Source organism: Leptodactylus fuscus, chromosome 7 (assembly GCF_031893055.1).
Source record: "Leptodactylus fuscus isolate aLepFus1 chromosome 7, aLepFus1.hap2, whole genome shotgun sequence".
Classification (NCBI taxonomy): Eukaryota; Metazoa; Chordata; class Amphibia; order Anura; family Leptodactylidae; genus Leptodactylus; species Leptodactylus fuscus.
In genome coordinates, this window is record NC_134271.1 from 10872483 (window position 1) to 11008145 (window position 135663).

A 135663-nucleotide genomic window follows, 5' to 3' on the forward strand; every position below is an offset into this window, starting at 1 on the left:
CGACTAGAGGCTGTTATCTTTGCAAAAGGAGGATCTACTAAATATTAATGTCACTTTTCTGTTGAGGTGCCCATACTTTTGCACCGGTCAAATTTTGGTTTAATGCATATTGCGCATTTTCTGTTAGTACAATAAACCTCATTTCAATCCTGAAATATTACTGTGTCCATCAGTTATTAGATATATCAAACTGAAATGGCTGTTGCAAATACCAAAATATTTAGAACTAAAAATGATTAAGATTAATAGGGGTGCCCAAACTTTTTCATAGGACTGTAATTGAAGCAAAAAGTCCACAGAGGACTTTCTGTGAACAGATTGTGAGAAAGACAGTGATGCGGTTCTGCTGCATTTTTTTCTGCATTGTTTTTTTTCGCTGCAGCCCACTACATGGGGCCAGGTTTTCCTGAGAGGATGTAGTAACTACTCGTACTTCCTTAGGCTGAGTTCAGACGGAATATTTTGGATTGGAATTTGACGCTGAGGCCGCCTCAGGTTCCGGTCCAAAATATGGGGCAGCCTCCAGTCGCGGCACTGCAATCTGGATTAGGCCTAAATGAATGGGCCTAGTTGGGAGAGAGTGTCTTCAGGCAGATGTTGCAAGGCACAATCCGCATGAAGAATGAGCATGTCCCGGCTCCCGGAAAAAAATAAATCAATGGGAGCTGTCTTTTTGGTCAGGATTTTGAGGCGGAGACAGCCTCAAAATCCTGACCAAAATACCCCTTAGTAAATGGGTGAGCGTTGTGCAAGAATTGTTTGCAGGTATTTTTTTTTTTTTTTTATTCACTATTGCACCAAATAAATATCTAGATAAGCCTCTGTTCACATCTGCGTTCGGGCCATTCCGCTCCCCTCTCTGCATGAAAATGTCCTGTAAGCGGCACTTTTCTCTCCACATTTTTCGTGTGGAATCCACACAGACCTAGACCCAGGTCCCCAAGTAGACTTCCCCGAATGCAGACGTGATCCGGACCTTACATTTTGTACCTTCAGCAGATCTCACTGACTCTGAGGATATTAAGAGGGAAAGCTGTTTGTTTAGTGTAACTAAGGGTAATGACAAGTGTTTTGTGTGTATTTTGTATATTCTCCTGCTGGCTGGTTAATGTCTTGAGAAGGAGCCATTGTCCTGTTATCTGTGATTGTTTTACGTCTCCCCCATCCCCCAGTCTTGGCTGCTTGTCTGGTTTCAATGACTCTGTTATCAGCTACTTGCAGCAGGTTTCATTTCTGCAGCCGCAGACCATGAAACACACAGGAGAACTTTCACTGATCACGGATGTTACATACAACATGTCAGCGCGGGGTTACAGTGTCTCAGACTGGGGGGCTGGTGACATTACCATCATATAGAGCTAAAAATGAAGACATTATTGTCACATCACATGGATAGTGACCCAAGACTCGGCTCCTCCATATGTGAGAGGTCTCCACCTGCTTTTACCGTTATACTTAGAAAACTCCACAGACTTGTGACACAACGCCCCCATGAGGAAGTGAAAGTGGGTGATGTATATCTTGTGACACCGTGTGTCCTAAGCATAGATACACCGCCTCAGTAGATAGTATCACATATGATAAGTCAATAGACAATATCACACATCACATTCTTAGATACATGTCGGCCTGGAAGACAGTATCCCATGATAGAATTAGATACAGCCAGTGACGTAACTACCGCCGTAGCAGCAGAGGCAGCTGCCACAGGGCCCGGCACATTAGGGGCCCGGTGACAGCCGCTACCGCTGCATTTTTTTCTTTTTTCTTAATAGACCGTTACCGGCTGGAGTCCAGCTGGTAACAGGCCCTATTTACTTACCGATCCTGGCTGGGCCGGGATCGGTAAGTGACACCGCAGGCCCCACAAAGACTATTATTATACTCGGGGGTCTTTGCAGACCCCCGAGTATAATGATCGGAGGCCCGGGAGAGGTAAGAAACATAAAAAAACTTGTGTTACTTACCTCTCCAGGCTCCGGGCAGGTTTTGGCCTAGTTGTCTGACGTCTCTGACGTCCCATGATCCCGGCCTGCTTCCCGGGTCATGTGACATCCTACGTCATTGAAGAAGGACGACGGCGGAGGACGACAGCGTAGGAGCCGGGAGACAGGTAAACAACAGTAGTTTTTTATGTTTTTATTCCCCCGGGTCTCCGATTATTATACCTTGGGGTCTGAAAAGACCCCAGAGTATAATAATTGTTTATGGGTGTCCACAGTGGAGCATAATACTGTCTGCAGGGGCTACTATGGGCTATAATACTGTGTGCAGGGGCCACTGAGGGACATAATACTGTGTGCAGGGGCCACTATGGGGCATAATACTGTGTGCAGGGGCCACTAAGAGACATAATACTGTGTGCAGGGGCCACTAAGAGACATAATACTGTGTGCAGGGGCCACTGAGGGACATAATACTGTGTGCAAGGGCCACTAAGGGACATAATAGAGCATGCAGGAATGTGGAGGAGGGGTCGGTCGAGGTCTTCAGCGTCGGTCGGGGGGGGGGCATGTCAAAAGTTCGCCATGGGGACCCGCCATTCCTAGTTACGCCACTGGATACAGCGATGGAGCAGACAGTATCCCATGGTAGAATTGGATACGGCGATGGAGCAGACAGTATCCCATGATAGGCTTACATAAACAAAGTCCATAGAGAGTATCACAAGTCTAGATACAAGATCTCAGTAGTGATATGCTTAGAGACAACACCTCAGCAGCCAGTATTGTCTTTGAAAGGATAAGATACACGACTTAGATACAGAACAAAAGACACTATCACACTTGATAAGATTATATACAGCAGCTCAGCAGTTAGTATCACACGATAGGATTATATTACAGCTCAATAAATATTATCACACATGATGGGCTTAGATAATTTGGGTCACCAAACAGTATCATATATTATAGGATTAGATGGAGTGGCTCTGCAGACAATATCACTTGTGATAGGCTTAGATACAGCACTTCAGTAGACAGTATCTCAAGAGATACAGCGGCTAAGATACAGCGGCTCAGAAGACTGTATCATACTTGATAGGATTGTATACAGCGTCTCAAAAGACAGTATCTCACATGACAGGATTAGATACATGGGTCATCAGACAGTATCACACATGACAGGATTAGATACATGGGTCATCAGACAGTATCATACATGACAGGATTAGATACACAGCTCGTATTTAACCCTTTCACATGAAAGGGTTAACTACGAGTGGCTCAGTAGATACTATTGCACTTGATAAGCTTAGATACATCAATTGATTAGAACGGTATCTACAACAGAGGCGTAGTCATAGTGGGTACAGCAGTAGCAGTCGACAGAGGGCCCTGGACCCTGAAGGGTTCCCAAAAAATCCCTCTGCTGGATAAAATATACTACTATTCCAAATGGCATAAGGTAGGGGCCCCTTTACAGATTTTCCATTGGGGCCCAGAAGCTTCATGTTCTGGCCCTGTCCCAGAGATTACTTCACGATTCTGTTCCTGTGTCGTCCCTTTGTTTCAGTGTTTATGGTGTAAGTGGAGGAAAGTCGCCGCAGGAATCTGCAGAACTGGTTAGTCTGGTCTGATTCTCAGAGACTGCAGGTGAGGAGCTTGGTGGGACGTGGCAGTATAAATTCTGGATATTACAGAGAAATAAACGCCTCGGGTAGCAAAAATAATCAAAATCTGGAAGTGATCCATGTGTATTAACATCTGCAAAACAAAAATAAGGATTGTGTGGCCTCGGGCAGCACCCAGCCCCTCTGAAGAATGTTCTCTCTGGAATAATGGTTATACAACCATGCCCCGCTCCTCGCTGCAACCTCAAGACCATACTGTACAATAATCACATTATCGCACCCTGGTCTAGTCCAGCTGATGGGTTTGTTGAAATGAATGGAATATAAGAAATGGCTGAGTAAAGATAATGATATCACAAATGAATGGGGATGACTGAAGGACTTGTACGTGTTTGCTATAGGGCTACAGCTGTATGCCTTCATCCCTTTATGTCTTTTTGGCCATGAAGTCATTGTGGTCACTCAGACAGAACTTCCTCCCGTCACACAAGTAGGAAATGATACCATTCCAGGAAATGTATGAATGAGCAGGGTAGGGACAATTTCCTTGTAGTGTCACATTCTCAGGCGTCTTAGCCTAATAAACTATTAGCATAGAAACAATAATGGTAAAACTCATCCTTATCGCTAATTCTCATCTCTCCCATTAGTATCCCTGATAAGAGATAACTCATAGTGAGATCCGTATTGTGCCCACATGCTTATACAATTGTAACCACAATATATCAGGACATGCATTGTATGAGCATTATGTAACACCATGTGTATTGTCACCTTGTATTTTGCAACAACACAAGCCATGTGTACTACAATGTGTATTGATTGCACAGTAGGTAACAACAATTATCATGTAAGTGCACGATAGCGCTGTGTGTACTGCGGCAAGCCATATGACTGCTCATTCTTTATCTACGCATAGGGGGCGTAGCTATAGGGGAATGGGAGATAGCAGGTACTACTGAACCAAAAGGCCCCTTCTATGGCATAATAAAACACCAGTACTATACACAGCACATGGTATGTAAAGATTTGAAATTGGGGTCCAGCAGCTTCACATTACACCTCTGCCCACAAAGTAATACCAAGTGTAACTGTAACCGCACAACAATACCATGTATACTGCCATGTGTATTGTATACTGCCATGTGTATTGTATACTGTACTGTATTGCATTGTATATGTATACTGCCATGCGTATTATATTGTATACTGTACTCTATTGTATAGGTATACTGCCAGGTGCATAACTATAGTCTTGTGAACCCTGGTGCAATCTTTTGTCCGGGGACCCCTACATCATCCGTACAGTGAATCCTTTTTTAATTTTTCTATGTAGATTGTGAGCCCCACATAGGGATCACAATGTAAATTTTTTTTTCCTATCAGTATATCTTTGTAGAATGGCAGGAAATCCACGCAAACACAGGGAAAACATACAAACTTCTTGCAGATGTTGTTCCTGGCGGGATTTGAACTCAGGACTCCAGCGCTGCAGCGCTACAGTGCTAACCACTGAGCCACCATGTTGCCCGTGAATTCTTGATAGTGATGGTTACGAGTTCTAAGGAGCTTAATCAACCTTAGGGTATGTTCACACAGAGTTTTTGGGCAGAGGATTTTGACGTGGAATATGCCTCAAAATCCGCCTGCAAAAATGGCTCCCATTTACTTCAATGGGAGCAGCTCACTTTTTTTCCCGCTAGCTAGTAGAGGAAAAAGGAAGTGAGATGCCCTATCTTGCTACGGATTGCGCGGGCGATTCTGCCGCGGCGTCTGTGGCTCAAGACACGCTCATCACGTTGCGGCTAACTGTGCAGAATGTTGACAAGGCAGAAAGGTTTCCGTGACCTTTTCCTCTGTGTGAACATACCCTTAGTGTGGTTCGGGTAATCTGTGGGTCTCCTTGGTTTATGGGCCAGATGGAAGCTGCAATCTCAATACTGATGCATGTGCATAATAATACAATGTGTATTATATGTCCATGTACACATAGTAATATAATGTGTATTGTGTGTCCATGTACACCCAATTATATAACGTGTACTGTAATTCACCACTAATACCATGTTTCTATAATATATTGCTAATGGATTTTTACTCGTGTATGGGTGACAGATCACATTTATGAATGATTACTTCGTACATCACTGACACTGTCCCCATTATTTCGCTGGTAACTGTTCACATCAGAACGATAATGGCTTCAGCAGAAACTGAACTTCCTAAGTGATTGTGAGATTGTTTCCTGTAAGTGTTTATTAGCTTACAATATTTAGATGGGGCAGAATGCTGGGCTGTTGCATAGAATGGATGAGCCTTATTCCTGGAAGGACTGGGATGGTAACTAGTTATATCCACATGCTGTGACCCCCCTCCTCGTGTCCTACAACCAAGTCGGCTGTATTATTATTATAATTATTATTATTAACATCAATCTGCACAGAGAACTAAATGATCCTGCAGTATGTCTGTGTTTCTTTCTTTTTTAGTTGCTATGATTCCTAGGATATCTCTATCTGCCATGAGCTTCTATGTGTTTCTCTCTTGTTATATACTACTGTACCATCTATGAAACTGTATCACTGAAATTTCCCCATTGTGGGACTATTAAAGGAATATCTTATCTTAATTGGGGGCCCCTTTAATCCCGGTAATGACTGTCCAGGGGTAATGTCCTCTTTAATTAGACAAAAGAAGCTCATTATCCCTTAAGTCGCTCAGTGGTGGATTCACAAGACAAGAAAAACGGAGTGAAACTGACTGTAGGGCTTAGAATTTCCCTGTCAGTAGTTGCAGCGTCTGGATTTCTACTGGGATGTTATCTATTTATCATTGTTACCGGTCAGGATTAGATGTTCTGTCTTTTACTGTGGATTAAATCAGAGGATTATACGGTAATCTCATCATTAACTAAATATTGTTTCCACATTTTCTATGAACATCTCATTATCATATCAGTATATCTCGCAATGATACCCAGAGAGGTCATGTGGATAGAAAGTGACAGATGTGTCTGGAGGAATACACCACTTTATGATCTCCAATAGCACCCAATGGCAGATGAGGTGTGATCGTGATACTTAATGACAGTGTCCAATTTACTGGGAAAACGTGCAGCCCGAGTCTGAGGCCATGGGCAGGAAACTATACAGCGGCACAGAGGGCTAACATATGGTGAGCCCATGTAAATTGGAGAAAGGAAATGCTTGAGGTGTATGGAAGTTCAGTAAGGCCTCGGACATCTATGGCTTCATATATAACTGTAATATAGTGCATGAGGCCCAAACACCAGAACTGTCTCACAAGAATATGATCTTTACAACCTTCACAAGACTTTTCATCTAGGGTTGGCCAAAGGAAAGGAAGGGGTCAGAAAAGTCCATGAATAAAGAAGTTTGATGGGGTGATGACAGATCAAAAAGGGAGGTCCATTTACATGTCAAGACAGCCTGTCAAACTCTATCATGGTCTGAAAGTTGCCAAAAAGACTCTCAAAGGCTTATTCTAGCCTAACCTCAAAAACATCTCTCCCAAAATAGTGGTCCCCTCCCTAAGTATTAATGTTGTTAGAGGCCCCATTCTACGTCTGCCTTTATTGACTTTTTCCAGTGTCCTGGAAAAAGACAGGCCAGACAGGCCAGTCTACGAGTTGGCAAACAGGACAGGCCTCGAATACCCTGGTTTTTCCCAAAGTGTTTTAATGCTGTGGCCCGCTACGTGGGGCTGTAGCCTAAATGTCCATGCAAAGCCCCTTTACATAAAATAAAACTACATATGAACATGTACAACATTTCTCTGCTGGATGCCTCTTGGTGGCGCTAGACGCACAACAGGACGATGCAAATTGACTGGATAAACATGAGAAGGAAAACATCTCCCTATGGGGAATATTATCTTGTACCTTGCTGCTGAATATGTTGGTGCTATATAAATAAAAAGTATTACTATTATCTTCCATACTTCACTACATTTGTTGTCACATATCCCTAGGTCATACATTATCATGGAGAGGCCCAATTGTAGAAGTGTTCGCCTCTTGTGTGCCCCGGCACAGCCACATGGGCTGAGATGCAACTCACCGTATCTGGCTATATCACATGATATAAAAATCAGCCTTTGTACGGTGAGATTGCTCTGCGTAACATGTACAGCAGTTCTGTCATGTAGCGCTGAGGGGTCTCTAGGAGGGGATTAGTCTATGACACAGTCCAGACGTTATTAGTTTACAGCCTGCAGGCAAGATGCTGCCAATACCAAGCCCGGATCGTAACGTGTAATATTTACAGGAAGTAGTAGTAAGATATAAATAGGATTTCACTCCTCTGCCGCCTCAGACAGGTGACTCAGCACCGCAGGTCATGACTAAGCCCAGGGTGACACGAGTATTACTATGGCTGGCCGAAGAAGACTGTGGCATTGCTTAATTCTGCATGGTATACAACAATATTATTACAACACCTCAGATGAATCTTCATAACAAGGCCCGACATGCCGCAACGGGAATTATATGGAAACGTGATATGAAAAGTCAAAAACGATTCTCACAGTCATCAGGAATAACCATAAAAATAAGAAACTAAACGGGAACTTACTGGTAATGATAATCGTCCATATAAGATGAATGTAGTGGAAATGACTGTGCAGAACGTCGGGGCTCCTCCATAAACACAAGGATGGGCCTGTTTCAAAAAAGCAAAATCTTCTGAATCAACATATAAGTGAAATGAATGTAGTGTTAGATACAAGAATATAATCACTATAGAGACAAGTTCTGCCCCTTAATAAGATTCTGAAATAAAGGGAGCCTGTCAGGATGATTTGGGACACTAAAGCATCCACAAGTCCTTATGGAGCAGGGGTTTAGCCCTGTTATAACGCCATCTGTGGCTGAATTAAAAATAAGAAACCTTTATACTTTACCCAGCGGCTGTAGCCCCGGCACCTGCATGGTTCTTCAGTACAAGCAGAGCACACGTTGGCTTCAATGCACAGGCAATAGACTCGGATGCAGGTGCAGCAAGGACAGGGTGTAAGTCCCTGGATTTACTGAATAAGGGCTAGTTCACACGTGAACTGCCCGCGCGGGTTTTGACACAGAGAGAGACGCGGCGAGCCGCGTCTCTCTCTTGTCAAAACCCGCCCGCCGCGACCATCGCTGTCGCGGCTTAACCCTCTGCTGTCGGCTCAAATGAATGAGCCGACATAGGAGGGAGCTGCGGGGGGCGGAAGCCGCGCGACTGAGACAGCGCGGCTTCCGCCTGAAGAAAGGACATGTCCTTTCTTTTCTCCGCTAGCAGCAGCTCGCCGCTAGCGGAGAACAGAAGCCCGGCGGTCTCCATAGACCACCATTATAAGGGGAGGTTTTGGATGCGAAATCCGCTGTCAAAAACCTCCCCTATTACTCACGTGTGAACTAGCCCTAACAGTGCAGGCCCCTGGGAGCACCACAAGGCGAGGGCTACAAGGGGAAACCTGCGGCATGACCAACGATCACTGTGTCACCCTTGGACTCCTCCTTTAATTTTTTTGTGATTTATTTTTTTTGCAACATCCTCCTAGGTTGTGATGTGACTCTATTCATCTGCATTAGTGAATGAGCTGCAAGGTGACACTTTTGTTATGCATCAAGAGTTGTGAACCTAGCCTAAGGCCCCACGCATGCAACCGAGTGTGCCATCCGATGCTGCTCCGATGGTCCGGTCCTGTCTGATGGAAATTGAGCAGGTCCTATCCTGCTCCGTGTTATCGGAACAGAACGCATCAGAAACCCTGAGATGCACAGGGATCACACACTGTTGCAAACTTGGCTGCACATGGGTAGAACACTCGGTCGTGTGCATGGAGACTTAGGCCAGGGCCCCACGTAGCGGAAACTGCATGGAAAAAAACGTTGCAGATTTGGAAATCGCAGCATGTCAGTTATACCTACGGAAACACCGGCGGTTTCCCCATTAGTATAACTGCAACAGAAAGTCGACAGAGGAAACCTCTGCAAACTCTCTGTCTAAAGTGCTGACGGAAGAACTGTGATGCGTTGCTGACACGCTTTTTGCTACGTGATGCCATGTGGGGCCTTAGCCTTACTGACGTGTGTGAGTAATAAAAGGTAAGGCAGGGTAGAAAATGTCACATTCTACACCCCCATTTTTTAAGACAACTATATGTGTGGGCCCCTTCTGGCTGATGTGAGGTGCTATGAGGCTCGGCGGTTTGGAGGGGACATGTCCGGGCGTCATGCCTGCCATCATGGATTCTGTACAGGGATTAATTAGATTCTGATCGATGAGCTGATGAGATTTACAGGGACACGCCCGATCCAATGGTACTGAAGATGTTATTAGATATTGTGGTGTCACTGATAGTTTATTAATCATCATGTTGTAAGGGATTCGAGGACCCCCACTTTATATCATCAGTGGGGTACCAGATGACATCTGGTACACATGTAAGAAAGGTTATTCGTCTCCTACCTTTCGTCGTCTTGTCCGCACCACCGTTCGCCTACAATCCCAGTTCTTGTCGGTATGCTAATGTGCTCTCTCGCAGTATTGGGGGCGGGCCTCAGCGCTCAGACAGCTTTGGGAGTGTCCCTAATGGTGTGAGACCGCTCTCTCCAGCGCCGCCTCCTATTCTTTAGCAGCGTCATCTTCCTCCTATTTTTCCAGCGGTGGCTTGTAACTTCCAAGGCCTCTGGCGGAGCAGTCTCCGCATGCCCACAGGCCACGAGAAAATAGCTGCTTCCAATACTGTGCAAGTGGCCATTTTCTCGTGGCCTGTGGGCATGTGCAGGCGCTCCGCCCAAGGCCTGAAGCCTTAGAAGTTACAAGCCACCGCCGGAAAAATAGGAGGAAGATGATGCTAATAAAGAATAGGGGGCGGCGCTGGAGAGAGCTCTCTCGCAGCATTGGGGACGCTTCCAAAGCTGTCTGAGCACTGAGGCCCGCCCCCAATGCTGCGAGAGAGCTCATTAGCATACCGACAAGAACTGGGATTGTAGGCAAACGGTGGCTCAGAGAAGACGACGAAAGGTAGGAGATGAATACCCTTTCTTAAGGCTATTCTGACGTGGTAATTAGAAAAAAATCATGTCTGAGTGATAGGATCCCTTTAATATTGGATTGGATCGATTGCTGAACCTTTTTGTTTCCGTGTCCTGTCCTATATACCCCTGGCCGAGGGTTTTTTTTGGTGCGTGCATCTCCTCTCCTACTGCTACAAACCAACGGGATTGACGTCTATTACCATCAGAACTGCGAGTGGGCTGTGTTCCTCCATTTTTCCTTTCTATTGCATTATAGAGTATTAGAGCTAGGGGGGTAATGAGGCAGATTTTGACAGCGGATTTCACCTCAATATCCGCCTCTATACAATGGTGGTCTATGGAGACTGCTAGCAGAAAAAAGAAGTGACGTGACCTTTCTTCAGGTGGATTCCGTCTGGGGAAAGAAATAGAAGTGAATGGGAGGCGAAAAACGCGACGCGTTTTTTTTTTTTTTTACAGTTCATTCGCTTTTAGGGGAGGGGAAAACTGCCTGGCGTTTTCTGAAACGGTTTTTACCAAAAACTGCTCGATAAAACGCCTCATTAGGAAGCGGTTTTTTTTTTTCAGGACCAAAATAAGCCAAGAGGTTTTTACGTGTGAACTAGCCCTTATAGGTCTGAGGTAAAATATGAGGGGGACCCCATGTATTACATATCTGAGGTAAAATAAGAGATCACGTCTGAGGTAAAATGTAAAGGTAAAATGTAAATCGGTCAGTGTTTATTATACGTCTGAGGTAAAATATGAGGGGGACCCCATGTATTACATGTCTGAGGTAAAATAAGAAGGGGACCCCATGTATTATATGTCTGAGGTAAAATATGAAGGGGACCCCATGTATTATATGTCTGAGGTAAAATATGAAGGGGACCCCATGTATTACACGTCTGAGGTAAAATATGAAGGGGACCCCATGTATTACACGTCTGAGGTAAAATATGAAGGGGACCCCATGTATTACACGTCTGAGGTAAAATATGAAGGGGACCCCATGTATTACACGTCTGAGGTAAAATATGAAGGGGACCCCATGTATTACACGTCTGAGGTAAAATATGAAGGGGACCCCATGTATTACACGTCTGAGGTAAAATATGAAGGGAACCCCATGTATTACACGTCTGAGGTAAAATATGAAGGGGACAACATGTATTACATGTCTGAGGTAAAATAAAAAGGGGTCACTATATTACATTTCTGAGGTAAAATGTAAATCGGTCACTTTATTATACGTCTGAGGTAAAATATGAAGGGGTCACTGTATAATATGCAGGAGGGAGAGTAATTTGAGGGTGCACCCAGTAATACTACCTGACATTGGTGTACACCTCATATAATGCTTAGGTCCCTACACTCTGAGGTAACTATAAGGAGGTAATACCGGGGCTCGCTCGGGTTTATATCCTGAGGTAAATCACAGTCTATACACAGACGAGGCTTACACACTGAGGTAAATAGGGATGACCACTATGTCCTCAGACTATAAGGCCGCGCCCTGCTGGTTATACCTAGTCCCGGCCACTACACACCACCGATGTCCGCCCCATTCTGCCCTCAGGTCACTCTATAGGACACTACGGCGGGGGAGGGGGAGGCGGCTCCTCCGTGCGTCACAGCCTACGTGTCCCGGTGGGGGAGGGGTAGCGTATGTTTATCATCAATGTCACATGACTGACTAAACGCCCCTCACCCTCGGTTCGCGCCAAATCCTGGTGGCCGCGCACGAGGCTCTCCAGCCTTCGCTGCCGGAGACATTTTGAAACCGGCCGAGCGCAGCCATTGGTTGGCCGTGGGCCCCGCCCCGCGTCGTCAGAGATGAGCGCGTCCGCATTGGGCGGGCCTAGCCCCGCCTCGTGACGTCGTACGCATGCGCGCTGCCAGCGTTCCGCCCCGTCCCTCCACCTCCTGTGACTAACGGTCGCGCCAGGCTGACTGGACGGAGATTCGCAAACTGAAAACCCGGATTACTACGGAGCCCGGAGCCGAGTGACGCAGCCAGACCGGAGACGTGCGGACAGCGCCGGACACACCCGCTCCGCTCCCTGTATCATGGTGATTGCCCCGGGGCGGCTTCTCCTGACGCACCGCTCCAGCTGGGTGACCCGTTTTCCGTGGTGAACCGTCGGTTGTTCCGGTGACAGCTCCCGCTGCGATCATGAGTTTCCCTGACATCCGGCAGAAGCTAGTGTTCTCCGGCAGCGACTGCGAGGAGGAGGACGGCAACAGCACGGGCGAGGACTCGGCCTTCCAGGAGTCCGACTCCCCCAGCGGGCAGCCTCCGCACGAGAGCCCCGGGAGCCGGCCCTGGGACGAGGACTACGAGGAGGAAGGTATCGGCTCATCGCCCATCAAGTCCCCCGGAGACTACTTCATGTGCGGCTCCCCCTCCCCGTACCGGAGCCTGCAGCGGGAAGGATCCAGCTCCCCGATCCCGGACTGCCCCGGCACCCCGCCGCACAAGACCTTCCGCAAGCTGCGGCTCTTCGACACCCCGCACACCCCAAAGGTAAGAGCCCGAAACTACTGCCGTGACAGCCTGCTCACCCCTATAGGAGTCACATGACAGCCTGCGCAGCTCACCCCTATAGTGTGAGAGACATGACAGCCTGCTCACCCCCAAGGTAAGGGACATGACACCCTGCACACCCCTATAGTGTGAGAGATGACAGCCTGCTCACCCCCAAGGTAAAAACCCGAAAACCACGGCCATGACAGCCTGCTCACCCCTATACTATGAGAGACATGACAGCCTGCTCACCCCCAAAGTAAGGGACATGACAGCCTGCTCACCCCTATAGTGTGAGAGACACGACAGCCTGCTCACCCCCAAAGTAAGGGACATGACAGCCTGCTCACCCCCAAAGTAAGGGACATGACAGTCTGCTCACCCCCAAAGTAAGGGACATGACAGCCTGCTCACCCCCAAAGTAAGGGACATGACAGCCTGCTCACCCCCAAAGTAAGGGACATGACAGCCTGCTCACCCCCAAAGTAAGGGACATGACAGTCTGCTCACCCCCAAAGTAAGGGACATGACAGCCTGCTCACCCCCAAAGTAAGGGACATGACAGCCTGCTCACCCCCAAAGTAAGGGACATGACAGCCTGCTCACCCCCAAAGTAAGGGACATGACAGCCTGCTCACCCCCAAAGTAAGGGACATGACAGCCTGCTCACCCCCAAAGTAAGGGACATGACAGCCTGCTCACCCCCAAAGTAAGGGACAGGACAGCCTGCTCACCCCCAAAGTAAGGGACAGGACAGCCTGCTCACCCCCAAAGTAAGGGACATGACAGTCTGCTCACCCCTAAAGTAAGGGATATGACAGTCTGCTCACCCCTAAAGTAAGGGACATGACAGCCTGCTCACCCCCAAAGTAAGGGACATGACAGCCTGCTCACCCCTAAAGTAAGGGACATGACAGTCTGCTCACCCCTAAAGTAAGGGACATGACAGCCTGCTCACCCCTAAAGTAAGGGACATGACAGTCTGCTCACCCCCAAAGTAAGGGACATGACAGCCTGCTCACCCCTAAAGTAAGGGCCATGACAGCCTGCTCACCCCTAAAGTAAGGGCCATGACAGCCTGCTCACCCCTATAAGAGTCACATGACGCCCAAATCATAGTGACAGCTTGCACACCACTATAGTAAAAGCCCCCATTACACCCCTAAGGTGAGAGCCCTGCAATCCTGCTGACACTTTACATGTCTCTAGGGTAAGTGTTATAGAAGCCCAGAAGTCCAGCATGACACCCCTTATAGTAAGACCCCGCTGACACCTGAATCCTGTTCACTAACACCTTACACACCCCTAGGGGAACAGCTGTGACATCTAGGGGTACATTGTAACGCCTGTACACTCCTAGAGGTTAAGAACTGTGACACCTGAGTACAGTATGACACCCTGTGCACCCCCATGGTAAGACCCCTGTGACACCTAAATCCTACTGACACCTTACATACCCCAGCAGCAGCAGCATGACACCCTGCAGACCCCTAAAGGTAAGAGCCCTATAGTAACACTCAGAAGTACAGCATGACACCCCAGGGAGCGCTATTACACCCCACTACTGATGTCTCCCGAGAGTATTCCTGACCCTGTACCAGGAGAACAACATGACACCCCCCCAAACACCCAGATATTAGACCTATGTGACACTTACTGACACCCGACAATACATCATGACACCCCATATGCCCGCCAGCAGCAATGAGACACCCACAGTCACCCTCTTATGTGCCCTGTATGATATGCTGTCCTGCCTTGTTGCAGGCCATATTTTGATGCCTATGATAGTTCTTCCTGTCAGGGGGCTGACTAGCGGGTGCTCAGTGGTGTGTGGGGATTTCTGTATATAAATAACAGGAGTTTCCAGGGCCTGTGTGGGCGGCACGTGCTGGGACATTACACATGAGGGGGGCGGCACACATGATCTGCGGTGCCACCAAATCTCCCCCCCCATTCATGATCTATTGAATTGTATTAGTTATTGGGGGATGGTTTATTTGCGGAGGTCAGCGCCTGCCGGGACAGTATGTCATTGTACACACAGCTGGCCGCGGTGGGGGAGGGGGCAGATGTGGACATACAGCAGGTTTGTGGGACCTCCGTCATGTAGTGTCTGTATACCCCCCCCCCCAGCACTGGGACACCTGGTGACGCGTGTACAGATAGTGTGATATTTCGGGTGTAGCAGACTCCCTCCAGTTATAGGTCACCTGGTAATATTTCCATCAGTCACCCTAGAGCTGCGGGCTCTGGCCGGTTGGTGTCCTGTAAGTGACCGCCATGTCTATGGGGTCGCTGCGATGTAACCGGATCACTGGTGCGCAGACATGACCCAGGTGTGTAGTCTACAAATGTTATACTGCCGGTTGTGTGCAGGAATGTAATAGTGCGTATATATAGCTGTGTAGGAATGGAGTGTGTGTATATAGCTGTATACTGTCAGCTGTGTTCAGACATATACTGTGTGTGTATATATAGCTGTATACTGTCTGCAGGTATGTAGTGTGTGTGTGTATATAGCTGTATACTGTCAGCTGTGTTCAGGAATAGACGGTGTGTATATATAGCTGTATACTGTCAGCTGTTTGTAGGCATGTAGTGTGTGTGTGTGTATAGCTGTATACTGTCAGCTGTGTTCAGGAATGGACGGTGTGTATATATAGTTGTATACTGTCAGCTGTTTGTAGGCATGTAGTGTGTGTGTATAGCTGTATACTATCAGCTGTCTGCAGGAATGGGCTGTGTGTATATATAGCTGTATACTGTCAGCTGTCTGCAGGAATGGACTGTATATATAACTGTATACTGTCAGCTGTGTTCAGACATATGCTGTGTGTATATATAGCTGTAGTGTGTATACAGCTGTATACTTCCAGATGTGTAGAACTATAGTGTGTAGGTAAATATAGCTGTATACTGTCAGCAGAAATATAATTGTGTGTTTGTGCATAGTTGTATACTGCCAACCGTGTGTGCCAGAATGTGTAAGGATATAGCTATTTCCAGTGTATATAGCTGTATACTGCCGCTGTGTGCTGGAATGTATTGTGTAAGGATATAGCTATTGCCAGTGTATATAGCTGTATACTGCCGCTGTGTGCTGGAATGTATTGTGTAAGGATATAGCTATTGCCAGTGTATATAGCTGTATACTGCCGCTGTGTGCTGGAATGTATTGTGTAAGGATATAGCTATTGCCAGTGTATATAGCTGTATACTGCCGCTGTGTGCTGGAATGTTGTATTGGGATTTTGCTGTCTGCAGGAATGTATTGTGTGTGTGGTTATATACACCTGTATACTGTTGGTACTGTGTGTGTATATAGCGTTGTGCAGGTATATAGTGTGTGTGTATACAGCTGTATACTGCTCACTGTGTGCAGCTATGTAATGTATAGCTGTATACTGCCAGCTGTATGTATATAGCTTTGCACTCGTATATAATAAGCAGTCAGGTGACTCGGTGTCTGTATATCGGGGGGTTTCCTATATGTCTGTCCGCCCTTTGCTGAATCAGTCCGGTGACTAGAGTTTGGGCATGTTCGAAGGCTCCTGTTCCCTTCCCCCACTCCCCTCTCCTGGAATTTGATGGTGAGATGGGGGAGGGGCTGCGAGGGGCGAGCCATGAGAGCTGGGCATTCACTGCAGCTTTCTTATTGCAGGGTCCGCTCTGTGGATGGCGCTGTATTTCCGGATCGGGGGCTTCCATCTGCCCATAGACAATTACCCCACTAAGAATCCTATTTTGCCGCTATGGCTTTTAGTTTGTCTCCAGATCCTCCCAAATAAAACGTGCGCTTTCTTCTGATGCTTCAGTAGGGGGCAGACTTGAGCACATCTAATGGCTATGCTGGCACTGTAGATAAGGATGCCGCCGCTCATTCACGGATCGTGTTGTTTCTCCCGCAGAGTTTACTCTCCAAAGCTCGTGGCCTCGGCTCCAGCGGACTGAGGAACAGAGGGGTTGCTCTATTCCGGGATGCCGAAAAGTCCGAAAAGCGAGACAACGTCTACAGAGCCCCCCAGGTCAACATTAACCCGTTCACCCCGGTATCCTTGGATCTGCAGGGCTCCAGCGAAGGCTCCCGGAGGAGGAAGAGGGCGCACTGGAACGAGTAAGGGTTTACCTTTTGCTTTTAGGCTTGTGCTGCCCAGTTGTTCATCCCATGTATGATTGCGGTGCGTGTGCCACGTGACATAACATAGACGGTTACACCCGGCTGGCACGTCTAGGCATACGGTTATCAGCGGCCATTACGTTCTCTAACACCGGTTCCTCTCTTTAGCTCCTGCGGTGAAGACATGGACGGCAGCGATAGTGAACTGCTGGAGGAAAACCTGCGGCCCGCTAAGGTGACGCTCGCTCTTATCTCCCATTACATCTCAAGTTGTGTGAAACGGACTGAAGAGTAATCACCATCTTGTTCCTTCTACAGCGGATCACCATAACAGAGAGCAACATGAAGTCCCGATACGCCATCGAGTTCCACGAGCTGGAGAAGATCGGATCGGGAGAGTTTGGGGCCGTTTATAAATGCGTCAAAAGGCTGGACGGCTGTATCTACGCCATTAAACGCTCCAAGAAGCCCCTGGCCGGCTCCGTGGACGAGTAAGTGTTGCTGTCGGCTGTGACCGCCGTCGACTACATTCCCTGTCTCTGGAGCGGAGAATCTGATTTTACTAGAACGTCCAAAAACACTTGACCATTGAAAGCGATCCGCGCGACAGAGACACCGAATGTGAGCGAACGCTGCGGCTGAGAGTGACGAGTCAGTGCGACGGCCGATGGTAAGGCTGGCTAGAACTTGTGACGCGACTGTCTCGTCACGTGTACCGCAGGGTGTGGAGAGCCCCGGGCAGCCCAGTAACCATTAATTTTGTTTCTACAGGCAAAATGCGTTGCGAGAAGTCTATGCACACGCCGTGCTGGGGCAGCATCCTCACGTCGTGCGGTATTATTCAGCGTGGGCGGAAGATGATCACATGCTCATACAGAATGAATATTGTAATGGTGAGTAATGGGATGGCTGCTGGGTGTAGAGAGGGGGCGCTGTTGAGCACTAGGTTAAGTTCAATATACTGTGATATGACCGGAGTACAGTAGTTTGCCATCTGTGGGGACTCCTATTTAAGGAAGTGGATGAACGTGTAGCGGGTGAAAGGACCCTCCTGTTCTCAAATCGTTGCATAACCCCTTAAGGAGAGGAAGTAATGACCATGTGATCAGTCTTGGGGTGACCTGTGTTGGCAGAGCTCCTTCTATAGTGTTTCGGTAGTAGTATGAGCCTTCCAGCGTAGCTCGCCCACCCATCCCCTACCCCAAGGTTACAATATTGCCCTCCTGATCGATCTCTATTCTCGATATCCAGGTGGAAGTTTAGCAGATTCCATTAGCGAGAACTACCGGACCATGCAGTACTTCACCGAGCCGGAGCTCAAGGACCTTCTGCTCCAGGTGGCCCGAGGGCTGAAATACATTCACTCCATGTCTCTGGTGCACATGGATATCAAGCCAAGTAAGCGAGCCCCGACGTCAGCCGCGTACGTGCGTCACTGCCGACTCAATCTGTCCTTGGTATTCACGCCTGTCTCTTCCCCCGCAGGTAACATATTCATCTCTCGGACAGAGGTTCCCAGCATGACGTTGGATGAAGCAGACGACGAGGACGGCGGACCCCGAAGAGTGACCTATAAAATAGGTAACTGCATAAGTTCTCACTGGGGTACGGGCTGTATAATGTGGATGGCTGAGGGGTAACCGGTATACTTGCTCTCCCAAACAGGTGACCTCGGTCATGTGACCCGGGTGTCCAGTCCGCAGGTAGAAGAAGGTGATAGTCGTTTTCTGGCCAATGAAGTGTTACAAGAGGTGAGTTGTCTCTGTGGATTGTATGGCAGCTCTTCTAGGTCAAAAAGCCAAGGACTGTATATGTGTTAGTGAGGTCTGAGCTGGAGCGTATACCTGTGGCCTGACATTTCTAGTATACCTGCAGCGCGCCATATCCTTGGTCCGTGTCAGTCCGGGCAGCGCTCACACAGCAATCTCATATAATAATATTTCTATTCCTTCTTCTAGGATTATTCCCAATTGCCAAAAGCAGATATATTTGCCCTCGCCTTGACGGTCTGGTCTGCAGCCGGGGCCGAACCCCTCCCCTCTAATGGAGACCAGTGGCATGAAATTAGGCAAGGCAAGCTGCCAACTGTGCCCCAAGTGCTGTCTCAGGAGTTTATGGATTTAATTAAGGTAAGTGTGCGATACACCTTGTATGACTATGTACCATATGTATCTATTATATACAGTATATAGAGCCTGCACAGTCAGTCTGCAGGGGGTTCACAATACTGTGGTATTACTTTACCTTCCTCTTTGCATTTGTTCAAACTGGACTCAGATATTCGTTGCTGGCAGACTCCGACCCCTGGGTCACATGATTGGAACCAGCCCAACTTCTCATCTCCTGGGTTCACAGATACATATGTGTGCTATGGGTGGGCTGCCTTTACTATAGTCAGCCAAGGCTCATATTGCACAGATGAGAAAGGAATATTTTGGTTGCTTGTTGCAATCCTATGACCGGGGGTCGGAATCAGCCTGGGTTCAGTTTAGCCAAATGCAATAAGGAGGTAAGGTAAATGACATTCCCTGGGGCGACCCCTGCAGGGCCCCTGCCGTATTGTCCCTGTTTGTGAATGTTGCTTTTTCTTCTTTCCTCCAGCTTATGGTTTCTCCAGACCCAGAGAGGAGGCCGTCGGCCGTGGCTCTCGTCAAACACTCTGTTCTCCTCTCTGCTTCCCGAAAGAGCGCCGAGCAGCTGAGGATAGAGCTCAATGCCGAGAAGTTTAAAAATGCGCTACTACAGAAGTAAGTCTACCTACCGCTACCCTGCTGTACCCCAATGGGGGGCTCTCCGGATTTCTTGCATTCTTATAACCATTCTGCACTTTCTTTCCTTTCCCCAGGGAACTGAAGAAGGCCCAGATAGCGAAGGCGGCGGCGGAGGAGCGAGCGCTATTTCCGGACAGAATGACCACACGATCCACGTCGCAGAACAGAACCACGCGCCTCATAGGAAAGAAAATGAACCGCTCTGTCAGCTTAACTATATATTGACCTGTATATAGACTGTGTAACTAGTTTCTAGCTTTTAACAACCGCGGCCGATCCGGGACATTCCTGCATTTTTAATACGTCATTGGAAACGGTTCGGTGGATGATTTTTTTTCCATCCAGGGCCTCTTTCTATTTTTAGACGTATATATTAAAATGACTTTGGCCCAGGCTGCAGCTTACCAATCCTGCCATCATGTCCGCGAAGCGCCGGCCTAATGCTTTGCCATGCCACATGAGTGGCATTCCGGGCCTGACGCGGTTAAAGTAGCGTTTTAACGGACGTCCCTTTGGGATCCACATTTCGTTAGCCTCTATAGGGGTAAAGAACGTTCTGGACTTCAGTGGAGGCTGTGCCCGCCGCGCCCTGCCCCCGCTCTCTATAATGTGACACTTCTCATTACTGTAGTTTACCGTTCCTTTAGTTGAAATTCAACGGATTGTACTAATACGGTATTTTCTATATTTTTTTCTTGTAAATGTGTATTATAAAATTTTTTGGACTTTCTGGTCGGTTTCTGTCTATGAAAAGTTGAGTCTTTAGAGCAGAAACTTTCGGGCCGGCCGTTGTTGGTCTTTGTACCTTGGTACAGTCTTTTTTTTTTGTGGACTCTTGACTATATTTGACTTTGAGCACTTTCTCTGCACCGGGTGAATCCTTGGAGAACACCATTGTATTTACCATGTGAAATTTGCTGCTATTAGTTTTTTTTTTTTGTTTTTTTTTTTTTTGTATTTCGCTGTACAAATTGTAGCATTAAACAATCATCGTTAGTAACCCCTCCCCCCATGTGCTAGTGAGACGTGGCTGCCCCCTAGTGGACAAAATTAGGATCGGCGCAACAAACATCGACTTCTCCCGGATTTCCCATGCACCTTTATTCGTACCGTTTTGTGAAATGTCAGTCGTGTGCGTCCTGCGTGTTCTGTGTACGGTTACGTTTGCCTTTATCTGAACCCGAATCTTGTAGGATCCTCGTGTTATCCGCCAACGCTGAGTTCCTAGTAAGTGTTTGCCACTGTTCGGCTTGCTTTGGGGTGGAATAGTCTGCAGCTTTGGCTGCCGGGCCTGGATTGGATGTCAGATATGTCTGCCGATGTCGCGCAGGGCTGTATTGCTTTGCTTAGAGCCATTTGTAAGGCACACAACTGCACTTCTCATTGAATGTATCACCATTAAAGGGATTTTTAAAGGCTATATCGATGACGTTCCCTTTGCATAGGTCATCAGTATTTGGTTGGGTTTGACCCCTGGCACTCCCGCCGATGACACGTTAGACAGCGCAGCAGCCATATTGCTACTTACCAAGCACAGCGCCGTACAGTGGCCGTTCTTGGTATTTCAACTCTGCCCTGCTCATTTGCATAGGAACGAGCTGCCACAGGGTCATGTGACCAATGGGTGTGATGTCACTGGCCCAAAAGCGGAAGCGAGAGGTGGAGGGTATCAGACCCTCACTAATCCAATACTGATGACCTATCCTAAGGATAGCTCATGCACTTATAGTACCAGAAAATCCCTTGAAATGGGTTGGTCAGTATCCTGGCTCCTGGGATGTAAAGTGTGCCGGCCTGTCCCATGGTCTATGTGATGGGGCCGCTCTAATATATATATTTATAAGAATGTTTCCAGGGCTCCGGTCCTCTACATTCCCTTTACCTGTCAGTCACTATAGAGAGAGCACATCCAGACTTGTCATGTCTTCAGCTATACATATGAAATCCTCCAAAGTCCTTCAGTTCTTATTTCCCCCGACTTTTGCGACTTTGTCTTCTTGGATATTTTTTTTTTTTTATAAATTTTGGATCTCATGTTCGCCTTTGTTTCTTGGCTGATTATGTAAACTAGAATCCTGTAAATCGAGCTGATTCTCTGTAAATAAAGTTCCTGTGCCTTCCTCCTTTATCACTGTTTTCTTGGTTTATATTATGCCTGAGGGATTTGTGGGGGGTTGTAAAGCTCCACAGGGTCCATCCGGGAGTTGTCTCTAGTTATACTGGTCATCCATTGTCACATCAATGGTTCAAACAATTCTCTCATCAAAATATTAGTCTAGGTGTAATAAAACATACTGGCTATATCTATAGGCTTACATATGATAGAAAATGGATGTAAGTCTGAAATACAGTGCAGAGCTGTGCTCACTATTCTGCTGGTACAGTCACTGTGTACATACATTACATTACTTATCCTGTATTATACTCCAGAGCTGCGCTCACTATTCTGCTGGTACAGTCACTGTGTACATACATTACATTACTTATCCTGTATTATACTCCAGAGCTGCGCTCACTATTCTGCTGGTGCAGTCACTGTGTACATACATTACATTACTTATCCTGTATTATACTCCAGAGCTGCCCTCACTATTCTGCTGGTACAGTCACTGTGTACATACATTACATTACTTATCCTGTATTATACTCCAGAGCTGCGCTCACTATTCTGCTGGTACAGTCACTGTGTACATACATTACTTATCCTGTATTATACTCCAGAGCTGCGCTCACTATTCTGCTGGTGCAGTCACTATGTACATACATTACATTACTTATCCTGTATTATACTCCAGAGCTGCGCTCACTATTCTGCTGGTACAGTCACTGTGTACATACATTACTTTTCCTGTATTATACCCCAGAGCTGCGCTCACTATTCTGCTGGTGCAGTCACTGTGTACATACATTACATTACTTATCCTGTATTATACTCCAGAGCTGCCCTCACTATTCTGCTAGTACAGTCACTGTGTACATACGTTACATTACTTATCCTGTATTATACTCCAGAGCTGCGCTCACTATTCTGCTGGTACAGTCACTGTGTACATACATTACATTACTTATCCTGTATTATACCCCAGAGCTGCGCTCACTATTCTGCTGGTACAGTCACTGTGTACATACATTACATTACTTATCCTGTATTATACTCCAGAGCTGCACTCACTATTCTGCTGGTGCAGTCACTGTGTACATACATTACATTACTTATCCTGTATTATACTCCAGAGCTGCGCTCACTATTCTGCTGGTGCAGTCACTGTGTACATACATTACATTACTTATCCTGTATTATACTCCAGAGCTGCGCTCACTATTCTGCTGGTACAGTCACTGTGTACATACATTACATTACTTATCCTGTATTATACCCCAGAGCTGCGCTCACTATTCTGCTGGTGCAGTCACTGTGTACATACATTACATTACTTATCCTGTATTATACTCCAGAGCTGCGCTCACTATTTTGCTGGTACAGTCACTGTGTACATACATTACATTACTTATCCTGTATTATACTCCAGAGCTGCGCTCACTATTCTGCCGGTGCAGTCACTGTGTACATACATTACATTACTTATCCTGTATTATACTCCAGAGCTGCTGCGCTCACTATTCTGCTGGTCTTGCTCTCAGCTGTAACCATTGCTCTTTGAACTAATTTGCAGCGTTGATCGTTTGCTACAATGTGTCAGTCTATACTTGAGCTCGTCTTCATTACCAACAGTCTTTACATCGGCTCCTCTAGGAGAACATTTCCTATATCTGGCCTCTGGCCGTGTATGATCAGGACGACCTCCCCTCCCCCAGCTGTGTCAGAGCAGAGATCATAGTCTGCAGACCCGAAACCCAAGAAATAATCCCTCCAGCAGGAAGGTGAAAGGCTACACAGGGGGCGTCCTATTATATGGTGGGGGATCAAAGGCTCCAGCCCGGCCTCTCTGACCTCCAGGGAACTTCAAGGGATATTGGTTAATGGGAAGATGAAAATCTGTAGAGCGGAAGAGTGGTAGCCGATTATATCGCCAGGATCCTGGACCCAGGACACCGCACAATGTGGCGCCACCGCACATGGCATCCGACTCTGGAAAGTATGCGGAGTTATTGATGTCGGTTGCAGTTTTGCTGCGCTATTTCCAGCACCGGTTATGTCAAGAAATGTCACAGTCTTGATATCCTTTTGTAGGTAAAAGTTGTTTTTTGGCGCCACCTTGCGACTTGTACATTTTTATGTTTACTGACACTTTACTCCCCCCTGCTGGCCATTATCTGGAAGTACGATTTTATTATAATCATCCCCCTGTTCTGTTTACGGTGCTGACAGGAGGTTTTAGGCTGAATTCACACGGAGTAAACTGGCGCGCAATCTGGCACGTATACACTAGAGATGAGCGAGTACTGTTGGGATCAGCCGATCCGAACAGCACACTCGCATAGAAATGAATGGACGTAGCCGGCACGCGGGGGGTTAAGCGGCCGGCCGCCGTCAAAGCGGAAGTACCAGGTGCATCCATTCATTTCTATGGATCGTGCTGTTCGGATCGGCTGATCCCAACAGTACTCGCTCATCTCTAGTGTATATGTGCCAGATTGTGCGCTCAAAAAAGATCCTATTGATTTCAATGGTGATTACGATCGTATAACGCGTGTTATTTTGCAAAGGTCCCACTGCCACATAAAACATACCACATGGTAGATAAGGGCCCTATTACAGATTCTGCATTGGGGCCCTGGAGTTTCATGTTACATTTCTGGCTGCAGCCTCGTCACTAACTAACCAAGCACAGCGCCCTACGTTGTATAGTGGCTATGCTTGGTATGGCAGCTCACTACATTCACTTGAACGTACCATGTGATCAATGTCACCCAAGACCCCCTGCTGACCACCGATTGATGACCCCAGTCCTGACCCTTTATCCATTTAGCTGCCACAGTCACATGATCACACCATTTAATGGGGTAGTCTAAGACAGCCTGTGCTTTATGATAGGGGGCACCCTACCTAGGAGTTGATTCCTGGCGCTAGAAACAGACGACCCCATACTCTGTGTTTGCAGGTTCAGTCGTGGCACAGGCATTGCTCCCAACCGTCCTGGATTCAGCGGGACAGTCTCACTGTCCCGGTCTGCGGGAGGTATGTCCCGAATTCAACGCCTCTGCATCCTCTTTGGACACAGATGAGTTGAATACAGCGGGGAGCCAGGAGCGGACCCCCCCCGTGCCTCTGCGTGCTCCCGACTTCAGGACCTGTAGGCACAATGTGATGACGTCACTCATGGCACCTGGTTCATAAAAAGGGCATTGCAAGGTAAGCCATGTCTACAGATCACTCACAGACTTGAGTCTATAGAGGGGCCCCATAAAACAGGCAAAGAAGTGACATACTCTATTAAGGGATCGGTCACGCAGACATTTAGATCCATTATTGTGTTGAAAATTAAAGAAAAACGACTGTGAAAAATCTCTAAAAGATCTAGAAACGCTGAAGAAGCCAAGCCTGTGAAAACCAAAATCTCCAAACTTTTGCCCGTACATGTACACGTTTATAACCAGCGCAGGTGCAATGTCCGCCAGCAGAGGGAGCTCCTGATCCGGTAGGTAGGATGTGCTGCATGTGATACACATGACCTGCACTGATACGTGGACTCGTCTGACTCACTTATACAAAGTAGCGCAACCATCCATGTCTCCGATCTGTACAAATCACACAGAAAAGACTTGTTATAAGTCTCTCCAGGGACTATGTGCTACTGAGCGGTGTATCTAATCCTGCTGTGTATGGTCCTGTCTACTGAGCTGTGTATCTAATACTGTCTGCAAGCTCAGACAGGACAGCAGGTGAATCCCCTGGTGGGCCCCGGAGCCAGGGGGGGCCCCAGTACTCACTGTACATCATAAAGATACTACAGATATAGGCCGGGACTGGGCAGCGATTACTATAGGAAATACATTTATATCCTGTGTGATACTGTATACTGAGCTGTGTATCTAATCCTATCCTGTGTGATACTGTCTGCTGAGCTGTGTATCTAATCCTATCCTGTGTGATACTTTCTGCTGAGTTGTGTATCTAATCCTATCCTGTGTGATACAGTCTGCTGAGCTGTGTATCTAATCCTATCCTGTGTGATACTGTATACTGAGCTGTGTATCTAATCCTATCCTGTGTGATACTGTCTGCTGAGCTGTGTATCTAATCCTATCCTGTGTGATACTGTATACTGAGCTGTGTATCTAATCCTATCCTGTGTGATACTTTCTGCTGAGTTGTGTATCTAATCCTATCCTGTGTGATACAGTCTGCTGAGCTGTGTATCTAATCCTATCCTGTGTGATACTGTATACTGAGCTGTGTATCTAATCCTATCCTGTGTGATACTGTATACTGAGCTGTGTATCTAATCCTATCCTGTGTGATACTGTATACTGAGCTGTGTATCTAATCCTATCCTGTGTGATACTGTATACTGAGCTGTGTATCTAATCCTATCCTGTGTGATACTGTATACTGAGCTGTGTATCTAATCCTATCCTGTGTGATACAGTCTGCTGAGCTGTGTATCTAATCCTATCCTGTGTGATACTGTATACTGAGCTGTGTATCTAATCCTATCCTGTGTGATACTGTATACTGAGCTGTGTATCTAATCCTATCCTGTGTGATACTGTATACTGAGCTGTGTATCTAATCCTATCCTGTGTGATACTGTCTGCTGAGCTGTGTATCTAATCCTATCCTGTGTGATACTGTCTACTGAGCTGTGTATCTAATCCTATCCTGTGTGATACTGTATACTGAGCTGTGTATCTAATCCTATCCTGCGTGATACTGTATACTGAGCTGTGTATCTAATTCTATCCTGTGTGATACTGTATACTGAGCTGTGTATCTAATCCTATCCTGTGTGATACTGTATACTGAGCTGTGTATCTAATCCTATCCTGTGTGATACTGTATACTGAGCTGTGTATCTAATCCTATCCTGTGTGATACTGTATACTGAGCGGTGTATCTAATCCTATCCTGTGTGATACTGTATACTGAGCTGTGTATCTAATCCTATCCTGTGTGATACTGTATACTGAGCTGTGTATCTAATCCTATCCTGTGTGATACTGTATACTGAGCTGTGTATCTAATCCTATCCTGTGATACTTTCTGCTGAGTTGTGTATCTAATCCTATCCTGTGTGATACTGTATACTGAGCTGTATCTAATCCCATCCTGTGTGATACTGTCTGCTGAGTTGTGTATCTAATCCTATCCTGTGTGATACTTTCTGCTGAGTTGTGTATCTAATCCTATCCTGTATGATACTGTATAGTGAGCTGTGTATCTAATCTTATCCTGTGTGATACTGTATACTGAGCTGTGTATCTAATCCTATCCTGTGTGATACTGTATACTGAGCTGTGTATCTAATCCTATCCTGTGTGATACTGTATACTGAGCTGTGTATCTAATCCTATCCTGTGTGATACTGTATACTGAGCTGTGTATCTAATCCTATCCTGTGTGATACAGTGTTATAGAGCCGCAGTACTACACCCCCCATCATGTGATGGCTCGGACTTTGGGTACATAGTAGTAGTTGTGCGTGTATGTGACCCCTCAGATGTAACACTTTTGAGTGGGGCTGATGCCAGAGGCTCACTATCTTCCTCTCTTTGTGTTCTCATCTCGCTCTCTTTGCACTCTCGCTATTTTGCTCTCGTCTCGCCATCATGCTCTCTTATCCCTCTCTCTGTACTCTCTTCTCTCGCTCTCTTTGTGCTCCCTTCTTGCTCTTTTTGCGCTCTCTTCTCGCTGTCTTTGCGCTGTCTCACTCTCTCGCACTCTTTTCGCTCTCTTCTCGCTCTCACTCATTGCGCTCTCTTCTTGCTCTCTTTTACACTCTCTTCTCACTTTTTGCACTCTCTTCTCATGCTCTCGCACTCTTTGTGCTCTCTTCTCTCTTTACGCTCTCTTCTCGCTCTCTTAGCACTGTCTCACTCTCTCGCACTCTTCGCTCTCTTCTCGCTCTCGCTTTACGCTCTTCTTGCTCCCTCCTCACTCTCACTTTTGTCGCTCTCTTTGCGCTCTCTTCTCGCGCTCTCACTCTCTCCTCGCTCTCTTGCACTCTTTGCGCTCTCTTCTCGCACTCTTTGCGCTCTCTTCCAGCTCTTTTCTCTCTCTTTTTGCGCTCTCTTCTCACTCTCACTCTGTTCTTCACTCTTTGCGCTCTCTTCCAGCTCTTTTCTCTCTCTTTGCGCTCTCACTCTGTTCTCGCTCTTTGTGCTCTCTTCTCGCTCTCTTGCACTCTCCTCTCTCAGTCACTAGTCCATGGGTTTCTGTATAATTTGCTTTCTGCAGATGTTCGGTAACAGAGCGGCTTTCACTTCCCTCTCTGGCATCAATTCTGGATAGCAGACGCAGGGCGGGGGTGAGGTGGTGGCAACCCCTGCTGAACCCCTGAGAATGCAGCAGTCCCCACACATGTGGCAGCAGCAGGTGGGCGACAAGTGGGCGAGTCTGAGGAGTCTGTAAATTCCCCAAAATAAAATTATACAGAAGTCAATAAAAACATAAAATGAAAAATGCCAAAAATCTACAAACTGGGCCACTAAAGTGAGCTGAGACTCAGCAGTAGCTGAAGTGTGTATTATGAGGTTCTGCAGCAGCTGAGGTGAGTATTATGAGGTTCTGCAGCAGCTGAGGTGAGTATTATGAGGTTCTGCAGCAGCTGAGGTGAGTATTATGAGGTTCTGCAGCAGCTGAGGTGTGTATTAGGAGGTTCTGCAGCGGCTGAAGTGTACATTATGATGTTCTGCAGCAGCTGAGGTGAGTATTATGAGGTTCTGCAGCAGCTGAGGTGTGTATTATGAGGTTCTGCAGCAGCTGAGGTGTGTATTATGAGATTCTGCAGCAGCTGCGATGTGTATTATGAGGTTCTGCGGCAGCTGAGGTGTGTATTATGATGTTCTGCAGCAGCTGAGGTGTGTATTATGATGTTCTGCAGCAGCTGAGGTGAGTATTATGAGGTTCTGCAGCAGCTGAGGTGTGTATTATGATGTTCTGCAGCAGCTGAGGTGAGTATTATGAGGTTCTGCAGCAGCTGAGGTGAGTATTATGAGGTTCTGCGGCAGCTGAGGTGTGTATTATGAGGTTCTGCAGCAGCTGAGGTGAGTATTATGAGGTTCTGCGGCAGCTGAGGTGTGTATTATGAGGTTCTGCAGCAGCTGCGATGTGTATTATGAGGTTCTGCAGCAGCTGAGGTGAGTATTATGAGGTTCTGCGGCAGCTGAGGTGTGTATTATGAGGTTCTGCAGCAGCTGCGATGTGTATTATGAGGTTCTGCGGCAGCTGAGGTGTGTATTATGATGTTCTGCAGCAGCTGAGGTGTGTATTATGATGTTCTGCAGCAGCTGAGGTGAGTATTATGAGGTTCTGCGGCAGCTGAGGTGTGTATTATGATGTTCTGCAGCAGCTGAGGTATTATGAGGTTCTGCGGCAGCTGAGGTGAGTATTATGAGGTTCTGCAGCAGCTGAGGTGAGTATTATGAGGTTCTGCAGCAGCTGAGGTGTGTATTATGAGGTTCTGCAGCAGCTCAGGTGAGTATTATGAGGTTCTGCAGCAGCTGAGGTGTGTATTATGAGGTTCTGCAGCAGCTGAGGTGTGTATTATGAGATTCTGCAGCAGCTGCGATGTGTATTATGAGGTTCTGCGGCAGCTGAGGTGTGTATTATGATGTTCTGCAGCAGCTGAGGTGTGTATTATGATGTTCTGCAGCAGCTGAGGTGAGTATTATGAGGTTCTGCGGCAGCTGAGGTGAGTATTATGATGTTCTGCAGCAGCTGAGGTGTGTATTATGATGTTCTGCAGCAGCTGAGGTGTGTATTATGAGGTTCTGCGGCAGCTGAGGTGTGTATTATGAGGTTCTGCAGCAGCTGAGGTGAGTATTATGAGGTTCTGCGGCAGCTGAGGTGTGTATTATGAGGTTCTGCAGCAGCTGCGATGTGTATTATGAGGTTCTGCGGCAGCTGAGGTGAGTATTATGAGGTTCTGCAGCAGCTGAGGTGTGTATTATGAGGTTCTGCGGCAGCTGAGGTGTGTATTATGAGGTTCTGCAGCAGCTGAGGTGTGTATTATGAGGTTCTGCGGCAGCTGAGGTGTGTATTACGAGGTTCTGCAGCGGATGAAGTGTACATTATGATGTTCTGCAGCAGCTGAGGTGAGTATTATGAGGTTCTACAGCTGATGTGTACATTATGGTGTTCTGCAGCAGCTGAGTATAATGAGGTTCTGCAGCAGCTGAGGTGAGTATAATGAGGTTCTGCAGCAGTTGAAGTGAATATTATGAGGTTCTGCAGCAGCTGAGGTGTGTATTATGAGGTTCTGCAGCAGCTGAGGTGTGTATTATGAGGTTCTGCAGCAGCTGAGCTGTGTATTATGAGGTTCTGCAGCAGCTCAGGTGAGTATTATGAGGTTCTGCAGCAGCTGAGGTGTGTATTATGAAGTACCGCAGCAGCTGTATATTATGCATTTACAGCATGGTGAGGTGATACCCACTGCTTGGATATGGATACAGACAGATCCAGTGTGTTCCTGGGCCGCAGAGCTTACAATCGGAGTAGTATAGCGGGGGTGTTTGGGCTACAGTCAGATTATGGGGAAGTAGGAGGCGGCTGTGATTGGCCTCAGTAGGAAGGAGATCACATGACAGGGAGGAGAACAACCTGACAGTCGCCTGTAGCCCGGGGTTGCACTAGGTTCTGGGCACACTTGGAGCAGGAACTTTCTGCCTTTTGTTCTTTGTTGGTTTATTTTTTCGCTCTTAAAGGGGCCACAATGGCCCTAAAGGAAGATTTACTGAAGCCCATCTGGCACGCCTTCACCGCCCTGGACGTGGACAAGAGTGGCAAAGTCTCCAAGTCTCAGCTAAAGGTAAAGGGGCTGCAAAGGGTTAATGTGCTGTTATACAGGCAGCCATACCGAATATATGCCAAGTATACAGGCCGCCATACCTGGCATCATTCAGCTACAATCCCCATCATACACTATACATAGATCCACCTGTACAACCTGTTCCTTCAACTACAACTCCTATCATGGCATCGATACGACTCCGGCTAATCCTCATCCCCCCCCCGGACTGCAGCCTACAACTCCCATCATCCGCTTTGACATGAATAGTAATAATACCGTCAATCCTCACCCCTGCTCTTCTATAAGACCTTGTTACTCCCACTGTCCTCTCCAAACTGTACAACAACCCCCATCATCCATCCTTACCGCACAAGAACTTGTCTGTCACTTTACCCAACCCAGAGTAACTACAACCCCCAGCATCCACATCCACGCTGCTCTTAGTAATTTTACTTGGACTACGACTCCCACTGTTCATGACACAGGTACAATACTTTACATTGTGAGTTCTGGTACACAGTGACGCCCCCTGTAGCTGTGTTTGGGGGTCTGCAGTCCCTCATTCTGATGTGAGATCAGTTATTGGGGGTCCGTGTGATTCTCGGTCCCATATAATTCTGGAACTACAACTCCCATTGTCCTTTCCACAATGAATTCTTTAGCTATTACCGGTCCTAATGGGGATCGCTGTATCTGCCCAATATAACGCAGTGCGCCCCCTGGGGGACAACATGGTAACAGCGAGAAACTGGGGGTGCTGTTTTCTTCTGCTCCCCATACAGGTCACTCACCCCTTCCTTGCATTTTTGGCTTCTTACCCCATAGTTGGTCATTTTTATCCCCAAAATAGGAGTGGGGGATGAAGACCCCCGCCATTATTGTGTATAGGGGGTCATTCTCTAAACAGACGGAATGGGTAGACGTATAGATGAAGACGTTCCGGCAGTGGAAACCAGGCGGATGTTGGGACTTGTAGTCCTGGAGCTTGAAGACTATATCAGGTGGATTTTGGGACTTGTAGTCTTAGAGCTTGACTCTGTAGATTTAGTAGAAGCCTCTATACCAGGTGTATGTTGGGACTTGTAGTCCTATAGCTTGTAAACATAGTACAAACTTTTATACCAGGTGGCTGTTGGGACTTGTAGTCCTGGATCTTGAAGACTCTATACCAGGTGCATGTTGGGGCTTGTAGTCCTGGAGCTTGTATGTATATAGAAGCCTCTATTCCAGGCGGATGATGGGACTTGTAGTCCTGGAGCTTGTATATGTAATAGAAGCCTCTATACCAGGCAGGAGTTGGGACTGATAGTCCTGGAGCTTGTACATGTAGTGGAAACCTCTAAACCAGGTGCATGTTGGGGCTTGTAGTCCTGGATCTTGATGCCTCTATACCAGGTGGATGTTGGGACTTGTAGTCCCGGAGCTTGAAGACTGTATACCAGGTGGATGTTGGGACTTGTAGTCCCGGAGCTTGAAGACTGTATACCAGGTGGATGTTGGGACTTGTAGTCCTGGAGCTTGTAAACGTAGTACAAACCTCTATGCCAGGTGGATGTTGGGACTTGTAGTCCTGGAGCTTGTATATAATAGAAGCCTCTATACCAGGCAGGTTTTGGGACTGATAGTCCTGGAGCTTGTACATGTAGTAGAACCCTCTATACCAGGTGCATGTTGGGGTTTGTAGTCCTACACCAGGCCCCAGCCAGGAGACTTTTATTTCCTTCTGCAATCTCTTCTCTCCAGGAAGTAAAACCTGAGAAAATCCTGAGGCTTCAGCTCCAGGTGCCGTCATCTTACTTGTCTCCTGTGTCCTGAATGGCGGCCCACCACCAGGGAATTGCTGGGAATTGTAGTGTTACCAGTATATACAATGAATCCCAAGGAGGAGCGGTCTTCTGGGCGGTGGTCTGCTCTGAGAATACATAGTATGCAGTGGCAGTGAGAACCTGGTCTGGATAAGGGGGCGCTCTTCTCACAGAGGGGATTGGTATTGGGCCCAGACCTTCCCTTGTTGTAGTTTTGGTCTCTGGCGGCACTTTGTCCATATCCCGCCATCTATATTTCTGTGTGGTGATGGGTACCTGTGGCGGAGGGGTAATAATCTATGGCCTTCACCCCGCACCCTATTCAGGCCTCATATTTCCCATCCGGCCTGTCCGCTCTAGGGAAAGGGGTGCATGTTGAGAGTTGGGGCCCCTGCGGACATGGCTGGTCTTCCCCATAGCGTCATAGGTTGATGGTTATTTCCACTGATGGCGTCACATGAGGACGAGGAGTCGTGGCGGGTTTTCTGTGCACCTGCGGAGGAAGTTGTGAAAGATGCGACGTTTACAGGGAAGCCCACGTGGCCAGAACGTTTCCTTTCCAAAACCTCCCCGAATCCTCCGCTCTAGTCATGTTGTTAAAAACCCTATTTGGAAGTATCTGTTTGTGGGAAATCTGTGTGATCTAGTTACCTCACGCCTTCATGGGTTGTCACCCAGCTTTCCTGGTGTTCTGAATGTCAGATGGTCTAGTTTTGTATCTTTATGGATACAGGGTATGTGTTACTGTATGACAAGATGGATTTGCCATTCAGAGGTTGGAAAAACTGGGTGTCTGCCACTTTAAGAGCTGTAGTGTTGATGCGTGCCGGTGATCAGTGGTGTGGGATGAAGGAGATCCAGAATATAATGGGATCAGTAATTCCTTCACCCGGGGCAAGGCCGACAATGACCCCGTGGGGGCTGTATGTGTGCGCGCCTGCCCCTGTGCTCCCTTATATCACTTGGATATAATGCATCATGGGGGATGGGGGTGAGCAATGGGGGAGGAGGTCGGGAGCAGTGAAAGCTTTCAGATTGCTGAGGGTACAGGAGGAAAAATGAACTGAAGGGTAAAATATTCTGTGGTATCCTCCATCCAGATACAGGACCTGTCCTTCACAGAGTGCGCCCCCTCTAGGGTGGATGAAGTAAACCTCCCTCTCACCTCCACATTGTCTGCCTCCTCTGGGGTGGGTCTAGTAAAAGTCCCTCCCCATCCACAGTTCATCCCCCTTTTGGGCGGGTCTAGTGAAGTTCCCTCCCCCTGATTAAAGACACACCCTCTCTGAATGTAACAGTTGCCCCTTTTATTACCCCAATACCACGAGACTGAGCTGGAAAACAAGTCTCACCAAAGACAAAGCAGCACAGGATCCGTTTTCTACCTCCCATGGCGCTGGGAATAATGGCGCCTGTGCGACTATTGACATGTAATATCTTCCCTATTATCACTGACAATACGACTGTCAGGCGGCAGCATGCATTATACATAGCTGTCCGTCGTTACAATGTCTCGGCGCCTTTCATGTGCACAGCAAACGTAAACAGGACAAACCGAGGAGATCGTCTGCATCTGCAGTCTCCTTGTGTAGGATGTGTTTCATGAACAATGCTATTATATAGGCTCTGCAGACAGTGCTGTTATATAAGCACTATATGACGGTACTACATGGACACTGTACTGTACAGTACTATTATACAGGCTCTGTAGACAGTGCTGTTATATAAGCACTATATGACGGTATTACATGGACACTGTACTGTACAGTACTATTAGGGCTAGTTCACACGTGAGTATAAGGGGAGGTTTTTGACAGCAGATTTCGCGTCCAAAACCTCCCCTTATAATGGTGGTCTATGGAGACCGCCGGGCTTCTGTTCTCCGGTAGCGGCGAGCTGCTGCTAGCGGAGAAAAGAAAGGACATGTCCTTTCTTCAGGCGGAATCCGCGCAGTCTCAGTCGCGCGGCTTCCGCCCCCCGCAGCTCCCTCCTATGTCGGCTCATTCATTTGAGCCGACAGCAGAGGGTTAAGCCGCGACAGCGATGGTCGCGGCGGGCGGGTTTTGACAAGAGAGAGACGCGGCTCGCCGCGTCTCTCTCTGTGTCAAAACCCGCGCGGGCAGTTCACGTGTGAACTAGCCCTTACACAGGCTCTTTAGACAGCACTATTATATAAACACTATATGACGGTACTACATGGACACTGTGCAGTACAATACTATTATATAGGCTCTGTAGACAGCACTATTATATAAACACTATATGACAGTACTACATGGTCACTGTACTGTACAGTACTATTATACAGGCTCTGTAGACAGGACTATTATATAAACACTATATGACGGTACTACATGGACACTGTACTGTGCAGTACTATTATACAGGCTCTGTAGACAGGACTATTATATAAACACTATATGACGGTACTACATGGACACTGTACTGTACAGTACTATTATACAGGCTCTGTAGACAGCACTCTATGGCGATATTGAGACATTGCATAAATTAGTTTTATTACATATATGGTTTAACCCTTATCATGCTACCCCTCCCCCCTCCATTCTCCATATCAGATCTGTTACATTGTTGCAGTGTCTTCTCTTTATACCCGTAGATGATGGGGATGTAGTGGATGGCTGGGGATTGTAGTCACTGCAGGACACGGCTGACTTTACCGCCGGCATTTCTCATGGTTAAGAACCAGAATAACCTGCTGCGGGATCATACCGCTGACCTGAGCGGCCCGTTGTACAGGGGGGCAGTGACTTGTCCACTCATGTGACTGAACACAGCGATAGAGAGTGGGGACGGGAGGGTGGAAAGAGCAAGGTCCACAGCAGCACAGAGTATGTCAGGGGATGAATACAATGCTATGTTTTCTTTTCTGATTTTTTTTTTTTTTTTACTAGCTCAGGATAGATTACTTAGGTCTTATTCACACGTCAAAAAACCCTCAAAAAAGTGTTATATTTCCCAAAAGGCATTGAAAAAAAACGTGAGGTCTTCCTACAAAAAATAGGATTGTATAAGGACTTATTTTTTTTTTTTGCTTTTAACCCTCCATGGAGGTCAGAGACTGATCAGAGCGGCCCTTCTTCCTGCCTCAGGCTCTGGACTTTCCCATACTCTTCCTTTCTCCGGAGCACAAGTGCTTATTGTTACCGGCGGCCATATTTGCTTTGTGTATTATTGGAGGACGTCCAACTCTTCTACATATACATTGCATAACACAGACAGGCTCCTGCAGCTCAGCCCTGACATCTTTGCACCTCCGTTTCTGCTCCGCTATGCATGGCTTTCTTATTTGTAATGGAGAAGACAAGGTGACAACTTCCTGGAGGAAATGACCTCATCACTTCCTTATGACATCATTAGTGATATAGGAAGTCTGCTCTTTACACAGATCTTGAGCCAGGCCCAGTCCCAGTATTGTAATGACCCTATATACATGCCTGTGTATGATCACGGGCCCTTGTACGGGGCTGTGAGCCCAGGCCAAACCCTACGACCGCTCTGTCCTATACCTGTCCATTTTGCAGCCCGTGCTCACTGAAGAAAGTGAATGGGTTTGTGCAGGCACATGTGCACGGACTTGTGCAGGCACATGTGCACGGTCTTGTGCATATATGCCTACATGGGAGGGGGATTTCCAGTATTGTAGTGCACATTTGGTGCAAGGCCCTTTCTTGTACATGTGGGTAGAGAAGGCCAGGCTATTGTGGGGACGCCTTGCCCCAAGGTATGTTTTAGAAATCCCACCAGCTGTCTCTGCGCCTTGTTGTCTCTATGCGGTGGTGTGTCTTGAAACCCTGTCGTCTTTATGTAGGTCGCCTATAAAGCAAGAGCTAGACGGCAGCATGCTTTGTGCAACTGTGGCATAATGCACATGCCTAAGTGTGCATCGCAACGTAACACCATAGAGAAACCTTACATTTTTAGGGAACATCACCGTGTAGCCCTAGTCTTGGGATATATTGGAATTTTTTGCAAAAAAGGTTTTTGTTTCCTTTCATAGCGTTTGTCCAGGATTGGAAAACCATGACAGCGCCCTTCCTGTTCACAGGCCGTGTGAAGTATTACAGTTTAGCCTCAATAACATGATAGATTGGAGGTGCAATACCGAACACAACCTATACTCAGGTGTGGTGCTGTTTACGTAAGCTCCTGTATAACGACTTCAGTGCAGTGTACATCGGCCGTCCTTCAAGGATAGAGACATCAAGGGTTAACCCCTGTGAGATATTTTTACCGTTTGCCGTCACTCTCTATTATTCGGCTGAGACAGACAAGGTGGGACCCGCTTCCTCCAGAGAAAATGAATGGGCGACGTCGCCCGGCTCTGTGACCCACATTTACTGTAAGGGGAGATACTATCTCCTGGATTTCCAGCATTACTAGTGACTACTAGTCCCAGCAAACATGTCCATCCTGGAGGAGAGACCCCACCCGATGATGGAGGAGGGGGCGCTATGGCGTCTAAAGGACCCCTCACCATTTACTTTATATGTTACTTTTTGTATAAATGAAATGTTCTCCCTGCACAAAGCTTGTCCTGCTCTTAGCTGAGGGTTTGTTACAATTGTATCCAGTCTAGACAATGCTCTGTGAGCGAAACAATGCAGAATCCAGACTGATACATTGTAGCAAACGAGCACAAAGCAAGTAATAAAGTAGCAGAGTATAAATCCTCCTGTTATATTTACATTCTTCTGCTTCCTCCTCTGCCAACTGTCAGTCTTCACTGTAGTTCTTAAATTCTATTCATGAACCGCACAAGAGAGTAGAAGAGAATAGAACAGTTTTGCAAAGAAATGGAATAGTGGGAGGTTAGAGAGACAAAACCTTCATCTATGGAGACCTCCCGGGACACCCGGTGTAAGTGAAGGGGTGAGGTGAGATTGTTGGAGCAAATCCCTGGTGCAGCCGCTGCAGACCCCCCTGTACATGTCCTGGATCTCACTATGCGGCACCAGCTGGCTCCGGTGTTTGCATTCACTTAGTCGCTGTGTTTGTGTAGATTGTTTCTCGCTGCCAAATGTGAAATCTAAAACTTTAAGCCGGGTTGATTTTCATGGGAACTTTCTAATAGTTGTGTAAGAGGAGAAATTGTAACCCCAGTAGTAGAAGGAAGGGGAAGCACAGCCGAAAAATATGCCGAATCCACAAAATCCTGATTACACAACGTCTGCTATAACTGTGTAATAATAGTGTCCTGTAAGCTGTGTGCTGAGTGCAGCTCTGGAGTATAATACAGTATGTACACAGTGACGGCACCTGCAGAATAGTGAGCGCAGCTCTAGAGTATAATACAGGATCAGTACAGGATAAGTAATGTAATGTATGTACAGAGTGACTGCACCAGCAGAATAGTGAGTGCAGCTCTGGAGTATAATACAGGATAAGTAATGTAATGTATGTACAGAGTGACTGCACCAGCAGAATAGTGAGTGCAGCTCTGGAGTATAATACAGGATAAGTAATGTAATGTATGTACACAGTGACTGTAACAGCAGAATAGTGAGCGCAGCTCTGGAGTATAATACAGGATAAGTAATGTAATGTATGTACACAGCGACTGCACCAGCAGAATAGTGAGCGCAGCTCTGGAGTATAATACAGGATAAGTAATGTAATGTATGTACAGAATGACTGCACCAGCAGAATAGTGAGCGCAGCTCTGGAGTATAATACAGGATAAGTAATGTAATGTATGTACACAGTGACTGTAACAGCAGAATAGTGAGCGCAGCTCTGGAGTATAATACAGGATAAGTAATGTAATGTATGTACAGAATGACTGCACCAGCAGAATAGTGAGCGCAGCTCTGGAGTATAATACAGGATAAGTAATGTAATGTATGTACACAGTGACTGTAACAGCAGAATAGTGAGCGCAGCTCTGGAGTATAATACAGGATAAGTAATGTAATGTATGTACACAGTGACTGCACCAGCAGAATAGTGAGCGCAGCTCTGAAGTATAATACAGGATAAGTAATGTAATGTATGTACACAGTGACTGCACCAGCAGAATAGTGAACGCAGCTCTGGAGCATAATATAGGATAAGTAATGTAATGTATGTACACAGTGACTGTACCAGCAGAATAGTGAGCGCAGCTCTGAAGTATAATACAGGATAAGTAATGTAATGTATGTACACAGTGACTGTACCAGCAGAATAGTGAGCGCAGCTCTGGAGTATAATACAGGATAAGTAATGTAATGTATGTACACAGTGACTGTAACAGCAGAATAGTGAGCGCAGCTCTGGAGTATAATACAGGATAAGTAATGTAATGTATGTACACAGTGACTGTAACAGCAGAATAGTGAGCGCAGCTCTGGAGTATAATACAAGATAAGTAATGTAATGTATGTACACAGTGACTGCACCAGCAGAATAGTGAGCGCAGCTCTGGAGTATAATACAGGATAAGTAATGTATGTACACAGTGACTGCACCAGCAGAATAGTGAGCGCAGCTCTGGAGTATAATACAGGATAAGTAATGTAATGTATGTACACAGTGACTGTACCAGCAGAATAGTGAGCGCAGCTCTGGAGTATAATACAGGATAAGTAATGTAATGTATGTACACAGTGACTGCACCAGCAGAATAGTGAGCGCAGCTCTGGAGTATAATACAGGATAAGTAATGTAATGTATGTACACAGTGACTGCACCAGCAGAATAGTGAGCGCAGCTCTGGAGTATAATACAGGATAAGTAATGTAATGTATGTACAGAATGACTGCACCAGCAGAATAGTGAGTGCAGCTCTGGAGTATAATACAAGATAAGTAATGTAATGTATGTACACAGTGACTGCACCAGCAGAATAGTGAGCGCAGCTCTGGAGTATAATACAGGATAAGTAATGTAATGTATGTACAGAATGACTGCACCAGCAGAATAGTGAGCGCAGCTCTGGAGTATAATACAGGATAAGTAATGTATGTACACAGTGACTGCACCAGCAGAATAGTGAGCGCAGCTCTGGAGTATAATACAGGATAAGTAATGTAATGTATGTACACAGTGACTGTACCAGCAGAATAGTGAGCGCAGCTCTGGAGTATAATACAGGATAAGTAATGTAATGTATGTACACAGTGACTGCACCAGCAGAATAGTGAGCGCAGCTCTGGAGTATATGAATACAGTGACTGTTGGTCATGGAAACATTTCTTAATGTAACTTTATTACGATGTATATTTGTATCTGTTGACATGGAGTCGCTTCCTCTGATTTCTTCTGTTTCCTCCTCAGGTTCTCTCTCACAATCTCTGCACGTTGTTACATGTCCCCCATGATCCGGTGGCCCTGGAGGAACATTTCAGAGATGATGATGAGGGTCCGGTTTCTAACCAGGGTTACATGCCATACCTGAATAAATTCATCCTGGATAAGGTGAGCTCCTTTCTCCACACTTTCCTTTCTTGTATTGCTGGTATAGATTTCCTGCATGGACTCTGGAGGATTCTGTCTTCTGCAGTTGGAGGGTAGAAGGGAGGTGGGTGTTATTAGGATATATGGGAAATAATTTCCCCATACCCTTCAACATCCCAGACTGCAGACACTAGTCCCCAGGATTATGTTGTTCCTCTTGGGACATGGTATTGGCCTTATCCTGAGGAATGGAGGCAACAGCGGACACAATAATAGGAGATCAGTGCACTATGCGGAGGGAGACCTACAAGTCCTGACATCTGTAGTGGTGGCCTCTCTGATGTTCATCGTCCTTAGTCTTTCAACAACTTTCCATATAAATACGTTTAGTATCATAAATTATTAGTGTCTTATGGGACAGAGGAGAGAGGACAGGAGACGGGACAGAGGACAGGAGACGGGACAGAGGAGGGAGGACAGGAGACGGGACAGAGGACAGGAGACGGGACAGAGGAGGGAGGACAGGAGACGGGAGGGAGGACAGGAGACGGGACAGAGGAGGGAGGACAGGAGACGGGACAGAGGAGGGAGGACAGGAGACGGGACAGAGGAGGGAGGACAGGAGACGGGACAGAGGAGGGAGGACAGGAGACGGGACAGAGGAGGGAGGACAGGAGACGGGACAGAGGAGGGAGGACAGGAGACGGGACAGAGGAGGGAGGACAGGAGACGGGACAGAGGAGGGAGGACAGGAGACGGGACAGAGGAGGGAGGACAGGAGACGGGACAGAGGAGGGAGGACAGGAGACGGGACAGAGGAGGGAGGACAGGAGACGGGACAGAGGAGGGAGGACAGGAGACGGGACAGAGGAGGGAGGACAGGAGACGGGACAGAGGAGGGAGGACAGGAGACGGGACAGAGGAGGGAGGACAGGAGACGGGACAGAGGAGGGAGGACAGGAGACGGGACAGAGGAGGGAGGACAGGAGACGGGACAGAGGAGGGAGGACAGGAGACGGGACAGAGGAGGGAGGACAGGAGACGGGACAGAGGAGGGAGGACAGGAGACGGGACAGAGGAGGGAGGACAGGAGACGGGACAGAGGAGGGAGGACAGGAGACGGGACAGAGGAGGGAGGACAGGAGACGGGACAGAGGAGGGAGGACAGGAGACGGGACAGAGGAGGGAGGACAGGAGACGGGACAGAGGAGGGAGGACAGGAGACGGGACAGAGGAGGGAGGACAGGAGACGGGACAGAGGAGGGAGGACAGGAGACGGGACAGAGGAGGGAGGACAGGAGACGGGACAGAGGAGGGAGGACAGGAGACGGGACAGAGGAGGGAGGACAGGAGACGGGACAGAGGAGGGAGGACAGGAGACGGGACAGAGGAGGGAGGACAGGAGACGGGACAGAGGAGGGAGGACAGGAGACGGGACAGAGGAGGGAGGACAGGAGACGGGACAGAGGAGGGAGGACAGGAGACGGGACAGAGGAGGGAGGACAGGAGACGGGACAGAGGAGGGAGGACAGGAGACGGGACAGAGGAGGGAGGACAGGAGACGGGACAGAGGAGGGAGGACAGGAGACGGGACAGAGGAGGGAGGACAGGAGACGGGACAGAGGAGGGAGGACAGGAGACGGGACAGAGGAGGGAGGACAGGAGACGGGACAGAGGAGGGAGGACAGGAGACGGGACAGAGGACAATAGATGGGACAGGAGAGAGGACAAGAGACGGGACAGAGGACAAGAGACGGGACAGAGGACAAGAGACGGGACAGAGGAGAGAGGACAGGAGACGGGACAGAGGACAGGAGACGGGACAGAGGACAGGAGACGGGACAGAGGAGAGAGGACAGGAGACGGGACAGAGGAGGGAGGACAGGAGACGGGACAGAGGAGGGAGGACAGGAGACGGGACAGAGGAGGGAGGACAGGAGACGGGACAGAGGAGGGAGGACAGGAGACGGGACAGAGGAGGGAGGACAGGAGACGGGACAGAGGAGGGAGGACAGGAGACGGGACAGAGGAGGGAGGACAGGAGACGGGACAGAGGAGGGAGGACAGGAGACGGGACAGAGGAGGGAGGACAGGAGACGGGACAGAGGAGGGAGGACAGGAGACGGGACAGAGGAGGGAGGACAGGAGACGGGACAGAGGAGGGAGGACAGGAGACGGGACAGAGGAGGGAGGACAGGAGACGGGACAGAGGAGGGAGGACAGGAGACGGGACAGAGGAGGGAGGACAGGAGACGGGACAGAGGAGGGAGGACAGGAGACGGGACAGAGGAGGGAGGACAGGAGACGGGACAGAGGAGGGAGGACAGGAGACGGGACAGAGGAGGGAGGACAGGAGACGGGACAGAGGAGGGAGGACAGGAGACGGGACAGAGGAGGGAGGACAGGAGACGGGACAGAGGAGGGAGGACAGGAGACGGGACAGAGGAGGGAGGACAGGAGACGGGACAGAGGAGGGAGGACAGGAGACGGGACAGAGGAGGGAGGACAGGAGACGGGACAGAGGAGGGAGGACAGGAGACGGGACAGAGGAGGGAGGACAGGAGACGGGACAGAGGAGGGAGGACAGGAGACGGGACAGAGGAGGGAGGACAGGAGACGGGACAGAGGAGGGAGGACAGGAGACGGGACAGAGGAGGGAGGACAGGAGACGGGACAGAGGAGGGAGGACAGGAGACGGGACAGAGGAGGGAGGACAGGAGACGGGACAGAGGAGGGAGGACAGGAGACGGGACAGAGGAGGGAGGACAGGAGACGGGACAGAGGACAGGAGACAGGAGACGGGACAGAGGAGGGAGGACAGGAGACGTGACAGAGGACAAGAGTCGGGACAGAGGAGAGAGGACAGGAGACGGGACAGAGGACAAGAGACGGGACAGAGGAGAGAGGACAGGAGACGGGACAGAGGACAATAGATGGGACAGGAGAGAGGACAAGAGACGGGACAGAGGACAAGAGACGGGACAGAGGACAAGAGACGGGACAGAGGAGAGAGAACAGGAGATGGGACACAGGAGACAGGACAGGATATAGAGGTGAGGACAGCCCTATAGATAAATGTCTGGAGCAGTATAGGAGCCTATAGAGGAGCCTATAGAGGACACATCACATCTGCAGACGGTTGTGTAAACCTTCAGTAATGATGTAAAGCTCTTCTGTAATATTTAGTTGCTTCATGATGAATAGATTATTACACTTCCTGACCTGCCGTCTCTACCTTGTAAATGTCGATCACTGGACGTTCTTCTACTGAGACCTCCAGCAATCACCTGTGATCAGTGCAGTAATCCTGCAGCACCACTACAGGGCAAAAGTAGAATTACAATGAATATGATGATGCTGTATCTCAGAGGAGGTTTGGAGATGATGGGCAACACCCGGGTGTTACTGTGACCTCTGCCTGACCACAGCACCGACTGAACAAGTCAGAGATTCCTGTATTATAAAGGATTTCCAGAAGACCCACAACAGAAATAGCTCAAGGAAATGGTCTGTAAATGAGTCAGAATCCCAGATTGGAAAGACAAAGTGCTCAGAGCAGAAGCAGCAACAAGTATCAGCTCCACCAGCAGAATAGTGAGCGCAGCTCTGGAGTATAATACAGGATGTAACTCAGGATCAGTACAGGATAAGTAATGTAATGTATGTACACAGTGACTGCACCAGCAGAATAGTGAGTGCAGCTCTGGAGTATAATACAGGATAAGTAATGTAATGTATGTACACAGTGATTGTACCAGCAGAATAGTGAGCGCAGCTCTGGAGTATAATACAGGATAAGTAATGTAATGTATGTACACAGTGACTGCACCAGCAGAATAGTGAGCGCAGCTCTGGAGTATAATACAGGATAAGTAATGTAATGTATGTACAAAGTGACTGTACCAGCAGAATAGTGAGCGCAGCTCTGGAGTATAATACAGGATAAGTAATGTAATGTATGTACACAGTGACTGTACCAGCGGAATAGTGAGCGCAGCTCTGGAGTATAATACAGGATAAGTAATGTAATGTATGTACACAGTGACTGCACCAGCAGAATAGTGAGCGCAGCTCTGGAGTACAATACAGGATAAGTAATGTAATGTATGTACACAGTGACTGTACCAGCAGAATAGTGAGCGCAGCTCTGGAGTATAATACAGGATAAGTAATGTAATGTATGTACACAGTGACTGCACCAGCAGAATAGTGAGCGCAGCTCTGGAGTATAATACAGGATATAGCTCTGGATCAGTAATGTACCATATATTCACAGGCTCTCCATTGTATACAGTCCTATGAAAAAGTTTGGGCACCCCTATTAATCTTAATCATTTTTAGTTCTAAATATTTTGGTATTTGCAACAGCCATTTCAGTTTGATATATCTAATAACTGATGGACACAGTAATATTTCAGGATTGAAATGAGGTTTATTGTACTAACAGAAAATGCGCAATATGCATTAAACCAAAATTTGACCGGTGCAAAAGTATGGGCACCTCAACAGAAAAGTGACATTAATATTTAGTAGATCCTCCTTTTGCAAAGATAACAGCCTCTAGTCGCTTCCTGTAGCTTTTAATCAGTTCCTGGATCCTGGATGAAGGTATTTTGGACAAACAATTCAAGTTCAGTTAAGTTAGATGGTCGCCGAGCATGGACAGCCCGCTTCAAATCATCCCACAGATGTTCAATGATATTCAGGTCTGGGGACTGGGATGGCCATTCCAGAACATTGTAATTGTTCCTCTGCATGAATGCCTGAGGATTTGGAGCGGTGTTTTGGATCATTGTCTTGCTGAAATATCCATCCCCGGCGTAACTTCAACTTCGTCACTGATTCTTGAACATTATTCTCAAGAATCTGCTGATACTGAGTGGAATCCATGCGACTCTCAACTTTAACAAGATTCCCGATGCCGGCATTGGCCACACAGCCCCAAAGCATGATGGAACCTCCACCAAATTTTACAGTGGGTAGCATGTGTTTTTCTTGGAATGCTCTTTCTTTTTGGACGCCATGCATAACGCCTTTTTTTATAACCAAACAACTCAATTTTTGTTTCCAAAATGAAGCTGCCTTCTCCAAATGTTGCCTGAGGTATGAAAAAGCACATTTGGACAAGGCAGCTTCATTTTGGAAACAAAAATTGAGTTGTTTGGTTATAAAAAAAGGCGTTATGCATGGCGTCCAAAAAGAAAGAGCATTCCAAGAAAAACACATGCTACCCACTGTAAAATTTGGTGGAGGTTCCATCATGCTTTGGGGCTGTGTGGCCAATGCCGGCACCGGGAATCTTGTTAAAGTTGAGAGTCGCATGGATTCCACTCAGTATCAGCAGATTCTTGAGAATAATGTTCAAGAATCAGTGACGAAGTTGAAGTTACGCCGGGGATGGATATTTCAGCAAGACAATGATCCAAAACACCGCTCCAAATCCTCAGGCATTCATGCAGAGGAACAATTACAATGTTCTGGAATGGCCATCCCAGTCCCCAGACCTGAATATCATTGAACATCTGTGGGATGATTTGAAGCGGGCTGTCCATGCTCGGCGACCATCTAACTTAACTGAACTTGAATTGTTTGTCCAAAATACCTTCATCCAGGATCCAGGAACTGATTAAAAGCTACAGGAAGCGACTAGAGGCTGTTATCTTTGCAAAAGGAGGATCTACTAAATATTAATGTCACTTTTCTGTTGAGGTGCCCATACTTTTGCACCGGTCAAATTTTGGTTTAATGCATATTGCGCATTTTCTGTTAGTACAATAAACCTCATTTCAATCCTGAAATATTACTGTGTCCATCAGTTATTAGATATATCAAACTGAAATGGCTGTTGCAAACACCAAAATATTTAGAACTAAAAATGATTAAGATTAATAGGGGTGCCCACACTTTTTCATAGGACTGTATGTCTAGTAGCTGCTCTTGTCTGAACTGGCTCATTACTTTTTCGTTCCCCTCCATGGCCTTGCAGTTATGCCACTTTTGGTTGTGTTGCTCCATAGCACGTGCAGTGATATAATGGGATGAGTCACAGCCGGGTCCGTGTTACGATGGGACGGTGTTCGCTCAGCCTCGGAGCTGTTTGCACAGTTTTCGGAGACGTTCTCCATTCTGTATAAATACTAAAGTACACTTTGTACAAACGCTTTATTTAGTGTCTCATGAACCATCCAGACTGCTGAGTGGTTGCGCCCACTGGTGCTGATCGGGGCACCCAGCTTTCCAAGACTCCTGAAAGGCAAATCTGCTTTAAGCTATGATACAGTCTTTCGGTCCTCCATGCTTTACACTACAGCTCTGCTTGGCCAGATTTGGCTGTAATTTGGATGTTGAGAATTTCAGCTTGCAAAACCCCAATCTAGTTTCTTGTGTCTAGTATCCTAAGTGTTGTAATATGTCTTGGAAGACACATATGCTATCACCGCCGTGACCTCGCACGCCAACTTCTTTATTGTGGATTCTGAGATAGCGTTGTGTTTTCAAGATTTCAGAATATTTTTAGAAGTTGCTCCTTCAGCAGATCAAGCCGCGCTCCCGGGCAGTATTACTTACTATAGCAGGATTCACATTTTAGCTTTAGGTATAACCAGAGAATAAATGTCATGTGACTCATTGTCATTACTCACATTGTCTCTCTAGTCACATCCAAAGCTGCTGCGAATGTTCTGCTATGGCTTTGGGAACAGGCAGCGGTTTATTTACATTTAACTTGCACCTGGTCTCCCATAATGCTCTGCAGACTGGCAGCAGGAAACCGGCAGGGTTCAGCTTTGGATGTGAACAGAGGAGAATCTCTACTAAGCCCTTATTGGGGGTCGCTCTTTCTATGTGTGATCATATTTGACGGTTTTTGGTATTTTTGGCTTGGATCTAGGGTAACATTTCTGCCTCTGGTTGCCGTAACCACCGCCCCCCTTCCCCCAATTACCATGACAAAAGCGAGGCGATGTTGTGAACATTCCCCCGGCCAGTTCTGAGCGCCCCTTGTATAGGTGGACGGGGGGCAGCCGGCCCAGACTTTGAAGAAAGTTCTTGCTTTTCACACATGCAAATGAATTATTGATCTTGCAGAAAGGGAAATGAGGCGAGTGAACAGGGGGCTCATTGTGAGCCGGGGAGGGGGGGGGGGGGGGCTGGCCCCGAGCCCAGATGGGCCGCTCCATCTTATGGCATCTATCTCCCAGGGATGAAGAATGGGCCCCTCACAGTCCAACTCAATAGGGCCAATGTTACGTCTCGTGTGCTGGACATTTAACCCTTCACCAAAAAAATTGTCATTGGTGAAACCTGCAGAGTTTTGCTCCTTTGTGTCAGTGACTACAATAAGCAGAAGGTTTCGGCTCTCGCCCAAGGCCATTCTCTCTTCCTAGAGACGTGACATATTGCAGATTCATTTCTTAATATGTTTTTGTATAGGGGTGTGCTTGGCCATAATGTTTCCCATGCAATTGTGAGGGGCCCCAGAGATCACCCCCGCTATCTAATGGATTGTAGGTAGCGGTCACTATTATACGCTGCCACCCCTGCCCCCTATGCACGCCCGTTCCATTTTGAATTCCAGTGAGCGCCACGCACTATGTCAGCATTTGCTCATGTGTTACATGATAAAACTTTATCCGCCTGCAGCCACCACTAGGGGGAGCTCATTGTGCACAGGTTATATTGAGTCCAATAATGAATCTGTCTCCACTTTGCTCCTGAGCTCCCTCTACTGGTGGCTGCAGGCAGATAACTTTTGAAGGAACTTGACAAGAAGGTTACTAAGCTTGCATAGAGTTACCCCTGACACACAGTGTTACCCCTGATTCACACCCTCCCCTCTCTGCTTTATTAGGTACAAGGAGATTTTGACAAGGTGGAGTTCTATAGGATGTGCTGGACGCTCTGCGCCAAGAAATACCTTTTGAAGAGCCCCCTGTGTATCAGCGACGACAGCGCCTTCAAGGTGTGGACCATCTTCAACTTCCTGGCAGACGACAAGTATCCACTCACCATCGTCCCGGAGGAGGTAAGTCTGTATTTGATCCCACATATCACATATGTCACGGACACATTGGCTAAAGGTCGTAGGTCGTGAGGCTTGGGTAGCGGAATGGTGCAAAAATGTTGCCCGAAATACCCTATTAACCCTCGATAACCCCAAATATTGGCAGAGAAGAATGTGTAATATTGCAACAATGTATCAGCTCAAAGGGAAACAATTCTATCGTAGGTTAACCCTTAACACGACAGAAGGCAGAACCGTCTGAAGGTAGTAAACTTTGTGAAAGGATGCTTAAAATTTTCAAATTTTTGTTTTTCATATTTATTGTTTTGTATATCCGAAAAAATTTTGTAAAATTTGCAAAAAATCCAACCATTCTAAGGTCCGTGTCTGGAGCGATGACCGGGGTGATGTAAGTGTCCGCCATCTTTGTTTCCATCGTTTTATGTTTATGGCCTGTTGGCTGTTTGTCCGCAGTTATGACTCTATAAAGTTTTATGCTCCCTCTGTCAATAGTTTATGAAATCATCGCTGTTTTACGACATTTGGTTCACCAGCGGAGATCTGAGCGAAGGGACGGCCCATTTATACAAACAACCCTACAGATACATTTCCTTGTGTAGATTTACAGGGCTCCGATTTCTATAAAATTTCACAGCTTGGACTGATTGAGGTCTCTTTTGATATCGGTTGGGATGCTCTAGTCACAGCTAGAGCTGCGTTCATAGTTCTGCTATTGGCTAGTTACTGGGGTACAGCGCTTTAGAATCGAGAGCGGCTCCGTCTGGTGCTCGTCCCTTGCTTATGTTCTGCACTTTGTCTGCTCCTTTAATCAATGACTCTACCATAGCTGCATTGTTTATTGGCTGCCGCTTTGTCCGCAGTGCTTTACCCTGCAGCTCTGTTGTCTGTAGTCAGAGGGGAGGAGCCTCATTAAGGAATGCGTAGATCTGATTTGCGTCCCTATTGGTTGCTGGTGCTTAGAGATTAGTGTGGGATTTTCCTGGCTGGTTACATTACCTTTGTTTTGCCCTCTCCTTTATCACCACCAGGTACGGGGTTGTCAGCAGTTTATGGCCTGTGATATACGGTCCGCCTGCTATGTATAGATTATATACAGCTCTATATACCACACACCTGACATGTACATGGAGGTACACGGGGTTCAGGCGGAGGGTGCGCCGGGGTCACCGCTGATTCCCCACAATGTTTTATTGCTTGGATTTTTCACCTTCTTCATACACTTAAACTTTGAGTACAAAACTGGAAGATCTTCCATGTTGGCTCGCCGCTGGGTTATCTGCCCTAAGTCTGTATTTGCCATGCCACCCTGGGATCTGGTCCTCTAGTCATGTGGGCGGTCCTATCAGTGATTGACAACCGGCTCTAAATGTACAATCAGATCAAGCAAAATAAAGCAAAACACAAAGTGCATTAAAAACAGCAAAAAATGTCGCAACAAAAAGATAAACAAACCTAAAGCAAAAAGTAGAAATCCGCGGACCTTGTACCTGAATAACAAGGAGGGACCCAATGTGAATAGTCGTGTAAATCACCAACGTGTCAAAGTCTGAGAGAAGGGAAAAGTGAGGAAATCACAGCCGGGAGATAAATAATGACGTCTGTGTAAGTGTCAGCCACATAATACATGGATATAGTGATATAGGCCAAGCTGGTGTAACCTGGGTATATACTGTATATAATTCTATATGTACAGCCGGTATAACCTGGGTATATACTGTATATAATTCTATATGTACAGCCGGTATAACCTGGGTATATATTGTATATAATCATATATGTACAGCCGGTATAACCTGGGTATACACTGTATATAATGATATATGTACAGCCGGTATAACCTGGGTATATACTGTATATAATTCTATATGTGCAGAAGGTATAACCTGGGTATATACTGTATATAATTCTATATGTACAGCTGGTATAACCTGGATATCTCCTGTATATAATTCTATATGTACAGCTGGTGTAACCTGGGTATATACTGTATATAATTCTATATGTACAGCCGGTATAACCTGGGTATATACTGTATATAATTCTATATGTACAGCCGGTATAACCTGGGTATATACTGTATATAATTATATATGTACAGCTGATATAACCTGGGTATACACTGTATATAATTATATATGTACAGCCGGTATAACCTGGGTATATACTGTATATAATTCTATATGTACAGCCGGTATAACCTGGGTATATACTGTATATAATTATATATGTACAGCTGATATAACCTGGGTATACACTGTATATAATTATATATGTACAGCCGGTATAACCTGGGTATATACTGTATATAATTCTATATGTACAGCCGGTATAACCTGGGTATATACTGTATATAATTATATATGTACAGCTGATATAACCTGGGTATACACTGTATATAATTATATATGTACAGCCGGTATAACCTGGGTATATACTGTATATAATTCTATATGTACAGCCGGTATAACCTGGGTATATATTGTATATAATCATATATGTACAGCCGGTATAACCTGGGTATACACTGTATATAATGATATATGTACAGCCGGTATAACCTGGGTATATACTGTATATAATTCTATATGTGCAGAAGGAATAACCTGGATATCTCCTGTATATAATTCTATATGTACAGCTGGTGTAACCTGGGTATATACTGTATATAATTCTATATGTACAGCTGGTATAACCTGGGTATATACTGTATATAATTATATATGTACAGCTGATATAACCTGGGTATATACTGTATATAATTCTATATGTACAGCTGGTATAACCTGGGTATATACTGTATATAATTCTATATGTACAGCCGGTATAACCTGGGTATATACTGTATATAATTCTATATGTACAGCTGGTGTAACCTGGGTATACACTGTATATAATGATATATGTACAGCCGGTATAACCTGGGTATATACTGTATATAATGATATATGTACAGCTGGTATAACCTGGGTATATATTGTACTAGCTGGTACCCGCGACTTCGTCTGCGGTGATTGTAGCAGTGGGTATATACAGGCGCGGGTAAGGTTTTCGTACTGTGTATAAGGTATGGGATATGAAATGTAACTTGGTATCTTGTTTTTTCTGTAATTCAGAGAATCCGTGAGACTTTTGTGTTGCAGTTACTTTGTATTAGAGCTGCTATATATACGGTGTTGTGAGAAACTTTACATAGTGACTTTGGGACAGAAGTATTTGAAGTTAACCCTTTCCCACCGATGGCATTTTTTGATTTTCGTTTTTGACTCCCCTCCTTCTAAACCCCATAACTTTTTTATTTCTCCGCTCCCAGAGCCATATGAGGTCTTAATTTTTGCGGGACAATTTTTTCTTCGTGATGCCACCATTAATTATTCTATATAATGTACTGGGAAGCAGGGAAAAAATTCAAAATGGGGTGGATTTCAAGAAAAAATGCATTTCTGCGACTTTCTTACGGGCTTTGGTTTTACGGCGTTCACTGTGCAACCAAAATGACATGTCCCCTGTATTCTGTGTTTCGTTACGATGCCGGGGATACCAAATTTATATGGTTTTAGTTACATTTTGAACCCTTAAAAACAAATCCAAAACTGTTAAAAAAAAATTTTTTTTTGAAAAGTCGCCATATTCCGACAGCCGTAACTTTTTTATACATGCGTGTACGGGGATGTATAGGGCGTCTTTTTTTGCGGGTTCGGGTGTACTTTGTAGTTCTACCATTTTCAGGAAATGTTATTGCTTTGATCACTTTTTATTCAAATTTTTATCAGAATCAAAACAGTGAAAAAACGGCGGTTTGGCACTTTTGACCATTTTTCCCGCTACGGTGTTTACCGAACAGGAAAAATATTTGTATATCTTTGTAGAGCGGGCGATTTTGGACGCGGGGATACCTAACATGTATGTATTTCACAGTTTTTAACTACTTTTATATGTGTTTTAGGGAAAGGGGGGTGATTTGAATTTTTAATCCTTTTTTTTTTTTTTTTTTTAATTTTTTTTTTTTACTTTTTTTAAACTTTTTTTTTTTGCATTTTAGACCGCCTAGGGGTATTGACATGGGTGGGCGGTGTCGCGGATTGTCAGAGCGGTGGGGGTTGGCAAACATGACTACTCCGGAGCGTTAAAGAGCGCCTCCTGGAGTATCGTTAAGGTGAGGGGCAAAGTGGTAAAGTCTATGTATATGTGATTGTGTGGGGTTAGGGGCGAGGCTGTAGAGGGCAATATGAATTTTGTGGCTTGCTATGGTCCAAAGTGTGTGAGATTGCAGAGATGGTGGTGTGAGTTCGGGTTTTGTGAGGGTCCTGGCACAAACGTATGTGCGCTATTGTGACGAAAAGTAGCCTATTGTGCAATCGGGTGTATTAACTATGTTTGTGGAAAATTTCAGCCAAATCGGTCGAGCGGGTTTTGCGTGATTGAGGAACAAACATCCGAACATGCAAACATCCAAACTCACAAACCCACAAACTTTCACATTTATAATATTAATAGGATATAATTCTATATGTACAGCCGGTATAACCTGGGTATATACTGTGTATAATATGTACAGCTGGTATAATCTTGGTATATACTGTATATAAGGATATATGTACAGCTGGTGTAACCTGGGTATATACTGTATATAAGGATATATGTACAGCTGGTGTAACCTGGGTATATACTGTGTATAATGATATATGTACAGCTGGTATAATCTTGGTATATACTGTATATAATGATATATGTACAGCTGGTATAACCTGGGTATATACTGTATATAATATATATGTACAGCTGGTATAACTTGGGTATATACTGTATATAATTCTATATGTACAGCCGGTATAACCTGGGTATCTCCTGTATATAATTCTATATGTACAGCTGGTATGAGTTATACATTCTGCATATAGTAATCTAGACCCTGCTGGTATAACCTGGGTATCCGCTGTATATAATTGTATTACGGCTGGTATACAGGTAATAGTTTATTTTTCTTCTTGTATCACTTGTTATTCTGGGGATTTCCTGACACTGTTTCCTGGTTATTAATATCTCGTTGTGTAATAAGTAAATAGAACAGGAATATAAATATAACAGATGACGGCACTTTATAGCGGTAATATTTATTCTAGTTCGATACAGGATGTCGCACTTGGCTCATTTATAATATGGCCCTTATGGACTTTGTGACCCTTTGGATCTCACAATGCAAAACCTAAAGGGGTATTTGTCATACTATAACACGCAGATGAAGTCGGGGGCAGAGGCTAGTACTATATAAATATAAGCAACCAAACTCCCACCGATGTCAGGAATCCAGAGGGCGCCACTCTATGGATGGTCCGTGCAAGGTCACCGGGGTCAGCCTATGACCCTATACCTAATAAGGTATAGACCACTGCAACTCTACTGAGTCACAGTCTCCGAGGTGTCATAGGCCCGGGTTATAGCGGTGCCGTCATTTCCATTGATTATACTGGCTGCTAAAGTCCTAGAAGTCTCAGACAGGAAACCAGAATTCTTATCACAGGCGAGATCCTGCTGCCTTCCTGTTCACCGACACACGTTACTTGCACGTGCTCACACCCAGCGAGCTCTAGTAGACGGGTCTGCGCTCATTTTTGGTTGTCTCCGGGCCATTACTCCTATCAAATTTAGTAATTGGAAATTGACACAAATTGTAGCTTTGATACTTATATATGAAGGTTTGCAGATACATTGTTACATCAATGGGCTGATCCGGGGCCCCTCGTCCCATGTTGAGTTAAAGTGATACAAATAAGCAACTGTGGTGTTACTCAGGGGTGTAAACAGAGGATTGGTAGCTCCTCCCCTGAGGTTCTCATCACTGAGCAGCTGGGCAGTATTTGTAGTGTAAAGGGAACCAAGAGCATTACTTATGTCCATTACTATTATCTATATGTCATTTAGTCTCCTATTACAACTGTCATGTTACTCAGGGGTGTAGATAAAGTTAAAAGCTCCTCCCCTGAGGTTCTCATCACTGAACTCAATGCAATATAAGTAATGTAATGTATGTACACAGTGACTGTACCAGCAGAATAGTGAGCGCAGCTCTGGAGTATAATACAGGATAAGTAATGTAATGTATGTACATAGTCACTGTATCAGCAGAATAGTGAGTGCAGCTCTGGAGTATAATACAGGATAAGTAATGTAATGTATGTACACAGTGACTGTATCAGCAGAATAGTGAGTGCAGCTCTGGAGTATAATACAGGATAAGTAATGTAATGTATGTACACAGTGACTGCACCAGCAGAATAGTGAGCGCAGCTCTGGAGTATAATACAGGATAAGTAATGTAATGTATGTACACAGTGACTGCACCAGCAGAATAATGAGCGCAGCTCTGGAGTATAATACAGGATAAGTAATGTAATGTATGTACACAGTGACTGCACCAGCAGAATAGTGAGCGCAGCTCTGGAGTATAATACAGGATAAGTAATGTAATGTATGTACACAGTGACTGCACCAGCAGAATAATGAGCGCAGCTCTGGAGTATAATACAGGATAAGTAATGTAATGTATGTACACAGTGACTGTACCAGCAGAATAGTGAGCGCAGCTCTGGGGTATAATACAGGATAAGTAATGTAATGTATGTACACAGTGACTGTACCAGCAGAATAGTGAGCGCAGCTCTGGAGTATAATACAGGATAAGTAATGTAATGTATGTACACAGTGACTGTACCAGCAGAATAGTGAGCGCAGCTCTGGAGTATAATACAGGATAAGTAATGTAATGTATGTACACAGTGACTGTACCAGCAGAATAGTTAGCGCAGCTCTGGAGTATAATACAGGATAAGTAATGTAATGTATGTACACAGTGACTGCACCAGCAGAATAATGAGCGCAGCTCTGGAGTATAATACAGGATAAGTAATGTAATGTATGTACACAGTGACTGTACCAGCAGAATAGTGAGCGCAGCTCTGGAGTATAATACAGGATAAGTAATGTAATGTATGTACACAGTGACTGCACCAGCAGAATAGTGAGCGCAGCTCTGGAGTATAATACAGGATAAGTAATGTAATGTATGTACACAGTGACTGTACCAGCAGAATAGTGAGCGCAGCTCTGGGGGTATAATACAGGATAAGTAATGTAATGTATGTACACAGTGACTGTACCAGCAGAATAGTGAGCGCAGCTCTGGAGTATAATACAGGATGTATTGTACAATGATAAGTGCACTGGCCCTTTAACAAGAAGTTTACTTGTTTGCAGATTGAGTATCTACTGAGGAAGCTGACGGAGGCGATGGGCAGTGGGTGGCAGCAGGCCTTGTTTGAGGACTATAAGATCAGTATCCATGATAAACAGAAGGGACTGTCGGTGTGGGAGTTGATCGAGCTGATCGGCAGTGGTCAGTTCAGTAAAGGCACAGACTCCACCACCGTGTCCATGGCCATCAATGAAGTGTTCAATGAGCTTGTCCTGGACGTCCTGAAACAGGTGAGAAGCGGAGAATCTACATCACCTTAAAGGGAAAGTCCTGACTGTCTCCTGCAGATTCCAGACAAATTTCCCTGCGCGATACGAAAACCTTCTCATTAAATTATTTGTAATATTGGTGAATATTCTTTCAGTTGCTCTTTAGGGATTTGTCTTCATAATAGGAAGGTTGTTGTTATGGTGGTGATAATGGAGATCTGACCCCGCCATCCATAGAGAGGTCCAGCTATGAGACGTGTGATTACCAGTAGAGTTAGTGAGCAGCCTGCAGGCACTGCGCAGACTGCTCGCCCACTATTTCTTTCTGTTAGACTCTGCTGCCATCTGGAGGCCGAATTGAATAACTACAACCTGACTCCATAACCTTCTGACAATGAGTTTATTTATTGGTCATTTTTAACTCCTACAATCCAAATGTCATTAAATTAAGTCCAAGGTCCTAAAGTAAAATCTATAAGTCTCCCCGCGCAATAATAAAACGTCTTATTCCTCGCCATAGGGTTATTTGTGGAAGAAAGGTCACAAGCGGAAGAACTGGACGGAGCGCTGGTTTGTCCTGAAACCCAACGTTATGTCGTATTATGTCAGCGAGGATCTGAAGGACAAGAAGGGAGATATCATCCTGGATGGGAACTGCTGCGTGGAGGTAACATGTCCGCAGTTACTCTACTAGTCTCAGTAAATGGCGCCTTCCTGGAGGCCCCAGGGATGAGGAGACTTCAATACCTGCTCATCTGTAGCACTGCACTACTGTTAGTATATCCGTCCTAGCATCTATAATGAATAGAATGCTAGAACTACAGTAAAGACTGACACATCAATGGAGGAAAGTAGCTCCTGCTTCACATTATCTGCCCTGTGAGTATGTGACAGTTTGGGGACCCCTTTATATTGACTACATTGTTGTTGCTTTTCAGTCATTGCCAGACAGGGAAGGGAAAAAGTGTCTGTTCCTTGTGAAATGTGTCGAAAAAAGCTACGAGATCAGCGCCTCCGACAAGAAGAAGAAGCAGGAGTGGATACAAGGTGAGGGGGGCGCTCGAGAATCAAGGGGTTGTATACGGTGGCTCTAATCCTTCTGCTACCCCTCTGTACCTTAAACACTTCATGAGTTTATGACACTTTTTTTTTCACTCTGTATATGTGATTTTAAGATAATGTAATATTTTTTGAAAGGATTAGTCAAGTAATTTTTGCATTTTTTTTTGTTATACATCAGCATTTGGGTTTCCATTCGGGAAATCCGCTTAGAAAGTGGTTAGCTAAGAAATCACATGGACCCCATGGACTATAGTGGGGTCCGTGTGGTTTCCGCTCTGTTTCTGCCTGAAACATGTGGAGAGAAAAGTGCTGTCTAGACTGTATACATTGTAACAAACCCTCAGCAGTGAGAAGTATTGGATTTGCAGAGATTTTCAGCACGTGCAAGACTGTAGCGATTCAGTGACAGCAAGCAGAGATTTTGAAAATGGCAAGGAATGGAAACACAGAGAAGAGCTGACACCTGAAGCCCCCTTTATCTATGCTTGGGGCTTGTTTGGGCTTGGTAGCCATGATGTCTCGCAGCACAGTTGGTGACTACATGCCATGTCCTCTCTGCAGATATCCAGACAGTTGTCAATCTGAGAAAGATGGGCATCGCCTCGCCGCACAGAGACGCTCGACAGAAGAGAAAAGCGCTGCGGCAGAAGCTACAGGCCGAGCAAGAGGAGCTGGAGAGGAAGATGAAGGACCTGCAGACATCGAACGAGATGAAACAGGTGGAACTGGAGCAAGTGCGCATGGTGAGAGCAATGAGGCCGCAGGGCACTGTGCTGGGTAACATCTGGGTCTTTGACATTGACTTGACCTTCAACTCCTCTGCATCGGTGTCTGTCTTATACAGACCTGCTTTCTTGTAGGCTCCTTGTTCCTTTAAAACCTTTCTGTAAAACACTTTTTTGCAGCAACTGAAGGAGGCGGCGGCCCGAGCTGCGCTGGAGGAGAAGAAACGCCATGACACCCACATTGAGCTACAGGACCGGTTCAGAGAGGAGCTGGAGCGGGAGCAGATGGTAATGATGTGGTGGCGTATATTCCGAAATCTTGTCCTGACCTGACCCTGCTGTCACCATTGACAATTGTATATGCTCTGAGCTAATTGCAGAAGTAGCGCAAATGTCTTCCCTTGATTCCGGGATGATTTCTCTTACCTACAGTGATACATTGTAACAACCCTGCAGCTGTTCTAGATCAGGATGGGTTTTCAGCAAGCAGAAATGGAAAGATAAGCCCAGTAGAAAGTTGCCGAATTTTTCATTGCACAAGGATTATAGAGGTATTCCGGAAACACAAAGTTAGCCCCTATCTGAGCTGAAGAGCTAACTTGCCAACTGCTTGGACCCCCCACTGACCATAAGAATTGAGAAGCACTTTGGGACCGCCCAAGATGGCTCGTAGTTAAGTTATCTCCGGTAACCCCATTGAAATGGACGCCCAACCCACCACTCAAACCTGGAGTTGGGGGTTCTCTTCATTATTGGAGTTCCCAATAGTCGGACCCCATCCCATAAGCCAGGAATTCCCTATCAATTTGGGTTTCTCCTCTCTTCTTAGCCCTGCCGCAGGACCCCAGATTTCTCCATCCATCTGTGGTTTTGGCACTCCAATGGTGACATCCAAGTCCCCCTACATGGACACTGCAACCAACCCCTGGCTTATGCAGTAGTCCGGTACGCCAGCGCTACAGTGCCAGAACCTCTGCAACGATGACGTACCCGATCACCATATGTGATTGGGGGACATTAACATCATCGTTGGATGGAGAGGGCCTAAGGCAAATGTCACCTGTTTCTTATTTTAACCCCCTCCCTTCTCTCCGCCCGCAATAAATCTAATGCGCTATCTATAGGGCGACCCTCCTTTACTTTGCTATGGCAGTATCGGATCAGTGAGAGATCCCAGGATCTGAGCCGCGTGTCCTGGCAGTAACGTATAGATTACTCCTTATAGATCCGACAACAGATGGAAGAGAAGGTGGCGCAGAAATCCTCGGAATTGGAACAATACTTAAAGCGGGTGCGGGAGCTGGAGGAAATGTACCACCGCCTGCAGGAGGCGCTAGATGATGAGAAACAGGCGCGGATGGAGGAGGAGAGAGCCCGACTGCTCCAGACACGGTGAGGGGGTCATCTGACTGATATATAACATTGCCAAATCTTATAGGGAAGGGAACAGGTTGTGTCCTCTGTTTTTGGCTTGGGCAAGGAGTCAGGGGGAGCTGCATTGGGGTTCATAGAGAAGGGGGCTGCACTGTTTGTCTCTGTCCTTCGTGGTTCAAGTGTTGGACCCATCACGATCAGATACTGATGTCATCACTTAAGGTTCAAATGATCAGTTATACTGTGTTAAATTATTGCAGCGCCCACCACAGGGATAATGAAGCATTACACTATGTCCATTTACATGAGTAGGTGGTCCGTATAATGCAGGACAGGGCAGGTCCTGCAGAAAGAAAGACACGGTGATATGGACATCATGGGGCCCCTAACTGCTAACAATACATCTATGGATTACATAGGTGGTCTTTTGTTTGATTGCTAGATGTAATGCTACATTTGTCCTGTAGTGGTCGCTGATGAGTAAAGCAGTTGTGAGCAGGACACACTTGTGCACCCTTATATTGGTTGATGGAAGCCACTTATCACATTTGGTTGCCCCTGATCTTCTTAGACTGCTGGAAGAGGAAGCTGCAAAGAGAGCGATGCTGGAAGATCTTCACCGGGAACAGGAGATGACAATCAAGATGACCGAGGCCGAGAAGAAGGAACTGGAGACCATGCAAGAGATGAAGGAGAAAGCCCTGCAGGAGGCCATGCAACAGCTGGAGCAGCTGGAGAATGAGCGGATTGCAGCTCTGGAGCAATATGAGGTACTGCATCTATACAGCCAGCCCAGGCAGCTCAATGCCAGAATGATGCCATAAAGCTCGCTCATTCCATTGGTAACGTCCTGCACTTTTCAGCCGTATGTCCTCTCATCTTTCATTGCAGCAAGTTAAAAGTAACCTCGAAATGGCAACCAGTAAGACGAGGAGCTGGAAGGACAAGGTGGCGCAACATGAAGGGTTAATCCGATTAATACAGCCAGGTGAGTGTATAAGGAAGGGGGGGGTGTATTTAAAGCTACCCTATCCTGTACTAACTTTACCTACCCCAACATAACATCAGCAACATGCTCCCGAATGGCCCAGGACATAGTATATGGCTCCCGAATGGCCCTGGACATAGTATATGGCTCCCGAATGGCCCTGGACATAGTATATGGCTCCCGAATGGCCCAGGATATAGTATATGGCTCCCGAATGGCCCAGGACATAGTATATGGCTCCTGAATGGCCCAGGACATAATATATGGCTCCCAAATGGCCCAGGACATAATATATGGCTCCCAAATGGCCCAGGACATAGTATATGGCTCCCGAATGGCCCCGGACATAGTATATGCATTGCCAGGGGGCTCCAGATACCTAATAATGCTCCTCAATTGCCCAGCAAATAGTATGTGGCTCCCCACAGAGGTGTACCGATCGGACCTGGCAAGGTATGGGGCCCGTGGCTAGCTGGAGATGGCTGGGGCCCGGTACCACTATGGCAGTGGTTGGGGAAAGCCTGGTTCCCTGACCGCTATTCATATTGTAAATGAAAAGGGGCCCCGGCATATCGTATGGCGCGGTGAGAGGGGCTGTGGGGGCCCTGGGCAAAAGTTTGCACCCAGGCCCTCAAGACACTTGTTACGCCACTGGGGGTGGCTCCATAGCATAGATCAAAATATGGTCTCTTTACAGGGTGTATTTTTTTGTCACTTTATTCTCTTTCCATGACCTTTCGACCAATTCCAAATACCTTCCCCCTTATTTGCTAACATTGCATTGGATTGCAGTGCAGGGAGGCTTGGTCGGTCAGGGTCTTCGGGGGGGGGGGGATCATGTCAAATTTTCACCATGAGGCCCCACCATTCCTAGTTATGCCACTGGCTCCCCAGTGGCCCCTATGCACTTGAATATTCTCTGTAGTGAGCTTCCAGGTACATAATTATGATCCACAGTGGGCTCCCATGCACCTAATGCTCCCCAATGACCCAGCACATAGTATTTGGCTTGCCAGTAGCCCTCATGCACCTAATAATGCTCCGTAGTGGGCTCTCAGGCACCTGATAATTCTCCTCAATGACCCAGCACATAGTATATGGCTCGCCAGTGGTCCCCATACACCTAATAATGCTCCGCAGTGAGGTCCCAGGTACCTAACAATGCTCCTTAATGGCCCAGCACGTAGTATTTGGCTCCCCAGTGGCCCCTATGCACCTAATAATGCCCCGCAGTGGGCTCAGGCTCCAAATATTGTAGCAGACATCTCTAGTAGTTGCCAGAATGGTGGAGCAGGAAGCTAAAGGATCCTGCTCCACCATTCTTCTCAACCATTTCTGCATCCTAAGGATGAATGAGGAGGTTCAGTCATCTTCCCACCAGAGTGTCGTAGCAACCATGCATTAGACCAACACTGATTGAACCAGTCGACCATTCACCACATATCGGGGGTCTGATGAGAACTATTGACTGCTCCATTATTTCTGATACTATGTCCTCGGTGACTCTAAGCCTTCTGTGACTAAAGCCTCAATGTCTCTTTCAGGTGCTAAAAACCCCGGGCTCATCACAAACTGGGGCCCCGCATCCTTTACCCAAGGAGAACTCCAGGAACGAGAGAGGAACTGGCAGGAGAAGAAGAATACCACCAGTTTGGAGTAGAAGCCGACTGAGCACATGATGCAAGGAGCAGAGGACAGCACCGGGTTAGAAACTAGACAACCCGAAGCTCCAGGAGAAAGTTGTGGCTTTAGAATTTTAACTTGTCTTAAAATTTGCAAGTTTTTCTAATTAAAAAAAGGGACATGTTGTGTAACATTGTGTAGAACAGTAGATGACATGACCTCTCCTGCCCAACCAGATTGTCCGCCAAAATGCATCATCTTTTTTGTCCCATCATCTGTCCAGCTGGATCATGGGTCCATCCACCTGTTGAGTCCACCGGGATCATCTGCAGACTCCTCTGTGTATCCAAGTGGATCATCTGTCCAATCGGGACCATCTAAAGCTCCACCTGAAGTCACGTAAATCTCAGTATAACCCTGTTCGGTCCCTAAACTGGAACTTGTAAGACTTTCTCCGGAACAGGATGGGATGGCGTCAGTATTTAACCCTTTCTCACTGTAGATTAGCCGACGTGACGACCTCGTCTCCATTATCACCTTCATCTTTGCTTTATTTTTTAAAAATTTTAAACTGGAATCTAAAATGAAATACAATTGTGATAAATCTCCGGAATTTGTTACATTTTACGGAATCTGATCTGTCGTAGTCTCCTCCATAAAGTGTCATTTATACAAAAAATTCTGATGTTTTATTTCTTCTGTGGTTCATGGTAAATTTTTCGGTCACGGTCACCTTTTCTATCCTTCTGGATCAGATCCTAAAAGGTTCTGGTCTTACATGGACCAAATAGTCACGGGCCCCTAATACAGGAGGGCCCGAAAACCAACCCCATCAGCAACAGACTCGATAGCGTCCACCTGGGTTAAAGGGGTGAATGACATTCCAGGCCTGGTGTCACCATGCAAAAAAATGAGACTAGGTTATGAGTGGGTTAAGTGAATCTGCCTGGTACAATTTTTGTTGTTGTTGTCTTTGGCGAGTTTATCCGATATGGTATGATAATTATGCGACGTCTCTCGAGGTCGAGGAGAATAATGATAGGCTCAACCAGACGCCATATGTAATTACCGTGCAGCGAGTTTCCACATTGAGCGGTAACGTCCCCACGGGTTTCCCACAAGAGTCAGTCGCAGGGCAGGGACAGATGTGAAGCTTCTACAATGTTCTAGATGGTGTGATACATTGTATCCAGTGTAGAGGGGTACAGTGCATATACAAAGGAGATGTATACAATGCATGGGGGCAGATTTATGAAGACTGATGTATCCAACACCAGTCTTCATATCCCCTGCACTGGTGGAGGGCAGACCTTCCATCAGGCTGTGTGTCTTCATGGAAAACTACCCTAGGCTTGTAGCTATAGGATGACCAGGAAGCAGATAGCTCCGTTCTCTGAATAGTGGCCGAACTGATTCACTGCAGCTTAACTCTCATTCCTTATAGAGAAACCACCTTAGCCCGGGGCCCCATGAACCGGAAACGCCACGATTTGATTGCAATGGAAACGCCTCGGGAAAAATTGCTGCGTTTTACAGTAAGTGCAAAGTGGATGGAACGCTAGCGAATCCCGTGCCCACTTTGTGGTAAAAACCTAAGTGCGGACACTGCGACTTCCAAAAATGATGCGGTTTTGGAAATCGCAGCATGTCAATTATATCTACGGGTACACCGGCGGTTTCCCCATAGATATAATTGTAACAGAAAGTCCACGGTGGAAAACTCTGTGAACTTTCCGTTTAAAGCGCTGCGGGAAGAACCGCGATGCGTTGCCGCCACTTTAATTTTGCGGGACGTCCCATGGGGCCTTAGTCTCATAGCCACTATTACCAGGGGAACCTGTTAGCTAAGCCTTTGTCTCTGGGCCACACATGTCCTATCTCTTCTTTAGCGGTACAGTAGTTGGAAGATGATACAAGGAGACAGATAAAGTGGCAGATTTATTCAATGGCATCAGCTGGAGGTTTGTGAACATCCTCGTGGACCCATACCTGATTCATGAACACTCTTTCAGCCAATACAACACCTAACTGGTCCAGCTTCTGATACTGGTCTAATCTTCTGGCTCAGCAGTCCAATCCAATCCAGTCAAACGCCTCAATGTGTTTGTCAACTGGCGGTCGGTGAAAAAGCCTAGGCTGCTTGAACATCTCCACAACTTGCACTCCACTGTAAAGGTTGAGTTTACCCTAAAGACCCCTAGGGGGTTCTGGGCAACCTACATTGACTGGATCACTGTGTTGCTGCCATTGCAAGAGGTGTTGGAGGAATCAACCACAGCAATGCCATGTCACCTGATACCAACACCTGCAGGCTTTGCTTATGGTACACTTCCCTCCGGGGCTGCACCCACGGCACCATAATCACTGCCACTTCCACTACCCTGCTCCACTTACTGTCCGGAGCACCATCAATCTCAGGGGGTGACCATATCTCTATGGGAGGTCACTCTGTGACACTAGCGGCTGCACTGCAAGCTTAACCTCCTGTGTAAAGGAGTACATGACTGGCATATACAAGGCCATGGAGAGAAATTTGGCCCAAGAGCTGCAACAGATGTCCAGAATGTTGGAACCATAACGTCATCATCATCCAGGTCAGCCTCTCCTCCCAAGACATCAGGACCACCATCTGCAGAGGCTGAGTAGTGAGGAGGCTGCCAGCAGTAAGCATTGTGCCCCCCAAATCTATACCTGTGTCCTCCAGGTCACCTGTGATCCTCTAAGTTTGTGACTCCTGGAGCGACTCCCTGAACAAATTATTAATTACTGACGACCAAGGCCTAACAGTATCTACGGCCCCTGAGGAGGTCGAATTCAGTCAAAGGCTCAATTAACGACAGCCATGAGACAGGGAATTCCAGCTATCTTCATTTTATACATTGTGTCCTGAGGAGCAGTGGTGTCCACTTACAGGAGGTTTGGTCCTGGCGCCCCAGTCACAATTACCCTGGAATACAGCCCCCAGTATCTGCGGCTGGAAGAGGCTGAGGAGAGGACTTAGAGTTGGAGTAAAGTATGGCGCTAGAACCTTAACATCACTGGGTATCCTCTCAAGACCAATGGCTTGTTGCTATATCACCCTGCTTCAACGGAATATCTGTCTTCCTGAGTTGTTCCTGCTTTACCATAAGGGCCCTTCTGACTTACAACACACCAGCTCAAAGTAGAGAGGTCCCTTCTCCAACTGGAAGCACCCTGGGGAGAACTACTACCACCACCATTGGGTAGGGCTTCAGGACCCCCTTCATCACTGTCCAGCCTAGGAGTAGAGCTAGGGAGCATAGTTGAGTGTGTTCTGCTTAGTTGGTGGCACGTCATACACCACTACTACTCCTATCCTCTGGTTTCTTCCATCTGGGCTGCGGCACTGTAACTGGCTGTGGTGGGGTAGCACTCACTGAAAGAGGAGGAACAATAGGAAGCCTCCTGGGGAGACAATGTAGCTAGTGCTGGCAGTGATATAAGCCGGGTATACAAACTATCCTTATAATTGGTGAATTTTGATTCCCGTTGGGAGGCAGGGAAACATTCCCCTATTTGAGGTTACTAACAAACACCTGAAAGCGCAGTGTGCATGTGGTCATCCCTTTGCTTCATGCTATCAATATGCTGATCTTTATACAAGCAATAACTCAGGGGCCATGGTTGGCCTTGGCCAAACAAGGAAGTGGCAGTCCATATCCTTGTTGCGAAATATCAATGCCCTCTTCTGCATCCAAAGGAACCTCTTTTTACTTTTATTTGTCCTCAAGTCTTAGGGTCACTTCACTCTGTTCCAGACCCAGTTCTTCATAGTTTCCAGTTTTTATCGCCTGTAAGATAGTTTTTGTGAATTCCCAACAATTACATAGTGGTAAAGTTGACCAAGAGGTAGAAGTTGCTCTTCTTCTTCCATCCTTCATTGTCTGAGTGTAAGTGTTGCTGCAAAATATATTAAAGGAATGATGTAACTGATGCAGCAGTTGTGACTGTAGAGAAAATTTGGCGGCCTCCTCAAAGGGATTGAGAAGGACACACTTACCTCATAAACCTCCAACAGAGGATTTCAAAAGAAGACATTGTCCCAGTGGTCTGCTGTAGGCAGTCATCACGCACCAGCTTAAGCCCCTTCATAGGCAATATAGAGGGTATGCTGCTGGTGAGTGTACAAGGTCCGGCAGGATAGTCTTATATACATAGGAAAATACTATATCCATTTATAACATGAGGCACCACCAAATCGCTGGGACATTGTGTTATTTTACCCAACTGCAGTGCAGCCACAATATTCATACCACTGTCATTGGCAACACTCCCTAGTTGTAGCTGATGGGGGGCCATCCAGTGGGATACTTGCTGCAGGATACAGTGTAGCAGATCCTGTGCTGTGTAGATCCTCTGATCCAGATTCAATAGCTGTAAAACTGCATGGCAGCGCTTCACCTTAAACCCATGAAATGAGAGAGGAGGAATAGAAGTGATGGAACTGGGCCTTCCCGAATGGGATGGTGTCAGTACTTGCACCCTGGGACTCCTGAGCATCGTCTCCTCACAACCCGCAGCCACTTCTCATTCATACATTGTAGCAACATTTACATTTAATTTTTCTTCTCTTTCCAGCCCAGACCGCCGTGGTGATTTCTTCACCACATATTTGTGCACACAAGCATTCCCATCCCCTGTCAGTTCCCCTACAAAGTAATGAGATCTCCCTTTGTGCCTTCCAAAAAGAGTCTCCCCTTTACTATACACTGCTGACCAATTGCTATTAAAAGATTCATCTTCTAATTTCTGACAGTTCAGGCTGCATATGATAAATCTTCTCATTCCAGCTTACCAGGGTGTAAGAGTCACAGTTTTATCAAGAATCACTCAGTACATTTGTCCATTCATCCTATATATCTTGGAGGAATCTACCAAACTTAGGCCACTGTAACTGATATACCTATGCTTGGTCATCCAAAGACAGGGTCTCGGACACCCTAATGTCCACAGCCGATGACGTCTACTCCGCACTCTCCCACTGTTCTGGAGCAGGGAAGATGGCGCTGGCTCAGGAGGTAGAATTGCAATTGGGCAAGGATGAAACCTATTTCTGTGTAGAGATTGAATAGGTTCCCATGTTCTCTCCAGTGTCACATCAAATACCATCAAAAAATTGGAAATCAAGCACCTCTTCATAGGGTATAGTCTTCCATTTCCACCAGATCATTCCTGCCTCTCTTGTAGTTCTGTTGCATACAAAATTTCTGTAGGGCAACAAGGCCCTATCTCAGTGGGTAATCTTGCCTGGAGGTATTGCATACCCTTACAAATCGTGGTAGAGTAGTTGCGACAACGGTTGGCAACAACTCTTCTCTTTCTCTTATGGCTTTTCTAGCCACCACTTGACTGATAAGAGATGATTGTTTTTCTGTCAATTGTTAGCTTTAGCTTTCTATCTGATGAACTTGTCCTGGGCAATTTAATTTCTCTTTTGGACTTGGACCATCAATGACCTGTAACTGGTACTATTGTGTTATATGACAAACCATCTGCTTTGGTAGCTCTGCCCCAGTCAACCTAAGACCTTGTTCTTCAGTTTGACCAACCTGACTGCTGACCCAAGCTTAGGCAGGGTCCAAACAAGTGAAGAGCTGGGTACCATAAGAACTTCTTAGTGAGGTCTACATAAGCCATTATGTGGTTCCAGGTCAACAACGTCTCCTAGAATGCTTCTTCCTCTTCAAGTCCCAACTTAAAGTAGTTTTACAGCCACCCTCAAACTAAATTTAAGAAGAGAAGGAATCTAATTTAAAAAAAAAAATGGTAGCAGTGGTGGGGATGTCAAGGCCTAGGACAAGTAAGACAGAGACAGATTCAGGGGCAGATCTATTCAGCAGTATTAGTCGGAGGTGTGTGAAATTCTTCACAGACCCATGCTGGTTAATTTTCCCAAAAGTAATGTTTGTCACAATTGTAGTGAATGGTTTGGTCCACCTAAGTTTTATAATGCCATGGTAGCACTGAATACCCTCTCTGCCATTCCACTTGAGGTTGGACAAAACAACACACCTTTGGCCAACTGGACCAGCTCCTGTGACTGGTCTAATCGTCTGGGTCACCAGTGCATGGGGTCAAAGATATCTGCTCATGTAAATAAACATTCTAGGTTTGGCTAAGCCCGGATGTGCACCCGCTGGGCGTCAGTTTCCTGCTTTGGTGCTACAAAGTAAAAAAAAATTGGCTCATCATCTTTCAGATACTGCAAATTTTGCCATTTGTAATCGTGATACAGGTGGTGGAGCGTTGACTGAATGAGGAGGAGCAATGCGAGTGGTCAGAGGTCTCCGAGGGCAGACATGTGGCTTGTGCTTGCAGTGTTCTCTCTATAAGCTGTGGCATGCTGGGTAGACAGACTATCTTGGTTAACTAGTTCTTCATCCTCCCCAGTTTTTATTGCACTTGAGTTTTTGTGAATCCATAACTTGAGGCACTGGCATCCTAATTACATCATGGAAGTCAGATTTGCATATTCTTCCCATGTTCCTTTGCAGTGGAGCGCTCATAGCTTAATAAGACTCCACACACCTAAATGGTGGTCTCTCCCTATGGAGTGACGATATACCCTTAACCCTGTCTAAGCCTCTCACGTCTGCCAGATCAGTCCTCTCTGCACCAAACTGATGAGATGCAAATAGATCGAAATGGCTGTCCTTGGCTGAGAAGACTGTGTCTGGTATAATCCCAACATCATTGCAAACAAAGGCCTCTGAGAAGGTCGGCATGATGTTAAAGGGAGCGCCCTCTATAGGTTTGTTTGACTGAGACTCTGTCTTCCTAATTACATCATGGAAGATAGACTTGTGCATTCTCAGTCAGCGCCCTCTATTGGTGTGCATACTTGAGGCACTGGCATCCTAATTACATCATGGAAGTCAGATTTGCATATTCTTCCCATACTCCAGAATGGTAATGGTAACTAAGAGGTTCTTCTTCTACCATCCTTCATTGTCTGAGTTTCTGTACAATAAGTATTAAAGGAATGACATCACTGATTCTGCAGTTGGTGGCCCCTCAAAGGGCTTCAGAAGGACACACTTATACTATATTTGTTTCTAAAGCAAGGACCCACTACATTTAGCATATGCACCATAGGAACAATGTGTTATTCTATTCAACAGCAGCACAGCCCCAATATTCATACCATTGTCGTTGGCAACATCCCCCAGTTATAGTTGATGAGGAGCCACCCAGTGGGAAACTTGCTGAAGGATGCAGTGGAGCAGTTCCTTTGCTGTGTGGTTTCTCTGATCCAAACTAATCAGCTATAAAACTGCATGGCAGTGCTTTATCCTAAACCCATGAAATGAGAGAGGGGTATGGAAGCAATGGCTTTCCTTGGTAAAGTTATGGACAGGGAGTGTCCCAGTGAATAGGCACCAGGAGAGATGAATGGTCCCTGCCTAGTACTGGGCCTTCACAAAATGGGTGGTGTCAGTACTAGCTCCTGGTCTTTTTGGTTTTGAGCACTACTGCCGCTTAATACGTTCACGTTTATGGGCCATAAAAGCCTTGTATTGTCCCTGCTCATAATTGTTCATCCATTTGTGGAAGGCAGCATGCACCTTTCCCGACACTGACATACTCAAGGAGTGGGCCACATTCTCCAACGTATGGCATTATAAGGCAAGGACAGCTTTCCTAGAGAAATAATGGAGGCTAGATTTTCTCCATGAATTCTGAGTCCATGCCAACAGCTGGACAAATCCATTGGAGTCCAAGAAGTGGTGCAGAAGCGACGGCTTCACCAGCTACTTAACCAGGTACAAGTTAAGGAGACAACTAAACTTAAATTGCTATTTGCTGGACAAACACCTTTAGAATGGATGAGGAGGTGCTGGGTGTGAATGTAGCCAGGCTAGAAAGAAGATCACAAGAGTAGTGCAGTCTTGCTCAGTGTGCCTGCCATAGACAATTCTGTTTTGCCAAATGAGCTGTTGAGTATGGGGAGACCTTGTTCCGTTATTTGTGCCTTCATGGCCATGACATATTTTCCGCCTGCAGATCTTACAAAGTACCATGTATTTGTGATTTTGTAATGTTTAATAAAATGCCACATAGGAGATGGCTATCAGTCTGGGAAACATGTCTGCTGGTGCAACCACCGCCTGAGATTGCCTTGTGTATGACTCTGACAAATATTTTTTATATTGGCTGTGCATATTCTCAAACCACTACTGTCAGGCTGCCAGCAACCTCGTACTCCGATGTCATCTTATCCACTGTCTAGGTCCTGGCTGCAACAAAAACATCATTTACAATGTCATTGCCTTCCCCCCATTCATCATGGATGTGGAATTCATGCACTCTTTGTAGATTGCTCACAAAGGCCCCTACTTGTTAACCCCACCATTCTGACTCTACTATTTCCACCGTCAATAGTCATGCCTTCCACATCCAAAACATACTGGCTTCCCACATCACATTAATGAAAAGGTTGAAGCTTTGACCAGGAGGAATCTTTCTCGGTAGGTGCCACACAACTACTAGATATGGTTGACAGAGCAGAAAGGCCGTGCGGAAAATTAAATATCACGACAACAGAGGACGAGAAGGAAGACGGAATTCTGACTCCAAGTCACTGTATCACTGTCAGATGTAATCTAATGCTGCTACTTAGATGAGCAAGACAAGCAATCAAACGTTCAGTCAACAATCCTGTGGATACTGGAGGCGCTGCCAAGACCAGAAGTAGAGTTGCTGTTGCCAACCACATTCTTACTGTTACTTGCAGGGGCGGATGTTGTGACCATCACAGGGGTGTTTCGTCCTCCCCCACTACCCTGTCCTTTGTCCGGTCTTTTTCCAGACATTTTACAGTTTAGTTTGACCTGTCTTCTCACCTTTCCTGGACTTGCACTTATTATAGAGTATCTTGGTGTTCTATGGGTATCAAAACCCAAAAGTTTCGGGTTTGGGTCAAGTTTGAAACTTTTGGGTTGAATCCAGTTCAATCTCACACTATCGGCTCATCACTATGGGCAATAAATGGGAAGAAGAATAAATATATATATTTTTTTTTCTATGAGGCTAATTTCCGATAAGTGAAGAATAAATTTACTGCCAGACACAGATGAGACCAGTGTGTAAATTTATGAGCCCTTGTATTCTAGTAAGCAGGACTGTCTATATAAGCTGGGTGGATTTGCCTAGTCGGCACTGACACTAAGATGCTGCAGAAGTTGCTGCCTGTCGCTATATTACTGAATGCGGAGAGCTTTTTTATAGCATGTCTTATTTTTTACTTAATAGTATTATATTCAGCTTCAAAAAACGGTTTTTCCATGAGAACTCTGCTCTGCATGTTATTCCTATGTGTGACACCTTGTATATTCACACGTCAGACTCCAGCTCCAGCCTGTAGGCTAAAGATTCAAGGAATGGTGCAAGACTATGAATATGTACAGGATGGCGATATTATGATCGGAGGAGTTGTCACTGTCTACGGTTTTACAATTTGCGACAAACCTCCAGAAGACTTGACCTGTTCTGGGTAAGTGTCAGAAGATGATATCAGGTACCAGGGCTGAATCTGCTGGAGGGGACTGTCATAGATCTCAATATTATAGTCTAAGAACTGCAGAATGTGAACCGGGAGCTGCTTCAGGTTCTGCAGTAGGAGAATCGTACAGAGAACTGCAGGAGCGTCCTGAGAGCAGACGTGGAATTATGGGATATTGTTGTCCATGTAACACACATGGCTCCACGCTGTGACATTGTTATAGATAATGGGATTTATATTACAATAGATACAAAAAGTATATTGGAGAATGTTACAACTTTTTATTATACAAACAATAACATTTGTCTCTCAATATTGGTTTGAAATTGGACAATCCCTTTAATTTCTGTAGCTTTTGCTTTTTTGGTATTTTGTAATATAATCACTCAAACCCCTTATTTTACAGTCCAATCATTAATTACTACAAGAATCTATTGGCTTTATTGTACGCTATGGATGAAATCAATAAATATCCTCAGATTCTACCGAATCTGACCCTGGGATATCACATCTATGACTCGTGTGCAGATCCCAGGAAGGCAATAAAGAACATTTTACAGATTTTATCTGGACCTGGATATGTTGTCCCCAATTACTCCTGTACTAAGAACAAGGTTGTAGGATTTATTGGAGATCATTTCTCATCCACCACTATACCTATAGCTCATCTCCTGGGGATATATCCATACACACAGGTGAGTCACATGGTCATATTTCCAGTGTTAAAATGTGTCCATTTGTGCTATACTATATAGCAATACATATGCCATACTGATCCAGAGCTACACCCTCTATTATACTCCAGAGCTGCACTCGCTATTCTGCTGGTATAGTCACTGTGTAAATACATTACATTACTTATCCTGTATTATACTCCAGAGCTGCGCTCACTATTCTGCTGGTACAGTCACTGTGTACATACATTACATTACTGATCCAGTATTATACTCCAGAGCTGTGCTCACTATTCTGCTGGTGCAGTCACTGTGTACATACATTACATTACTTATCCTGTATTATACTCCAGAGCTGCGCTCACTATTCTGCTGGTGCAGTCACTGTGTGCATACATTACATTACTTATCCTGTATTATACTCCAGAGCTGCGCTCACTATTCTGCTGGTACAGTCACTGTGTGCATACATTACATTACTTATCCTGTATTATACTCCAGAGCTGCGCTCACTATTCTGCTGGTACAGTCACTGTGTACATACATTACATTACTTATCCTGTATTATACTCCAGAGCTGCACTCACTTTTCTGCTGGTACAGTCACTGTGTTAATACATTACATTACTTATCCTGTATTATACTCCAGAGCTGCACTCACTTTTCTGCTGGTGCAGTCATACAGGTGAAGCAGAAAGTTATTGTGAAACTAGGGGGACACAGTGTAGTCATTATACAACCACACCTTAAAAAGACTCTTCCTTTTTCTATCTCCCTGCTTCAGCAGCTTTGCCTTCTGTCTCTTCTCACTTCCTGTATTTTTTAGCAAGCTGGTAGGAGGCGGCTTTGCTTGATCTTCATGTTGTCAATATTTTCCAATTGGATATTATTATTATTAGTTTGTTTTAATATTACAGATTAGTTATGGAGCTACAGACACATCACTAAATGACAGAGAACTGTTCCCATCTTTTTTCCGGACTGTCCCCGATGACTACACAACATTTGTTATCATATCTCATTTTCTGAAACACTTTGGATGGACCTGGGTTGGGATCATAGCCTCTGATGATGACAATGGAGACAAAGAGATAAAAATGCTTACAGACTGTCTTCGTTATCATTCTATCTGTGTAGACTTTGCCTTGAAAAGTTCTAAGAAGATAAATAAGGATAATATTAGAATAAGCTCTAAGAAGATAAAGAATTCCTCTGCCCAGATCATTGTAATATGTGGACCGTATTCTATCCCATTGCACGCTTTTATCCATGATCTTAGACATGCTATAGGTGACAGGATCTTAATCTTAAATCCCGCTTTCTCTCCAGAACATTCTTATTTTTCGTATAGTAATATGAGAATATTCAATCTTAGTTTATGTTTTGTCCTTTCCACAAAAAAAGATGCCGGCCAGGAAAATTACTTCAAGAACTTTCACTTCTTGAAGAACCCTAATGATGAGATGTATAAAGAGATTGTGGTGATGTACTTCCGATGTGCCTCTGGAATAGAGAGAATCGATAAAGCCTATGGAAAGGCGTATAAGAAAACTCTTCCTAAATGTAATGGAAGGGAACCGTTAGGGAAAATGTTTCATTTTTTTTCTCAAACAAACACTTACCAAATGAATCTCGCTGTCATGTCCGTGGCTGTTGCCTTAGACAATATGTACATGGCTCTTGGTCATCAATCAATAGATCAGATGTATCAACATAGACACAAGGTGAATCTATGGAGATGAAATTTCAAGAAATTTCCCTACCACTGAGATTCTGACCACAGAGTATAAGAAGTGGAAGCCAAGGGAAGGTTTGGAAACCTAATGAACCGTTATATTCACCTTGCTTCACCTCTCCGGGGCAGCCTCCTGGTGTCCAGCACTCCTTTGGCGTGACATGATACCAGTCAGTAGACCGGAGGAGACTGGAAGAGAATGCCAAGGATCTGTTGGATGCCAGGAGAATGCCCAATGGAGGTGATGCATGGTGGGTATAATGGCTTATTATTAGAGATGAGCGAGTAGGTATTCGATCGAATACTACGGTATTCAAAATACTCGTACTTGATCGAGTGCCACTCGCTATTCCAATGGAAAAGTTCGATGCAGAACCAGCATTGATTGGCCGAATGCTATACAGTCGGCCAATCAACGCTGGTTCTTCTCCTACCTTTAGAAGTCTTCTCCGTGCAGCTTCCCCGTGGCGTCTTCCGGCTCTGAATTCACTTTGCCAGGCATCGGGCCTGGGCAGAGCCAACTGCGCATGCCCGCTTGTAGTGCGGACATGCGCAGTCGGCTCTGCCCAGACCCGATACCTGGCAGAGTGAATTCAGAGCCAGAAGACGCCGCAGGGAAGCTGCACGGAGAAGACTTCTCGGAGGATCCAGTCCGACCCTCACTCGTGGACTTGGTATAATTTGATCGAACGTTGCCTACCCCTGAAACGAGCATTTTCCCCCCCATAGACTATAATAGGGTTCGATATTCGATTCGAGTAGTCGAATATTGAGGGGCTACTCGAAACGAATATCGAACCTCGGACATTTTACTGTCCGCTCATCTCTACTTATTATGTTTCTGCACCTTCCATGGGCCTCCACCTACTACACTCTGGGGTCTTTATTAGAAATGAGCAAGTAGTATTCAATCGAATATCTTGCTCCCATAGGAATGCGTGTAAGCGGCCAAACACTAAGGGGTTAAGCGCAGTGAATATTTGATGTGCTTTAACCCCTTGGTGTTCGGCCGCTTACATGCATTCCTATGGGAGTGAGGTATTCGATTGAATACTACTCGCTCATCTCTAGTCTTTATGGTTAGTGGCATTCTAACTGCTAAGACCCCCACAATGAAGCAGATTTAGGGCCATTTTAGGGCTTCATTCCCTTTTCTCTTTCATTGCAGGCCATTGCAATGTAGTCCCCTTCATAAAGGCTTTCATGGTTGACTGTATCTAACCTGCATTGTGGGATCTCTTAAGTGATCCATTGATGCAGTACAAACAGCTCACCCACTAGATAACTATGTCCCCTTTGTTCCCTCAACAAAGTAATAGCACCCACAATGTTTCCGCCATAAGATAATAGTGCCCTCCTTGGGAATAGTCTCTCCCCACACAGGCAATAGTGATCTCTTCTGCCCCTCACATGGACATTTGTGCCCCAACCACATTGTTATTAGTGCCCCCAAATAAGTAATAGCACCCCCATCCACAATGGTGATAATGGCCCACTCCCCACTTTCCAAGAGAGTGCTTCCCCCACAAAGGAGATTGAGATCCCTGCGACCCCTATAGCTGCACCACTGATCAGAGTAAGAGATCACTGCGACCCCTATAGCTACACCACTGATCAGAATAAGAGATCCCTGCGACCCCTATAGCTACACCACTGATCAGAGTAAGAGATCCCTGCGACCCCTATAGCTACACCACTGATCAGAGTAAGAGATCCATGCGACCCCTATAGCTACACCACTGATCAGAGTAAGAGATCCATGCGACCCCTATAGCTACACCACTGATCAGAGTAAGAGATCCATGCGACCCCTATAGCTACACCACTGATCAGAGTAAGAGATCCATGCGACCCCTATAGCTACACCACTGATCAGAGTAAGAGATCCATGCGACCCCTATAGCTACACCACTGATCAGAGTAAGAGATCCCTGCGACCCCTATAGCTACACCACTGATCAGAGTAAGAGATCCATGCGACCCCTATAGCTACACCACTGATCAGAATAAGAGATCCCTGCGACCCCTATAGCTACACCACTGATCAGAGTAAGAGATCACTGCGACCCCTATAGCTACACCACTGATCAGAATAAGAGATCCCTGCGACCCCTATAGCTACACCACTGATCAGAGTAAGAGATCACTGCGACCCCTATAGCTACACCACTGATCAGAGTAAGAGATCACTGCGACTCCTATAGCTACACCACTGATCAGAATAAGAGATCCATGCGACCCCTATAGCTACACCACTGATCAGAGTAAGAGATCCCTGCGACCCCTATAGCTACACCATTGATCAGAGTAAGAGATCACTGCGACCCCTATAGCTACACCACTGATCAGAATAAGAGATCCCTGCGACCCCTATAGCTACACCTCTGATCAGAGTAAGAGATCCCTGCGACCCCTATAGCTACACCTCTGATCAGAGTAAGAGATCTCTGCGACCCCTATAGCTACACCTCTGATCAGAGTAAGAGATCCCTGCGACCCCTATAGCTACACCACTGATCAGAGTAAGAGATCCCTGCGACCCCTATAGCTACACCACTGATCAGAATAAGAGATCCCTGCGACCCCTATAGCTACACCACTGATCAGAGTAAGAGATCACTGCGACCCCTATAGCTACACCACTGATCAGAATAAGAGATCCCTGCGACCCCTATAGCTACACCACTGATCAGAGTAAGAGATCCCTGCGACCCCTATAGCTACACCACTGATCAGAGTAAGAGATCTCAGCGACCCCTATAGCTACACCACTGATCAGAGTAAGAGATCTCTGCGACCCCTATAGCTACACCTCTGATCAGAGTAAGAGATCCCTGCGACCCCTATAGCTACACCACTGATCAGAGTAAGAGATCCATGCGACCCCTATAGCTACACCATTGATCAGAGTAAGAGATCTCTGCGACCCCTATAGCTACACCACTGATCAGAGTAAGAGATCCCTGCGACCCCTATAGCTACACCACTGATCAGAGTAAGAGATCCCTGCGACCCCTATAGCTACACCATTGATCAGAGTAAGAGATCACTATAATTACACCAATACTTATAATACTTATGGGTCCAATATGGCACTTGGGCTTGGGGGCAACTGCACCCTTTGCATCCCTTTAAGTTATGTCCCTCCTTAGGAGCACAAAAGGAATGATTGGATCAGAGATCTATGGAGAATGGCAGATTACAATGTAACTGCCTTATAATTCTCTTGTCTTATCATGAACTATTTTTTTATTTTTACCATACATAATATTTGATATAATCTCCGTCTCTTTATGGAAGTTGCACAATTATATAGAAGATCTGAAATTTCCAGATGAATCTGGGACACAAAGGCACTTTTTCACTGAGAGCGGATATAGAGAAAGCAGCTATGTCGTTCAGAATTTCATTATAGTTCCTGAACCGAGTTGGAATACAGTGGGGTCATACAAGCTAAACGCTACGGAGGACGAAGTGGACTTTTGGCTTCATCGACAAAACATAACATGGAAAAATGCTAAAAATGAAGTAAGTTCTTGGATTACTGTATTTTCATACTGGTTTTAACAGAATAAATATTAAAAGTGCAATGCCATGTGGATAGGATGTGGTATGATATTATGACCAAAGGAAGTCCAAGGCGGCTCAAGGGCCTGGGATGACGTCACCTTGGGTCCTTGAGCGCAGCCCGAAGCAAAAATCACCGTTAGTGCCCGTGAAGTCCGGTGGTGTCCAAGATTAGTAAGTACGCTATGTTTTAATCCGGGAGCCAAGGTATGTATGTGTGAAATTTAAGGCAAATCCGTTTGGGCGTTTAGGCGTGATTGAGGAACAAACATCCAAACATATAGGATGACAATAAAAACTTGTCTGATCTCTGCAGATCCCCAGGTCTCAATGCTCAGCGCCCTGTTCACCTGGACACAAGAAAGTGGCAACTTCTAGTATACACTTGTGCTGTTATGACTGTGCCCCATGTTCAGATGGAGAAGTATCTAATAGATCAGGTAGACGCTAATATAAGTCTATATAAGTAATAAAACCCTCTCTCTTTCTTATAGAGGATCTGTCACCTCAATATTCCGCCTTATATAATGGTAACTTGTTAAAGTGACAGATCCGCTTGTCAAATAGCATAAATAATGGCACAAATGGAAGAGAAAATCCATGTAACCATATATCTCATATCTATCCCTGTAAGGCAATTGGCTACTGCCATGTAATAGAACATCAGGACAACCGAGCGCCAATCGAACATCTGCAAGGAGTTTGTATGTTCTCCCTGTGTTTGCATGGATTTCCTCCCATTCTACAAAGACATACTGATAGGAAAAAAAAGTACATTGTGATCCCTATATGGGGCTCACAATCTACATAAAAAAAAAAAAAAATTGTATATAAAGCAGCAAAGGTATCCACAAGTCATGAGCGGTTCTTTATTACTTTCTCTCACAGATAGCAAAAAGTGCATGAAATGTCCAGAAGACTCGTGGCCAAATGAGAACAGAACTATTTGTGTCATGAAGGAGATGGAATATTTATCTTATACCGAGGACATTGTGTCAGTGGCTTTTCAATGTTTATCATCTTTCTTCTGTATTCTGACTATTTTAATTTTTGTACTTTTCTATTCCAAACGTGACACCCCGATTGTGAGAGCGAATAACAAGAACCTGAGCTTTGTCCTCCTGGTCTCCATCATGCTGAGCTTCCTCTGTGTCTTCTTGTTCCTTGGCCGTCCTGTGGATATAACCTGCATGTTACGTCAGATCTCTACTGGAATATTACTCTCAGTATCCATCTCTTCATTGTTGGCCAAGACCATCATGGTTTGCATTGCATTCAAAGCCACCAAGCCTGGAAGTATGTGGAGAACATGGACTGGGGTAAAACTCCCTAATAGTGTGCTCCTGATCTGCTCCTCTGTCCAGGTTGTCCTCTGTATGAGTTGGGTGACCCTCTCTCCTCCCTTCCAGGAGCTAGACATTCATTCTTATAAGAAGAAGACTGTAGTCCAGTGTAATGAAGGGTCAGATCTTTGGTTCTACTCTGTCCTGGGTTACATGGGGGTTCTGGCCGCCATTAGTTTTATTATAGCTTTCTTAGTCAGGACATTACCGGACAGTTTTAATGAGGCCAAGTACATCACCTTCAGCATGCTGGTGTTCTGTAGTGTCTGGATAGCCATGATCCCGGCTTATCTCAGCACCAAAGGCAAATACATGGTGGCCGTGGAGATATTTGCCATCCTGACCTCTAATACTGGACTGTTGGGCTGTATATTTATCCATAAATGTTATATCATTCTGTTCAAGCCTGAACTTAATACAAAAAAACACATCCTAGATAGATAGACAGATATATATGACATTTATAGAATAAAATAAGCAAAAATTTTATGGTAACAAAAAAACATTGTTTCGCCTTATTCTAGTTAATATAATGACAAGTGTAATGCTTTGTATAATTTGTATTAAAATTCTGCATGGAATATTAGAATGATCTTATTATCATCATTAGAAATCCAATCTAAAAGTCCTGTGTTACATCATTGATCTTGGATTCTGTGATTTCCAGGCGCCGTTACATGATGGCCGTGTAGAGCTTTGTTATTTTATATTATTATTTTTGACTAGTGAGATACAAAGTTACATTGTTATAAGTTACATAAAATAATAAATTGACAATTAAACATTGAAAGATAAAAATCTGGAAAATACATATATATTGTTTTGTGATATAGATGGGAAGTTTTATGAAATAAGTTGCATAAGTCTATCTATCTATCTATCTATCTATCTATCTATCTATCTCCTATCTATCTATCTATCTATCTATCTATCTATCTATCTCCTATCTATCTCCTATCTATCTATCTATCTATCTATCTATCTATCTATCATCTATCTATCTATCTATCTATCTATCTATCTCCTATCTATCTATCTATCTATCTATCTATCTATCTATCTCCTATCTATCTATCTATCTATCTATCTATCTCCTATCTATCTATCTATCTCCTATCTATCTATCTATCTATCTATCTATCTCCTATCTATCTATCTATCTATCTATCTATCTATCTATCTATCTATCTATCTATCTGGGTTTGGTGGACAGAAGGGATTCTTAGTAATTACATTATACATGAACATTCTTGAGAGGATGGTAGTAAGAAGGCCATATGGGAAAATGTCAGTGATATGGGAATTATCAGAATATAGGATATCAGTAAATAATTAATGATAATAATATAATAATGCATTTCATTTATATAGCACCAGCATATTCCGCAGCACTTTACAAATTTTAGGGTTCAAGAACAGACAAACAAGATACATTACAAATCCATAGTTAATTCACACAATGGGACTGAGGGTCCTGCTATTAAGAGCTTACAATTAAAGATGAGCGAATCGAAGCTGACGAAGTGGAATTTGATCCAAATTTTAGGAAATATTCAATTTGCATGGAATCCGGATTTCCTCACACTTCGTGGTAATGAATCATATTTTTTTCCTAAAATGGCTGCTGCACATGTTAGAACATGGGGCAAGGAACTCTGGGAACACGGGGTCACCTACAATGCCATGCATACAGCCAATCAGCAGCCAGCCAGCTCTGTGATGTCATAGCCCTATAAATACCCTCCGCCATCTTGGATTCGGGCATTTTTCAGTGTACTTAGTGCAGGGAGAGACTGGTTTTCTTATGTTACTGCTGTGTCCCCACTCTTCCACTGGGTGACTGCATGGCCTCCTAAGGCTGTTGCCACCTCCACATTATATCAACTTGTGACTCTGTGGCCTACTCACACTGCTGCCACCTCTGCGCTTTGCCACTTGGTGACCTTATGGGCTCCTTACACTCTTGACACCTCCACACTCTGACACTGGGTCACTGTATGGCCTCATAAGGCTGCTGCAACCTCCACTCTCTGCCACTGGGTCACTGTATGGCCTCCTCACACTGCTTCCACCTCTTTATTCTGCCACTAGGTCACTGTATGGCCACCTAAGGCTGTTACTACCTCCTCATTATATCGACTTGCCACTCTGTGGCCTTCTCATACTGTTGTCACCACCGCACTCTGCCACTGGTTGACTGTATGAGCTCCTCACGCTGCTGCCACTTCTACCTTCTTCTATTGGGTCACTGTTTGGTCTCATAAGGCTGCTGCAACCTCCACTCTCTGTCACTGGGTCACTGTATGGCTTCATAAGCCTGCTGCAACCTCCACTCTCTGCCACATGGTCACTGTATGGCTTCATAAGCCTGCTGCAACCTCCACTCTCTGCCACTGGGTCACTGTATGTCTTCATAAGCCTTCTGCAACCTCCACACTCTGCCACTGGGTCACTGTATGGCCTCATACAGCTTCTGCAACCTCCACATTCTGCCACTGGGTCACTGTATGGCTTCATAAGCCTACTGCAACCTCCACTCTCTGCCACTGGGTGACTGTATGGCTTCATAAGGCTGCTGCAACCTCCACTCTCTACCACTGGGTCACTGTATGGCTTCATAAGGCTGCTGCAACCTCCACTCTCTGCAACTGGGTCACTGTATGGCTTCATAAGCCTGCTGCAACCTTCACTCTCTGCCACTGGGTCACTGTATGTCTTCATAAGCCTGCTGCAACCTCCATATTCTGCCACTGGGTCACTGTATGTCTTCATAAGCCTTCTGCAACCTCCACACTCTGCCACTGGGTCACTGTATGGCCTCATACGGCTGCTGCAACCTCCACTCTCTGCCACTGGGTCACTGTATGGCTTCATACGCCTGCTGCAAACTCCACTCTTTGCCACTGGGTCACTGTATGGCTTCATAAGGCTGCTGCAACCTCCACTCTCTGCCACTGGGTCACTGTATGGCTTCATAAGGCTGCTGCAACCTCCACTCTCTGCAACTGGGTCACTGTATGGCTTCATAAGCCTGCTGCAACCTTCACTCTCTGCCACTGGGTCACTGTATGTCTTCATAAGCCTGCTGCAACCTCTATATTCTGCCACTGGGTCACTGTATGTCTTCATAAGCCTTCTGCAACCTCCACATTCTGCCAATGGGTCACTGTATGGCTTCATAAGGCTGCTGCAACCTCCACTCTCTGCCACTGGGTCACTGTATGGCTTCATACGCCTGCTGCAAACTCCACTCTTTGCCACTGGGTCACTGTATGGCTTCATAAGGCTGCTGCAACCTCCACTCTCTGCCACTGGGTCACTGTATGTCTTCATAAGCCTTCTGCAACCTCCACACTCTGCCACTGGGTCACTGTATGGCCTCATACGGCTGCTGCAACCTCCACTCTCTGCCACTGGGTCACTGTATGGCTTCATACGCCTGCTGCAAACTCCACTCTTTGCCACTGGGTCACTGTATGGCTTCATAAGGCTGCTGCAACCTCCACTCTCTGCCACTGGGTCACTGTATGGCTTCATAAGGCTGCTGCAACCTCCACTCTCTGCAACTGGGTCACTGTATGGCTTCATAAGCCTGCTGCAACCTTCACTCTCTGCCACTGGGTCACTGTATGTCTTCATAAGCCTGCTGCAACCTCCATATTCTGCCACTGGGTCACTGTATGTCTTCATAAGCCTTCTGCAACCTCCACATTCTGCCAATGGGTCACTGTATGGCTTCATAAGGCTGCTGCAACCTCCACTCTCTGCCACTGGGTCACTGTATGGCTTCATACGCCTGCTGCAAACTCCACTCTTTGCCACTGGGTCACTGTATGGCTTCATAAGGCTGCTGCAACCTCCACTCTCTGCCACTGGGTCACTGTATGGCTTCATAAGGCTGCTGCAACCTTCACTCTCTGCCACTGGGTCACTGTATGGCTTCATAAGGCTGCTGCAACCTCCACACTCTGCCACTGGGTCACTGTATGGCCTCATACGGCTGATGCAACCTCCACATTCTGTCACTGGGTCATTGTATGTCTTCATAAGCCTGCTTCAACCTCCACTCTCTGCCACTGGGTCACTGTATGGCTTCATAAGCTTGCTGCAACCTCCACTCTCTGACACTAGGTCACTGTATGGCTTCATAAGCCTGCTGCAACCTCCACTCTCTGCCACTAGGTCACTGTATGGCTTCATAAGGCTGCTGCAACCTCCACACTCTGCCACTGGGTCACTGTATGGCTTCATAAGGCTGCTGCAACCTCCACTCTCTGCCACTGGGTCACTGTATGGTCTCATACGGCTGCTGCAACCTCCACATTCTGCCACTGGGTCACTGCATGGCTTCATAAGCCTGCTGCAACCTCCACTCTCTGCCACTGGGTCACTGTATGTCTTCATAAGCCTTCTGCAACCTCCACACTCTGCCACTGGGTCACTGTATGGTCTCATACGACTGCTGCAACCTCCACATTCTGCCACTGGGTCACTGTATGGCCTCATACGGCTGCTGCAACCTCCACATTCTGGTCACTGGGTCATTGTATGGCTTCATAAGCCTGCTGCAACCTCCACTCTCTGTCACTGGGTCACTGTATGGCTTCATAAGCCTGCTGCAACCTCCACTCTCTGCCACATGGTCACTGTATGGCTTCATAAGCCTGCTGCAACCTCCACTCTCTGCCACTGGGTCACTGTATGTCTTCATAAGCCTTCTGCAACCTCCACACTCTGCCACTGGGTCACTGTATGGCCTCATACAGCTTCTGCAACCTCCACATTCTGCCACTGGGTCACTGTATGGCTTCATAAGCCTGCTGCAACCTCCACTCTCTGCCACTGGGTGACTGTATGGCTTCATAAGGCTGCTGCAACCTCCACTCTCTACCACTGGGTCACTGTATGGCTTCATAAGGCTGCTGCAACCTCCACTCTCTGCAACTGGGTCACTGTATGGCTTCATAAGCCTGCTGCAACCTTCACTCTCTGCCACTGGGTCACTGTATGTCTTCATAAGCCTGCTGCAACCTCCATATTCTGCCACTGGGTCACTGTATGTCTTCATAAGCCTTCTGCAACCTCCACATTCTGCCAATGGGTCACTGTATGGCTTCATAAGGCTGCTGCAACCTCCACTCTCTGCCACTGGGTCACTGTATGGCTTCATACGCCTGCTGCAAACTCCACTCTTTGCCACTGGGTCACTGTATAGCTTCATAAGGCTGCTGCAACCTCCACTCTCTGCCACTGGGTCACTGTATGGCTTCATAAGGCTGCTGCAACCTTCACTCTCTGCCACTGGGTCACTGTATGGCTTCATAAGGCTGCTGCAACCTCCACACTCTGCCACTGGGTCACTGTATGGCCTCATACGGCTGATGCAACCTCCACATTCTGTCACTGGGTCATTGTATGTCTTCATAAGCCTGCTGCAACCTCCACTCTCTGCCACTGGGTCACTGTATGGCTTCATAAGCTTGCTGCAACCTCCACTCTCTGCCACTAGGTCACTGTATGGCTTCATAAGCCTGCTGCAACCTCCACTCTCTGCCACTAGGTCACTGTATGGCTTCATAAGGCTGCTGCAACCTCCACACTCTGCCACTGGGTCACTGTATGGCTTCATAAGGCTGCTGCAACCTCCACTCTGTGCCACTGGGTCACTGTATGGTCTCATACGGCTGCTGCAACCTCCACATTCTGCCACTGGGTCACTGCATGGCTTCATAAGCCTGCTGCAACCTCCACTCTCTGCCACTGGGTCACTGTATGTCTTCATAAGCCTTCTGCAACCTCCACACTCTGCCACTGGGTCACTGTATGGTCTCATACGACTGCTGCAACCTCCACATTCTGCCACTGGGTCACTGTATGGCCTCATACGGCTGCTGCAACCTCCACATTCTGCCACTGGGTCATTGTATGGCTTCATAAGCCTGCTGCAACCTCCACTCTCTGCCACTGAGTCACTGTATGTCTTCATAAGGCTGCTGCAACCTCCACACTCTGCCACTGGGTCACTGTATGTCTTCATAAGCCTTCTGCAACCTCCACACTCTACCACTGGGTCACTGTATGGCCTCCTCATGCTACTTTCACCTCGATACTCTGCCACTAGGTCACTGTATGGCCTCCTAAGGCTGCTGCAACCTCCACATTATATGACCTTGCCGCTCTGTGGCCTCCTCATGCTGCTGCGACCTCAACACTTTGTCACAATGTCAGAATGACACCCTCTCCAATCTGTCTTGGAGGTTCTACTTGTATAAGCATATACTAGAACAGGTTCTGTAGACATCTGTGTGGAATCAGTAGATGAGGGTGTCAAAGGAGTGCGCTGTTTGACACTAGAGTAGGATCTTGAGCCTCCGTACAGTTGTTTATACCTGGTACTCACATCGACGTGTAAGGCTGAGTTCAAACTTGAGTTATTTGGTCAGTTTTGGCCCCGTAACTGGTCAAATAAATGAGGCCTGCAGCAATTCTAAGAGCAAAGTCTGCCATGTATGTGTCATACTCACTCACATAATATTGTCACCTGAAGAGGAGGTGGCTTGGACAGGAATGACAATGGGAAAGTAATATATTGGTCACTACCTGTCAGTTCAAAAGTAAAAAAATGTCACATCTGGCATACAACTTTTCCTATGCTGACAAACAGATTAAATTTTAAGACAGCATAATAGTGAGCGCAGCTCTGGAGTATAATACAGGATAAGTAATGTAATGTATGTACACAGTGACTGTACCAGCAGAATAGTGAGCGCAGCTCTGGAGTATAATACAGGATAAGTAATGTAATGTATGTACACAGTGACTGCACCAGCAGAATAGTGAGCACAGCTCTGGAGTATAATACAGGATAAGTAATGTAATGTATGTACACAGTGACTGTACCAGCAGAATAGTGAACGCAGCTCTGGAGTATAATACAGGATAAGTAATGTACTGTATGTACACAGTGACTGTACCAGCTGAATAGTGAGTGCAGCTCTGGAGTATAATACAGGATAAGTAATGTAATGTATGTACACAGTGACTGCACTAGCAGAATAGTGAGCGCAGCTCTGGAGTATAATACAGGATAAGTAATGTAATGTATGTACACAGTGACTGCACTAGCAGAATAGTGAGCGCAGCTCTGGAGTATAATACAGGATAAGTAATGTAATGTATGTACACAGTGACTGTAGCAGCAGAATAGTGAGTGCAGCTCTGGAGTATAATACAGGATAAGTAATGTAATGTATGTACACAGTGACTGCACCAGCAGAATAGTGAGTGCAGCTCTGGAGTATAATACAGGATAAGTAATGTAATGTATGTACACAGTGACTGTACCAGCAGAATAGTGAGCGCAGCTCTGGGGTAAAATACAGGATAAGTAATGTAATGTATGTACACAGTGACTGCACCAGCGGAATAGTGAGCGCAGCTCTGGAGTATAATACAGGATAAGTAATGTAATGTATGTACACAGTGACTGTACCAGCAGAATAGTGAGCGCAGCTCTGGAGTATAATACAGGATAAGTAATGTAATGTATGTACACAGTGACTGTAGCAGCAGAATAGTGAGTGCAGCTCTGGAGTATAATACAGGATAAGTAATGTAATGTATGTACACAGTGACTGCACCAGCAGAATAGTGAGTGCAGCTCTGGAGTATAATACAGGATAAGTAATGTAATGTATGTACACAGTGACTGCACCAGCAGAATAGTTAGCACAGCTCTGGAGTATAATACAGGATAAGTAATGTAATGTATGTACACAGTGACTGTACCAGCAGAATAGTGAGCGCAGCTCTGGGGTAAAATACAGGATAAGTAATGTAATGTATGTACACAGTGACTGCACCAGCGGAATAGTGAGCGCAGCTCTGGAGTATAATACAGGATAAGTAATGTAATGTATGTACACAGTGACTGTACCAGAAGAATAGTGAGCGCAGCTCTGGAGTATAATACAGGATAAGTAATGTAATGTATGTACACAGTGACTGTACCAGCAGAATAGTGAGCGCAGCTCTGGAGTATAATACAGGATAAGTAATGTAATGTATGTACACAGTGACTGCACCAGCAGAATAGTGAGCGCAGCTCTGGAGTATAATACAGGATAAGTAATGTAATGTATGTACACAGTGACTGCACCAGCAGAATAGTGAGCGCAGCTCTGGAGTATAATACAGGATAAGTAATGTAATGTATGTACACAGTGACTGTACCAGCAGAATAGTGAGCGCAGCTCTGGAGTATAATACAGGATGTAACTCAGGATCAGTACAGGATAAGAAATGTATTATATTTACAAAGCAATAAATGGAAAGTTGAAAATGACTTTTCTTTTTTTCTATGAAGCTAAGTTTTGATAAGTGAAGAATAAATTTACTGTCAGACACAGATGAGACCTGTGTGTAAATTTATGAGCCCTTGTATTCTAATAAGCAGGACTGTCTATATAAACTGGGTGGATTTGCTTAGTCTCACTGACACTAAGATGCTGCAGAAGTTGCTGCCTGTCATTTTTTTACTGAATGCTGAGAGTCCGGGGTTCTTCCTCCTTATTGTAGGATGTCTTACTTTATATGTAATAATATTATATTCATCTTCAAAAATACATTTTTCCTTGAAAACTCTGCTCTGCGTGTTATTCCTGTGTGTGACACCTTGTATATTCACACGTCAGACTCCAACTCCAGCCTGTAGGCTAAAGATTCAAGGAATGGTGCAAGAATATGAATATGTACAGGATGGCGACATTATGATTGGAGGAGTTGTCAGTGTCTTCAGTTTTACAGATTATAAGAAACCTCCCGCTGACTTGCTATGTTTTAAGTAAGTGTCAGAACATGATATCAGGCACCAGGAGATGAATCTGCTGGAGGGGACTGTCATTGATGACACTACCTGTTTTCCTAGACGTCTGTGGCGGTGTGTTGAGGTTTATTTACATGACACTGAGTTGTACGTATGATGTCTGTTTTTCCATTGGTCATGACACAAATGTTTTTAGAACTCATCAATGTCTTTAGGTCTATTCACATCTTTATGTCTGTGAAAAACAGTTGTGAGAAAGTGAAGGGTGTGGGAGGACAGGTATGATCCAGCCAGGCAGCTAAAGGGTGTTTGGTAAAGACTCACACCAGGGAGGTCAGCTGACTAATCAAGGTCTCTGTATACTCTGCAACATTGTAAGTTTTATCTTTAATTTCTTCTACAAGATCATGGAGGCGGATAATATTTTGTAATATAATATATCAGATATTTGCATTATAATCACTCAAACCCCTTATTTTACAGTCCACTCATTTATCACTACAAGAATCTATTGGCTTTATTTTACGCTGTGGATGAAATCAATAAATATCCTTGGATTCTACCGAACATGACCCTGGGATATCACATCTATGACTCGTGTGCAGATCCCAGGAAGGCAGTAAAGAGCATTATACAGATTCTATCTGGGCCGGGATATGCTGTCCCCAATTACTCCTGTACTAAGAACAAGGTTGTTGGATTTATTGGAGATCACTTCTCATCCACCACTTTCCCTATAGCTCAACTCCTGGGGATATATCCATACACACAGGTGAGTCACATGGTCATATTTCCTGTGATAAAGCTGCAATACATAGGCAGGGCGACCTGTTGCTTACTCCCTTCCCTTATTTCATGACTGTAAGGTGAAGCATACACTGAGTGGTTGTGTGAGCAGTATACAATAATTAGGGCATGAAGCAAACCAGAAACACAATGGACTGGATAACTGAGAGGAAGATCAACAGCATCTACCCCATGATCACTTTTTTTTAAATTTAAATTTTACTCAAATTTTCCATAACCCCATGATCACTTTTGGACGATGATCCCCCCTTTTTCATCTGGAAGGCTAGACAGTAGGCTCATGCATGTTGTGCCCCAATTTTTTCTTGAAATTATGTAAATAGTTACTCAGACAACCCAATGTTGATGTGGCGTGTGCTCCCATACAGGGATAATCCTTTCTATTTCAGAAGATATTCTAACTTCTTCAAATGGCAGCCAGGCCAAGTTGATAGTGTGCCCCAAATTTTTCTTGATAAAATTGTAAATTTTCCCTCTGCCAACATGATCTTGATGTGGCATGTGCTCCCATATAAGGATAACTGGCATGTGCTCCCATACAGGGATAATCCTTTCTATTTCAGAAGATATTTTAGCTTCTTCAACTGGCAGCCAGGCCAAGTTGATAGTGTGACCCAAATTTTTCTTGATAAAATTGTAAAATTGTAAATTTTCCCTATGCCAACACGATGTTGATGTGGCATGTGCTTCATACAGGGATAATCCTTTATATTTCAGAAGATTTTTTTAGATTCTTCAACTGGCAGCCAGGCCAAGCTGATAGTCTGCCCCAAATTGTTCTTGATAAAATTGTAACGATGTTGATGTGGCATGTGCTCCCATGCAGGGATGATTGGCAGGATAACCCAGGTTCCTTTCTGCTGTTCTCATGGTCATAGAATCCATTCCATTTCTTATTCTTGCTTTTTCAGCTATCAGGCTAGGCATGCTGATGTCTGTCACTCATTTTTTTTGTTTCAAATCTTGCAATTGTCACTCATGGGTGCTGCATCTGATCCCATAAAGGGACAATTTTTTCCTTCAAATTCTACAGTTGGCAGTGCCAGTCTGTTGGCATAATTAAGGGAAAATAAAGCACATAAGCCAACCATTGCTTCTTCCAATACCAAAGAAATATTGACGTGTCCCACTGACTTCTGCTCCCATAAAGTGACATTTTTGGAAGCTTTTTTCAACTAGCCATACTACCACTCATTTGTCTCCAAAATAAAAAGCCTGTAGCACTTACAAGTCATCAGAATGGTCTAATTCTGCTACATTACAATGAATCATAAAAAACCAATGAAAATGCAGAAACAAAAAATACCCCCCCCCCACCTTCACACCTTAATGGTCTCAATAATTTCCAGATTGTCGAATTATTATTATTATTATTATTATTATTATTTTATTATTATTATTTTTTTTTAATACAGATTAGTTATGGAGCGACAGACGTACTGTTCAATGACCGAGATCTGTTCCCATCAGTTTTCCGGACTCTCCCCGATGACTACACAACTTATTTGATCATATCTTATTTTCTGAGCCTCTTTGGATGGACATTGGTTGGAATCCTAGCCCCGGAGGATGACAATGGAGACAAAGAGATAAGAACGCTTACAAACTTCCTTACCGATCGTGAAATCTGTGTAGACTTTGCCTTGAAAAGTAGTAGGGAGAACTTTAAGGATGGAATTGAAAGAAGCTCTAGGAAGATAAAGAAGTCCTCTGCCCAGATTATTGTAATATGTGGACCGTATTCTTATACAATGCATTTTTTTATTTTTCGGCTTGGACATGTAATACATGACAGGACCTTAATCTTCAATCCCGCTTTCTCTCCAGAACTTTGCTATTTGAAAGGTAGTAATTCTTGGATATTCAATCTTAGTTTATCTTTTGCCCTTTCCCCAATAAAAAATCCAGACATGGAAAATTACTTCAAGAATTTCCACCTCTTAAAGAATCCTAAAGACTTAATATACAAAGAACTCGTGATGAGATTCTTTGGTTGTTCTTCTGGAATAGAGAAAAGTGATAAAACATATGAAGAACTGTATAAAACATCTCTTTCTAAGTGTGACGGAACAGAACCATTAGGCGATTATTTACTATTATTTTCTCAAGTAAACACTTTACAAATGTATCTCGCTGTCCAGTATTTGGCTGCTGCCTTACACAACATGGATGTGTCTCAAGGCTATCAATCTACAGACCAGATACATCGTAACAGACACAAGGTGAATCTATGGAGAGAATATTTCAAGAAATTTATTTAGAAAGTAGCTGAATAATTTAGATTATTAATAATAATAATAATAAAAATATTTTTTTTTATTTCTATAGCGCCAACATATTCCGCAGCGCTGTACAATTTGTAGGGTTCAAATACAGACAGAAAGATACATTATAAAGAAAGTCATTTCACACAATGGGACTGAGGGCCCTGCTCACAAGAGCTTACAATCTATGAGGTAGATGAGGTAGAGGGGGTGACACAAGAGGTAGCAGGGGCGGCATTGCTTATACAGAGGTCAGACAATGTTGTAATAGAGGTGACTGTCATTACACAAACATAAGACTGTATGAGCTGTCACTAGTGGTGTCCTGTAACATGTGGATGGAGCTTGGACCTAGAGAGTTAGCCTGAGATGACATCATATCATGTGGGGAAATGTGGGAGCGGGGACAGAGGAGGGTTAGATTTTGGGGATTCTAATTGTGGTACAGAAGGGTTTACATTAGGACATGTGATCGGCCTGTCTGATAAGATGCGTCTTTAGTTTACGTTTGAAACTGTAGAAATTGGGAGTTAATCTTATTGTCCGGGGTAGAGGATTCCAGAGAAGTGGTGCAGCTCGGGAGAAGTCTTGTATACGAGCGTGGGAGGTTCTGATAATAGAGGATGTAAGTGTTAGGTCATTGAGTGAACGGAGAAAAGGGGTTGGGCGGTAGACAGAGATGAGGGAGGAAATGTATGGAGGTGCGGCATTATGGAGAGCCTTGTGGAGGAGGGGGATAACTTTATATTGTATTCTACAATGAATAGGTAGCCAGTGTAGTGACTGGCACAGACCAGAGGCATCGCTGTAGCGTCTAGCCTGATAGATGAGCCTGGCCGCTGCATTCAGAATAGATTGTAGAGGGGAGAGTTTAGTGAGGGGAAGACCGATTAGTAAGGAGTTACAGTAGTCAAGGCGAGAATGAATCAGAGAGACAATATGTGTCTTTAGTGTATCTCTGGTAAGGAAATGTCGTATTCTGGTGATGTTTTTGAGGTGGAGGTGACATGAGTGTGCAAGTGATTCAACATGAGGGGTGAAGGAAAGATCTGTGTCAAACATGACCCCGAGGCAGCGGGCCTGCTGCTTAGGAGTTATAGTAAGGCCTGAGACTGCAATGGATATATCAGGGACAGATCTGTTAGATGGTGGAAACAGTAGTAGTTCAGTCTTAGAGAGATTTAGTTTCAGATAGAGCGAAGACACGATTGAAACCTTTTTTAGATGGTTCCCCAAAACCTCCCTCGAATGAATCCAGCCCAATCAATGAGAAACCCATGAAGAATGACTTGATCCAATGTAACTAGTAACTTGTATCTCGGTGGGATCTTTCATATAGTAACTAGTTTTATTCCATCCCATATTATAGTTAATGTAATCTTTGATTTTTTTTATGGAAGGTTCACAAATATATAGAAGACCTGGTGTGTCCAGATGAATCTGGGACAGAACGGGAATGTTTCACTGAGAGAGGAGATAAAGAGTCCGGCTACATCATTAATAATCCCATTATATTTGGAACTAAAATTGTGAGCTGGAATAGAGTGGGATCATACAATCTAACATTTATTGATGACGCGGACTTTTGGGTTCATGCACATGACATAGTATGGAAAAATGCTAAAAATGAAGTGAGTTCTTGGATTATTTCATGCTTTAAAGGGGCTCTATCATCAAAATTATGTCCTATGAGCTCCACATACGCCTGAATAGCCTTTAAAAATGCGACTCTATTCTGCAGTTTTTATTTGACTATTTACCTGTTGTACTTTTACGATTTTTTACATGACTTGGCATTTAATAACAAAACTAAACCTGAGCCAATGAGGATTCATGTCCACAGGAAAAGATATAGGAGAATATACCTAATATTTTGTAGAATAGGAATAGTTTGTATTGAAATCATCCTAAATGATCACTTGTCTCTCTCTCTCCAGACCCCCAGGTCTCAATGCTCAGAAAGCTGTTTACCCGGACAAAAGAAAGTGACATCTTCTAGTATACACATGTGCTGTTATGATTGTGCCCTATGTTCAGAGGGAGAAATATCAAATAAATCAGGTAGTTTTTAACAAATGTGTGTCTATTCTGTTACATGAATATTCCGTCTTTTATAATAGTAACATGTTCAAGAATGTTCCATGGACAGGTCTGCTTGTCTACCTCGGACAGAATGTTCTTCATATTATCTCTTATCATTCTTTCCATTTGAGTGTTTAAGACCAGATCAAAGATTTTGTACATAAAGCACAAGACACAAAATAATCAGCAAATGTAACTACAAGGAACGAGCAGATGTTAAACCTTCTTTCTCTTACAGATAGCAAAAACTGCATGAAATGTCCAGAAGACTCGTGGCCAAATGAGAACGGAACATTCTGCGTCTTGAAGGAGATGGAATATTTATCTTATGCTGAGGACATCTTATCAATAGCATTTTCATGTTTATCATCTTTCTTCTGTATTCTGACTATTCTAATTTTTGTACTTTTCTATTACAAACGTGACACCCCGATTGTGAGAGCGAATAACAAGAACCTGAGCTTTGTCCTCCTGGTCTCCATCATGCTGAGCTTCCTCTGTGTCTTCTTGTTCCTTGGCCGTCCTGTGGATATAACCTGCATGTTACGTCAGATCTCTGCTGGAATATTATTCTCAGTATCCATCTCTTCATTGTTGGCTAAGACCATCATGGTTTGCATTGCATTCAAAGCCACCAAGCCTGGAAGTGTGTGGAGAACATGGACTGGGGTAAAACTCCCTAATAGTGTGCTCCTGATCTGCTCCTCTGTCCAGGTTGTCCTCTGTATGAGTTGGGTGACCCTCTCTCCTCCCTTCCAGGAGCTGGACACACATTCTTATAAGGAGAAGACTGTAGTCCAGTGTAATGAAGGGTCAGATCTTTGGTTCTACTCTGTCCTGGGTTATATGGGGATTCTGGCCGCCATTAGTTTTATTATAGCTTTCTTAGTCAGGACATTACCGGACAGTTTTAATGAGGCCAAGTACATCACCTTCAGCATGCTGGTGTTCTGTAGTGTCTGGATAGCCATGATCCCGGCTTATCTCAGCACCAAAGGCAAATACATGGTGGCCGTGGAGATATTTGCCATATTGACCTCTAGTGCTGGACTGTTGGGCTGTATATTTGTTACTAAATGTTATATCATTCTATTTAAGCCTGAGCTTAATACAAGGAAACATTTACTAGAACTTAAGAATACCGTGTTACATCATTGATCCCAGCTTGTCTGAATGCTAAAAGCAAATACACGATGACCGTAGAGAATTGTACTATCTTGTGTAACCTATGGGATTAGTGATTTGTAGATTTACATTATTATAACTTACATAAATAAAATGAATACAAAGTTAAAAACACTGAAAACATTTCAAATGAAAAAATTATTGTTGTATTCTGGTGAAGGTTTTTTATTGCTGATGAGCGGCATGTAAAATGCAAAACTGTCAATGGCCTTAGTGGACTCTGGTATAGAACCAGTGAGGTAGGTGAGTGATGGCAGTGATGAGTCTCAGTGGTCACATCAACCACTAAACTTCTGGCATAGCAGTGGGGCACATTGTTAACCCTAAGGCCTTATTCACACATTGAAATTTGGCCGTGCGATGTTCATTTTTATGCCCATTTTTTTGGACAGTCATTGCAAGGTATTAAAAAAAAAAGAAAATTTATAGACACATTCATAGATCTAATTTTTTTAAAAAAAAGTTTTTTAGGTCCATAAAAAAAAAATAACATGCATTATATTCTCTCTACTGTCCAAACAGACTGAACATAAGTCAATGGGTGTGCTTTAAGTAAAAACATTAATATACAATTAAAAAATTTAAAACCCCCCAAAATTAAATATAGATTTATATAATATATTAATATTATATAAAAATTATAAAAGTATTAGGTGAGTATATGAAACAGCAAATAATAAAAAACCCATTATGTTATTGTTGTGTCTATAAAAGTCTGAATCATTAAAATGTTCTATTATTTATCCTGCCGGTGAAGTCATTGAAAATTAGACCAATAGAAAGAACACAAACTTATAAATATTACATATCGTTTTTTTAATAAATGATAACAGATTTCTATAGCTGTGATCGCACAGGCCCGCAGGATAAAACAGATCTGGCATTTTTACAAAAACAAATGGACACAATGTATCTTATACAATTTACATGCCTTAAAAATGGAACCCCAAAGTCTGATCAATTGCTTTGTCTTATATATATGTATATACTGCTAAAAAAAAACTAAAGGGAACCCTCCAATGACACCTCCTAGAGCTGAATGAATGAAATCTTCTCATTGAATACTTTGTTCTGTACAAAGTTGAATGTGATGACAACAAAATCACACACAAATCATCAATGGAAATCTTGGATTTGGAGTCATCCTCAAGATTAAAGTGGAAAAACCCACTACAGGCTGATCCAACTTTGATGTCATGTCCATAAAACATGTCAGTATGAGGCTCAGCAGTGTGTGTGGCCTCCATGTGCCTGTATGACCTCCCTACAATGCCTGGGCATGCTCCTGATGAGGTTGCTGATGGTCTCCTGAGGGATCTCCTCCCAGACCTGGACTAAAGCATCTGCCAACTCCTGGACAGTCTGTGGTGCAATGTGACTTGCTGGAGGCATTACCAGGAGGCAGGTCAGTACACCAGGAGATGTGGAGGGGGCCGTAGGATGGCAACAAACCGCTACCTCCGCCTTTGTGCAAGGAGGAACAGGAGGAGCACTGCCAGAGCACTGCAAAATGACCTCTAGCAGGCAACAAATGTGCATGTGTCTGCACAAATGGTTAGAAACCAACTGCATAAGGATGATATGAGGGCCCGATGTCCACAGATGGGGGTTGTGCTCAAGGGGTCTGAGGGAACCTTTTATTCATGATGTATAGTAGAGAACCCATAATGGGCATGAATTAGCTCCACTTATACTAGCGCAGAAGATTCAACAAACATCCTCTCTATAGGAATCTATGGACAAAATTCTGATATCAACCATGTTACCAAATGCATAAACTAAAACATCTGCACCAATTGTGGTGTAAACAGGCTCTTATATTATACACTAGGATTTCTAATGAAGATAATAACATCATTCTCATTTTCCATGCAGAATTTTAATTATACAAATTATACAAAGCATTACACTTGTCACTATATTAACTAGAATAAGACAAAACAATGTTTTTTGTTACCATAAAATTATTGCTTATTTTATTCTATAAATCTCATATCTATCTTTCTATCTATCTATCTATCTATCTATCTATCTATCTATCTATCTATCTATCTATCTAGTAAATGTTTTCTAGTATTAAGTTGAGGCTTAAATAGAATGATATAACATTTAGGGACAAATATACAGCCCAACAGTCCAGCATTAGAGGTCAGGATGGCAAATATCTCCACAGCCACCATGTATTTGCCTTTGGTGCTGAGATAAGCCGGGATCATGGCTATCCAGACACTACAGAACACCAGCATGCTGAAGGTGATGTACTTGGCCTCATTAAAACTGTCCGGTAATGTCCTGACTAAGAAAGCTATAATAAAACTAATGGCGGCCAGAATCCCCATATAACCCAGGACAGAGTAGAACCAAAGATCTGACCCTTCATTACACTGGACTACAGTCTTCTCCTTATAAGAATGTGTGTCCAGCTCCTGGAAGGGAGGAGAGAGGGTCACCCAACTCATACAGAGGACAACCTGGACAGAGGAGCAGATCAGGAGCACACTATTAGGGAGTTTTACCCCAGTCCATGTTCTCCACACACTTCCAGGCTTGGTGGCTTTGAATGCAATGCAAACCATGATGGTCTTGGCCAACAATGAAGAGATGGATACTGAGAGTAATATTCCAGCAGAGATCTGACGTAACATGCAGGTTATATCCACAGGACGACCAAGGAACAAGAAGACACAGAGGAAGCTCAGCATGATGGAGACCAGGAGGACAAAGCTCAGGTTCTTGTTATTCGCTCTCACAATCGGGGTGTCACGTTTTGAAACAAACATTGCAAAAATTAAAATGGTCAGAATACAGAAGAAAGACGATAAACAGGAAAAAGCGCTTGATAAGATGTCCTCAGTATAAGATAAATATTCCATCTCCTTCAAGACGCAGAATGTTCTGTTCTCATTTGGCCACGAGTCTTCTGGACATTTCATGCAGTTTTCGCTATCTGTAATATAAAGTCAATGTGAGATCTGCTCATTACTTTTATTATTATTATTTATTGTCATTATGTGGCTATGATTTAGTGTTCCAACCCTATGTGAGAAAATACAGTCTCTTGGTATTTTGCAATCTGTTAATAGGGTTAGGCAATCTGTTAATTAATAAAGATTAGATATTCTAATATGTCTTTGTTGCCCGGTGCAATACTCTTAGCGCTTTCTACAAAATACACATACACCTACAAGTCTAAGTGCTGACTTCTCAAGACTGATGCAATGGACGGTTTTGACACTAGGACCCCAAACCTCTGCTGCACTGTATGGAGGAGATGAGGAGGGGACTGGAAAAGAGACATATAGCGATAATAGAAACAGCATAGAGCAGTCTAGTTCAGCTGTTTCTGAAAATCCCAACCTGGTGGTCAAGACTTTGTCCCCTGTATTATTGCATCTCAGTTATGATGGATTAAAATGGGAATCAGCCTTTAAGTCCCCAATACATCCTCTACTATACACAAGATATACCGTATATACTCAAGTATATACCATATGCTGATCTAGTCCAGAATATTTTACGTGATGTATTACATTTACTGGCTGAAGACTAATGCACGGCACACCTGATATGTTAGATATTTCTCCTTCTGAACATGGGGCACAATCATAGCAGCACGATTGTATTCTAGACGTTGTTGCTTTTCTATGTCCAGGCGAACAGCTCGATGAGCATTGGGATTTTGGCACCTGTAAAAATAAGACGACTTTGACCATCTACGACCATCAAGTTCTACTTTCAGTTGCCTTGCCTGATGTGGTGAACTTCTTCTACCAAGTAACAAACCCTGCAGTCTCAGCTTTTTTGCCGCCTGAGGCGGATGACAGAAAGCCACCCCCCCGGGACGAGGGGGCGGAGTGGAGGGGGCAGGGCGGCGCGGAGGGGGCGGGGCGGGGCAGAGTGGAGGGGGTGGGGCGGACGGGGCGGCGTTAGCAGGCAGAGAGCAGGCAGGAAGAGGACCTGCTCTCTGCTAAGCATGAGGGGAGGCCGCTGGAGCAATGCTGCGTCCACAGGGCCTCCCCAATCCACCACTCGCTTCCCGTCCTGGGCTGCCGAGACGGTGACGCTAAGCCAGTCCAGGACAGCTTGCCCATTCCCCCCCAGCCCCCCAAAGTGTGGCATTGGCCCACCCCGTGCACCCCCCATACCCCTCCCACCTCCCCACGGCCCCCCCCATCTCCCCCCCACACCCCCCCATCCCCCCTATGCACCCCCTATGAACCCCCAAACGGACCCTTCAAAACCAAAATGTGATATAAACATTACAAGACATTACAAGATCTCACTTCTTTTACGTTGTTTTTCCATCTTATATCCTCTGTAGCAATCGAGAAGTTCAGATCCTCCATAGACCTCGGACTGTACGAGCCAACCACATGTAAATCCACATGCTCCTTCTTCTCTATTATGTCATTATAAATCACATAGGTGGGTTCTTTATCTCCTTTTTCGTTAAAACATTTTCGCTCTGAGCCGGATTGTGTTAAACACGTCATTGCTTTCATATAATGATGAACCTTTCATTACAGACGAAGACTATGTCAAACATGGAATATTCACAAGATTATATTCTCATTTTTTTTTATATATTTAAACTTTGATTCATCTTTAGAACTTAAAGAACGACTTTGCTGCAAATTTTTATTAACAAATGTCATTTCTTAATGAATGTGCATGCGGTGGATCATGATAGGATTTTGTTGTACAGTAGAGATGGGTGAATCAACTTGTACCGTGATCGTCTTGAATATTCGAAATTGTTAGGTTTTTTTAACGAAATTTAACAAATAGAGATGAGGGTTGATCCAATCTTGAGATTTCAGGATCGTTTTTAAAATCCGATTTCTGATCGTTTTCCATCCGAACCCGATCCCAATTCCGATCCTAGATTTTTTAATGATCGAAAATTGGATTTTAAAAACGATCCTATTCACTACATAGCATGGAGTCCAAAAATTGAACACTTCAATTTTTGGACTCCACGCTGTGTAGTGATTAAAAAGTCAGCCGGCTACTTAGCCCCCCCTTGCTGTCCACTTACCTGCACAGAACCGCTACCGCCTCCCCTCCCGGTGTGTACGCCACTTCCTGGAGCTCCGGGCTGTTTTTCTCTGTCTCCTTCCCTGTCATTCAGATGCTCACAGAGCGCCATGTGCACCCTCGCCTCCCTAGGCTAGTGTTACTGATGCTGGGAGTAGGCGGGGCTTGTTGAGGCTTAGGAGAGTGTGGGCGGGTACAGGGCGGGTAACTGCCCACACTCTCTTCTCCCAACATCTGTAACCTAGGGAGGCGGGTGCGCGTATGGCGATTTTCAGGCGTGTGAATGGAACAGGAGCCGACCAAGAACAACGGAGAGCGGCAGCAGTTCTATGCAGCTAAGTTGAGCGAGTGGGATCAGAATTCCGTTACTGATTTTTTTTTAGGCGGGATCGGAACCCAATCGCGATTGTGAAATTTACTCGATCGCCGATCGGGATCCGATCCTGATCGCTCAACCCCAATAGAGATTTGAATTGGGTAAACTAACATGCTTGTTGCATTATACTCTGTGGTGACACTTATTTTATATTATTTTTTTTAATTTTTTGCTACTTTCATACCATATACTATCATACATTTCTCTAGATTGACCTTATGTGTATGTTGATCAACGTGATAGTCTCTCCATTGGTCGCCATGAAAAGAGTTCATATTGTGTAAGACGTTAGCCAGTGACTGGACCGCCTGATACATTTGGAAAGTGTTTCCATGGGATAAAAAAAATAAAAAACTTTCCAGTTGTTCCGTTCCTGTACATTTGTGAAGGGATATTTTAAAAAATTTTGAAAACCATATATCCTTTTGTTGTTTCCCAGATAAACAACGAAATTTCATAATCCAGAAATCTTCGAGGATCATGTCTTTAGGGTTCTTTAAGGGATGGACATTTTTGAAGTAACTTTCCATGTCTGGAATTTTTCCTGCATTCAGGTCAAATAAAAAACTAAGACTGAATATCTGCTGGTAATTTTGCACATGTATAATGTGAGGAGAGAAGGTGGGATTAATGATCAGGGTCCTGTCATGTAAAACATGTTTAATGTCATGTAAAAAAGCCTTTATGACAGTAGAAAAACTTCCACATACTAAAATGATCCGGGCTGACGACTTCTTTATTTCCTCGCTGCTTCTATTGACATGTTCAACATAATCCACATAAAATTTAGTTTTTCTACTTTTTAGGACAAAGGCCACACAGATCTCATGACTGCCGAGAAGATCTGTCAGCAAGACTGTTTCTTTGTCTCCGGCCTCATCATCAGAGGCTAGGATTCCAACCCAGGTCCATCCGAAATATCTCAAAAAGTGACATATGACGGAATAAGTTGTGTAGTCGTTAGGGATGGTCCGGAAAAAAGATGGGAATAGAGATCTGTCACTTAGCAAGGTGTCTGTGGCCCCGTCACTAATCTGTGAAGAATAAGATCGTCAGGATTTGGTTAGGACCTAACTATTATATTATAATGGACTGTGTATGGAGTAGTAAGTTTGGACCAAAACTCACAAAAGGTCCTACTGTATATCTGTCTATTTTACAACCTGGACTCACTGAATCAAACGAATGGGTGAGTAGAGGCCTGTTACCACACATGGATTATTATTTTTATTGTTTATTTATGTGGCACCATTAATTCCATGGTGCTGTACATTGTTATATTAATTCCATGTTGCTGTACATTATTATATTAATTCAATGGTGCTCTGTACATTATTATATTAATTTCATGGTGTTGTACATTGTTATATTAATTCCATGATGTTGTACATTATTATATTAATTCCATGGTGCTGCACTTTATTATATTAATCCCATGGTGCTGTACATTATTATATTAATTCCATGGTGCTGTACATTATTATATTAATCCCATGGTGATGTACATTATTATATTAATTCCATGGTGCTGTACATTATTATATTATATTATTTACATTACATTACATTATTATATTAATTCCAGGGTGCTGTACATTATTATATTAATCACATGGTGCTGTATATTATTGTACTAATTCCATGATGTTGTAAATTATTATATTAATCACATGGTGCTGTACATTATTATAGTAATTCCATGGTGCTGTACATTATTATATTAATCCCATGGTGATGTACATTATTATATTAATGCCATGGTGCTCTGTACATTATTATATTAATCCCATGGTACTGGACATTATTATATTAATCCCATGGTGATGTACATTATTATATTAATTCCATGGTGCTCTGTACATTATTATATTAATCCCATGGTACTGGACATTATTATATTAATCCCATGGTGATGTAAATTATTATATTAAACCCATGGTGCTGTATATTATTATATTAAACCCATGGTACTGTACATTATTATATTAATTCCATGGTGCTGTACATTTTTATATTAATCACATGGTGCTGTACATTATTATATTAATCCCATGGTGCTGTACATTATTATATTAAACCAATGGTGCTGTACATTATTATATTAATTCCATGGTGCTGTACATTATTATATTAATCCCATAATGCTGTACATTATTATATTAATTCCACAGTGCTGTCTATTATATTAATCCCATGGTGCTGGACATTATTATATTATTCCCATGGTGCTCTGTACATTATTATATTAATCCCATGGTGTTGGACATTATTATATTAATTCCATGGTGCTCTGTACATTTAAGGGTTTACATACAGTATACAAAATATATAAACAAATATAATACTAACAATGACTGACTGGCACAGTGGGGTAGAGGGCCCTGCCCGCGAGGGCTTACAATCTACAAGGGAAGAGGGATAGAGACAGAAGATGAGGAGAGACTGTTTGGATAGTGGTGTTGTGACAGTAGTATTTTTGGACTGTAGGCCTTCATCAATAGCTGAGTCTTCAGGGCCGCCTTTAAGCCTGTATTGTGGGGGTCAGTCTTATGTGTCTTGAACTCTATCCACTGGGCATCGGGTAGCCAATGAAGGGATTGGCAGAGGGGAGCGGCCGATGAAGAATGAGGGGATGGGTGTATTAAGAGAGCTGCACAGTTTATCATCCATATGCCTCTCCTGCCTTTCAAATAAGGACCAATCATATGCAAGTGGTCGTAGGCATGTAGCCTAACCCTTGGAAACATTTGCCATACATGTACAATGGATGGACTCGGTTTCATATGTTGTCAGTGCAAGATATTTATGGCTAGCAGTCACCACCAGTAATAGCACCAAACATGGCAGCTTAACCACTTAGATGATGTGGTCAGGTGGAATCTAAGCTGCTACATTGTATGAAGTCTGCAATCTTTAAACTGATCCTTGTATGGGGCACTGAGAGGACGTCCCTGTTTATTACTTACTCCATCTACTTTTGGCCTTTGCTTATTTTACTCCAGAGTCTTAAGAGGAGAATCTGGAGAATAATAAAATAGCAAAACTAATGGGTGAACCTTGCAAATAGTCATGAAACAAATAGTGCAAGGTTTGCTAATCTCCACTCATTGGTGATAGGTTAGGAATATCGAAACTGCTGTTTGGAATAGTACTCGCTCATCTCTAGTTAGGATGTGACATATCTGATGGATAAATTCATGCGTAATCTTTAGGGTAACCACGATACAATTTGCACTAGTAGGACTCACCTGTGTGTATGGATATATCCGCAGGAGCTGAGCTATAGGTAAAGTGGTGGATGAGAAATGATCTCCAATAAATCCTACAACCTTCTTCTTAGTACAGGAGTAATTGGGGACAACATATCCAGGTCCAGATAGAATCTGTAAAATATTCTTTATTGCCTTCGAGGGATTTGCACACGAGTCATAGATGTGATATCCCAGGGTCATGTTCGGTAGAATAGATGGGTTTTTATTAATTTCATCAACAGAGTAAAATAAAGCCAATAGATTCTTGTAATAATAAATGAATGGACTGTAAAACAAGGGGTTTGAGTGATTAGAATGCAAACACAGAACACATTGAAATTCACAATCTGCAGATGGGTTTAACCTGTATTGTGGGTAACATCTGGGAGGGAATATAGAAGGGAGAATAATCACAGTATACAGCCAGCAGGCAGAGATGGTACTGGCTCTAGCTGTTCATGTGAAGCTGTATTGATAGGAATGCACCGAGGGAGATAAAGCAGAAATCTAAAAATCAAGATGGAGTCTGATTAGAAAAGAAGAAGCTGAATAGAAAAACAAATGCAGAATGTAAAGGACAATGAAGTCCGGGAGGCATTGATGGAAAGTTACTGTATATTTTCAATAATTTGCAACTAAATCACTCCGCATTTAGATGGGAAATGTCTCCCTTTTATTTGAAATTGTGAATGGAAGGATCATGAGATATTACATACGATTCACAAAGATGCTGTCTCTACCTTATTATTTCCTTTATACCTAACCTCTGTATCCTCCAACTCTAGTTAAGACAAACATCTTGATCGTATCATATACTCCTCTATACATCTCAACTACTTTTCCAGATGATATACTGACCTGACCTAATGTAGGTGATGTAAAGAATGATACAAATGTTGCACTGAATTTTCCTTGATCCATTTATTTTTCTCTTCCTTCTTTGGTGAATAGGTATTGCTTTGAGAGGAACAAAAAATTGCCCTTCCATTTGGGAATCTCCTGCATTGGGATGTGTTCGGAGACTTGTCTTCAAAAGTCCCAGTCGTTGCCCTGGACTTTTAGTCCTATAGAATGGACGTAGGATGAAGGAGTGACTTGTGCCTGGACGATGGTTCACTACATTCTGAATAGACAGCTTTCCCTAAGGAAGATACTGGAGGTATACTGGGATCCAATGGAATGGAGCCCAAGAAAATCCTGATCAGGCTCACACCATCTTCAGACAACACTCAAGTGGATAGGGATAGTAGTGTTTATTGATTAAGTGTATGATACAGCATACAATTCTGCTCCAATATTTGAGATCTGATGAAGAGGTTGTGTTTGTATCTAAGCATTAAAACCTCGAAATGCCTAATCAATAAACACTACTATCCCTATCCACTTGAGTGTTTTCTGAAGATGGTGTGAGCACCATTGTGATTTTCTTGGGTTCCATTCCATTGGATCCCAACATACCTCCAGTATTCTCTGGTTAATGGAAATCTGTGAGACTAGAACAAATCTTGGGCTCCTTTCAGTTGACATTCTGCAAACCAACCCCACTAATAATCTAATACTCTACATACATGCATTTCTAGTAACCATATACAGTATGATCTGAGACTTACAAGAGACACATCATGACCTCCAAGACTTTACCATCCATTGTATGATTTATAGAACTTGCATAACTGTTGACACTGACAACTCCTCCGATCATGATATCTCCATCCTGGACATATTCATAGTCCTCAAACACCGTCTGAATCTGGAGCCTACAGGCGGTTGACGGAGTCTGGTGCGTGGATAGACAATGTGTCACACACAGGAATGAAATGCATAATAAAGTCTTCAACAGTAAAAAAGTTAACAGTTGTGATAGGTAGAAAGTAATACATCTCATAGTAAGGAGGGAGATCCCCGGGCTCTCAGCTGTCAGTAATAGGACAAAAGCCAGTAACTTCTGCAGCATCGTAGGATGAATGCAACCTGACTGAACGCTCCCAGTTTATATAGACAGTTCTGCTTACTGTGTATTCTAAATTTGCACACAGGTCCCAAATCTTATTGCTAAAACTATCTCTAAATGTATTCTGCACTTATTAGATTTGAGATTATCAAAATATAGAAATAAAAGAAGAAGTTCTTTAACACTTGCAGAGACGTAACTACAGTCTATGGAAAAGATTATGTGGACACATGCGTTGCTATTGTTTTACAGCCTCGTATAACCCATGTATGCACAATGTCAAGAGTCAGCTGCTGTAGTGTAAAGCACCTTGTCCTTAGACAGTCAATCAGTCTGCTCTGTGGAGTGATGGTCAAACAGACTTCACTGGTTGGCTATCTGATGTTGAGGTTCTGGTTTCGACCAATGCCCAGAGAATGCAACCTATGGGCATGGACAAGGCGTAATGTAACATTTTATAATAAGATAAATGCTTGGGTTGTTCATCAAGATTTGGCTTTTTATTTCCAATGAAAGACAATGTTACTGATATGACCTACACAATTGTCTTGTCTAATTCACTCACTACCCTAATCCCCTCTTCTACATCCACTCTAGTTTAACTATATCTCTCCTATACGGCTGCCCAACATTAAGCACAATATGTGGGTTGACCAGTATAGCGGCAAATCTATGTCCTTGTTGTGAACATCTATTCCTCTCCGTATTCATACTATGATATCATTTAGCTTAGCAGAAGCTGTCTGGCATTGGTTGCTAACATTATATTTGCTGACCAGCAATATCTCCAAATCTTTTTCAGCATTAGTCGGACGCAGTGTTTTATCATTTAACACATAATCAGAACACTTATTTCCATGGCCCAGACGCAAAACTTTACAGTTATTCATATTAATATTCTTTTGCCTTTTCCCTGAGCTTCCCCAAGCTTCCAACTAACCCGAATCCCTCTGTAATATTATGTGATCCTCCATAGTAGTGATTACTTTACAGCCTCTTCATGCTGCTGCCACCTCCTTACTCTGCCACTGGTTCACAGTATGGCCTCCTAAGGCTGTTGTTATCTCCATATTATATCAACTTGCCACTCTGTGGCCTACTCATGCTGCTGCCACCTCTGCATTCTGCCACTGGGTCACTGTATAGGATAAGGCTGCTTCAACCTCCACACACTGCCATTGGGTCATTGTATGGCCTCATAAAGCTCCTGAAACCTCCACACTTTGTCACTGTTCACTATATAGCCTCAAAAGGCAGCTGCCACCACCACACTTTGCCAATGGGTCACTGTATGGCCTTGTCACGTTGCTGCCACCTCCCCACTCTGTCAATGGGTCATTATTGACCCATTGATGCTACAAGGATGCTACAATCTCCAGACTCTGCCACTGGGTGACTGTATGACATCCTCACACTACTGACCCCTCCCCACTCTGCTACTGGGTGACTGTATGGCATCCTCATTTTGCTGCATCCTCTTCATTCTGCCACTGGGTCACTGTATGCCTCTTAAGGCTGTTGCATCCTCCACATTATATCACCTTACCACTCTGTGGCCTACTCACGATGTTGCCACCTTTGCACTCAGCCAATGGGTGACTGTATGGGCTCCTCATGCAGCTGCCATCTACTTACTCTGTCAATGGGTCATTATATGGCCTCCTCACGCTGCTGTCACCTTTACACTCTGCCACTAAGTCACTTTACGGTTTCCTAAGGCTGATGCAACCTCCACACTCTGTAACTGGGTCACTGTATGGCCTCCTCACACTTCTGCTGCTTCTCCACTCTACCACTGGGTCACTGTATGGCCTCGTAAGGCTGCTGAAATTTCCACAATCTGCCACTGGGTCATTGTATAGCCTCTTCCCCCTACTGCCCCCTCCTCACTCTGCCACTGGGTGACTGTATGGCCTCCTCACGCTGCTGCAACCTCTTCACTCTGTCACTGGATCACTGTATGGCCTCCTCACGCTGCTGCAACCTCCTCACTCTGTCACTGGGTCACTGTATGGTCTCCTAAAGCTGTTGTTAATTCCACATTATATTACCTTGCGACTCTGTGCCCTACTCACGCTGCTGCAACCTCTACACTCTGCCACTGGGTGACTGTATGGGATCCTCACATTGCTGCTACCTCCTCACTCTGCCACTGGGTCACTCTATGGCCTCATAAGGCTGCTCTCACCTCCACACTTTACCACTGAGTCACTGTTTGGCCTCATAAGGCTGCTGCCACCCCAACACTCTGCCACTGGGACACTCTATGGTCTCCTAAGGCTGCTGAATCCTCCAAATTCTGCCACTTGGCATTGCATGGCCATCTAAGGCTACTATAATCTGCACACTTTACCACTGAGTCACTGTATGGCCTCCTCACACTTTCCAAAGCATTGCAAAGTTCTTAACACATAAATGTAGTCAAGACAGATTTGGAAAATGAAGCTTTGTTCTAAAAGCCAAGTTGTGCTGTAGCAGAAATTGTTTAATATAGAGATGAATTAATTTACCAACAAACACAAGAGACCTAAGTATAAATGTAGGACACAATGTATTACAGTTAGCAGGGCTGTCTATAAAATGGGGATACATTTGTGCTGGCAGCATTGACACAAAGATGCTTCCACAGTTACTGCCTGTCAATATATTACTGAATTTTGAGTGGGCAGGATTGTTCTCCGTCATTGTAAGATCTCATGTTAAATACTTCGTGACTTCATCTACTGCGGAATCTTGTTCACCGAAAACTCTTCCCTGTGTGTTATGCCTATGTTTGGCACCTTGCGTATTCACAAGTCGGACTCCAGCACCGGCCTGCAGACTCCAAATTTCACCATTGGGTGGAGATTATGAATATCTACTGGATGGCGACATTATGGTTGGAGGAGTTGTCACCGTCAACAGTTTCTTGTTTTCTCCTCCAAATAATTTTCAGTTTGACAAGTTCTTTTCATTTTGTGCTCTGTAAGTGCGAGTACATGATATGGATACCAGGGATAAATCTACCGGATTGTCTAAGAACTGGAGAATGTGAACCATGGGGACTTTGCTGTTTTCTGTGTAACATTCATGAGCTTGTGATATTATCATAGACAATGGAAAGAACACATCAAGTGAAACTCAAATGTCCCCTGGAAATATGTTTTATACTGTATGTACATTTACAGAGAACATACCGACATTGCTATGGGTTACTTCTAGGGTTGAGTTGATCTTGAGATTTCAGGATCAATTTTAAAATCCGATTTCCCATCATTTTCCAGCCGATCCTGATCGCGAAATTTGCTCGATTGCCGATCGAAATCCGATCTTTTCCAATCCCGATCCTCAACCCTAGTCAATGCTTCCCTATGGGAAAAGTCACTTTTAAGGTTGAGATGATCTTGAGATAACCTCCGACCTCGATCCTGCTGGAAAAGATCAGGATCGGAATTCCGATCGCAATCGTGAAATTTACTCGATCATCGATCGCAATCCGATCTTTTCCCGTCCCAATCGCACAACCCTAGTTACTTCACCAATTTCCTTATTTGTACCGTAACAATCCTAATAACAGAGAAGAGGAATGACTAGAAACTAATACTAAATCCAGAGGTACGATCCTGGAGCTTGGTCATATACCCTATTGCAGGGGTAGGGAACTTTGGCTCTCCAGCTGCTGTGAAACTACAACTCCCAGCATGCTCCATTCACTTCCAAGGGAGTTCCAAGAACAGCAGAGCAAGTATGCATGCTGGGAGTTGTAGTTTTGCAACAGCCAGAGATCCATATGTTCCCTACCCCTGCCCTATAGCAATGCTATGATCTTAGTGAAACATCTTTCCAGTGGACATTTCACCTTCCCTAGGAGAATAGTGTTTTCTTGAACAAACTTTGCAAACCTTAAATTTCTCATTTTCTATTTGCCGATGTTTAGCCCTACTTCTATGGTTTAGCTGTGCGCAAGCCTTGTAAGAGCCTTGTAACATAGGCAACTGCAGCTTTATCTGTGCTTTCATTCACAACATAGCAGAGGACACTGAAGCCCAAGGATTTAGGCACTGTGTATACCAGTGACCATTCATGGAAGAATTTCATCGACAGGTTGTCTAGTCAAAAATTAAAAATTTTAATTCTCACTTCTCATGTGAGTTCTATTACTAAACGGGGTTGTCTATCAACATTTGCTTTAAACCACTTACTAATTTATTATTTTCTTATTTGCACGTTCAATGTCATGTATACGGTAAATGTATATTGAGTACAGGGCGTACATGCAATGGGTTAGTCACTGGTTGCTAAGAATTTAGAAAATAATTTTACAAAACATGAATCCCAAAGACTGAAAGAAACAAGAGACCTGCTGCGATTCCTGTCCTTGTGCCCTCACCAAAGCTGCCCAATCTCTGATTTCCATGATGAATACCAAGTGACTCCAGCCCTAAAGCCTATGTACACCTTCCTGGTTATATGTTTTTTTAATTTTTATATTATATCTATCATTGACTAGACAACATTTGAAATTACAGTTTTATTAAAAAATGTTATAATGCTATAATATATAAAAAAGTATCTGATAAACAAATGAAACTGTTATAGCAAGACTGGATTTATAAGATTTTGTAATATAAGAATGTAAGATTGTGAATCCATCCATCTCTTTATTATACAGCCCAAACATTTCTCACTACAAGAATCTATTGGCTTTCTTTTACGCTGTGGATGAAATCAATAAAAATCCTTCTATTCTACCGAACCTGACCCTGGGATATCACATCTATGACTCGTGTTCTCATCCCAGGAAGGCGATACAGAGCATTTTACAGATTTTATCTGGCTCTGGAAAAATTGTCCCCAATTACTTCTGTACTAAGAAGAAGGTTGTAGGATTTATTGGAGATCATTTCTCATCCACCACTTTACCTATAGCTCAGCTCCTGGGGATATATCCATACACACAGGTGAGTCGCAGGATTATATTTCTTGTGTTAAGACTAAATTTTATTTATACTGTATACATACATTACATTACTTATCCTGTACTGATCAGTTACATCCTGTATTATACTCCAGAGCTGCGCTCACTATTCTGCTGGTACAGTCACTGTGTACATACATTACATTACTTATCCTGTATTATACTCCAGAGCTGCGCTCACTATTCTGCTGGTGCAGTCACTGTGTACATACATTACATTACTTATCCTGTATTATACTCCAGAGCTGTGCTCGCTATTCTGCTGGTACAGTCACTGTGTACATACATTACTTATCCTGTATTGTACTCCAGAGCTGTACTCACTATTCTGCTGGTGCAGACACTGTGTACACACATTACATTACTTATCCTGTATTATACTCCAGAGCTGCACTCACTATGTACATACATTACATTACTTATCCTGTATTATACTCCAGAGCTGCGCTCACTATTCTGCTGGTGCAGTCACTGTGTACATACATTACATTACTTATCCTGTATTATACTCCAGAGCTGCGCTCACTATTCTGCTGGTACAGTCACTGTGTACATACATTACATTACTTATCCTGTATTATACTCCAGAGCTGCGCTCACTATTCTGCTGGTACAGTCACTGTGTACATACATTACTTATCCTGTATTGTACTCCAGAGCTGCGCTCACTATTCTGCTGGTGCAGACACTGTGCACATACATTGCCATGTCAGAAAAGCAAATCTAAAACGTTAAAGAAATGCCACCCCCCCCCCCCCCCCGCACATTTACTGTCCCCTAGTATTATTTCCCAGATAACCAATGTTTTCTCTTTATAATACAGATCAGTTACGGAACCACAGACCCTTTGCTCAGTGACAGAGATCTTTTCCCATCTTTTTTCCGGACCGTTCCCGATGACTACAAATCTTATTCTGCCATATTCCAATTTTTGCGCTACTTTCAATGGAGCTGGGTTGGGATTATTTCCTCCGACGATAACAATGGCAGGAGAGAATCAGGCGTGCTTACAAAAATCCTCACCAGACAAAAGATCTGTGTGGCCTATGTCTTAAAGAGCATATATACAGACTACCGTGATAAGAATAAGGATCGCAAGATCGCAAGATCAATGGAGGTGATAAAGAATTCATCCGCCCAGATTATTATAACCTGCGGCACCTACTCCGAAGCAATGATTTTTTTTCTTTATGAGCTTATACCTGTGACACATGACAGGACCATCATTTTTAGTCAAAATTTCACTCCCCAAATCGTATATTTTCTATATATTTTAGCGCCACTAGTCAATCTGAGTTTATCTTTTGACCTGGACCAGGGAAAAATTCTAGACATGAAAAGTTACTTCAAAAGTTCCAATCCTTTGAAGAATCCTCAGGACAAGATCCTTGAAATGTTTTTGCGTACAGAAAATAAGGGCATACCGTGGAGAAAGAGAATGGAGGAACTGTATACAAGTCTGCACAAAAAAGATCTGCATGAACGTAACGGAACAGAATTGTTAGAAACACGCTTGCTGTCAGTTTTCGATGAAAGGACGTCCCAGATATATCTCGCTGTCCGTTCCCTGGCTACCGGCTTAAGTGATATGTACGGTTCTTGTGGACATCCATCTACAGATTGGTTATATCAACATAAACACAAGGTAAATCTATAGAGACATTTTTTAAACAATGTTGTTTTGCAATGATGCTGGGATAGTCTCTCAACCGAGGACAGCCGTTTCGATGTTATTGCATCTCGTCTGACGAGATGCAATAACATCAAAACGGCTGTCCTCGGACAAGATGCAATAACATCGAAATGGCCGTCCTCGGTTGAGAGACTATACCTGGTAATAATCCCAGCATCATTGCAAAACAAAGGCCTCTTGGAAGGTCGAGCATGATGTTAAAGGGAGCAAACCTTTATTGGGCTATACTACTGAGATTCTGTCTTTCTAATTACATCAGGGAAGACAGGCTTGCACATTCCAGTGAGCGACCTCTATTGGTTTGCAACACTGAGGCACCTGACTTCCTAATTCCATCATGGAAGACAGATTTGCATATTCTTCCCATGGTCCCATGCAAAGTGGAGTGCTAAAGGCTTAATAAGTCTCCAAACACCTATATGGTGGTCTCTCCCCAAGGAGTGACGATATCCCCCTAACCCTAGGGTAATATTAGGCATGTAGCCTCTTCTCCTTCACAGACCGCCGTGCTCTACCTTTACAGTCCAGATGCCAATTCAACAAAATACAAAAAGTTCCCAACAGGCGGCACTCGGAATGGATTCTCTTTATTGAATGCTCCTTTGTTAAAAATCTCACGTTCAGCCGAACCCAAATTTTAGGGTTTTGCCTACGAACGACTATTATACTCTGGGGTCTCATCAGACTCCAGTGAATAATAGTGAAGGCCCAGGGAAGTTGAGTAAACATAACAGTGGGGTCCGTTGGTCCTTCTGTGTCCTTTTCAGGTCTCTTACAACCTTATGATGTCCATGGTCCTAGGGGACCATTCCAGTTCCAGTTTGAAGGGAACAACTTTGGCCTGAAACAGAACTGCTAAGTAGGGTTGAGCCGATCTTGACTTTTCAGGATCGATTTTAAAATCCGATTTCCGATCATTTTTCATTCGAACCCGATCTCGATCCCAATTCCGATCCCAATGCAAGTCAATGGGATTTTTTTTATTAATCGGAGATCGGATTTTAAAAGCAATCCTATTCACTGTACAGCATGGAATCTAACAATTGAACGCTTTAATTATTAGACTCCACGCTGTGTAGTGAATCACTAAGTAGCCAGAGGATTTTTTTTTTAATCCTCTGGATACTTAGTCCCCCCTGGTGTCCACTTACCTGCAGAGATGGCTGCTCCGGTACCCGGTGTTCTTCTTCACCTCGCTGCCGCTCCACGCTGCTCTTCTCGCCTTGCTGCCCCCCAGATTAGGAGAGTGTGGGCGGGTTAGGAGAGTGTGGGCGGGTACTGGGAGGGGAGACGTCATGTCTCCCCGCCCTGTACCCGCCCACACTCTCCTACACCACAAGCCCCACCTTCCTAGCTCTTTAAACACTAACCTGGGAGGCGGCGGCAGCGAGGCGAGAAGAGCAGCGTGGAGTGGCAGCGAGGTGAAGAAGAAGGAGAACACTGGCACCCGAGCAGCCATCTCTGGAGGTAAGTAGCTACTAGAGATGTTAGATTAGTTTCCCATTATAATGAATGGACACAGCCGATGCGCCTGGGGTTAAGGCTGTGTGCCGGCTGCTTCCATTCATTCCTATGGAAGCGCAGCGAAGCCTTCACACTGAGTATACACTCCACTCAGAATGAGCGGAGCGTATACTCAGTGTGAAGGCTAAGCAAAGCATTGTGGGAAATAGTACCGATCTCGATCCCACCTAAAAAGATTGTGTTTGGAATTCCAGTCGCGATTGTGAAATTTTCTCAATCGCCGATTGGAATCCGATCTTTTCCGAACATGACTGCTCAACCCTACTGCTGAGTGAATCTCATGAGATTCCTTTTGTGAGTATTTGTGAGGTTCTGTTTCGGGGCAAGGTGTAATGGCTGATGGCCAGTGATCCAGGAGATTCTCATGACATCAGCTGAATCTAGGATTTTATGCATATTTTATTTCCTTCCATTTTAGTTATTATTGACCTGGAATTGCCGCCTCAAAAGATTTTTAACTCTTGATGGTTGAATATTCTTATACACTTGTTCTAAACCAAATCTTTGTAGGTTGACTACCACAAATGTTGTCATAGGTCGTAGAGGTACCGATGGCTGAAAACTCTCTGTGTAATGACATTGTACAATGCAACTGCATTCTGTCACCTTGATATATTTTCAGCTTTGTTCTTTGTGTTCTATAATCTTTGCCATATTTGATATTATCTGCATCTCTTTATTGAAGGTACACAATTATATAGAAGCGATGATGTGTACGGATGAATCTGGGGTGGAGCATAAATGTTTCACCGAGGAAGCAGATAAAGACTGCAGCTTCGCTGTTAATAATCCCATTGTATCAAATAGTTCTATCGTGGATTTGAACAAAGTGGGTTCATACAGGCTAAGGTCTACGGACAGTTGGGATTTTTGGGTTCGTGTACAAGACATAGTGTGGAAAAATAATGAATCAGAAGTGAGTTCTTGGATCATTTTCACACTTGTTATCACAGAATGTTTGTTAAATAGTATTAACGCCTTGTAATATTAGTAGTATATGATATCAATGATGACTTGTGGAAGTCCACCGTCTTCAACACTTGGGAGCATGATCACTGGCATAAAAGACTGTAATAGAAAACATAGTGACGTTGGGTTCAGACCAACGTTCAGCACTCCGTTCTCAGGTTTTCGTCTTATGCATGCAGAAGACGGAAACCTGTCATGCCGAGTCTGGCCGTGAGCGCCAGTGAGCGTTTTATGTCCGACTCTGTGTCCGGTTTAAAAAAACTGGTTTCGCCGCGGAGAGCATAACACGCTCACCAGCGCTCATGGCCAGACTTTTCAAACCCATTCAAATGAATGGGTTTGAAAGATGCCGGCAGGTTTCCGTCTCCTGCCCAGTTTTGTGCAGGAAACCTGCAGAACGGACTCCCTGGCGCAGATGTGAATGAGCCCTTTTTTTTTTTTTTTATTACGTATATAGCACCATCATATTCCACAGTACTTTACAGACATTTTACATTGTCCCATTGTCCCATATAGGGCTCACAATGTAAATTCCCTATCAATATGTGTTTGGAATATAGAAGGAAATTGGAGTAACTGAAGAAAACCCATGCAAACAAAGGCAGAGCATACAAACTTATTGGGGATGAATTCAAAACCAGGACTCCAGTGCTGTAAGGCAACAGCGCTATGTACTGAGATGTATTATGCCTGTTAGAACCTTTGGATTGTACATCTTTCTGAGAATTCTGAGTCTCTCCTAGGCCAACATTTTGTGTCACAATGTTTTTGAAGACTCTGTCTCCTTATCCAGCACATATAGGAGGCAGAGTCACCACAAATGTCATGGTAAGATATGGACATCTGGGAGAAATTCACAATTCTCACTAAGATGTATACTAAAGAGACTGTAAATAAATCCAGAATCCATGAATTGGATGGGTGATGTATGAGTATGACATTCACCCGCAAAGGTGTGATCACTGCCCCTGGTGCTGTAAACTGGTTATAGATCCCCATGGCATATACGCATAGTGATGGTGTGGGGCAGAGTGAGGTTCTTAAGTGGTTATGTTTTGTTCAAGATTATTGGACTGACACATATACATTGACTGTCCTAATGGGTAATCACAATGACATAGATATACATGAATCTGAAGAAAGTTGACCATGCAGAAGTCAGACATATGACATTTTACATTAGAAGTTAAAATATAACAATGCAAATCTTGTGCAGATCCCTACATCCAGATGCTCAGCCAGCTGTTTACCTGGAGACATGATAGTGGCAACCTCTAGTATGCATTTCTGCTGTTATGGTTGTGCTCCATGTTCAGAAGGAAAAATATCTAATGTATCAGGTATGTTCCCTGACTTTTGCCGGTTCCCCTCTCAGTATCTAAAGCTTCTTCTTGTTTATTACTATTTATTATTTATTTTTATTCCTTTGGCTTAGTACTAGTTGACTCATGTCTAGTTTCAGTAATATACCTGTGACTTATCCAGTATAATGCCGTAATACTTTGCAGTGGACACTTTAATCAAACATATCCTAAGTAAAGAAAGAGCTTTACCGTCTGAAAAGAAGAACTGATATATTTCTTTGAAGGAAAGGGAAGTCGCTTCTTACAACAGAATAAGCCCACTAGAGCCTGAATGCTGTGTTGGATAAGTAAATATGTTTGTTATTTGCCTAAAAGGATATAATTCATATAAATACAAGCAAATGAATTGTCTTAACTGAGAGAGTGATTGTATGATCCCAGGTATAACTTTAAAAAAAAACTTCTAGAAAATCAGCTAACCACATATATAACTCTATTTCGCAGATAGTAGAAGCTGCATGAAATGCCCAGAAGACTCGTGGCCAAATGAGAACAGAACATTCTGCATCTTGAAGAAGATGGAATATTTATCTTATACTGAGGACATCATGTCAATAGTTTTTATCTGTTTATCATCTTTCTTCTGTATTCTGACTATTCTAATTTTTGTACTTTTCTATTCCAAACGTGACACCCCGATTGTGAGAGCAAATAACAAGAACCTGAGCTTTGTCCTCCTGGTCTCCATCACGCTGAGCTTCCTCTGTGTCTTCTTGTTCCTTGGTCGTCCTGTGGATATAACCTGCATGTTACGTCAGATCTCTGCTGGAATACTACTCTCAGTATCTGTCTCTTCATTGTTGGCCAAAACCATCATGGTTTGCATTGCATTCAAAGCCACCAAGCCTGGAAGTGTGTGGATAACATGGACTGGAGTAAAATTTCCTAATAGTGTGCTCCTGATCTGCTCCTCTGTCCAGGTTGTCCTCTGTATGAGTTGGGTGACCCTCTCTCCTCCCTTCCAGGAGCTAGACATTCATTCTTATAAGAAGAAGACTGTAGTCCAGTGTAATGAAGGGTCAGATCTTTGGTTCTACTCTGTCCTGGGTTATATGGGGATTCTGGCCGCCGTTAGTTTTATTATAGCTTTCTTAGTCAGGACATTACCGGACAGTTTTAATGAGGCCAAGTACATCACCTTCAGCATGCTGGTGTTCTGTAGTGTCTGGATAGCCATGATCCCGGCTTATCTCAGCACCAAAGGCAAATACATGGTGGTTGTGGAGATATTTGCCATATTGACCTCTAGTGCTGGACTGTTGGGCTGTATATTTGTCCCTAAATGTTATATCATTCTATTTAAGCCTGAACTTAATATGAGAAAACATTTACTAGGACCTAAAATTGCTATGTTACAACATTGATCCCAGCTTGTCCGAACACCATCAGTAAATACATGATGACTGTTTATAGTTTTGCTATTTTATTTAACCTATACGACTTGTGATTTGTAGATTTACGTTATCACTGGTAGAAATAAAATAGAATGCATAATTAAATGTTTAAAAATAAAAATATGTATGAGACAATTATATTTGTTTGTAGGTTTTTTTTAGTGAGTCACATGATAAGATGCAAACTGTCTCTCCAGGTGTGGAAATACCCAATATTTCAGGGAGGTCAATGCCACCATATAAGAAATTTTCAAAGAATATTTATTTCATCCTGTGTTTTTGACTCAGTGAACCTTAGTTTGGTCCAAACTTGTTTGGATAGAACAGGAGGGGAAATTATTATATTCTGTTTCTCTTCCGACTCCAGAGTATTATAGCTAGAGGCCCAGGAGAAGTGACAAAAACAAAAAAATTAAAAATTATTTTATGCTCACCTGCCATTAACTCTTCTGGGCCTCCTTGCAGGTTCTGGTTCTCTGTGTCTATGACTATGATTATCCCTTGAGTGCAGGAACCCACTTAGTAGGAGAAGGTGTCCCAGCACTATGGTGCAGAACATCTGAGATGTGCTACATTTGGGGACCTCTCAGGACTTTGTGCGCGAAAAAGGGGTGACTAGAGTTCATTGACCAATGAACACTATTACTTGACTTCACTGAATTATTATTTTTATTATTATTATTTAATTAATGGGGCATCCAGAGTTAAGGGGTCAATGGAGGCATTATGACTAGGGGGTAGGTTATTATAAGGGTGAATACAGAATAAAGAGTCATTAGAGTCATCAGAGTTTAAATTTCATTGCAACATAGTATAGACTGTCAGAGCTCCTAGGACTATATATCTATAAAACCTAGTGTATGTCACTGTCGGGGCTCCTAGGACTATATCTATAAAACCTAGTGTATGTCACGGTCAGGGCTCCTAGGATTATATCTATAAAACCTAGTGTATGTCACTGTCAGGGCTCCTAGGACTATATCTATAAAACCTAGTGTATGACATTGTCAGGGCTCCTAGGATTATATCTATAAAACATAGTGTATGTCACTGTCAGGGATCCTAGGTCTATATCTATAAAACCTAGTGTATGACACTGTCAGGGCTCCTAGGTCTATATCTATAAAACCTAGTGTATGTCACTGTCAGAGCTCCTAGGACTATATCTTTAAAACCTATTGTATGTCACTGTCAGGGCTCCTAGGACTATATATCTATAAAACCTGGTGTATGTCACTGTCGGGGCTCCTAGGAATATATCTATAAAACCTAGTATATGTCACTGTCAGGGCTCCTAGGATTATATCTATAAAACCTAGTGTATGTCACTGTCAGGGCTCCTAGGACTATATCTATAAAACCTAGTGTATGTCACTGTCAGGGCTCCTAGGACTATATCTATAAAACCTAGTGTATGACATTGTCAGGGCTCCTAGGATTATATCTATAAAACATAGTGTATGTCACTGTCAGGGATCCTAGGTCTATATCTATAAAACCTAGTGTATGACACTGTCAGGGCTCCTAGGTCTATATCTATAAAACCTAGTGTATGACACTGTCGGGGCTCCTAGGACTATATCTATAAAACCTAGTGTATGTCACTGTCAGGGCTCCTAGGACTATATCTATAAAACCTAGTGTATGACATTGTCAGGGCTCCTAGGATTATATCTATAAAACATAGTGTATGTCACTGTCAGGGATCCTAGGTCTATATCTATAAAACCTAGTGTATGACACTGTCAGGGCTCCTAGGTCTATATCTATAAAACCTAGTGTATGACACTGTCGGGGCTCCTAGGTCTATATCTATAAAACCTAGTGTATGACACTGTCAGGGCTCCTAGGTCTATATCTATAAAACCTAGTGTATGACACTGTCAGGGCTCCTAGGTCTACATCTATAAAACCTAGTGTATGACAGTGTCGGGGCTCTTAGATCTATATCTATAAAACCTAGTGTATGTCACTGTCAGGGCTCCTAGGTCTATATCTATAAAACCTACTGTATAACACTGTCAGGGCTCCTAGGTCTATATCTATAAAACCTAGTGTATGTCACTGTCAGGGCTCCTATGTCTATATCTATAAAACCTAGTGTATGACACTGTCAGGGCTCCTAGGTCTATATCTATAAAACCTAGTGTATGTCACTGTCAGGGCTCCTATGTCTATATCTATAAAACCTAGTGTATGACACTGTCAGGGCTCCTAGGTCTATATCTATAAAACCTAGTGTATGACACTGTCGGGGCTCCTAGGTCTATATCTATAAAACCTAGTGTATGACACTGTCAGGGCTCCTAGGTCTATATCTATAAAACCTAGTGTATGACACTGTCGGGGCTCTTAGATCTATATCTATAAAACCTAGTGTATTTCACTGTCAGGGCTCCTAGGTCTATATCTATAAAACCTAGTGTATGTCACTGTCAGGGCTCCTAGGTCTATATCTATAAAACCTAGTGTATGACACTGTCGGGGCTCTTAGATCTATATCTATAAAACCTAGTGTATTTCACTGTCAGGGCTCCTAGGTCTATATCTATAAAACCTAGTGTATGACACTGTCAGGGCTCCTAGGTCTATATCTATAAAACCTAGTGTATGACACTGTCGGGGCTCTTAGATCTATATCTATAAAACCTAGTGTATTTCACTGTCAGGGCTCCTAGGTCTATATCTATAAAACCTAGTGTACGTCACTGTCAGGGCTCCTAGGTCTATATCTATAAAACCTAGTGCATGACACTGTCAGGGCTCTTAGGACTCTAGCAAATATAGCTAACTTTATGTCAAAGTGACAAAAACATATGTCTATGGGAAAATGTTTGGAAGGCAGTGAATACAAACTGCTTGTTTAACCATACACTGCACTGTCAGCACTGTCACTTCTTATGTTTTATAGGATTAAAAATGCTCCATGTGATTGTAAGAAGTAATGGATTTATTTTGTTTTAATATGCCAACAGTGTGGAATTGCTAAAGAGGAGTGACAAAGACATCATTGGAAGAAAAATTGAAAATTGTGGCAGTGCACCTACCTGGTTAAAAAATAGCAATGGGTATATCTAATATTCACAAGGTTCAGCCACAAGTTCTATCAAAATTAGAAGGGCTATTATTATTAAACTAACACAATGTTCATATTTACCCTCTCTCACATCTCTGGGACTCTGCCATGAAGTCCAGTCTTTTTTTCTTGCGTTTTCCGGCCTCCTGAGTGACTTTAGATTCCCTGGATCATGACTGATGCCTGTGATTTAGATCACATCATGACCTGCTTGAGGTCTCCGATTATTAAACTCTGGGGTATAAAGAGATTTTTGGGTGGTGAATCCCAAAAATCTCAGGTTTGGGCAAACTTAAAATTTTTGGAAAACTCATAACAAATTTGTGTTACAAGCTTAGATTATAAAGGATAATCTGTTTTCCCTTAGTCATAACAGCAGCACAAGTGGGGTATTCTGCCCCTATGTGCTGGTAGGACAGATGGAATTTTTAATTAATTAATCAATCACAGCCTGGCCCTATAAGAGGGCACAAGGACCTCCCACCTGCGTGTTAATACAAGAGTTCATAATCTATACAACACACATAATAATTTACAAAAGTTATAGGGAGGGAGCCTTGTACGGCTGTTATGACTAAGGGAAAACAGATTATCCTTTATAATCTAAGCTTCCCTGTCATCATACAGCAGCACAAGTGGGGAGGTAGCAAGTAATCCCCCCACTCAGGGAGGGTTTCCACGGCCCATAGAGGTCAGGATTGACCGCCCAAAAGCCGTCACGACAGACGCCCGGGAGTTTAGGCGGTAATGCCTTACAAAGGTGAGGAGAGAGGACCAAGAGGCGGCCGCACAGATGTGCTCTAATGGAACTGCCAACCTCTTTGTCCAAGATGAAGACACCGCCCGGGTCGAATGCGCCGTTAGGCACTCAGGAGGGGACAAACCCCGAGTTGAAAAAGCCAACTTGATGGCCCCCAACACCCAACGAGATATAGAGGCATGTGAGGCCTTCTGACCTCTAAACCTCCCGGCTAGATTGATCAGGAGGTGCTCTGACCTCCTAAAAGGCAGAGTACGATCAAGGTAGATCCGAAGACATCTGCCCAGGTCTAAGGAGTGCAGCCTAACTTCCTCCGGGGAGGAAGGCTCCAGTACAAAAGTTGGTAGCGAAATGAGCTGGTTCAGATTTGCCAAAGAAGGAACCTTGGGTATAAATCCTGGCAAAAACTGGAGTTGAACCCTGTCACTGAAAAAAAGAGGTGTAAGGCTCCTCCTCCTCCGGCCTGGAGCTCCCCAACCCTCTTAGCTGAGGTGATCGCCAGCAAAAAAGCTACTTTAAATTCTACTAGCTTTAAATCACTTCTTCCAGTGGCTCAAACGGTGGGTCACACAAAGCCGCCAACACGATCCCAAGGTCCCATTGGGGAACGGGGGCTGACACCGAAGGTCTAATTGTCGTTGCACCCCTAATGAACCCTTTCACTAAGGGGTGTTGAGATAAATGTCTCCTCAGATAGGCGGACAAAGCGGCTACCTGTACCTTCAAGGTTGCTGGAGATAGCCCTTTGTCTAAGCCGTCCTGGAGGAACTCCAGTATTGAGTCCACAGAGGGATCAGACATTCCTGTGCCATGCTCCGAGCTCCAGGTCCTGAAGATATTCCAGATTCTGCGGTAACTCCTATTTGTGGATTCCACTCTGGCACAGGAGATAGTTCTCAGGACGGCCTCTGACTGTCCACTATGACCTAATAGGGATTGGTCAACCTCCAGGCTGTCAGGTTGAATCTCCTCAGATCCTGGCATCTCTGGCCTCCTTGAGTGACCAGGTCTGGGAGAGGGGGAAGCCTCCAATACTCGCTGCAACTCATGCCTATGAGCTGGGCGAACCAAGTCCTTTTGGGCCAAAACGGGATGATGGCAATTGCCTGGACTTGGTCCTGTCTTATTTTCATCAGTACCCGAGGTATGATGGCTATTGGAGGGAATATATAGACCAGCCTGAACCTCCAAGGGATGGACAGGGCATCCACTGCCAAGGGATCGTCCTCCTCATACAGAGAGCAGAACTTCTCCACCTTGGCATTGAGTCGGGTTGCCATGAGGTCGACATCCGGGAGACCCCACATCTGGACAATACGCTGGAACACTTCGGGATTGAGTGACCATTATCCTGATATGGTAATACCCCGACTCAACTGATCCGCTACTATGTTCAGGGAGCCCTTGATGTGAACTGCGGATAACTGGGACAGGTTCCTCTCTGCCCAGGTGAAAATTTGATTTGTTTCTCTCAAGAGAATGCTGGACCTGGTTCCTCCCTGTTTGTTCAGATACAACACTGTCGTCATGTTGTCTGATCGGACCTTTACCTCCCTTCCTCGCAGGTAAGGGGCGAAGTGTAGCAGCGCCATGTAAACCGTCCTGAGTTCCCTCTGGTTGGAAGAACCTACTTCCGGGCTGCATCATCGTCCTTGAACAGTCCTCTCGTCCATGTGGGCTCCCCATCCTGAGTGGGATGCATCCGTAGTCAACAGAGTCCAGACCGGTTGGACTAAGGACCTTCCGTCTCTCAGGTGTATCCACCATCTGAGGGAGAGACGGGCAGTGGGAGAAAGGCAGATCATCCTGTGGAGTCCTCTGAGGGACCCATCCCATGTTTTCAGTACCTCCGCCTGGAGGGGATGGGAATGCCATAAAGCCCAAGGGATTGCCCAGGCGGATGATGACATTAGGCCCAAGACTCTCATGATGGAAACCCGCCAGGTCCTGAATAAGAATCGGGTCGCAAGATAAGGAGATCTGCATCGTCTCTGAGTTCAACTGGAACTCCAGGAACTTCCTTTGGGTGGATGGTGTGACCTCCGACTTCTCCCAGTTGATTAGCCAACCTAGCTTCAGCGGGAAGGAGGTGACAACCTGTAGATGCTGCTGGAGGACTGGAACTGATTGAGCTTTTATGAGCCAATTGTCTAGGTAGGGAACTCCAAACAGACCTTGACATCTGAGGGCGGTGGCGACTGGGGCTACCACCTTGGTGAAGGTGAAGGGAGCTGAGGTAATGCCGAAGGGAAGCGTGGTGAACTGATAATGCTCCCTGTGGCCTGAAATCTGAACGGCGATTCTGAGAAATCATCTGTGCGGCTGAAAAATCGGTATGTGCAGATAAGCGCCCTTGAGGTCTAACGTGACCATGACATCGCCCTGCTGCAGAAAACAAGTTACAGAGTCGATGGACTCCATCCCAAAGTGCCTTTTCATGATAAATCGGTTTAAGTACCTGAGGTCTATGATCATTCTCCAGCCCCCTGATGTCTTGGGCACCAGGAAGACTGGAGAGTAGACCCCGCCTCCATCCTCCGAAGGAGGGACCTTGTCCAAGGCTCCTTTCTGGATGTACTCGCGGATGGAAGACTCTAGGATGGTCTGACGAGCAGCAGGCAGAAGGCGATCTGGAGGAGACTGGGTAAACTATCATATACCCTCGTCGGATGACTTGAAGAACCCACGGATCGTAGATAAGGGTGTGCCACACTTCTTGAAAGAAAGACAGACGACCTCCTAATGGGATAATGGCCACAGGGAGTTCTGCTTCTTTTTCGGGTCCTCTGTAGGGCGTCTCCGACTAAGGATCCTAGGGCGGGATCTAAAGCCCCTGCGGGATCGGGAAATCGGACGAGATGATCCACGTCCTCTGCCAGAGCTCTCCCGCCGCCGCCGCCAGAGCTCTACCGCCTACTACTAAGGACACGTTGATCTAGGGTTTTTATACTGACTGCCAGATTTGGAGTCGGGAAGGAATTTTTTCCCCTGAAATAGGGCAATTGGCATGAGCCTCATGGGGTTTTTTGCCTTCCCCTGGATCAGCACTGTAGGGAGGTTCTTCCCCTTGGTGTCCGCGAGTCCCTCCATCAACTCATGCTCGACCGAAGAGTCTTCCAAGCTCAAATGGCAAAGCGCAGAGCGCAAATTTGAAGGAGGCATCAGCCCTCCAAGGTTTCAGCCAAATGGGCCTCCGGGCCGCAGTAGTGAGCGCCATGCTTCGGGAGGCAAGCTTCAGTTGCTGGCGGGAGGCTTCGCCCATATAGTTTGCAGCCGTAAACAGGGAGGACAAGGAGGCTAAGATGTCATCTCTGGGGACTCCAGAATCCACATCCTGCTCAAGTTGGGAGAGGCGGGAGCGAAAGCTATCAGCCACGGAGGTGGAGGCTATGGCTACCGATGCCTGGGCAGCTGCGGCCGCATAGGCCTTCTTCAGAGTCCCATCAGAGCGTCGGTCCAGGAGGTCTTGCAAGTTCGACCCTATAAACGTGAAAAGTGAAAATTTTTTATTGATACATATATGCCATGTGTTAATTTGTAAAGCGTAAAGAAAGCACGAGATCATGGTAGTAAACATATAACGTTTCGGTCATTTTAGACCTTCCTCAGATAAGATCTAGCAGTAAGCAGAGTGCGCAGAGGAGTCATGGCGCACTCCTTTGGAGGCGGGCCCCATCGATTCAGCTGGGAAGAGGCAACCGGGAATAGTGCCTTGAACACCCTGGAGTTGAGATGAGGCTCCGACATCAGCTTGGCCAGAGCTGCGTCCACTTGAAAGACCCTCCGGTCCCCAGAGGTGGACGAAGAGGCTTCCCCATCAACATCACGATGGGATGGACTTCAGCAGATTTCCCATCTTTCCTATGGGAAAAAGGATCTGCTGGAAAAAGCATCCTCCTCCTCGGATGCTACAGAGGCTTCTTCCATCTGAAGCCGCTTCAGGGAAGGTAGTGAGAGAGAGCGTCTATCCGTGCATCTCTTCTTGGGAATGTGGGAGATGGCATCCCTGATGCCCTTCAGAGATTCCTCCTGAAAACACATGGGAAAACACAACTCTCATATAAATCTCCCCCAAAGAGCCCCTCCCCCCACTGAATACACCTACCATGTATTCCTTCACCCAGACCACCACGTTACGGGTGGAAATCTCCTCAGGAGGACCCCTGCAGGAGCGACAGCGGGAATCACTATAGCCTAAAAACACAGAAGGAGGAGTGTTTTTTCTTTTTTTTACTTTTTTTTACCACTAGCTTCCTCTTATCCTCTGCCCTTCCTCCCATACCTCCTCTCAGCCCGCAACCCCTCTTACCATCGGGAAGGGGTGTTTCACAATCGGCGCAGGCCAAATGTCTCCTCTTGGAGGAGAGTTTCTGGCGACGGTGATCGTCTGGAGGAGGGGTAGAAGAGGACAATATCGGTACTCTTTAGAGCACTCGACTCTACGGGAATTATATTGACCGTCACAAAACATACAAAACGAACTTGCAAGACCTAGTGTTGCACTCACTGATACGGCTGAGAAGAGTAGGAATCACAGGAACTCTGGCTAAAGGTACAGACCAAGCCAAGCTTTACCAGGAACAGGGAGGCAAAGACCACAGTGAAAGCCCCACTACAAAGTAGGGAGGCACTAAACACCAGGAAGAGGAAGTTTAAATAACCTGTCAGGAGGTGTGGCTAACCGCTGGCTCCACCCAGGGGGAGGGAGAGGCAGGGGAGAGAAGCCAGAAGATCCCAAAACAAAACACAAAACTACTCACTGGGGAGAAAGCCCCTCAGTGCTCCACCAGTAGCAGTAGAAATATACATTCTATATATATATATATATATATATATTATATACACACACACACAAACTAGCACACCAAAGCAGATGTACAAACCCTATCCCTTCCAAGAAGCTAATGTTTTATTTATTTATTGCTTTCTGGCAGGGGCACTGGGCTCTTATATGTGCTATTATTGGGTGGTTTGTACAGAATGTAATCTCATGCACACTGTACTTTCACCGTGATGGTGAATGAGTCCTGTTGAACTAGTGGAGACTGTAGATGAGATCTTGCGACTTTTCTATCTCCTCCCCCACAGCCAGCCCCTGGTCACATAATACCTCATGGTAGGGGTCCCCAACCCCCCAGTAGCAATTTATCACATAAAAGTCAGAGCATTATTGTGAATGTAGTACTCCCTGAGGTGGCAGCATGAAATATAAAGCATCAGCTGCCAAGGAAAGCATGGGTATGTTGAATGAACTATAGTGCACAATTTGATATATAATCTTATGTTTCTGCTGAGTCTGTGTTTTTTTCTTTACAATTATTTATTACTGCTTTAGTAATGGCCACTCTCTGATTAACAGCATATATTAATAAGATAGGACATAGTATTAAATGGTAAAAAACCAAACAAAGAATAACTCCAATTATGACCTGGCACTAACCACCACCAGGGGTACCGGAAAGAGACAAGGATGATCCAGTACCTAAAATCTAGTGATTATTAGATGTAGTGCTGTTACTGGGGCACCTGCAGACTGTTTTATTAGACTGGAAATGCTCTAAAATTATGAACGTTCATAAACTGGTAATGGTAGGCTAAATGGCAGTCTATTTTTTATCTGTCTGACTATAAAAATTGAGTGGGAAACCATGTCATTTTTTTCTATGAATATTTATTAAAATTACGTTACTTCTTCCTGGTGGAGTAGGCGGTTCTTATATCTGCTATAATTGGGTAGTTCATATAGAATGTAATCTTATGCAACACTGTATTTATTTTTACTGTGGTGGAGTGATGAGCCCTGTCATATTAGTGGAGACTGTAGAAGAGCTCACCTTCTGACCTCTCCAACTCCTCCCTCACTTATAGTCCTATGTTTATACAATACCTGACAGTAGGAGTCACCCACCCTCCAGTAGTATAATATTATATACAAAACAACATGGTGCATGTAAGACCCTTTGAGGGAGCAGTATAATCAAATAAAGTGTCAGCTGTCAAGAAAAGCAGTGGGTCTTACTTGTATTATAGTGCAATCTTTGATATATCATCTTATATTTCTGCAGAGTCTTTGTTTTTTTTATCAATTCTTCATTACTGCTTTGGTAATGGCCACTGTCTAACAATATACAGTCCTATGAAAAAGTTTGGGCACCCCTATTAATCTTAATCATTTTTAGTTCTAAATATTTTGGTGTTTATAACAGCCATTTCAGTTTGATATATCTAATAACTGATGGACACAGTAATATTTCAGGATTGAAATGAGGTTTATTGTACTAACAGAAAATGTGCAATATGCATTAAACCAAAATTTGACCGGTGCAAAAGTATGGGCACCTCAACAGAAAAGTGACATTAATATTTAGTAGATCCTCCTTTTGCAAAGATAACAGCCTCTAGTCGCTTCCTGTAGCTTTTAATCAGTTCCTGGATAAAGGTATTTTGGACAAACAATTCAAGTTCAGTTAAGTTAGATGGTCGCCGAGCATGGACAGCCCGCTTCAAATCATCCCACAGATGTTCAATGATATTCAGGTCTGGGGACTGGGATGGCCATTCCAGAACATTGTAATTGTTCCTCTGCATGAATGCCTGAGGATTTGGAGCGGTGTTTTGGATCATTGTCTTGCTGAAATATCCATCCCCGGCGTAACTTCAACTTCGTCACTGATTCTTGAACATTATTCTCAAGAATCTGCTGATACTGAGTGGAATCCATGCGACCCTCAACTTTAACAAGATTCCCGATGCCGGCATTGGCCACACAGCCCCAAAGCATGATGGAACCTCCACCAAATTTTACAGTGGGTAGCAAGTGTTTTTCTTGGAATGCTGTTTCTTTTTGGACGCCATGCATAACGCCTTTTTTTTATAACCAAACAACTCAATCTTTGCTTCCAAATTGAAGTTGGCTTCTCCAAATGTGCTTTTTCATACCTCAGGCAACTCTATTTGTGGCGTACGTGCAGAAACGGCTTCTTTCTCATCACTCTCCCATACAGCTTCTCCTTGTGCAAAGTGCGCTGTATTGCTGACTGATGCACAGTGACACCATCTGCAGCAAGATGATGCTGCAGCTCTTTGGAGGTGGTCTGTGGATTGTCCTTGACTGTTCTCACCATTCTTCTTCTCTGCTTTTCTGATATTTTTCTTGGCCTGCCACTTCTGGGCTTAACAAGAACTGTCCCTGTGGTCTTCCATTTCCTTACTATGTTCCTCACAGTGGAAACTGACAGGTTAAATCTCTGAGACAACGTTTTGTATCCTTCCGCTGAACAACTATGTTGAACAATCTTTGTTTTCAGATCATTTGAGAGCAGGCTGTCCATATTCGGCGACCATCAAACTTAACTGAACTTGAATTGTTTTATAGAAAGAAATGGTCCAAAATACCTTCATCCAGGATCCAGGAACTGATTAAAAGCTACAGGAAGCGACTAGAGGCTGTTATCTTTGCAAAAGGAGGATGTACTAAATATTAATGTCACTTTTCTGTTGAGGTGCCCATATTTTTGCACCGGTCAAATTTTGGTTTAATGCATATTGCGCATTTTCTGTTAGTACAATAAACCTCATTTCAATCCTGAAATATTACTGTGTCCATCAGTTATTAGATATATCAAACTGAAATGGCTGTTGCAAACACCAAAATATTTAGAACTAAAAATGATTAAGATTAATAGGGGTGCCCAAACTTTTTCATAGGACTGTATATTACAAAATGTGGCATAGTGTTAAATGGTAAAAAAGTGACAATAAATCCAATTATTATCTGGCACTAACCACCACTAGGGGGTACAGCAAAGAGACAAGTATGATCGAGTACCTGGAATCCAGTGATTTTTAGATCTAGTGCTGGTACTGGGGCACCTACAGGTTGGTATTATTATACTGGAAATGCTCTTAAATCATGAGCTTTCCTAACCTGATAATGATAGGCTATAGCTGGTTTTTAATCTGTCTGGGTATAAAAATTGGGTGGGATGCCATGTAATTTTTTTCAATTAATACTTATTAAAACAATGATGTAGGGAAATGCAAACAGCTCATATTCACCTTTTCTCACATCTCAGGAGATCTGCCATAGAGTCCAGTGTTTTTTTTTTTTCTGCCATTTTCCGGACTGTTTAGCCTCCTGGGTGACATTAACAACTCTAGATCACCCCTGACACCTGTGATTTAGATCACATCAGGACCTGTTTGGGGCCACCAAGTATTATACTCTGTGGTATGAAGAGATTTTTGGGGTTTGAATCCAAAAAATCTAAAGTTTGGATAAACCTCAATTTTTTGGAAAATTCACAACAAACTTGTGTAACAAGTTTTTCTCAGTCCTAATCTCTAATAATCATAACTCAATGAGCTAACATAGTCAAGTGAGAGTTTAGAGTTCTATTGAGAAGTTCGTAAGTTCCCAGTTTTTCCGGGTTCTCTATATACTTCAGTATCAGTGAGAATCACCAACTGCCTCAGTGCTCCACCGGTAGCAATAAAAATATATATACAAAATTATATACAAACTAATGCACTATATCAAATGTGAAAACCTTTTCCCCTACAGAAAGGCAATGCTTTATTTTACTTTACATCTTCCTGGTGGGGCAGGGGGTTCTTATATGTGCTATTATTGGGTATTTTGTACGGAATGTAATCTTATGCAACATTGTATTTATTTTTACTGTGATGGGGTGATGAGCCCTGCTGTATTAGTGGAGACTGTAGAAGAGATCCCCTTCTGATCTCTCCAACTCCTCCCCCACAGTCATTACTTATGCAATACCTGACGGTAGGGGTCACGCAACCTCCAGTAGAATAATATTGCATACAAGCCAACATGGTGCATGCAAGACCTCCTGAGGAAGCAATATAAACAAATAAAGTATCAGCTGCCAAGAAAGGTAGAGGGTTCTTACATGTACTACAATGCACTGTTTGATATATTATCTTATATTTCTGCCGAGTCTTTGTTTATTATCAATTCTCTATTTTTGCTTTAGTAATGGCCACCGTCTGACTAACAGCATATATTACTAAAATGGGACATACCGTGTTAAATGGTAAAAAACTGACACTAATTATACTTATTACCTGAAACTCACCACCACTAGGGGTACCGGAAAGAGACAAGTATGATCCAGTACCTGAATTACTAGTATTTTATAGCTCTATTGCTGGCACTGGGCACCTGCAGGTTGGTATTATTATTATATTGGAAATGCTCTTAAATCATGAGGTTTCCCAACCTGGTAATGATAGGCTAAAGCTGCTTTCTATCTGTCTGGCTGTAAAAATTGGGTGGTACGCTTTGTCATTTTTTCAACTATTTATGAAAACATTGATGTAGGGTCATGCATAGATTCCCCTATAGGTGAAACTTGAAACCAAAAACAAATCAGCCTAGTTAAGTCTATGGACCACTCTATTACTGCTTTACAGTCTCTAGTATAAGCTTCATTCTTGTAGGTTGAAGTCAGGGGTAAAGCTATAGCAGGCGCAATGGTAGCAATCACTACTGGGCCCTGGAACCTGAAGTTGCCCAAAGACCTCTGTACATGACCAGAAGACTCCAACATTATAGATTGCAAATAGTAGGTCGTTGCACCATTGCATATTTTGACTTAGGACTTCTAGTTATGGCTCTGACTGTGGCTGACAGCAAAGCCATACACCAGGTGCCCTTGTCTCTGATGGCTGTAACTTTCGTTAGACTGCTTCTTGAGATCTGCACTTATTCAGGCCTGTGCACATCTTGTTTGGATGACTTGTGTGTCTATTTATGTTGTGCCCATTTTTTTCTGTGCCACAAGTTGTTGGTGACTGTCAGTCCTTGGTAAGATGTCTGCTATGTCACTCATCTCTCTCTATGTCATAGTATAGTGTCATGATCACACCTCTGCTGGCTTCTAAACTGGATCCTGTTCTTCTCTACAAATACTGACCCGCATACTCTTCCTGTTTGCCGGGATAACATTCCCACCGCTACCACTTTAATGAAAAGATTTAGAAATTCACATAAGAAATATCCCTATGTCTCTGCAAGTGTTAATACATTCAATGATTTTGTTTTCTACTCTGTATTTTTTTTTTTAACTTAGATCTAATTGGTAAGTGAAGAATACATTTAGCCCCAAATACATATGAGACCTGTGTGCAGATTAGGACACCTTACATTATAGTAAGCAGAACTGTCTATAAAAGCTGGGTGAATTTCATCAGGCTGCATTCACACTAAGATGCTACAGAAGTTACTGCCTGTCACTATATTACTGAATGCTGAGAAGCCGGGGCTATTCCTCCTTATTGTAGGATGTCTTACTTTATACTTAGTGATATCATCTTCAGCTTCTACAGAATCTTTTTCTCTAAAAACTCTGCTCTGTGTGTTATTCCTATGTGTGACAACTTGTATATTCTCAAGGCAGACTCCAGCTCCAGCCTGTAGACTTGAGATTGAGAGAATGGTAGAAGATTATGAATATGTCCAGGATGGAGACATTGTGATCGGAGGAGTCGTCACTGTCAACAATATAATGTATTCTTATGCAATTCACTTTGCACAATACAAGAGCCTCTCAGCATGTTCTAAGTATGTGTCAGAATGTATGATATCAGGTACCAGGGCTGAATCTGCTGGCGGGGGCTGTTATATATCAAATCCTTATTTTACAAGAACTGCATCAGATGTTACAGAAAATGGCAGAACTGCTAAAATATTGTCTTTGTCACAATTACATGAATACTTCATTCTTTGCCATATCATAGGACAAGGTTTTTCTTAAAAAAAATAGAAAAATCTTCAGTGCCCAAACACATTTCAGTAACTCTAAAGAGAAATACAAGCTTGGAGCAGCTCAGGCTTTGTTCACATCTGCATCGGAGTCTTTGTCACAGACTACACAAAAAATTAGCAGAGGGAAAAGCCCTGCACAGATACATAGAGGACTTTTCCCTCTGCTGATTTCATATTATAAACTACAGACACCCGATATAAAAGTATTATAGACAATGGGCTCCATGTGTAACCGCTGCTTTAGTCGTCCACTTTTCTGTTGTTCATCGAGGGTCGGAGAGACAGGGCTGGTGTGAACTTAGCGTCACAGTATTTTAAAAACATTATCATTCAAGGTAAGCTCAAACGTCTATGAGAAAGATGTTGTATGCTGTATATATGTCCAAGGATGAGAACAAACAAGCTGCACTAAGCTTTATCTCTCTGTCTGGTTATTTCATGGTGATACTTTGGATGGACTGCACTTCTCCGGTCTACTGTTTCCAGATGTGCTGAGCTATATGTCATGAGATGAGAACATTGGGAAAAAAATGTATTACTATGTCAGGCACTGCGAGTAACACAAGAGTATTGGCCACTAGTATTGGTATATCTTGAAAGAGAGGAACAGCTAGATGTGAACACGGCCATAGAGAGATTGATAGTTAAAGACAGAACCGGCAGCACTCCGAAAGATCAACAAATAATGTATTCGGAATAAAACACTGATTTCTTTCATCCTTTGGACTGCTGTGGTTCTGTCTTTAACTATATATCTTGGGGTAGTGGCCGTATCCCTCCTGGAATTGGACCCACCATTGCTATAGTGCTGCGCTGCTTCACATTTCTATTTTTTTTTCTAGATAGATTGATAGAAAGACAGAGATATGATATAATTGTGTTATTTATTCCCCCATCATTCCAGCAGCAGAACATTGATGCTCTTGGCTGGTCTCTGTTTATACATATAGGTTACACAAATGACCCCAGCAGACCAAAACTTTTACTATAATTTACACCAACAGTTTGCACAAAATGTATTAAAAATTCCCTACATTATGGCCACAGACATTACACATATTGTACAGATATTACACATATTGTACACACAGACATTACACATATTGTACACACAGACATTACACATATTGTACACACAGACATTACACATATTGTACACACAGACATTACACATATTGTACACACAGACATTACACATATTGTACACACAGACATTACACATATTGTACACACAGACATTACACATATTGTACACACAGACATTACACATATTGTACACACAGACATTACACATATTGCTCATTGTGGTACACACGTGCAGTACACATTTTACATACACATACATATACAGCAGGCATACATTACACATATTATATACATCCTCACCACTTGTGACCACTGAGGCTGGCAGCCTAAGGAACAGACCTGAGACATCCCGGGTTCCTTTCCTTAGGCCGCTGATTGGCACTTCATTTGGAAGAAGCCCTGGGTGCAGCTGGTTCGGACCACGGTTGGGCATGCCAGAGTACCGGGGACAAGTGAGAATAGTTTTTTTTTTTGTTTTTACCTTTCAGACTCTCCTTGCAGAAACCTGTAACTCCTGGAAAATCCCTTTAAGGTACATATGTGAGAAGTGTCACATATAAAGCATTATCTGTATTTTGGCTGGCACAGAAGAGAGGGGTCTCCTAGTAATTCCTAGTAACCACCTGAGCGAGAAAAATGTTCTAGATCTTAATGGGGTTGTCTAGTTAAGTAGAATGTCTTTTTTTAATCTTTTTTTTTGGATGTAGCTCAAAAAACGGCATGAAAAAAACTGCCCCCAAAAGAATATATGCCATTAATGCCTTAGCTAGAATTTCTTGCAGCGTTTTTGATGACATTTTTACAATTTTTAAAAAAAACAACAACAAAAAACACTGCCGCTACTGTAGATGTCAGCCTATTGGCAAGAGGGAAATATGAATTGCATTACAAAATTTGTCTGTTTTTTGGATTGTGGTGTATTTTTGAGTCAGTTGTGTGTTTTTTTTCACAACAGAGTATGATATAGGTGTATTATTGATGTAGTTTCTCTTCCTTAGATCTGCACTGTGTTTTTTTGACCCTCCATAACTCCTCACTTATGACAGTCACTCAGGGGCTTTATACCTGTACACAGCATAAAAAGGAGTTCTGTGCCAGGTGAAGCTGCTGCTCACCCGAATACCAAAACCCATAGATGACACTGTCACTAATAACCATGACAGATAAGTGGTTTTAGAGGGAGGGGACCCCTCTGTAAGGCATTGACATCTCCACAAATTCAATCCTGGGCTGTTGCTTCTGCTATATGGAACCACTGGGTCTACTATTAGTGATACCTATTAGGTCCTGCCAGAGGAACAGCCTAATAGACTCCCTGTTAGCCATCCACTGACCATATACATACTGTACTATAGAAGTACTGCAGTGTATAATGTAGGGATCAAATAATCAGATGTGATACTAGAGACAAAAGAAAACAAGAATACATGGAATATAACCTTCATGTCATAGGACTGGATCTGTAATATTTAGTGATTGTATATTCCATATAAGTGTGTTGTGAATCAATGAATCTCTTTATTACACAGTGCAGAAATTTGTCAACACAAGAATCTATTGGCTTTCTTTTATGCTGTGGATGAAATCAATAAAAATCCTTCAATTCTACCGAACCTGACCCTGGGATATCACATCTATGACTCGTGTGCAGATCCCAGGAAGGCGATAAAGAGCATTTTACAGATTTTATCTGGACCTGGAAATGTTGTCCCCAATTACTCCTGTACTAAGAAGAAGGTTGTAGGATTTATTGGAGATCATTTCTCATCAACCACTTTACCTATAGCACAACTGATGTGGATATATCCATACACACAGGTGAGTCACATGGTTATATTTATTTTATAAATGAATTTGTACTGTGATACATGATATAACTTATCCAATACTGATTATTAATTACATCCTGTATTATACTACAGAGCTGCGCTCACTATTCTGCTGGTGCAGTCACTGTGTACATACATTACATTACTTATCCTGTATTATACTCCAGAGCTGCGCTCACTATTCTGCTGGTGCAGTTACTGTGTACATACATTACATTACTTATCCTGTATTATACTCCAGAGCCGCGCTCACTATTCTGCTGGTGCAGTCACTGTGTACATACATTACATTACTTATCCTGTATTATACTCCAGAGCTGCACTCACTATTCTGCTGGTACAGTCACTGTGTACATACATTACATTACTTATCCTGTATTATACTCCAGAGCTGCGCTCACTATTCTGCTGGTTCAGTCACTGTGTACATACATTACATTACTTATCCTGTATTATACTCCAGAGCTGCACTCACTATTCTGCTGATACAGTGACTATGTACATACATTACATTACTTATCCTGTATTATACTCCAGAGCTGCGCTCACTATTCTGCTGGTGCAGTCACTGTGTACATACATTACATTACTTATCCTGTATTATACTCCAGAGCTGCGCTCACTAGTCTGCTGGTGCAGTCACCGTGTACATACATTACATTACTTATCCTGTATTATACTCCAGAGCTGCGCTCACTATTCTGCTGGTTCAGTCACTGTGTACATACATTACATTACTTATCCTGTATTATACTCCAGAGCTGCGCTCACTATTCTGCTGGTTCAGTCACTGTGTACATACATTACATTACTTATCCTGTATTGTGGAGCCGCACATTGCGTGATTCCTGATGTCCTCTGCTTCCTCTTCTGCTTCATCCGGCGGGGTCAAGATAGCACCGGCGCATGCTGCCACGGAGAAGGAGGAACAACCTCCTCTGCAAGTCGTGGGCTCTCTGCCACTGCATTCTACACCGATGTTAAAGCGCCTACCTGCCGTGTCTCCACTACTTCTGCCCGAGAGAAGACCAGCGTCCAGTGTTCAGGTACTGGTCTCTGCATTCCCTGGCTTCCAAGATGGCAGCCGCCAAGCGGCTGAAGCAATGCAACCCTCTCTATCAGCTCTGCTTCAGCAGTGGCCGATGTCTCTGCTTTCTGCTGCCCTCCCTGAACCTATTCCTGCCAGGGAGGTCCTCCCCTCTTCTCCAGTAACAGGACACTCTCTGCCTGCACTGCAGCCTCTCCCTCCTAGCATCTGCCTCAGGCCATTCAACCTCTCCCGGGGCCTCCTGTCGTAGTTTTCCCCAGGCCTTCTCAGTCTGACTGGTATCCCAGTGGACCTTCCTTGACTGCTGGGGGAGGTTCCAGTCCAGCTCCCCTGGTTGTGGACCCTCAGCTCCACCCCACGCTGTCCCAGAGCCCCCACACAGCCACAGCCCCTGGTGCCTCTGTTACGTCCACTAACCAAGACCTGACTACACCTCCACACCGGCAGCTCTACGCTCTCCACCTTTCTCAGACCTCTCAGATGCATCGTCTCAGGGAGCTTCTTCATTGCCCCACTGCCCTAAATGTCCTAAACTTATGGACATTTGGAATTTACTTTGTAATATGCCCATTAAATCGGATCTGGAGGCTATTGTACTCAGAGTGGAGGAGAAACAAGAAAGAATTGTGTCTGAGTTTAATTGGAACTTCAGTCCCTGTTGGGACAGGTCGCTGCTCAGCTACAGCAGACTGTATCCATTGATCAATGTCTTACTGCTGTGGAGCTCTCCCTGGCTACCCAATGTGCTCTCAATCACTGACACCTTTCCTCCGGCTGAGCTTCATTCTACCGTTTCTTATATCTTCAATATGAGGTCATCATCCTGATAGCACACTCTGTTGCGTGGAAGTTTAGAGGTTTGTCGCACCTTCCAGAGAGGGTTCTCCGTCGTGTTCGCAGACTCCTCCACTCCCACCAATTGATTGATGTCTGGCGTATGATACAACCCGATGCTAGGGATTATTCCTTCTACTCCCATCCCCGTGATGTCTACTCCAGACTAGACTATTTCTTTGTTAGACATGCTGATGTCCCTCTACTCCGGGGGTCAACGATTGACTCTATCACCTTTGCAGATCATGCCATGGTACATGTTGTTCTGGCATCCCCTTCATGTTTGTTCAGCATGGCACCCGACTCAAGAAGGAGAGATCCCATGAGGTCGCAGCC

The 135663-nt window shown here is 44.4% G+C and overlaps 6 protein-coding genes across 7 annotated transcripts; 5 read left to right on the forward strand and 1 right to left on the reverse strand.

The window, feature by feature from the left end:
- The first annotated feature begins 12518 nt into the window (after positions 1-12518).
- Positions 12519-22141, forward strand: WEE1 (WEE1 G2 checkpoint kinase). Of its 2 annotated transcripts, none has more exons than XM_075280957.1 (11): positions 12519-13122; positions 17034-17239; positions 17411-17477; positions 17561-17733; positions 18014-18135; positions 18494-18640; positions 18728-18823; positions 18908-18993; positions 19201-19371; positions 19844-19989; positions 20088-22141. In XM_075280957.1, the coding sequence occupies exons 1-11, from the start codon at positions 12772-12774 to the stop codon at positions 20236-20238; spliced, it is 1716 nt and encodes a 571-aa protein (XP_075137058.1). In that variant the 5' UTR covers positions 12519-12771; the 3' UTR covers positions 20239-22141. The 2 variants fall into 2 exon arrangements, with proteins under 2 accessions (XP_075137058.1, XP_075137059.1); XM_075280958.1 differs by lacking the exon at positions 12519-13122 and adding an exon at positions 15379-15461.
- An 8613-nt stretch (positions 22142-30754) lies between these two features.
- SWAP70 (switching B cell complex subunit SWAP70) lies at positions 30755-62047 on the forward strand. The gene is made up of 12 exons (XM_075280983.1): positions 30755-30944; positions 40010-40150; positions 47979-48152; positions 55404-55631; positions 56131-56277; positions 56549-56657; positions 57234-57415; positions 57578-57685; positions 58623-58789; positions 59343-59541; positions 59663-59759; positions 61304-62047. The coding sequence occupies exons 1-12, from the start codon at positions 30849-30851 to the stop codon at positions 61417-61419; spliced, it is 1764 nt and encodes a 587-aa protein (XP_075137084.1). The 5' UTR covers positions 30755-30848; the 3' UTR covers positions 61420-62047.
- An 8736-nt stretch (positions 62048-70783) lies between these two features.
- LOC142214407 (vomeronasal type-2 receptor 26-like) lies at positions 70784-78668 on the forward strand. Its single transcript, XM_075283354.1, has 7 exons — positions 70784-70896; positions 71312-71600; positions 72497-73303; positions 76615-76842; positions 77002-77088; positions 77198-77321; positions 77770-78668. Exons 1-7 carry the CDS (start codon positions 70784-70786, stop codon positions 78666-78668), a joined length of 2547 nt encoding a protein of 848 aa, XP_075139455.1.
- An 8324-nt stretch (positions 78669-86992) lies between these two features.
- On the forward strand, positions 86993-93359 carry LOC142214408 (vomeronasal type-2 receptor 26-like). Its single transcript, XM_075283355.1, has 7 exons — positions 86993-87066; positions 87532-87820; positions 89271-89593; positions 89729-90077; positions 91520-91750; positions 92057-92180; positions 92440-93359. Exons 1-7 carry the CDS (start codon positions 86993-86995, stop codon positions 93357-93359), a joined length of 2310 nt encoding a protein of 769 aa, XP_075139456.1.
- A 2075-nt stretch (positions 93360-95434) lies between these two features.
- On the reverse strand, positions 95435-106686 carry LOC142214409 (vomeronasal type-2 receptor 26-like). The gene is made up of 7 exons (XM_075283356.1): positions 106592-106686; positions 103661-103807; positions 102048-102336; positions 99510-99833; positions 97670-97900; positions 96949-97072; positions 95435-96333 (listed from the first exon to the last, which is right to left on the reverse strand). The coding sequence occupies exons 1-7, from the start codon at positions 106684-106686 to the stop codon at positions 95435-95437; spliced, it is 2109 nt and encodes a 702-aa protein (XP_075139457.1).
- A 190-nt stretch (positions 106687-106876) lies between these two features.
- LOC142214410 (vomeronasal type-2 receptor 26-like) lies at positions 106877-115872 on the forward strand. Its single transcript, XM_075283357.1, has 7 exons — positions 106877-106965; positions 108782-108941; positions 109782-110075; positions 110277-110603; positions 112861-113004; positions 114361-114484; positions 114953-115872. Exons 1-7 carry the CDS (start codon positions 106877-106879, stop codon positions 115870-115872), a joined length of 2058 nt encoding a protein of 685 aa, XP_075139458.1.
- Positions 115873-135663: the final 19791 nt, after the last annotated feature.

Excerpts from the sequence above, each read along its gene's own strand:
- WEE1 (XM_075280957.1), top strand. The coding sequence starts at position 12,772 with ATGAGTTTCCCTGACATCCGGCAGAAGCTAGTGTTCTCCGGCAGCGAC. Across the intron at positions 18,136-18,493 it reads ACAGAATGAATATTGTAATG|GTGGAAGTTTAGCAGATTCC; the intron begins GTGAGTAATGGG and ends CTCGATATCCAG. Across the intron at positions 19,372-19,843 it reads AGTTTATGGATTTAATTAAG|CTTATGGTTTCTCCAGACCC; the intron begins GTAAGTGTGCGA and ends TCTTTCCTCCAG.
- SWAP70 (XM_075280983.1), top strand. The coding sequence starts at position 30,849 with ATGGCCCTAAAGGAAGATTTACTGAAGCCCATCTGGCACGCCTTCACC. Across the intron at positions 40,151-47,978 it reads ATAAATTCATCCTGGATAAG|GTACAAGGAGATTTTGACAA; the intron begins GTGAGCTCCTTT and ends CTGCTTTATTAG. Across the intron at positions 48,153-55,403 it reads TCACCATCGTCCCGGAGGAG|ATTGAGTATCTACTGAGGAA; the intron begins GTAAGTCTGTAT and ends ACTTGTTTGCAG.
- LOC142214407 (XM_075283354.1), top strand. The coding sequence starts at position 70,784 with ATGGTGCAAGACTATGAATATGTACAGGATGGCGATATTATGATCGGA. Across the intron at positions 76,843-77,001 it reads GGAAAAATGCTAAAAATGAA|CCCGAAGCAAAAATCACCGT; the intron begins GTAAGTTCTTGG and ends CCTTGAGCGCAG. Across the intron at positions 77,089-77,197 it reads GTTTTAATCCGGGAGCCAAG|ATCCCCAGGTCTCAATGCTC; the intron begins GTATGTATGTGT and ends TGATCTCTGCAG.
- LOC142214408 (XM_075283355.1), top strand. The coding sequence starts at position 86,993 with ATGATTGGAGGAGTTGTCAGTGTCTTCAGTTTTACAGATTATAAGAAA. Across the intron at positions 87,067-87,531 it reads GCTGACTTGCTATGTTTTAA|TCCACTCATTTATCACTACA; the intron begins GTAAGTGTCAGA and ends CTTATTTTACAG. Across the intron at positions 91,751-92,056 it reads GGAAAAATGCTAAAAATGAA|ACCCCCAGGTCTCAATGCTC; the intron begins GTGAGTTCTTGG and ends CTCTCTCTCCAG.
- LOC142214409 (XM_075283356.1), bottom strand. The coding sequence starts at position 106,686 with ATGACGGAGAACAATCCTGCCCACTCAAAATTCAGTAATATATTGACA. Across the intron at positions 102,337-103,660 it reads GAGGTCATGATGTGTCTCTT|TCCATTCATTTATTATTACA; the intron begins GTAAGTCTCAGA and ends CTTGTTTTACAG. Across the intron at positions 96,334-96,948 it reads AGAAATATCTAACATATCAG|ATAGCGAAAACTGCATGAAA; the intron begins GTGTGCCGTGCA and ends TTTATATTACAG.
- LOC142214410 (XM_075283357.1), top strand. The coding sequence starts at position 106,877 with ATGGTTGGAGGAGTTGTCACCGTCAACAGTTTCTTGTTTTCTCCTCCA. Across the intron at positions 106,966-108,781 it reads TTCTTTTCATTTTGTGCTCT|GAAGGCGATACAGAGCATTT; the intron begins GTAAGTGCGAGT and ends TTCTCATCCCAG. Across the intron at positions 108,942-109,781 it reads GGATATATCCATACACACAG|ATCAGTTACGGAACCACAGA; the intron begins GTGAGTCGCAGG and ends TTTATAATACAG.